General features: G+C 48.3%; 3 protein-coding genes and 1 long non-coding RNA gene across 8 annotated transcripts; 3 read left to right on the forward strand and 1 right to left on the reverse strand.

Annotated features, from left to right (window-relative positions):
• The first annotated feature begins 217 nt into the window (after positions 1-217).
• On the forward strand, positions 218-80,171 carry SAE1 (SUMO1 activating enzyme subunit 1). Of its 3 annotated transcripts, XM_045891816.2 has the most exons (9): positions 220-426; positions 17,497-17,608; positions 22,510-22,683; positions 24,608-24,750; positions 26,217-26,316; positions 38,829-38,934; positions 63,511-63,655; positions 75,717-75,786; positions 79,121-80,171. In XM_045891816.2, exons 1-9 carry the CDS (start codon positions 329-331, stop codon positions 79,211-79,213), a joined length of 1,041 nt encoding a protein of 346 aa, XP_045747772.1. In that variant the 5' UTR covers positions 220-328; the 3' UTR covers positions 79,214-80,171. The 3 variants fall into 3 exon arrangements, with proteins under 3 accessions (XP_045747773.1, XP_064436921.1, XP_045747772.1); XM_064580851.1 differs by lacking the exon at positions 63,511-63,655 and having other exon boundaries at positions 219-426; XM_045891817.3 differs by lacking the exons at positions 63,511-63,655; positions 75,717-75,786; positions 79,121-80,171 and adding an exon at positions 41,829-42,387 and having other exon boundaries at positions 218-426.
• On the forward strand, positions 47,096-48,227 carry LOC123855802 (V-type proton ATPase subunit e 1-like). Its single transcript, XM_045891819.3, has one exon. The coding sequence runs from the start codon at positions 47,405-47,407 to the stop codon at positions 47,705-47,707; it is 303 nt and encodes a 100-aa protein (XP_045747775.1). The 5' UTR covers positions 47,096-47,404; the 3' UTR covers positions 47,708-48,227.
• Positions 80,172-87,190: 7,019 nt separating the features above from the next.
• On the reverse strand, positions 87,191-96,284 carry BBC3 (BCL2 binding component 3). Of its 3 annotated transcripts, none has more exons than XM_064580852.1 (4): positions 96,177-96,284; positions 91,997-92,285; positions 90,347-90,537; positions 87,191-88,291 (listed from the first exon to the last, which is right to left on the reverse strand). In XM_064580852.1, exons 2-4 carry the CDS (start codon positions 92,268-92,270, stop codon positions 88,175-88,177), a joined length of 582 nt encoding a protein of 193 aa, XP_064436922.1. In that variant the 5' UTR covers positions 92,271-92,285; positions 96,177-96,284; the 3' UTR covers positions 87,191-88,174. The 3 variants fall into 3 exon arrangements, with proteins under 3 accessions (XP_064436922.1, XP_045747776.1, XP_054367452.1); XM_045891820.3 differs by lacking the exon at positions 96,177-96,284 and adding an exon at positions 94,963-95,290; XM_054511477.2 differs by lacking the exon at positions 96,177-96,284 and adding an exon at positions 92,683-94,953.
• On the forward strand, positions 91,173-108,462 carry LOC135362826 (uncharacterized). The gene is made up of 3 exons (XR_010408108.1): positions 91,173-91,339; positions 99,533-99,731; positions 106,561-108,462. It is a non-coding gene; the product is annotated as an uncharacterized LOC135362826 (long non-coding RNA).
• Positions 108,463-114,577: the final 6,115 nt, after the last annotated feature.

The raw sequence follows: 114,577 nt of genomic DNA on the forward strand, positions 1-114,577 counted from the left end.
AATATTCGCCGAATTAATAGCCCCGTAAATCACCACTTGGGTATCTGTCGTCTCGGGGCGTTGAACCGCGCCATTTTGGGCCCAGGATTGGCTGGAGCTCCGTCACGTGACTGGCAGTCCCGCTGGCCCGCCTTTGAGGCTGGGGAGGTCCACGTGGTCCCGGGCTCTAGGGGCGGGCCGGGCCGTGGAGGAGGTCCTGCGCAGGCGCGGCCTCTGGCGCAGGCGCAGAGGCGGCCCGGGCGAGCGGCCGGCGGCGGTTGGCGGCGCGTGGGGCCGGCGGGCGGTTACCGTGGGCAGGACCCGAGTGCAGGCAGCTAGAGCCGGCGCCATGGTGGAGAAGGAGGAGGCTGGCGGCGGCATCAGCGAGGAGGAGGCGGCGCAGTATGACCGGCAGATCCGTCTGTGGGGATTGGAGGCCCAGAAACGGTCAGGGCCAGAGCGGCTTGTGGGACTGAGGGTCTGGAGGGGGCGTCTGGCCTGAGGCGTTGGCGGCCCTCACGGAGCCGGAGGGTCTGATTTGAAGCGAGGAGGCGGGAATTTTATGTGCCCGGGGAGGGTGGCCTTGAGAGGACTGGAGGGGTTGGTTAGGGGTGTTTCTGGAAGATGTGGGGAGGGGGGACCTCCCAGCGTGGGGGGGGGTCATTCAGAGGGAGGCCTCTGGAAGGGGCGGTGGGGGAGTCCTGAGGGATCAGGAGGACTCAAACTCAAGGACGCAGACGCCCGAAGGGAGTGGTGGTGGTGGGCGCTTAGGGAGTAGGAGGGTGCAAGGGGAGGATGAAGTGGGGGCGTAGTTCATTCATTCGTAGATTGCGGGAACCTGTTCTCTGCTGGACGCCGGGGAGACCGGCCCACCGAACACGGGCGAGCCTACCTTCTTGTGGCTTCGAAAGGGTGGGCCAATTTGAAAGGATGAGGGTTTTTGAGGCGTTTTGGAGCAAGTTATTTCAACTGAGACTCTTGAGAGGCCCGGAGAGCCTAGGGGCTGGAGCTACCCGAAGAGGTTGCTTATGCCGAGTTACGGGGGTGTGTCTAGAGAGGACTGGGCACTAGGGTTGGGCATACCTTGGGTACTGAATAGTTATCGGGGGGGATGAGGTCTTTGAAAGAGGCGATTGATTAGATCAAATATTTATTGAGCACCTGCCACAAGCACTGTTCTAGGCACAGAGCATATATATATATATATATATATATATATATATTAAAAGATTTTACTTATTTATTTGACAGAGAGAGAGGCAGGGAGAGAGGGAATACAAGCAAGGGGAGCAGCAGAGGGAGAAGCAGGCCTCCCGCGGAGCAGGGAGCCCGATGCGGGGCTCGATCCCAGGACCCTGGGATCATGACCTGAGCTGAAGGCAGACGCTTAACGACTGAGCCACCCAGGCGCCACCGAGGCACAGAGCATATATTAGTGAACTGGACGGACTCCTTGCCCGCATGGAGTGTATATTCTGGTGGGGGAAGCAATAAACATAAAGAAATAATATAATAGGTAATGCGAGTGCCAGGGAGAGAAATACAGCAGGGTACCGGCATCAGTAAAGGATGTTGAGGTGGGAGAGCTATTTTGATAGGGAGGCCAGGGAAGGAGATAACATTGAGCCTCAGACCTGTATGAAGGAGAAAGACCATGTGGAAAAACTTTGCTAGCAGAGAGAAAGCAGCTGGTGTAAAGTCCTGGAGGCCAGAGCATGCTTGGCAAGTGAGAGAAGGAAACAGAAAAGCAACTCCTCATTTGATTTGGAGTCGCTTTTTTATTCCAAGTGTTCTGGGAAACCCACTGGAGAGTTTTGAGCCTAGGAGTAACGCGATCAGGTTTGCATTTTAAAAGGATCAGTCTTGGGGCGCCTGGGTGGCTCAGTTGTTTAAGCGACTGCCTTCGGCTCAGGTCATGATCCTGGAGTCCCGGGATCGAGTCCCACATCGGGCTCCCTGCTCGGCGGGGAGTCTGCCTCTCCCTCTGACTCTCCCCCTCTCATGCTCTCTATCACTATCTCTCTCAATAAATAAATAAAAATCTTAAAAAAAATAAAAATAAAAGGATCAGTCTTGCTGGGGGGAGAGTAGGTCGAAGTGGGCAGAAGTAGAGGTAAGGATTCTGGTTAGGAGACCGGGGTAATAATCCCCTTGGGACATAGGTAATGGTGGCTTCATTAGAGAAGGGGACAAATACATATTCTGATTATAGTTTCAAGGTGGGGGAGGGGACGGGATGTGCTGAAGGATACAGTGTGTGGGGTATGAGAGGCAGAACACAAGGATGACTTTAAGGTTTTTTTGGTTTGAGCAGCTGGAAAGATGGAATTGCCATTTGTTGACTGAGATAGTGGGGTGAGTGAAGAAGCAAGAGTTCTCTTTTGGACTTAGGTTTTAGATGGTTATTTATGTCTGGAAATATATGAGTGGTTGAGTTGAGAGATGAGGTCTGTTTGAGGGGGGGAGGTATGTGATGTGAGTCCAGAGTATAGAGTTAATTGATCTAAGGATAAGGAGGCAGGCAGGTCAAGAAAATTTAGTTTGAGAGGTGGGAGTTTCTAGAATTTTTTGGTGAGAGAGAGTGTGTGTTTGGGGGGGTGAGGTGGGGCGAACCTGAGTTTTCAGGCCTATTTCAGGTGTGGGGTTTTATGTGGTTGGGGGAGGGGGCATTGTGAGGCATTAGCAAGCATTGGTCTGAGGACCCAAGGCATCTGAAGTGGAAGATTGGGAATTAAATGGTGAAAATGGGCCTGAGGACATAGGTGGGGCTGGTTGATTTTAGGGACTGCTATTTGTTTTTTGTTTTTTGTTTTTAAGATTTTATTTATTTATTTGAGAGAGAGAGAATGAGAGAGAGCATGAGAGGGAGGAGGGTCAGAGGGAGAAGCAGACTCCCCGCCGAGCAGGGAGCCCGATGCGGGACTCGATCCTGGGACTCCAGGATCATGACCTGAGCTGAAGGCAGTCGCTTAACCAACTGAGCCACCCAGGCGCCCCAGGGACTGCTATTTGAAGAAGGTTTGAGTGTTAGGAGGTCCTAAAGGGTTGGGAAAGAGATCCTAAGTGTATTAGAAGGGCTCATCCAAAGGGTTGGGGCAGCAGGTAGTTTTAAGGTAGGGCAAAGCTGGTGAAGATTAAGATGGAATGTAGTGAGAGAACTGTCAAGAAGGTAGGAATGATTCCTCTGAGGAGCAGTAAAGAATGATGGATGGGGGCTGCTGAAGAGGAGATGACCTAAGGGACAAATCAAAGTCAGGGTATAGAATTCTTGGGAAATGGGAGTTATTCTGAGGGAGTGGAGAGGTACCGAACTCAGTGGAGAACCTGAAAAGGATTGATTGAGCGTCCTGGGAGGGAAGGAAGGGGGGGTGATCTGTAATTTGGACCTCTGTATTTATAGACAATCTTGCAAAGTTTGTTAAAGTGCCTTCATGTCCATTTTTCTTTTTCTTTTTTTTTAAGATTTTATTTATTTATTTGACAGAGAGAGACACAGCGAGAGAGGGAACACAAGCGGGGGGGAATGGGAGAGAGAGAAGCAGGCCTCCTGCGGAGCAGGGAGCCCGATATGGGGCTCGATCCCAGGATCCTGGGATCATGACCCGAGCCGAAGGCAGACACTCAACGACTGAGCCACCCAGGCGCCCTCATGTCCATTTTTCAACCGAGTCTCATATCAGCTCTGAAGTAGGAAGAGCAGTGATTTCCCCTGTACAAATAGGAAGGAGGCTCCACAAAGCAAATTGACTTGCCTCTAGGGAAACTCCAGGTGGAATAGGAGAGCTCTGGAGTCTGGGGTTCTTTTGTAAGATGGAAGGTGGCCTAGGAATCAGCTGATTGCGTTCTGGCAACATTTTGTTGCTGATTCTGTGTGATGTTGGACCAAGGTTATCAGAGAACTGTAAAGGAGAGTATAATGGTCTAGAGGTTAAAAACTGGGTTGTATCTTCCATACACTGTTTTTAAAGATTTATTTATTTATTTGACAGAGAGAGAGATAGTGAGAGAGGGAACATAAGCAGGGGGAGTGGGAGAGGGAGAAACAGGCTTCCTGCCGAGCAGGAAGCCCGATCCGGGGCTCCATTCCAGGACCCTGGGATCATGATCTGAGTCGAAGGCAGATGCTTAACGACTGAGCCACCCAGGTGTCCCTTTCATACACTTTTAAATTTTTTGAAATTAGTTGCCAGCATTTAAAAATCTAGAGAATTGCCACATTTGAGACCATTTGAGCATCAGAAAAAAATTGGGGCGCCTGGCTGGCTGTTAGTGGAACATGACACTCTTGATTGGGGTTGTGAGTTCAAGCCCCACGTTGGATGTAGAGATTACTTAAAAATAAAGTCAAAAGATGGGCACCTGGATGGCTCAGTTGGTTGGGCGACTGCCTTCGGCTTGGGTCATGATCCTGGAGTCCCAGGATCGAGTCCTGCATCGGGCTCCCCGCTCAGTGGGGAGTCTGCTTCTCCCTCTGACCCTCCCCTCTCTCATGCTCTATCTCATTCTTTCTCTCAAATAAATAAATAAATAAAATCTTTTAAAAAAATAAAGTCAAAAGAAGGAAGAAAGGAGAGAGAACAAAATTGACTTAATTTAAAAATAATAATTTAGAATCCATAAGGCCAAGGAAATATTCAAACAAAGAAATTAAAAATGAGTTTATTGCCTTTGGAAGTGATTATTAATAATGTGCTTTCTGTGAAATAAGAACTTGAGTGTGTCATCGGTGAAGTTGTCCTGCTGACTATCTTTTATCCTAATCATACTTTCAGAGAACAGAGGAACAAATTAGAGAATATTGAGGTAATAAGATGTCCAGGATGTGGGACTTTTTTTTTTTTTCAAGATTTTATTTATTTACTTAGAGAGACAGCATGAGAGGGGAGAGGATCAGAGGGAGAAGCAGCCTCCCCACTGAGCCGGGAGCCCGACATGGGACTCGATCCCAGGACTCTGGGATCATGCACTGAGCCGAAGGCAGTCGCTTAACCAACTGAGCCACCCAGGCGCTCCTAGGATGTGGGACATTTTACAAGACAACTGTCCTGGTTCTATTACAAAAGTCAATGTCATGGAAGAACAAGGGAAAGGAGTGTTCTAGATTAAAAGAGCATAAAGAGATGAAGCCAGATGTAAGATGTAAACCTTGATTGGATCCTGGTTCAGAAAGAAAACTCCTAAAGAAACATCTTTTAGACAATAGTGGAAATTTGAATATTCAGTCCTATTAGGTGATATTTGAGAATTATTTTCTAGATGTGGTAATAGCAGGGTTCTGAAGGAGAATGCCATATTTTTGGAGATGCATGCTAGAGGTGTGAAATGCCATGATGTCCTATACGCATAAAAGGCAAAATGCTACCTATTCTTTTTACTTTATGTATGTTTCAAATTTTTATCACGAGAAGTTGGGAAAGAAATGTGATTCTCTTCCCTCCACCCCACCCCACCCCAGCCCTATGCCCCATGCCCCAATCTGGCAATTTCTGTTATTTCTGTCTTCTCTTGAAGAATAGAAAAGTCAGAACTTCCACACTGATTGGAGCTAAGTAGGGACTGCCTCTGACATGGCACAGGGTTCTCTAGGGATCCTCTATCAGTTCAACTTCACTCATTTGATATAATTGCCTGGCGCCTGTCAGCATGTGACTTTGCATTTCTTGCTATGGTACATAGCCCATTTTATGGATGAAGTTCAAGGAAGAGCGCAGACTCCCAAGGTCATGCACCAAGTAGATGGAAGTAGGAGTTGAATCTAAGTCACTCACTTCAGGTTCATACTCTCCCCCACTCCGGGTCATTTTTGACAACAGGGGCTCATTTTTTCGGTCAAATTAGTGTAAAGGAGGGTGTTGAAGCTGGCAGCTGTGTATGTTTTCAGAATGTGCTTCAGCGGTTTCTGCAATGGTTTTCACAACTAGGCCTGTCTGACTTTTCTTCCACTCAGCAGTAGTTTATCCCTTACCTAAGTAAGTATGAGGAAGGGAGGGAGGTTGACTGGAAAGAGCAAAATAGATGATAAGCTCCATGAGGAAAAGTGTTTTGTTTTGTTTTTAAAGATTTTATTATTTATTTATTTTATTTTTTTAAAAAGATTTTATTTATTTATTTGAGAGAGAGAGAGAATGAGAGACAGAGAGCACGAGAGGGAAGAGGACAGAGGGGGAAGCAGACCCCCCGCTGAGCAGGGAGCCCGATGTGGGACTCGATCCCGGGACTCCAGGATCATGACCTGAGCCGAAGGCAGTCACTTAACCAACTGAGCCACCCAGGAGCCCCTTAAAGATTTTATTTATTTATTTGACAGAGAGAGACACAGCGAGAGAGGGAACACAAGCAGGGGGAGTGGGAGAGGGAGAAGCAGGCTTCCTGCCGAGCAGGGAGCCCGATGTGGGACTCGATCCCAGGACCCTGGGATCATGACCTGAGCCGAAGGCAGACGCCTAACGACTGAGCCACCCAGGCGCCCCAGGAAAAGTGTTTTATAAATGTCTGATAACTAAAGGGATTTGACTGGTCTTACTAAATTTCTAGTGCTTGCAAGTTTGTAGACATTCAGATATATTTGTTGGATGAAATGACTGTACTTTGCAAAGATGTAGGAAGTCAAGAAACCTGGGTTCAATTCCCAGGTCTGCTAACCAGCTCTCTTGACCTTGGGTCAGTCTCACAGTTTGTTGGCCTTAAGTTCCACATCTGCAAAAAGGAGGGGTAAGTGTGACTACATTTTTTTTTTTTTTTTAAGATTTTATTTATTTATCAGAGAGAGAGAGACAGAGGCAGGCAGAGGGAGAAGCAGGCTCCCTGCTCAGCAAGGAGCCCGATGTGGGACTCGATCTCAGGACCCGGGGATCATGACCTGAGCTGAAGGCAGACGCTTAACCGACTGAGCCACCCAGGCGTCCCAGTGTGACTACATTTTTTTTTTTTTAAAGATTTTATTAATTTATTTGAGACAGAGAGAATGAGAAAGAGAGAGCACATGACAGGGGGGAGGGTCAGAGGCAGAAGCAGACTCCCTGCCGAGCAGGGAGCCCGATGCGGGACTCGATCCAGGGACTCCAGGATCATGACCTGAGCTGAAGGCAGTCGCTTAACCAACTGAGCCACCCAGGTGCCCCCAGTGTGACTACATTTTTAAGGACTCTTTCAACTCTGAAATTTTGACTTTACAAAAAAGGGACTTCAAAAATTTTCCTGTTTTCAGAGACTCATTATCCAACACTGCCAACTTCAGTTGGTTCCATAGTCACACATTTGCCATAGTTAGTGACGGAGAGCATACTGTGTTGTGGAGGCCAATCCTGATTGCTCATATAAGGACCAGTTTATTGTAGTGTTGATAGTGGTTGTTAAGTTTGAATCGCAACAGCAGAAATTCTTAGTTATTTAACCTTGGATACATTCCTTCTCTGTGCTTTAGTGTCCTCATTTGTCAAATGGAGATAATAGAATCTGTATTATAAGAGTGTTGAGAATTAAATGAGATAATGCATGGAGGTGCCTGGCGGGCTCAGTTGGAAGAGGATTCGACTCTTGATCTCGGGGTCATGAGTTTGAGCCCCACGTTGGGTGTAGAGATTGCTTAAATGAATAAAGACTTATAAAAAATGAGATAATGCATGAATAGTGCCTATGCTCATAGAGCACTTAGTAAATTATAGCTACAATTACTTGACAAGTATAAATCATGAGTAACAAAAGCAGGAAGCTACATAGGAAATAGGTTGAGATAAATAAAGCAAATGTAAAGTAAACATTAGTGGGATGAGTGGAGACTCCAGAAGGATGAGGAAGATTGTAGGGGGAGCAATCTTAAGTTCTGTTTTGGATTCTGACAAGACATTGAAGTAAATGTAATGAATGGGCAGTTAGATGGAGCAAGATTGTAGATTTATTTATTTATTTTTTAAAGTTTAGTTCGCTAACTTTTTTTTTTTTTAATATTTTATTTATTTGACAGAGAGAGACACAGCAAGAGAGGGAACACAAGCAGGGGGAGTGGGAGAGGGAGAAGCAGGCTCCCGCAGAGCAGGGAGCCCGATGCGGGGCTCCATCCCAGGACCCTGGGATCATGACCTGAGCCAAAGGCAGACGCTTAACGACTGAGCCACCCAGGCGCCCCTTCCTCTTGTATTCTGAATAAAATCCAAAGCTTTTAAAATCCATTGCCTTTCATGCTCTGCCTTGTCTGATCTTGGCTACAGCTCCCTGGTTCGCTTCGTTCAAGCTCTTGAATTTTTCTGTTCCTCAAATATGCTAAACCTCTCTCTGGCCTAGAGACTTTGTGCATACTTTTTACCCTACTTGAAATAGTCTTATAACCAGATTTTTGCATGACTCGTTATCACACATTAAAATCTCAATAAATGTGGTTCAAGTGTGAATTTGGTATAGTCTTAGGAATTTTTAACCATGAGTGGAATTCAGTTGGCTTGGCTTAACTTGTGGTATATATTGTGAATTCAAAGGTTGTGATAAAAAGGCTCTGGTTCCTTCCTTCTCAGAAATTTAAAAGGTATTCCTGTGGCAGTAGAAGGTAAGGATGAGAGAGCCTAATCAGCAAATATTTATTTAGAACCTGCTGTGTACAAGACAACATGGAGAAGATATTGAAAGAGGAAAAATCAGAGGTGCCTGGGTGGCTCAGTCGTTAGGCGTCTGCCTTCGGCTCAGGTCATGATCCCAGGGTCCTGGGATCGAGCACCGCATCGGGCTCCCTGCTTGGGCAGGAGCCTGCTTCTCCCTCTCCCACTCCCCCTGCTTGTGTTCCCTCTCTAGCTGTCTCTCTCTCTCTGTCAAATAAATAAAATAAAATCTTTAAAAAAAAAAAAAAGGAGGAAAAATCATAGATAGTGGTCAGAACTGTATTCCTATCCCAGTTCTGGCCACTCATGAGCTGTGAGAGCTTGGACACCTTTTCTGAGCCTCAGTTTTCTCCTTACTCCAGGCAGACTTGAATCCTTTCCTATGGAAACGTGATGGCCTATTCTGGGGTCTGTGGAGCCCTTTGGACTTCTTTTTTTTTTTTTTAAAGATTTTATTTATTTATTAATGAGAGATAGAGAGAGAGAGAGAGGCAGAGGGAGAAGCAGGCTCCCCGCTGAGCAGAGAGCCTGACGCGGGACTCGATCCCAGGACCCTGGGATCATGACCTGAGCCGAAGGCAGACGCTTAACCGACTGAGCCACCCAGGCATTCCAACCCTTTGGACTTCTAAGGCAAGAAATTGTATGCAATATTTAGGGTGTGTATGCTTTTATCCCCCAAAAGAGACATGGTGAAGAACTATAATCAGTTGTTGTTTCGAATTTTATTTTAAGTAGGCTTCATACCCAATATGGGGCTTGAACTCAGGACCCTGATGAGTCACGTGCTCTCCCGACTGAGCCAGCCAGGCGCCCCAGTAATCACGGTATCTCAGTGGAGTAGTATATGTAAGGTACCTAGTTCCATGCCTCAAACCCAGTGAGCCCTCTGTAGATGGTGATTATTGCCGTCGTGGCTCCCGGGGGGCTATATACGTAACATGTCGCAATGTGATTTTACGTTTATTTGTGGTATTGAGAGGCAATATGACTTGAAGAGGACAGACTTTGGAGCAGTATTTGCCATTTTGGAGGTGTGTGATCTTCGGCAAGTTCTTTAACAACTCTGTCCTCAATATCTTAGTTTCCTGTTGCTGCTGTAACAATGACCACAAACTTAGTGGCTTAAAACAATACAAATTTATTCTCTTACAGTTCTGGAGGTCAGAAGTCTGAAATCAGTTTCACTGGGCTAAAATCAAGGTGTTGACAGGGACATGTTCCCCTGTGGAGGCTCTAGGGGAAAGTCTTTTTGCCTGACTTTTCTAGCATGTAGAAGCCACCTGTGTTCCTTAGCTTGTGGCCCCTTCATTTCCAAAGCCAGCAGCATAGCATCTTCTGACCCTTCTGCCTCCCTCTTTTTTTTCTTTTTAAGGTTTTATTTATTTATTTGACAGAGAGAGACACACACAGAGAGGGAACACAAGCAGGGGGAGTGGGAGAGGGAGAAGCAGGCTTCCCACTGAGCAGGGAGCCTGATGCGGGGCTCGATCCCAGGATCCTGGGATCCTGACCTGAGCCCAAGGCAGATGTTTAACGACTGAGCCACCCAGCGCCCCTTTTCTGCCTCCCTCTTATTAAGGACCCTTGTGATTACTTGGGCCCACCCAAGTAATAATCTAGGTTAATTTCCCCATTTCAGAATCTTAATTTAATTACACCTAAGGTCCTTTCGTCATGTAAAGTAATTTATTCACAGGTCCCAGGGATTAGAGCATGGACATCTGCAGTGGTAGGGGGGAAGGGAGAGATGGACACATTTTGTCTACTACAGCTTTCTTATCTGCAAAATGAGAGTAACAGTGCCTTTCTGGCAGAGGTTTTTATTTTTTTATTTGACATAGAGCACAAGCAGGGGGAGCATCAGGCAGAGGGAGAGAGAGAAGCAGGTTCTCTGCCGAGCAAGGAGCTGGACCAGGGCTGGATCCCAGGACCCTGGGATCATGACCCAGGCCGAAGGCAGACGCTGAAGGCAGACGTCCAACCGATGGAGCCACCCAGGTGCCCCTTTCTGGCAGAGTTAATACACATACATTGCTTAGAACAGTGCTTGGCATACAGTAACAGCTTAATAAGTGTTACCTTTTATTATCTTATTCTTTCTAATGGCTACCTCGTTTTCTATAGTGTGTGTGCACCAGAGCAGTGTGGCCTCAGAGTCCACCATTTGAATCGCTCTCCCTTATTATTGCCCTTATCAACTAGCTGATTATTAGCGACTTCCTAGCTGTGTATCCTTGGATAAGCTAGTGAACTTCTTTGTGCCTGTTTTCTCAGCTGCAAAAAAGGGATAAGAAGATAACCAGCTCATAAGATTGTCATGAGGATTAAATAACATAATACATGTAAAGAGTGTGTAGCATGTAGTGAGTCTTCAATAAATGTTAGCTATTATTATTTTATTATGTACCAGATTTATGTAATTCTGCTGATGGACACTTGGATTTCTTTTGGTATATCTATTAATCCAGTACTGTTCCAGTAACAGTATACTAAGTGCCAAGCACAGTCATAGATGCTAGGGATACGATGGTTTCTGGAGCTTACATTCAAATGGAGGAGGCAGTGAACATATAAACATAGAGTGTAATTCCAGATAGAAGAGGGTGTGGACATAAATTTGGATTAGGTGGCCAGTGTGGACTTCTAAGGTGGTGACAGTTGAGTTGAGACCTAAAGAATTGACTAATGCTCATGTCCTAAGGCTGGAGCCAGGCTGTAGGCAATTAGCAGCCTGGAGAGTATGATGAGCCTGAGATGGGAGGAGTTCGCAGGGCTTTGGGTAAGGAACTTTTTTTTTTTTTTTTAAGATTTTATTTATTCATTTGAGACAGAGATAGAGCATGAGCAGGGAGAGAGGCAGAGGGAGAGGGAGAAGCAGGCTCCTCGCTGAGCCAGGAGCCCGATGTGGGGCTCGATCCCAGGACCCTGGGATCATGACCTGAGCTGAAGGCAGACGCTTCACGATCTGAGCCACCCAGGCGCCCCGGCTTTGGGTAAGGAACTTGCATAGGGAACCATTCAACGGTTTGAGCAGGAGAGGGTCATAATCTGGTTTAAAAGATCTCTCTTCCTGGGGGCGCCTGGGTGGCTCAGTTGGTTGAGCGACTGCCTTCGGCTCGGGTCATGGTCCCGGAGTCCCGGGATCGAGTCCCGCATCGGGCTCCCTGCTCGGCGGGGAGTCTGCTTCTCCCTCTGACCCTCCCCCCTCTCATGCTCTCTGTCTCTCATTCTCTCTGTCTCAAATAAATAAATAAAATCTTAAAAAAAAAAAATAAATAAAAGATCTCTCTTCCTGAGATGGGGACAGCAGACTGTAGGGGGCAAGAGTGGAAGCAGGGAGACCAGTTATAAAGCTGTTGTAGTTTTGGAGGTGAGAAATGGTGGTGGCTGTGGAGGCGGAGGGAGGCGGATGGGTGCTGCTGCTGTGAATAGATTTGTACATGATTTTGGTGCACCCCTGAGTATTTCTGCAGGATTCATTCCTAGAAGGGGAGTTGCTGCATCAGAGTATGAATAATAATAGCTGACATGTATTAAGTGCTGACTGTGTGCCAGGCGCTACTTTAAGTGCATTTCCTGTAATTGAGCCACACGTTAGCTGTAAGCTCAGGGCCTCTAGCATAGTTAAGGATTAAAAATACAAACATGATAGTCACTGTTGATGGCAGCTGAATAAAAAAACCTTCCAAGCAGGGGCACCTGGGTGGCTCAGTTGGTTAAGCGTCTAACTCTTGGTTTTGGCCAAGGTCAAGATCTTGGGGTCCTGGGATCCAGCCCTGCGTAGGGCTCCCTGCTCAGCAGGGAGTCTGCTTCTCCCTCTCCCTCTGCCCCTCCTCCCACTGACGCTCTCCCTCCCCCCCCCTAAATAAATAAATAAGTGAGTAAGGAAGTAAAATCTTCAGAGGTAGAAGAAAACCCCTTCCAAGCAGTCAGAGTCTAGAGCTCTGTAGGAGGTAGGGACTTGGGAGAGGCTGCGTGGCTAAATGTGAGTTTTTGTCGGAGGCATTTGTAAGCTGCAGTGCACCAAGAGCCTAGAGGAGGGCGTGCTCACTTGAGTCTGCTGTGGGAAGAGGGACTTTTTGAGGGAATGGGATTTGAATTGGGGTTTGAAGTCTGGGGAAAAGCTCGACTAGGCCTAGAGGGGAAAAGAGTGCATTTCAGGTGTGTGGAATGCTGTGATCTGAAGTCGGCAGGTGGGAAATGGAAGGCATGTCTGGGAGGGAGGAATCTGGTGCTGGTGGGAGAGACAGCTGCGAAAGTGGGAGACAATACTGAAGGCCTTTAAATGCCAGCTTTAGAAATTTTCTGTCAGATTTTTTTTTGAAAATCGGGAACCCACCTATCACTGAACCCCTTTGGGGTTTTATTTTGTTGTTGTTATTTTTTTTTTTAAAGATTTTATTTTATTTTATTTTATTTTAAAGATTTTATTTATTTATTTGAGAGAGAGAATGAGAGAGAGCAGGAGAGGGGGGAGGGTCAGAGGGAGAAGCAGACACCCTGCTGAGCAGGGAGCCCGATGCGGGACTCGATCCTGAGACTCCAGGATCATGACCTGAGCGAAGGCAGTCGCTTAACCAACTGAGCCACCCAGGCGCCCTTTAAAGATTTTATTTATCTGAGCGAGAGAATGAGAGAGAGAGCACATGAGAGGGGGGAGGGTCAGAGGGAGAAGCAGACACCCTGCTGAGCAGGGAGCCCGATGCGGGACTTGATCCAGGGACTCCAGGATCATGACCTGAGCTGAAGGCAGTCGCTTAACCAACTGAGCCACCCAGGCGCCCTCATTTTTTGTTTTTTAAAGATTTTTATTTGTTTGAGAGATGGGGGGAGAGCTCACGAGTAGGGGGAGGGGCAGAGGGAGAGAGACAAGCAGACTCCCTGCTGAGTGTGGAGCCCAACGATGGATCCTAGGACCCTGAGATCATGAGCTGAACCTAACATCAGACGCTTAAGAGACTGAGCCACCCATATGCCCCTTGTTTTTTGTTATAAGTAGGCTTCATGCCTAGCATGGAGCCCAGTGTGGGGCTTGAACTCACAACCCTAAGATCAAGACCTGAGCTGAGATCAAGAGTCGGACATCTAACCGACTTAGCCACCCAGGCGCCCTGTCACCGAGCCCTTTGGTAATAATTAGGGTAATGGGGTTGAGAAGTTCAGTAAGTCCAAGTAACATATATTGAGCATCCATTATGTGCCAGGGATTATGCTAGATGCTTTTGCACACATTTTGCCAGGTTGTTAAGGAGATTAATCGACATGAAATCACATTTGGTATCCTCATTTTACAGATGAAAAAACTGAAGTTTATTTTATTTTTTATTTTTTATTTTTTTAAAGATTTTATTTATTTATTTGAGACAGAGAGAATGAGAGACAGCATGAGAGGGAGGAGGGTCAGAGGGAGACGCAGACTCCCTGCCGAGCAGGGAGCCCGATGCGGGACTCGATCCTGGGACTCCAGGATCATGACCTGAGCCGAAGGCAGTCGCTTAACCAACTGAGCCACCCAGGCGCCCCAAAACTGAAGTTTAGAGTGATTGTGTGGCTTGTCCAGATCACCCAGTTGGGAAGTGGTAGAATTCAAACCTAATTCTTCAGACCTAGAGGGCATTTAGTGATTGGCAGTGCCCATTGCTGAAAGAACAGCAAAGAGAACAGAGCCTGAGAAGAATTTAGTGGGTGTAGGGATTAGAGGCCTATTGTTTGAAGATAAAATTTCCCAGGGGAGAGCTGGGCTATTCTAGCTGTATCCTTGAAGTACTGGAGCAGCCAAACAGGACAAAAAACCCGGAACTTGGCACCCTGGAATTCCAGGTGGGGCAGTATTGGGTCCAGGTGAAGGGAAGACTTATAGATTAACAGTGACAGCAGAGGTCTGGAAGGTACAGCTAAATGCAAGGATGCTCAGCCTTGCTGATGTCCAAAGGTTTGGTATGTGTACTCTTCTTTTTGGAAACATTGTCTATTATATGCGCTGATTCTGGAGGGATAGGAGCTCCTCTGGAAAGTCACATAGCTTTTCTTCCTCCTTCCACCCACTGGTATAAATCTCTGATAAGCATAGTACTCATTGCTAGCATCTCTGTTATTTACTTTGCTTGTATTTTGTAAGCCCTCTTCCCAATTCCCTTCTGTTGTAGTGAAGTGGAATTGTCACTTGAAAGGCTTGTGTCGGGGCGCCTGGGTGGCTCAGTCGTTAAGCGGCTGCCTTCGGCTCAGGTCGTGGTCCCAGGGTCCTGGGATCGAGCCCCGCATCAGGTTCCCTGCTCGGCGGAGAGCCTGCTTCTCCCTCTCCCTCTCTCTGCTGCTCTGCCTACTTGTGCTCTCTCTCTCTGTGTTAAATAAATAAAAATCTTTAAAAAAAAAAAAAAAAAAAAAAAAAAAAAAAAAGAAAGGCTTGTGTCTGCTAGCCTGTGGTTGGCAGTGGGAGAGCCCGATAATGGAGAAGCTGAAACCCAGACATACGCCTTTGAAGGAAATATTGTCAGTATACTCCACCCCCCCGCCCCATTTTACCCTTGGGTTGTATTAGCGAAAGAAATCCGGTATCTGGGGCCCCGGGGTGGCTCAGTCGTTAAGTGTCTGCCTTCGGCTCGGGTCATGGTCCCAGGGTCCTGGGATCGAGCCCCGCATCGGGCTCCCTGCTCAGCGGGGAGCCTGCTTCTCCCTCTCCCACTCCCTCTGCTTGTGTTCCCTCTCTCGCTCTGTCTCTCTTTGTCAAATAAATAAATAAATTCTTAAAAAAAAAAAAAAATCTGGTATCTGCTGGTATCAAGAATCAGTGCAGGATCCTATTTTGTCAGCCACCATCCTCGTTAAAGATTTCTAGTCTAATTACATGCAAGTATCCATAATTATTAGTACCATTTTTAGAAGAACTTCTACATGTTCTCCCTAATACTAGTGCAAGTTGAAAATCGACTCATTTCATAAAGTTTTAAAAAAAATTTATTCATTTATTTGCCAGAGAGAGAGAGTGAGCGAGCACAAGCAGGGTGAGTGGTAGGCAGAGGGAGAAGCAGGCTCCCCCCTGAGCAGGGAGCCCGACGCAGAGCTCCATCCCAGGACCCCAGCATCATGACCTGAGCTGAAGGCAGACACTTTACCAACTGAGCCACCCAGGCGTCCCCTCATTTCATAAATTAAGAGCAGACTCCTTGGCCAGCCAAACTTGAATTTATGTGAGATTGTTCTTAGTTCTCACTGATACTTTTCAGTGTGAAATAGTCATACATTTGCTGCAAAAATATTAATGGGTTTGATTATAGGGTACTGCCCAAGATCCTGATGGGGTTTCATAATAAATGATGTAAATTCTATTTCTTTTTTCAAATCCAAAAGATTCTGATTCTGAAACCCTCTGGTTCAAGGAATTTCAGATATGATACCATGGACCTATACTGCCTTTCACTGACCTCGGAGTTAAGTCCAGACTTCTTTTTTTTTTTTTAATGGAACTGCATGCAGGGTGTGGATTTTCTTTTCTTTCTTTTTTTTTTCTTTTTAATTTTTTAATCAGAGCGAGAGAGCGAGCACAAGCAGGGGGAGTGGCAGGCAGAGGGAGAAGCAAGCTCCCTGCTGAGCAAGGAGCCTGATGAGACTCGATCCCAGGACCTTAGGATTATGACCTGAGCCGAAGGCAGCTACTTAACTGGCTGAGCCACCCAGGCATACCCAGACTTCTTTTTTTTTTTTTAAAGATTTTATTTATTTTAGAACACATGCATGAATGTGTGGAGGGAGGAACAGAGAAAGAGGGAGGGAGAGGGACAAGCAGACTCCTCACTGAGCATGGAGCCCATCTCAGGGCTCAGTCTCAAAACCTCGAGATCCTGACCTGAGCTGAAATCAAGAGTCAGTTGCCCAACTGACTTGAGCCATCCAGGCTCCACTAAGTCCAGATTTTTTGAGACAGCTGGACCTCTGACTACCTTTTTTAAATCTCATCTTTTGTGACTTTACAGACTAGAATGATCCAAACACTTTCCAAATACACCCTCTTTCATGCCACTCTGTTTTTGCTCATACTACCCCTTTTCACCTTTTCTTCTGCTGTCATACTAGTCCAAGCCTTCATTCTCGGTCTCCTTAACTCTGACACTCCTCCCCCTCCAAGAGTCCATCCCCCCATGGCTTTCTATTGTGCTTAGATAAAATTCAGCCCTTACAGTGCCTGTAAGAGCCTTCATGATGTGGCCCTGGTTCTGTGACCCACCTCCTACTGTTCTTCCCTTTGCTCACTGTTCTTCAGCCAGTGTCCTTTCTGTCTCCAAAACATGCCAAGCACTCGTCTGCTTCAGGGCTTTTATACTTGCCGTTTTTGTACTTGCTCTTCTCCCAAATATGTGTATATTCGTCCTTCATTTCATTTTGATTTTTGCTCAGCACCTTCTCAGAAAGGTCTTCATGATCAGTCTGAGTAAAATAGCATCCTCCATCATTCTTGATCTATATCCTGCTTGATTTTCATCACTTTTTTTGTTGTTGTTCTAAGTAAGCTCTTCTACACCCAACTTGGGGCTTGAACTCGTGACCCTGAGATCAAGAGTCACTCTACCGACTGAGCCAGCCAGGCCTCCCTGACTTTCATCACTTTTTGACATAATCCTATATCTTTGTCTATCTTGTCCATAAAATAAAAGCTCCAGGAGGGCAGGGAGTATGTCTGTCTTGTTCACTGCTGTATTTCTATACCTTAAAAGGGTGCCTGGCATAGTAGGTGCTCAATAAATATTTGTTGAATGAATTGTTCTTTGCAGGATGGATTAGAGCCTGTCTCTTTGCTAGATTTTAGGCCATGATGCTTCCGTGCATTTAATGCAAACCGAAATTACTTCACTGTTATTTTGACTTGTTTTTCAATGATTCGGGGAAACTTCCACTGTCCTCTGTCACCTGGTTAACAGTGTCTGCCTTATAGGCTGCGGGCCTCCCGGGTGCTTCTTGTCGGCATGAAAGGACTCGGGGCTGAAATTGCCAAGAATCTCATTCTGGCAGGAGTGAAAGGACTGACCATGTTGGATCCTGAACAGGTGAGATGTTCGGCCACCTCATCACTCTTCCTTCACGGTCTCCCCTCTTCAGTATGAAACCCTTGGAGGTTTTGTGAATCCCTACGTGCCCCTGCAGGCTGTGAATGGAGGACTGGCATTAGTGGAGCTGTGGCCTTTGGCCTCATGGCACTGGCATGACCTAGGTGGTCGACCAATGAGACTCCTCTGTCTCCTCCTAGAGCTTACCTGTCGGTAAAGTGTAGTTAATCTCTCCCTTGGAGGGTGACTTTGAGGAGGAGAGGGGTGGTTTTGTTACGGTAGAGCTAGCTTTCACAGCCCCAGTGATTCTGCTTTAGAAGGTCTGAGATGTGGCTCAGGAATATATACATTTGAAAGGTATCCCAGAAGAGCTTCACTGTAGACCGTACATAGCCATTAGTTTGGAAAACAGTAGATCAGAGAGAATGGATGCAGACTGCTTAGCATGGTGCTGGCACATAATGAACATCCGGTAATTAATAATTATATGACATACCATTTAATTGATAATATAATAGTCTTTCTCATCTCCTATGTAGATTTCTCTGACCAGTTTTTCCAAGGTGAAAATAACTTCTTTCTCTATATTCTCATGCTTCAATGTTTTTTCTTTTATAGAAAATTTCAAATATATACAAAAGTAGAGAGAATAACATTTGACACCCCATCTATCTGACTTTTACAGATAACTATATATATATATATATTTTTTTTTTGGTCTATTTTTTGGGATGGTATTTTAAAGCAAATTCTAGAAATCATGTCGTTGTTCTTTAAGGTAAAATACTTGAAAGGTTGTGTCATCACATGATACTATTTGTGTCTTTCCTTTTAGGCAGTGAACATGCTAAGTACCACACAGAGTGAGGTATGGGCTCTGTGGAAGAAAGCAAATGTTGATGAAACTCTTTAAAGCTCATCTCCTTTGGGTTTCAGAGAAAAGTAATATCAGGATTTAAAAAAAATTCTCCTGCAATGAAGAGAAACGTGGGTTAGCTCACTTAATATCACAGTCACAAATTGATTTTTGACTTGAATTCAAAACCTTCTAAGGAAAGAAAATTCCTGCAAGCAAACTGCCAGATTATTAACCGGCTGAACACTTGCAGTTTTGACATCTTCCCAACCACAGTGCCCCCTAGAGGCGTTTGGAGGGAGAATTTGTTTGCAGTGGAGAGAGGGTACGAGCGGAGAGCCAGGGAAGGATGGTTCCCCAAACGTGGAGGCCCTCGGTGTGGGAAAATGAAACCAGATGGGGATGATGACTTCCTCATCTGGTTGCGAGAGTCTGAGAATGGGGAACGATGATATAATACTGAGGCGTGTGTGATGGAGGGTTGTTGCTGCCTCAGGACAGTGAGTGCCACCCAGTGCTGGAGTGAACAGGCTGACCATTATCCGTCTTCCACCTACCTTCCACTGCAAAGCCTAATTCCTCTGACTGGTTTTCAAGGCCTAACACAGTGGTTCTCAGTCCCATCTGTGCTTTGAGTATTTGGGGGAATTGTTAAAAATAAAAGTTCTCCAGATGAGTCTAAAAGTCAGGGAGGGTTGAGAACCACTGACTTCGTGTAACCTGGGCCCAGTGAACTTACCCAGCCAGACTCCCACCTCATAAATTTATGGACACACTTTGGTTGTTCTGCCTTTTGCAATTTGCTTGTGCTTTTTAACCCCCGGACTAGGAACATCCCAGGGAGACCATGCTACCTAGTGCAAAAGCTCTGGAATTTTGCAGACTTGGACTCAGATCCCACCCCTTCAAGCTGGGCGAGAGGCTTAACCTCTCAGGGACTCATTTGCTATCTATCTATCTATCTTTATTTTTTCTAGTAATCTCTGTACCCAGTGTGGGGCTCAAACTTGCAACGCTGAGATTAAGAGTCTCATGTTCTACCAACTGAGCCAGCCAGGTGCCCCTCAGTTTGCTCATCTGTAAATCAAGGATGTTAATTCCTGCCCTTCAGAGTTCAGAGTGTTTTATTTTGTTTACATCAACAAATACCCAAGAGTACCTGCTGGCTACCCTATCTAGACACTTGTGATACAAAGATGCACAAAATTTGGTTCCCATTCTCAAGGTTTCTTTAGAAACCAGAGCAGGCTCCTTGACTCAGGTTGTGATAGGGGGACACAAAAGGCTTCCTGGAGCTGTGATCTTAGCTGAGGCTTAAGGAACAAGTAGAGATTTCTCAAGTGGGGCCGTGTTTTAGGCAGGAAACATTAGCAGTGGCATAGAATAGCATGGTAGAAATAGAATATAGCAAGCAGTGCTATTTGGTGTTTTTAGAATGAGAAGCCCAAAATGGGGGGGTGGTGTCCAGGTTGTAGGTAAGGTCTAAATCGTGAAGGCCCTGCTAGTAAGCCTTGCTGTAAGCTTGTACTCATCCTCTGGGTGGCAAGGATTCATTAAAGAGTTTCAAATGTGGGATGGGTGACCTGGTCGATTTCAGGCCTTCTGTAGAACAGTAGTTACTGTATATGATTTGCACAAGATACAGGACAGAAGACCACTTAGAAGGCTGCTTTAGTCGGTTAGGTGAGAGATGAAAAGGGTCTGAGTAATAGCACTAGTGATAGAAAAGACAAGAAGCACATAAGAGGTGAAAAATACAAGGTGGTAGAATCAGTAGGATCATATACAGGAGCATAGGGAAAGCAAGGAATCACTGTAGTAGCAGATACTTCCTGAAGGTGCTGGATACTGTTCTAAGAGCTGTAGTTGTATCTCATTTAGTTCTCACAACTGTGAGATGGAGGCATTGTCATCCCTATTTTACAGATAAGAAAAAAGAGGAAAGGGAAATGAATTGGTGGCCCACTCAAGGTCATAGTAGTTGGTGGTATGACCAGCACCCAGGGAGTCTGACTGTTAGTAGAGCCCATGCTCTTAGCCACCTCGTCAGGTGGCTGTTACCAAGGACATAACAAGAATACAAAGATTGGGGTTCCTGGCTCAAGTAATTGGATGGTTTGTTGGTAGGCTCATCAGTTGACCAAAAAAATAGTCAAATATGAATATTCAGCAGGAAATATCTGGTGGGCAGTTTAATGCAAGACTCTGATGGATCAGTTAGCAGTCTGTACCAGTAAGAACAATTTGAGAAATAACCAGCAGAAATTAAAAGTAGTGAGTATGGAGCTATGCAGAGCAAAAAGGTGAGTGATTCTGGGATGGAATCCTGGGGACACCACACCCAAGAGGGTCCATGTAGAGACTGGATGTCCGGTGAGGGAAGAGCAGAGCAATACAAATAGAGTGATTATAGTAAGTGTACTGTTTTTATTAATCTCATTTTGCATGTGATTCCTATATACTTGTTCAAGGTCACACAGTTAAGTAAGTGGTTGACCTAGGATTTGAATCGAAGATTTGAATTCAACTTGAATTGTTCCAGAGCCTTGCTCTCTTAACCACTACGATGTACAGCCTCTCAGTATGTAATGAGTTCCCTGAAGAAGTAGGACAGGATGGGTCGAGGATATTGTTAGAGGGCTGGCCTTGAATGAGAGGAAGATGAGCTCATTTTCTTGAAAGAAAGGTAGTAAGGGAGAGTATGTGCTGTGGATAGTTGGCTGGAGGAGAGGAGGGAGATTACTTGTGTCTTGGTGAAGGTAGCAAGGTCATACTGGAGATTAATCGTTAAAATAGATGTTTGGTGTGTGAACAAATGCTGTGAACAGAATGGGATCTGTAATCCTACTGGCAGCTGTCAGGTGATTTTATTATCTGTCTTTGAGGCTCTCTGCTGACATCCAGCCTTGTGGGTGAAATGCTCACTTTGTTCCAGCCCTACTCATCTCTCCTCCTTTCTGAATTTAGTTCAATTTAAGAGTTAATTTCAGGCATTCTTAATTGTGCCTGATGTTGGCACTGGTCTGATTTTATTTATTTACTTATTTTTAAAGTTTATTTATTTATTTATTTTAGTAATCTCTATACCCAACATGGGGCTTAAACTCACGACCCCAAGATCAAGAGCTGTGCACATTCCCTTTTTTTTTTTTTTTTAAAGATTTTATTTATTTATTTGAGAGAGAGAGAGTGAGAGAGACAGCACATGAGAGGGGGGAGGGTCAGAGGGAGAAGCAGACTCCCTGCTGAGCAGGGAGCCTGACGTGGGACTCGATCCAGGTACTCCAGGATCATGACCTGAGCCGAAGGCAGTCGCTTAACCAACTGAGCCACCCAGGCGCCCCAGTGTGCACATTCTTTTGACTGAGCCAGCCAGGTGTCCCTCACTGGTCTGATTTTAAACCAGTTGTAGGCAGGGACTACATCCTTTATTGATTTTTTTTTTTTTTTAAGATTTTATTTATTTGATAGAGTACAAGCAGGGGGAGTGGCAGAGGGAGAAGCAGGCTCCACGCTGAGAAGGGAGCCTGCCTTGGGACTCAATCCTAAGGGCTCAATCCTAGGATTCTGATCCCAGGATTCTGGGATCATGACCTGACCTGAAGGCAGATGCTCAACCGACTGAGCCACCCAGGCACCCCAGGGACTACATCCTTTAAACTACTATTGTTTGTCTCCAAATGCTTAAAATTGGGAACGTAGTAGGTATTGTAAATTCTTACCACTGATAATTATGTCATTTTATTAGCAGTTACAAATTTAAGTGAAAGAAGAAAGTGTGGACTTTTCTGTTTAGAGTGAATTTTCTTTATAAACACAAGGGGGTGCTCTTTAACTATCAATGCCAAGTAAAAAAAAGTTAAATGTCTCTATAAAGTCTCTGAAGGAATGAGTGTAGGGAGTCTGCATTAGGCAAATTCCTGCAAGAACAATAATACAATTAGATGGTAGATATTTTAGTTATCCTTTAAAATGGAAAGGTTTGTTGTTCTTGAGAATTTGTTTCCCCCCCACAATTCAAGTATTAAAAAAATATTATTTCTAGGTATCTCCAGAAGACCCTGGAGCTCAGTTCTTGATCCGTACTGGATCTTTTGGCCGCAACAGGGCCGAAGCCTCTTTGGAGCGGGCCCAGAATCTCAACCCCATGGTGGATGTGAAGGTGGACACTGAGAATATAGAAAAGAAGCCGGAGTCATTTTTCACTCAGTTTGACGCTGTAAGTTTCATAAAGAGTGTAAAGTCTTTAGGCTCAGTACATTGCCTGCGTGGTCTCAAGTCTGACCTTGCCTTAGTGTGTGTGCCTTACTAGCACATTGCCTTGCCATGTGGAATGTGGTGGTAGTAGATCCAGTCTGTTGGATCTGCGGTAGCTGTTTGTGACTTGCTGTCTGCTGCTTTCTTCTTTGGGCATATGTTCCCTTACACCAGGTTTCATCACTGGTGTTCTGTACTCCTTCCAGAATCTTTCCATATAGCTTCGATACATTTTACTGCAAGTGTTTTCTCCGGAAAACAAGTTGGTGGTTAATTTCTGTAGTAGAGGCATTTTTTTTTGTTAGAAATATCAAACTACAGCTTGTGTTTTGTCTTAAAAAAAGAGCACACCTGATCTTGGTCTGTCTGTCTCTTTCACACAGCCACTTTGACCGTGTTGCCATGGATAACTAGACAAATTCACTGTAGTCATAAGCCAAGTGAGGCATATCCAGCCTCATTTGGTTTCACTGCCAGATCTATGCAGAGGTGAAAGGATAAGTTAAATTCTGTTTCAGCATTTGTGACCTTTCAGACATGGTTCCCTGTACCCAGGAAAAGCTAAACAAATGTTGGATAACCATGAAATAGTCACAGATGATCTACTTGTTTTTTAAATGAGAGGCCTATTACATGAGAGGTTAGAATTTCGGCTGGGTAGTTTGTTTTTCCACACTGTTTTATTTCATATGTGCATCTGTTCAGATATGTGCTTGCAATGATGGATCATCTGTGCATTTTGTCTTCTTTTTAATTTAATTCATTCTATTTTGTAACTCCCAAGTATTGGAACATTTTCTGTTTGGACAAACCTCTTCTCTTCATTTCTTTATCCATAGTAACCACATTTGGTTAATTCTAGGTGTCCCTTGCATTTCTAGCACTTAGAGGGTTTGTTAGAACTGAAGCACCGGGCCAGTTGGTTGTATAAAGCACGCGCATGGGGCGAGGATCAGTGTCTCATGGGCTACCTGTGACTGGGCCTCTTAGGTTTTACCCTCAGTTTTGACTCTGCAGGGTTCCATTTGGTCAATGTTGCATGTTCAGCTGTGACTGTCTTGCCTTTTAGATTTGATTTTTTTCCTTGGGTGTTTTCATGTTCAGAAGAAAACATGTGCAATTTTCAGAAGTTGTCTTCGTGACCCTTATCACAAAGGTTTTCCTGAAAAGATGGTGTTTTATACAGTAAAACTTAGCTATTTCCAGTACCTCAACTTTTTGGAACACAACCTAGAGGCCTCAGAGCAACATTGATAATTCCAGTGAGTGAATCACCGGTTCATTGTCTACGTCTGAATGGAAGGTCACTTGGTGTGTAACCTTTTCTTTTGTCCTTAAATTCAGATAAAGTTTCACGTTGAAAACTGTGGAAAACTAATCTCAACAGGACTTGTTTATCTTCTTTATCTTAACATATCAATCAAAACAAGGAGGGAAAAATGCCCTCGTATTTAAATATGACCCTTGGGTCACTTAAAACTGGTTTTGCTTCTCGTGATAGCTTATTCGGATTTTAATAGATTAAATAATTTAGAAATAACTTAGACTAAATTATTACTGTCTTTTCCCTTTTCACAAAAACTTTGAGGTGTGGTTTATATTTGTTCATAGAACAGGGGAAATAAATTCATTGAATGGCTTTTACTTTCTAGTTGCACCCATTTTGTTTTGATTGCAGAAAATGGAAGTCTCGCAATTTACATTTCTAGTGAAACCTGCAACTTTTCTTTTGTCTTCTAACCATAGGATCCAAAGAACCTGTTATTCCAGTTTGAAACTGGCTTTAGACATGCCCAGAGAGACTGTTCATTAAGATTTATTTAGACATCAGGGCAATGATTCACATTTTGCAAAACTCACACCCAGCCAATTCTGTCTTTCTGCAGGTTTGTCTGACTTGCTGCTCCAGGGATGTCATAGTCAAAGTTGACCAGATCTGTCACAAAAATAGCATCAAGTTTTTTACAGGAGATGTTTTTGGCTACCATGGATACACATTTGCCAATCTTGGAGAGCATGAATTCGTAGAGTAAGTTTTGGGAGAGGAGGGGAGAATGTAACATTTTCAGAAAAAACTACAGTTTTATTCACCAGTAGGAAACAACCCATCTAAGGAAAGTATGCTTAGAACATTTGGAAACCAGTTCATTAACAGCCTACTGATTATATAGGTTGTGTGTTCAGAATTGTAGGAGATGTGGCCCTTGTTTTCAAAATAATGGTCTAATCTAAAGCGGAGTTCTTACGGTAGTCAAATATACCACGTGGGTATTTGATCGGCCTGGACTTCAGTTGGTGAAACCATACCTATGTAGGGGAGGCTTGCTTGGATTGTAAACACGTGTTCCTCAGTTTTGGCTTCTGTGTTTTTAGGTTGATAATAAAATGAGTACGAAATAGTTAAGATGGGTAACTCTGAAGGCACAGTCAGCCAAAGTCTGTCTTGGAAAAGCTGCAAAGTCCAGAGACTGCTCTGGTGTAACAAACAGACCTTATCCTCTCAGTTTGAATATCAAGGTTGCAGACGGTGGTGATTCTCACATGATGGGACCTGCAGTTGTTTGAACTTATAGCTTCTAGATGAAAGGTGGCGGATGATACCAGTATTGTTAAAACTATCTGCACTGGGTTTTTGGCTGTTATTTCTGACTACCTCCCTTGCTAATAAGAGGTAAAGAGAGATCCTGTGTGGTAGGTGAAGCTTCCTACCAAGAGTCAAGAATTGCTTTGTTTTGTTCAGCTTCTTAGGCAGAACACTGAAATTTCTCTGGTCTGCAAATATCTTGTCTGTAAAATTGAGATGGGGGAAGGACAGACATGTTCAAGATCTCTCATAACTTTGGCATTTTATGGCTTTCAGAAACTCTGTAGTTTCTTGGGCACACTATAAACGGATGGAGAAGTCATAATAGAGGAAAGCAGGCCAGATTATTTTAATGTGAGGTCCCCATGGCAGAGGGGAGAACTTAAGTTTGGCTCTATTTCATGATTCAAGTGAAATTTAAAAAGCTTGTTGAGAGCTTACTTTGCACTAGGCAGTGTATGCTAAGTAATTCGTTATTTCTCATCTTAAAATAATTCTGTCAGAGATTGTTATTCCTACATAGTGGTAATTGATTTATCAGGTAATCATTGGCCACTTTGGGATTTGAACCCACTCAGATACACCTGACTGCAAAGCTTTTGCTCTTTTTTTTTTTTTTTTTAAGATTTATTTATTTTAGAGAGGGTGCACAATGTGATGGGGAAGGGGCAGAGGGAGAGGGAGAGAACCTCAAGCAGACTCCCTGCTGAGCGTGGAGCCCAATGCAGCTGTTGGATCCCACGACCTTGAGCTGAAACCAAGAGTCAGACGCTTAACCCGATGAGCCACCCAAGCACCCCAGGCTTTTGCTCTTAGCCACCATCCTATCGCGTGAGCTGGTGAAGCTCTTCTTGTTCTAATGGCATGATTCAGAGAGTAGAGCTCAATTCCCTTCCCTTGTCACTCTCTAGGGAGAAAACCAAAGTTGCCAAAGTTAGCCAAGGGGTAGAAGACGGACCTGATACCAAGAGAGCAAAGCTTGATTCATCTGAAACGACTATGGTCAAAAAGGTATGTGTACTGTGAGGGGGTCAAAGATCAGAAACCTTGGAGCCTTGTTGGGGACAGGCAGTCACAACTGCAAGCAGGGGAAGCAAGCATGTAGTCTTGAAGGGAGGGGTTTGGACAAGCCCGGCCAGTGCTTGTCCAACTTAAAGGGGGGGAGGGGTAGCTGCTGCTTAGTGCCAGCCAGCTGTTGCCATGAAGGAATATGGACCCAGTGATGCCAGGTGTCAATTTTTAACAGAATCAGAAATACAGATTTTTTTTATAGGTTCTGTCCCAAACTTTTTTTTTTTTTTTTAAGATTTTATTTTTTTGGAGAGAGCGCACGCACGCACAAGCATGCACAATCAGGGGGAGCGGCAGGCAGAGGGAGAAGCCGGCTCCCTGCTGAGCAGGGATCAATGCAGGGCTCGATTCCGGCACCCTGGGATCATGACCTGAGCTGAAGGCAGACACTTAACTGCCTGAGGCACCCCAGGCGTCCCAGGACCAAACTTTTTAATACTGGCTACCTATTCACTTTGGTTTGAATGCTGTTCCTTTCACCCCATGGAGGATAGAGAGGACGTGCCTGCAGGACTTACTTGGTGTGGGGGCCAAGTGGAGCCTCTAGTATCTGGAGCAGCATCAGAACGACTGTTTTGGAGCAAAGGCCGTCCCTCTTGCATAAAAGAAAGTTTTTTGGATAGACAGACAATTTAGGGAAGTCCTACCTAAGTGGGCAGGAAGACAGTTTAAGCTTGAATTGTTTATGCTTTGCTTCTTTAAAATGAAGTATTCGGGGACAGCTTTCCACCAGATAACCTTTTAAGAAGAAAGGCCTCAATGTTGACAAGTGTTATCATCCGGTGTGTATTTTTTAACATAGTTTTTAGGGGCTCAGGCTCTACTGGAGTTGGCGCAATGATTTAAATTCATTTTACAGAGAGAGCAGGGACTCGGAAGGGGATGATCTCCACAGCCAGTGTTGGAATCTGAGAAGGGAGTCATGCAAGGGGGGAGACAAGATGAAGGGGCCAGAATTGGTTTTGTCCAACTGAGGAAAGGCATGACCGAGTCCATATTTACTCTTTGCTTTGTAGATTTAAATATTGAGAAAGAAAAACAGCTGGGCAGAGCTTCGAGTTAAAATTGCTGTAAAGGGGGGATTCTAAGAGTGCAGAAACCACAAGAGAGACTGCAGAAACCACAGAAGTGGAACTCGTTGAGTTTCCAGCAAGGCTGCGCAGGAGATTTTTGTTTTCTTGCTCTTTATGTTTGTATTGGAAGAGTTTGATTGCTGTGAGTGTGATACAGAGGAATTATTAAGCCCTAATTTTAGTGTCTATTCACAGGACCATAATTACCCAGAGTGAACATTGGTGTTTTGGCCAAAACTTGGGTCCTTTTCTTTCTCCCTTCTTTTCTTTCTTTTTGAGGCCCAGTCAAGCTTTATCTGAATAGCTCCGTGAGTTTGGTGGGGGGAGATAAATTGTTAACTAAGGAGGAGTACAAAAGCATCTTTGTGGGTGCTGTCAATTTATAAATCACACCCTTTTACAAGTGTGACACTTGGCCTTGGTGTGAAGGGTTTTATGGCTTAAGGGCCTTCTCTGATTGAGGCGGGGTCGCTCACATTCAAATGGGGAGAGCGCCTCGCTTTGTTAGCCCTTCACAGCTGGAAGTTTCTCCCAGAGTCAATACTGATGGTGCCCACTGGGGCGGATCTGGAAACCGCTCTGGGGAGCCACTTTATCTAGCTATGAGGAGAATGTGGGCAGCCCGGGCAGGCACCCGGTGGCCTTCGCGTACCATTCCTTGGGCTCTTCAGTCACAGAGCTCTTTGTGCGGCCTCTTCCTCCAGGGGCCGAATTTGAAGGTATCAAAATATTCCCCAGCTGACATTGTTAGTCAGCTGTTTCACTTGGACAATTCAGGCGTGGATTCCAACCCCGAGCCCTTAAAGTTGCGAGGCATTCAGTGCATTCCTGATGACAATCCCTGGGATTCCAAACCTTGTCTTTGTGCGGCCTCACTAAGAACACTGCGGAAGGACGGGCTTGAACTGGGTTTGGGCTCTGGCTTTGCCACCTTATGATAACAGGCCTTGTCCATTTTGGCAGAGACTGCTCCTTGGATTTTGAAGTTTTCTTCCAACTCAAAAATTCCTTCATTGAGATTATGCCCCTTTGCCTAAATTGTACAGAATAGGTAGTTGGGTTATGCTCAAAGTGCAGGATGGGGGTGGGGAGGCAACCACTTCCTATTTCCTGTGAAAGGTTTCTGGTTAGGGTTCCCTCCCCGCCCCCCGCCCCCCCCCCGCCTTTTCCTTAGGTTCAACCAAATGTTGTATAGCCACTTTTGCTTCAAGGTACACATTGTGCTCCTAAATTAGAAATGTTAAAAAACAAAGAGGAAAAATAGAGCTTGTGGTTTTCACACCGCTTAGGAGGATACTGGGCCTTTCTAGCACATGTGTCGTCATGATAAATACAAGAGTGGGAAAATGCTTAGCCCAGAGGTAGGTGCTCAGTCGTTGGCTTCCTGTCGTGCCCAGGAAAAGTTATGAGACAGATTTCATCAGGATCAGGTTTTGGGCACAAGCCTAATAGAGATATCAGTGCAAAGTAGGTAAAGGAGAGGGCAGTAGTTTAGTGATAAGGAAGTGTCCAGAAAGGTTTCCCAGAGGAAGAGTTGTTAAGAGTTGGTGCATGAAGGAGAGTTTGCGAAGCACGGAAGCCAGGACCGGCATTTAGCCGCAGGAAATGGGATCAACTGAAAGCACAGACGTAGGAACAGAGTGACTCTGGTTTCCCTCACCCTGAAACAGCCAGGTCTTTCTGTATCTGTGAGTTGCAAAATGCCTACTGTGTGCAAGGCATTCTGTTGGGTGCAGGGAAGCGCATCCAGTCCTATTGTCTCTATTTACGGCTGCCGCCGAAGCTAAGAGAAGTTCCTTGACTTGCCTGAGATCCTGCAGCTGTGTTAAGAGGGAGTGGAGGGGGAGGACATAGACGGTGGCTGAGGGCACAGGCTTGCCCTGCCTCCTAAAGGGTGAATCCCCCTTGGAGTTTCTAGGATAATTTGAAGTTTTATGGGGTTGATGGGATAAAATACATGAAACTTGGGACCTTTCTGGAAAAGCCTTCAGGATAAAAGGCCACCCTCATGCTCGCATGCTGCTGCTCATGTTTCTTTATTGTTAAGGGCTGCCAGACACAGTAGATGCCTGGTGGTGGTTACTCTGCATCACAGCTCTTTAAAAGTTAAACATAACAAAGGATTTGTTCGTGACATGCTAAGAAATACAGATTTAATTTTACCTCTGTTTCTGAAATAGTAAGGGACTAATTTGGGCACTGTTAATACTCTTGCATGAATCAGTTGTGAAATTCCACAATTGAGTAGTGATTCATTATTTTGATCCCCCTTTCTGAGCAGTTTACGGGCGACTCATCTCCTCTCACCCCCATTCTGAAGGGAACATTCTAGGGACTGACTGGTTTCATTCTTCACCTTGGTTTGTGATGCTGAGGGAACTTCTCAGGGTTTCTCTCCCGTTAGGGTCCAGGCTCCGATAAGGGCTGGGCGCTTCTGTTCGCTGCTGTGTTCCTGGCGCAGTCCCTGGTACAGTCTTACCCAGGAAATGTTTGTTCAATGTGTTGTGGCTGCTCCTGCCACATAATAGGACAGCTTTGGAGATCGTTGTCATTTGAAAAAAGAATTACTGAGTTGACTTTCTTTGTGATCAACCAAATGGATTAATTAACCTCATAACACATTAGTTGTCATGGTTTACGTTATTTGAGCTGGGCTGAGAGAACAGAATTCCAAAGAGGACAAGGGACTTGGCCAGGAATATTTAGAAGTAAGTCATTGGGTTGCCTGGACCAGGACATTTAGGCCAGAGGTGTTTAAAACCCTGCTAATTGTCAGGATCACTTGGTTTGGGGGTGGGGGGCAGGAGATGCATGGTGCATATTGCAGAGTTGGGTAGAGTGCTGATAGCAGGTTTTCCAGGTAGAACAGGAGGGGGGGGGAGGTTTTGGTACTCTAGGAAAGAGGGAAGGGGGTCTCTCCCAGCATCACGGCACACTCCAGTGTATTTTTTATTGTGATATCTGATATCCCCAAATAATGTGACATCAATACAGATTATAGAACATAACAACAAAATACTACCCAACTTAAAAACCCAAATATTTCCAGTCCTGTTGTACCAATCTATGTGTTCCTTCTCTGTCTTCTCCCCAGGGAGGTACGTTTGTGTGGATTTTAAAAAGTATGGGGGTGGGGGGCTGGTGCCTGGGTGGCTCAGTCAGTTGAACCTCCAACTCTTTGATTTTGGCTCAGGTCATGATCTCAGGGTCCAGGGTCATGGGATTCTGTGCTCAGCGCAGAGTCTGCTTCTCTCCCTCTCTCTCTGCTCCTCTGCGTGTTCATACGCTTTCTCTCACTCTCTCAAAATAAATAACAAGTACCTGGAAGGGGCAGTTATAGCCCTGCTTGACATGGCGTTTTACCACATGTTTGTAAATCTAAACAATGGAATGTGATGTAGGTATAAATTAAGAATGATCTAGCTAACTACCATGGACCCACCACCTAATTTAAAGCATAAAACTTTGCCAGCATGGTCAAGGTCCCCCAGCTATCCCTCCCCAGTATAAGTAACCACTACCCTCAATTGTGGTTCTCATTCCCACCCATTTCTTCTTACTACATATGTATTTCCAAGCAATATAGGATTGTTTGGTATGCTTTTTAACTTCTTAAAAATCAGGTTTAATATTGTATGCATGCTGCCACTTGCTTTTTTTTTTTTTTTTTTTAAGATTTTATTTTATTTATTTGACAGAGAGAGAGACAGCTAGAGAGGGAACACAAGCAGGGGGAGTGGGAGAGGGAGAAGCAGGCTTCCCGCCGAGCAGGGAGCCCGATGCGGGGCTTGATCCCAGAACCCTGGGATCATGACCTGAGCCAAAGGCAGACGCTTAACGGCTGAGCCACCCAGGCATCCCTGCCACCTGCTTTTTAAGAGCAGCATTATGTTTGTGAGGCCATGTATGTTTGTATGCAGTGCTAGGGCTTTGCTGTCCATTGTGGTTAACCATTAGCCACATATGGCTGTTTAAATTAAAATTAACTAAAATAAAATAAAAAATTTTCTTCAGTCTCCTAGCCACACTTCAGATGCTCACCAAGCACGTCTGGCTATTGGCATCTGTATTGTGAAGCACAGATACAGAATAGTTGCCATGATCACTGTGAGTTCTCTAGGACAGCCCAGCAGGACATTTTGTCTTTTTTTTTTTTTTTTTTTTTTTGCTGTAGCGTATTTGTTATGTGAATGCATTACTGTTTATTTATCCAGTCTCCTATTGGTGGGCATGTGGGTGTATAAAGTTTTTCTGTTACAAATGGTGTCACAGAGAGAGAGAGAGAGAGAGAGAGTGTGTGTGTGTGTGTGTGTGTGTGTATGTAGATAATCTCTCTGGGTAAATGTGTGATTTCTCTGGGGTGTATACTTAGGAGGGAAAATAGGGTATGTGCAGTTTCAACTTCACCAGACCTGCTAAATTACTCTTGAGTAGTTTTATCAGTTCACATTCCACAATCATCAGTATGTAATGGTAACATTTGGTGACTTCAGGCTCTTTTACCACTCTGCTGAGTGTGACAGCTTTGTCTTGGATTGCGGTTGTCATTTATTAGAATGCTTTTGAAAACTATAGACTCTTGTGAGTAGGTGTGGGAAATCCAACCTAGAAATCTGTAGTTTTCAACTTGTTTCAATTCTGATTTACATGTAGCTTTACAGCCAGAGCTGTATCCCTTGTTATAGATGTTCAGCCTGTTTTTTAAAAGTAAAATATGTTGGGATGCCTGGGTGGCTCAGTTGGTTGGGCGTCTGCCTTCGGCTCAGGTCATGATCCCGGAGTCCTGGGATCGAGTCCTGCGTCAGGCTCCCTGCTCAGCAGGGAGTCTGCTTCTCCCTCTGCCCCCCCACCCTCATGCTTGCACTGTCTCTTTCTCTGAAATAAAGAAATAAAATCTTTAAAAAAAAAAAAGTAAAATGTGTTTACAGTCCCAAATGTGGGAAATTCAGAACAAGTTGAGAAAACGTGAACCCTGCTCCCCAATAATGACTGTGACATTCCTTTCAGTATTCTTTCTACTCATCTGCATATGTGATAACATTGGAGCTTTAATAAACATACATTAACATGAGACATAACAATCTAATATATATGACGTATAAACGTACTGTCTTTTGCTTTCTTTGCTCAATGTATTTTCCATAAGCATAGGAGTGGATAGTCCATTTTGGAGAGTGTGGTTGTAAGGGGCTGTATTCTCTTTTCGCTTTGCCTCGGTGCGTTGAGCCAGGCTCCTGTTGCGTTGATGGCTTTGCACTTGCCCACTGTTCAGAGTGGCTCAGCACAGCCCTACAGTTTGATGGCTGTCAGACTGTGTGGGAGAATTCATCTTTTATATTTACTATTGGGCTTTTGGCAAATGAAAAACAGGTTGGATCCTATCAGCTCACGGATACTTACTGACATTCTCTTCTACGCAGTGCTGTGTCTTTCACTGTGATCCCTGCCTCCGGAAACTGATACCTGTCTGGGGAGAGGTGTAAGAGGGCTTGTTACTAGTCTTAACTAGACTATCAGTTTGAAATCCTTAAGGGTCAGAATTGCTAGGAACGGAAATGGATAGTGGAGGGAAGTAATTCAGGCATTGTACCCAGAGGGATCCATGAGCTGCGGGCAGGGAGAAGCGGGGGGGCTGAGTGAGGTGCGAAAGTTACCTGTTTTAGGGTGTTCATTCTGGTGGTTGTGGCTCCCTGGCACATATTGCTGGGGGCTTTATCTGAAGACCCTTCATTTACTGCGGATGCTGTTAGGCATATTTTTCTCATCGTAAATCCAGTGTCAGCGAGGTGGGCAAGATGGGTACCACCATTTGCATTTGTTGTACTATAGATTAGGTGTCATAGTTTTGTTTTTTTATTCTTTTTTTTTTTTTTTTTTAAAGTACACCCCACATGGGGCTGAAACTCATGACCCCTAGATCAAGATCACATGCTCCACCAACTGAGCCAGCCAGGCACCCAGACAATAATAGACTTTAGGTAGGGGCGCCTGGGTGGCTCAGTTGGTTAAGCGACTGCCTTCGGCTCAGGTCATGATCCCGGAGTCCTGGGATCGAGTCCCACGTCGGGCTCCCAGCTCAGCGGGGAGCCTGCTTCTCCCTCTGACCTTCTCCCCTCTCATGCTCTTTCTCTCTCTCTCTCTCTCTCAAATAAATAAATAAATAAATAAATAAATAGTAAATAAATAAAAATAAAATAGTTAAAAAAAAATAGACCTTAAGTAGTTTGAACCAGAAAAATGGGACATTAATTGGATTCAGGCTGCAGTAGCACAAGAAGCATGGACTAACTACTGTGACACAAGAAGGGTAAAGACCAGGCCAGCTGGGGAGACTTGGAGACAGCAGGAATTTAGGTTTTCTCTAAAGAGCCCTTCCAGCCATTAATGTGTCTCTGTTATTAACTTTCAGATTCTCAATTCCCAGGAGAAAGAATCTGGTTGGTGTGGCCTGGGCCATGTGCCCACCTCTGGCTCTGTCACCTGTGGCTGGAGGGCTGGTACATATTTCAGATAAGGTTACTGGGATCCTCCTCCCCAAATATCAGAAAACTTCCCTAAAAGTTGCCTGCTACAGACAGGCCTAAGAGAGGTACATTCATTTGTGTGAGTTCACAAGTTACTGGCAAAATTTCGAGTAGTTCTGCCCTGAGACTTGGGGAGGGAAGAGGGCCTGTATCCTTGGTCCTAGTGCCCTACAAGGTCCCACTCTGGTCTTCTTCTAGCCCTTCCTCTAGTAGAGTGAGGATTCCATGGGATTAAGGTGATATGTCCACCTGGGCCCATCTCGCCCACTCCCCCAGTTCTGGACCACATTGTGGATACTTGGGACCTCTGGAATCTCCTGCCCAGACAACCCTAGGCTTACTTCCCAGGCTTTTGTGGGCTTCTTCCCTGATCTTCTTCTGGAGTGCAAACCTTACAAAAAGGTCCACATGCCTAGGCCTGAAGAGTAGTTGTTTTAGTGGGGAAGGATGGCCTGGGTGGCCACACTCACGTGCAAAGCCTCTTGCACTGTGAGACAGAGCCAGAGGTGGGAAGAAAGAGGGGGAAAGAGGACCACCTTTCCTAGTGCACCTCATTCTGGCACAGAACTCCCAAGGAGTGTGAGAATTCCAAATTTGAACCCAGTCTTCCAGGTAGTAAGGAAGAAAGTTTATTTGTTAAGGCAGGAGAATATAATACACTTTATTTTTTAATTTTTTTAAAAGATTTTATTTCTTTATTTGACAGAGAGCGAGAGGGGGGAACACAAGCAGGGGGAGTGAGAGAGGGAGAAGCAGGCTTCCCGCTGAGCAGGGAGCCCGATGCGGGGCTCGATCCCGGGACCCTGGGATCATGACCTGAGCCGAAGGCAGATGCTTAACGACTGAGCCACCCAGGCGCCCCTACACTTTATTTTTTAATAGCCTGTTCGTATGATTTATACCTAAATATGTAGAAGTGTTATATGGGTTTCCACCTGTATTTTCACCCCAGGCCCTGAAAGTTTAGAGGTAGACCTGTGTGGGACTGAGACTCTGAAACACAACTTTTTTTCCTCATTTGTCATAGCGTTGTGACCTAACAAATCAGTGGATTCTTTTTTTTTTTTTTTTAAGATTTTATTTATTTATTTGAGAGAGAGAGCACATGAGAGGGGGGAGGGTCAGAGGGAGAAGCAGACTCCCTGCCGAGCAGGGAGCCCAATGCGGGACTCGATCCCGGGACTCCAGGATCATGACCTGAGCCGAAGGCAGTCACTTAACCAACTGAGCCACCCAGGTGCCCCAAATCAGTGGATTCTTAGCCAGGCAAACTACAAAAATTCTGAATTAAAATCTTGGTAGTGTAGGGCGCCTGGGTGGCTCAGATGGTTAATTAAGCGTCTGCCTTTGGCTCAGGTCATGATCCCAGGGTCCTGGGATCAGTTCCCACATCAGGCTCCCTGCTCAGCGGGGAGCCTGCTTCTCCCTCTGCCCCTCTCTCTGTCTCTGTCTCTTATGAATGAATAAATAAAATCTTAAAAAAATAAAATAAAATCTGGGTAGTTAATAAGACCTCATGAGAGTTTGTTTTGTCGTCGTGATGGCATTCCCCGACCATACTGATGACGGCTGTATCTGTGTTGTAAGACTTCTTAAGAGGGGTCTGGCAGTCTGTGTCAGGCAATAAGTGTCACCCAGCTGGCTATTTCACTTGACTTTTGAGGTCAAACAGACTCATTGACCAAAAGGTTTGAGGGCAGTACAAACATTTATATTAACTTTTACAGTGGATTTAAATCCCAAAGGAGTGATTATGGGGAAATAGAAAACCACCTTAAAAACCGTATGACTTTTTCATCTTCACTAGTCATTTGAGCTTTCATCTGTCAGTTCCATTTTGGTCCTTAGCAAGCAGTGTCAACTGCCTGGGAACTGATAGATCTTGGTACTGTTGTCTCTTTTCTTTTTTAAATATCTGGGGTTGGAGGAGTGGGGTGGGTATGTGGTGTGTATGTGTGGTGAGAGAAGGAAGGAGAAAAAGAGACCCCATACCTCGGGAAATTTGAAATTATTTATACATACTCACATATCATCTTTTTTTTTTTTTTAAGATTTTATTTATTTTTTTGAGAGAGAGACACAGAGAGCTCGAGCATGAGTGAGGGGAGGAGCAGAGGAAAACGGAGAAGCAGGCTCTCTGCTGAGCAGGGAGCCCGATGTGAGGACTGATCCCGGGACTCCAGGATCATGACCTGAGCCAAAGGCAGACACTTAACTGAGTGAGCCACCCAGGTGCCCCCATCTTCTTGTTGTTGTTGTTTTTTAAGATTTTATTTATTTACTTGAGAGAGAGAGTGCGAGAGCACACAAGTGGGGGAAGGGGTGGAGGGAGAGGGAGAGAGAAAATGCCAAGACTCCCTGCTGAGCAGGGATCCGGACATGGGGCTCGATCCCAGGACATTGGGATTGTCATGACTTGAGTGGAAGGCAGATGCTTAACTGACTGAGCCACTCAGGCGTCCCCATGTAACCATCTTAAACTTCGTAAAAGTAGCTAGTACAGGGGTGCCTGGGTGGCTCAGTTGGTTAAGCGACTGCCTTCGGCTCAGGTCATGATCCTAGAGTCCCTGGATCGAGTCCTGCATCGGGCTCCCTGCTCAGCAGGGAGTCTGCTTCTCCCTCTGACCCTCCCCCTCTCATGTGCTCTCTCTCTCTTTCTCTCAAATAAGTAAAATCTTTAAAAAAAAAAAACAAAAAAAACTAGGCTAGTACTGAGAACCGTTTTTTTTCTGAACCATTTGAGAATAAGGTGTCAAAATGATGCTCCATCCATCACTCCCAAATATTTGTCTGTATTTTCTCAAAGAAGGCATTTTCCGTAATCACAAGTTAACTTCAAAATCAAAATTTAAATGGAGACATCACTACCATCTAATCCTCAGACCCCATTCAGATTTTATCAGTTGTTCCGATCCTGTCCTTAATGACAGAAGGATTCAGTTCAGGATTATGCATGCATCTAGATTTTCATGATGCTTTTGAAGATTACAAGCCAGTTATTTTGTAAATTGTTCCTTAGTCTGGGTTCGTCTGCTGTTCCCTCATGATTAGATTGCAGCTTCACACCTTTGGGAAACCTACCACAGCAGGGTTGCTCCTCACCCCATCCTGTGGTCTGGTCCTGGTTTCCATATGCTACTTTACTGGCAATGTTAATTTTGATTGTTTGAGTAGAATTATGTCCGCCAGATTTTTCCTTTGAAAACAATTCCTCTTTTCCCTATAATTATTCTCCAGTAATTTTTGGAGAGGTTGTTTGAAAATATGTAAATACCTCATTATTCATCAAACTTTATCAATGAGTTGATTTTAGATCTATGACTGAAGGATTCTAGTTTATTTAAAGTGTTATAATCTATTACTATTTTTTTTTTCCCCACAAAGTGTTCCAGTTTGACCAGTGGGAGCTCCTTTATGTTGGCTCCTGTTTCCTCTTGACACGTCCCCATCATTCTTGGCACACTTCTTGTTTCAGGCACAGTAAGATGTTTTGGGCTCCTGTCATACTCTCCCCGCCCTAGCTTCGAAATCAGCCATTTCTCTAGAGAGAAATGTTTCTCTCATTGGGGGTTAGAAACCAAGATCTGGGGGTAAGGTGTGCTCACTGCTCCCAGGGCATCATTGCTTTGATGCTTTGTCTGTGGATGCAGCTCTTCAGTATTTGTATGTGCATACACACATGCTTGCGTCTGCATTTACTTCCTTGTCTGCCTGTATGTGTTGAAAATGAGTTCACACTAATAACCCACCACAGGCTTTATTCTATTTTTTTTCCCTTTCCATAATTCTAATTCTTTTCTCTGACAGTGAGAAACCTAGGTTCTCTGTGTGTTCACTTGTTGCAGAAGTTCTTGGTTGGTGGGGCGCCTGGGTGGTTCAGTAGTTAGGCGTCTGCCTTCGGCTCAGGTCATGATCCTGGGGTCCTGGGATCGAGCCCCGCATCAGGCTCCTGGGATCGAGTCCCGCATCGGGCTCCCTGCTCCGCGGGAGGCCTGCTTCTCCCTCTCCCACTCGCCGTGCTTGTATTCCCCCTCTCGCTGTGTCTCTCTCTGTCAAATAGATAAATAGGAAAAAAAATCTTCAAAAAAAAAAGTCACCCCTGGTTGGAGTCAGTCTCCCAATCCCCCCCGGGTTCTTCCCCTTCTTACCCAGCTCTGCTCTGTCCCCTGCAGCAGGCCACCCAGCACCGCCCGCCCCGACTCTTCCCTGCCTTTCCTCAGTCCCAGTGGGATGGCTTCTGGACTGAACGATTCAGGAAAGGAAAAGGAAAATCACTTTCTTACTCATATTTAATTGTTTACATTTTAAAATATAGATATGTGCTGGCATTTTTCAAGATAATTTTCATTTAGCTTTAATACGTTTCGGCAATGCTTCTTGCTACTATAGGCCTTTTGCTAATGCCATCTCCAGCCCCACAGCCTGGAGCTTTTGTTTCATAGCCCTTGCTTATGTTTCTTCCTGTTATTTACTGCTGTTGTTATCCTCAAACCATTCTTCTAATGAGACACGTTTAATTTTTTTGTTGGCTGTGACAATGTTTTATTGAATATCTTTAGACACACACTCTTGTTCACTTATGCAAGAATTTCTGCGGTGTGAACACAGCCAGAGTTAAAGCCAGAGTGGAACTGGGTCTTTAGCTTTGCTAGGACTCCTTCTAGTGCAGGGAAGACATGTCATTCATCGCTGTGTCCCCAGCACCCAGAGGAGCACACAGTAAGTGCTCAATTAAAATTTATTGGACTTGAGTGGTCCTCAGCTGCTTTTAATGAACAGTAAACCTTAAATAATGACATTTCTCCTAGATGGTGAGGGGCTACTACCCTAAGCAATTTTGCCTTTTTCTCAACAGAAGGTGGTCTTTTGCTCCGTTAAGGAAGCGCTGGAAGTGGACTGGAGCAGTGATAAAGCAAAGGCAGCTCTGAAGCGTACAACTTCGGATTACTTTCTCCTTCAAGGTGAGGACTCAGAGCAGAGCTTCCCAGTGAGCACTTTGTGCTTTGATTTCTGCACCTGTGGCTGCAGAGTCCAGGGGGTTTCTTGATGTTTGCCCCTAGTCGAGTTCCCCACGGGCTGGTTCTCCGTGGCCACTCGAGAACATCCAGATGGATGGAGATGTGGCCCCTCGTTGAGTTCTGCATAACCCTCAACCATTCTCAGGGAGACTGAGGTAGAGATGTCGCTTTTATTTGTCAAATTTGCAAAGCACTTTTGGTTGCATTTGGATAGTCTTCAGCCTTCCTTTCTCCAGGGCTGGGTCTGTGCAGACTCCAGGAACAGCCCCTGCCTCGAGTCAGGAGAGATGGTGGCTGTGTGTGACAGCTTACACACAATTCCTCCCTCCCCAGGCACTATGTATATTGGTTCAAAGGGAAATACATACAACTTCCTTCATAAACTGAAAATCAGATGAGGCTAATTAGCTAGGAATGAAGCTTTCCTCCTGTTAATTAGTGGTGGTAGCCAAGTTGGGGTTGGGGAGAGTTGGGAAACACTAGTTTAGAGCACTTAATATCCATTTGTATAGAAATCATCCAGTGTGAGGAGGTAAGGAAGTCATCCAGTGGGTTAGGTAGGGATGAGTCTTAGGCACGTGAGTCGGCTAGGACTCAGAAAATACCTCCTTCTCTGGACTAGGAGAGGACAGCAAGGCAGTGCCGTCTCTAGTCCAGCCTGAGCACGGGGCCTGGGCCATTGGGAGAAGCTAATCACTCTGCCTGGCACATCGAGAGCCCTCAGTAAACAGTAGCCATTAATTTGTAAAGGTTTGGGGGTATAACCTGAGTGGTTCTTACTGCTGCTTATACAGGGAGTCAGCTGGTATTTGAGCTTACCAAAATCTGGTGATTCTCAACCGGGGGCGGTTTTGGTCGCTGGGGGCATTAGCAGTGTCAAGACATCTTTGGTTGTTCAGGCTGGGGGCACGTAGGGTGGGGAGAGGCCAGGCATGTTGCTAAATATCCATGGCACAGGACAGCCCCTCGTGACCAGGAGGTATCTGGCCCACAAGGTCACAATGTCAGTAGTGCCAAGGGCAAGGCCTCTAATCTAACCCTTTGCAGTTTCTGGAGTATTTTCTCCTCCCAGCTCATCAACACAGCACCCTTGTGCGGTAGACAGAGTGGGACGTCTCCCCAGTTTGGTTTCTTGAGGTGGGGAAACAGAGACCCAGAGAGGCTCAGTGTTTTACCTGAGAGAACACAGACTGCAGCTAGGGCCCTGAACCACTCAGGCCTTTGAAGCCTAAGGCCGTGTGGGAAACAGCAGCCTACCTTCATCCGAAGTGCTGTGTAGGCGTTGGCTTATGGAATCCTCGCTACACTCATGTGGAGTAGCTGCTATTCCCCCATTTATAGTTGTTTTAAAAGACACAGCCTGGAGCGCCTGGGTGGCCCAGTCGGTTGAGCGGCTGCCTTCGGCTCAGGTCATGATCTCAGGGTCCTGGGATGGAGCCCCGCATCGGGCTCCCTGCTTGGTGGGGAGTCTGCTTCTCCCTCTCCCTGTACCCCTCACCCTGCTTGTTCTCTCTCTCTCTCTCCCTCTGTCAAATAAGTAAATAAAATCTTTTTTAAAAAAAGACAGACTGATTAAGACCCGGGCTCCTGTGGCCATCCCTGCCCTCAGGAGCCCATCACCAAAGTGGGAGGCCACAGTGTGGGGGAAAGTGTATATTTAAATCCAGGTGCTGCTGGCCAGCACTGTTAGAAGTTACAAGGGGCTGGGGAAGTAGACAGGTCCTGAGGAAGAAGCGGTAGCCTCATTACTGTGACCCATATGGCATGCTTGGTGCATGGTTGTTCAGAACAGGAGCTTTGGAATGAAAACAGATCTGGGTTTTCAGTCCTGGTTCTGTCATTTTTCTAGGTGGGTGATGTTGAGCCAGAGTTAAATTCCCTGAGGCTTACTCAAATTCCCCTCTGACCATGGGGGTGTTATTAGCACTCGTCTCAAGGGGGTTTTTATAAGACTTGGATGGTATACACACAAAAGGCTCAGCACGGAGCAAGGAAATCCTAGAGACCTGTGTTATCTGTGAAGTTGTGAGTTTTTTTGTTTTGTTTTTTGGGTTTTTGGTTTTTGACATGAGTACTTTGCAACTGTGTAGAAATTTTGGGATTGACTCAATTTCCCTTAATTCCATACTTGAGTAGGTATTATCATGGCAGCAATCTTACTAGATTTTAATTTTCTGCCTGTGACACTTCGTTGGATAAAACATCCCATATGTATACTTCTCTCTTCTAAGCAGTACTCAGTACCTTTCCAGTTTCAATTTCAGGGCTTCGGTTTGGTGATTAAAACGATGTTCATTAGTTAATAGTCATAGAAATTTTTTTATTATGGTAAGAAACACATACCATAAAATTTACCCTCCTAACCACTTTACATGTACAATTCTCTAACAGTCATAGAATTATAAAAGGAGGCAGGCCCACATATCCTCTAGGCCAGGAGTGGCAGGAAGGGGCTTTCTACTCCTCCCCCCACCCCGCTCACCTGTGGCATGTGTGGCTGAAGGACCCTCATTGCTGACTGGCAAGTCCACATCATCAGGCCACTTTCCCTAAGCCTCAGAACCCGTTCAGTGGCACAGGAGGGGAAGTGACTCGCCATTGTCATAGAACAAAATGGTGGTAGTCTGCATCTCAATCCCAAGTCTCCCGACTCTTCCAGGGGCTAGTTCCTTCACACCACACCCACTGCTCTTTCTGGGTATCCATCACAGCCTTTCCTGAGCCTCTCTCTCTGCAGCAGGTGACAGGTTCTAACCTTTCTTGCGTGGTGTCATACACACATTCTAGTGATATTTTTTGGTCAGTTGGTCTCTCTGAGCTCTGCCGTATCTTTCCAGAGGGGCTGCAGTTGGAACTGCTGGGAGTGCTCCAGATGCAACGAGCGCGAGGGCCTGGCTCGGCTTTGGGGAGCTCCTCTACGAATGCATACTTAATCAACGCCCTTGGCTGCCTGCTGGACTAAAGTTCTGGAAGTAGAGGGACATGGCTGTCGTGATCTCTTTTCCCTGCTTATTCCAGCAGCTTAGAACCCTCTGCTTGTAGATAGGAAGCTGATCCTCTGTGGGTGTATCATCTTAATCTTATATCCGGGGAAATACTCCTTTCGATTTTCTGCTCAGCCATTCATGGAGCTATGGGATTCTCCCGTAATTCGACCTCATTGGATTTATGCAGGAAAGCATAGCAGCTTCCACATGTGAAGTTGCCTTCTGCCAAATACACTTGCCGTTAACGGTCTTTGTGACTTTAGGCAAATAACTTGCTTCTCTAGGATTTTGTTTCCTCGCTTCTCAAATGATAAGACTTAAGTCAGCCAGCCTGTCTTGAAAATCTTTTCAGAGTCTAAATAATCAGTGAATCTAATAAAATATCATTCCTATGGCTTGTATTTCTCTACTTTTATACTTGTATCTTTTTTTAAAAAAAGATTTTATTTATTTATTTGGGAGCGAGAGCGCAAGTGCACAAGTAAGGGAAGTGGCAGAGGGAGAGGGAAAAGCAGATACCCCGCTGAACAGGGAGCTCTATGTGGGACTCGGTCCCAGGACCCGGGGATCATGACCTGAGCCAAAGGCAGACGCTTAATGGACTGAGCCACCCTGGCGTCCCTCTACTTTTATATTTATAATTAACAACTTCATGGACTCATGACTTATACCAGAAAACTTAGTTTAAGTGTATTTCTTTAAAAAAATTCTAGAAGTTATTTCTTTTTTTTTTTTTTTTTTTAAGATTTTATTTATTCATTTGAGAGAGAATGAGATAGAGAGAGCATGAGAGTGGGGAGGGTCAGAGGGAGAAGCAGACTCCCTGCCGAGCAGGGAGCCCGATGCGGGACTCGATCCTGGGACTCCAGGATCATGACCTGAGCCGAAGGCAGTCGCTTAACCAACTGAGCCACCCAGGCGCCCTAGAAGTTATTTCTTGTTTTGTTTTGGGGGGTGTTGTTTTGTGATTTTTAAAAAATTAATTGATTCAAACAATATCCTCCACGTAGTCCCAAAGTTTGATTTTAATTAGAAGCATTCTTTTTGCCCAGACTGTTTTGACTGCTAACCATGGCAGTAAAAGTACAGCCTGAGTAGAGACTGATACAGTCTTGTGTCTTGGAAAAAGCATGGGCTTTGGAGGCTTACAGAGCTGATCTCAGATCACATCTCTCCGCCTTATCAAGAGGCTTAACCTTTGGTGCATGAGCTTCATTCAGATCTAGGTTCCTAACTTGGGGCTGAGGGGGCTAGGGGATAGCACTGCCTTCCCTTGGCTCTAAGAGATGTACTGAGATGGTAAATGTGAAAAACGAGTGCCGGGGCACAGCTTCTAGACTATTGAATATTTTCCTTTGACTCTCTTCAGAACATTTTCCAATCACATATTGAGGAGAGTTGGTTTGTTTTTTTAAGTCAAGGTTTGCACACCTGAAATTGATATAATTCTAAAATGGCCTTAGTTTTGTTATTATAAAATCAAACAATGGTAACGTCTGACTTCAGTGTGTGGGATGGCCTTAGGGAATATCCAGGTTGAGTGGTCGGCTTTTCAGGCACTACTGTGGTTTTCATGTGGTGTGTAAGAATGGTTATTGTGTACTGAACGTGGCTTGCTGCTTTACCTCGCACTGTGCTGAGCATCTGACATATTCTCATTATTATTGTGATAACCTTTGAAATATAGTTGCTGTCCCATTTTCTTGAAGGAGACCAAGGTTGAGCGTGGCTGTGACTTGCTTGGGCATATGCTTGGTTTTATAGACAGAACCAGATCCATGAACTCTGCTCCTTACATCTGTAATATGCACCTCTAAGCTAAGTGATTTTGTTAAACTGTAAATCAGGAGCTCTCCATGTTAGAGAAATGGGATCACCACCACAGTACAGAAAACCCTGGTTCAGATATGTGTTAGACACAAAGATTATCTGAATTCTGACCCAGATAGTCTTCCTCCTCCCCCAAGAGACACTTGAGTTTTATTTTTTTGAAAAAGTATCACAGTAAGCAGTTTTCAAAGAATTCACAATGGTGTAAAAGGGTAAGTTTTCTTCGTTATACCCTCCCCATTTTCCCCACTTCCAATTTGTGGGGGAAACTGTTTAAGAATTCCTTGCCAGGGCACCTGGGTGGCTCATTCGGTTAAGCGTCTGCCTTTGGCTCAGGTCATGATCCCGGGGTCCTGGGATAAAGCTCCCCATCGGGCTCTCTCCTCAGTGGGGAACCTGTTTCTCCCTCTCCATTTGCTCCTCCCCCTGATTGTGCTCATTTGCTCTCCCTCTTTCTCTCTCTCTCAAATAAATAAAATCTTAAAAAAAAATCTCCAATTTAGAAAGAATTTCTTGCCTATCTGGGGTGGCTCAGTCGGCTAAGCATCCAACTCTTCTGGGCGCCTGGCTGGCTCAGTCGTTAAGCGTCTGCCTTCGGCTCAGGTCATGATCCTGGGGTCCTGGGATCGAGTCCCGCATCGGGCTCCCTGCTCCGCGGGAAGCCTGCTTTTCCCTCTCCCACTCCCCCTGCTTGTGTTTCCTCTCTCGCTGTGTCTCTCTCTGTCAAATAAAGAAATAAAATCTTAAAAAAAAAAAAGCATGCAACTTTTTTTTTTTTAAGTTTTATTGATTTGAGAGAGCGAGTGAGCACACACACACGAGTAGTGGGGAGGAGCAGAGGGAGTGGGAGAAGCAGACTCCCTGCTCAGCAGGGAGCCCCACTCGGGGCTCAATCCCAGGAGGCTGGGATCATGATCTGAGCCAAAGGCAGACGATCGACTGAGCCACCCAGGCACCCCAAGCATCCGACTCTTGATTTTGACTCAGCTCATGACCTCAGGGTCGTGAGATTGAGCCCTGCATCGGGCTATATGCTGCGGATGGAGTCTGCCTGGCATTCTCTCTCTGCCTCTTCCCACTGTATGCTTGCTCTCTCTCTCTCAAATAAATAAATCTTAAAAAAAAAAAAAAAAAGACTCCTGTCTTCTTGGAAAATGATTAACAGTTATAATCATGCATGTGCATATGTAAACCAAACTATTAAAGCAGCTTGCTTTTTTCTACTGGATTGCCTTAAGTGAGATGGAAAGATCTTGGAGCATGTATAGAGTGACCTCCTATGTCTTGTTGGCTGCATGATGTATTCCTTTGGGTGTACCATTGTTTGTGACCAGTTTCATCTTGAAAGGCATGTAAGCTGTTTTCAGTTTTTCCTGGTCCTTGGAATTTGTTCCGAAGAGTCCTTCTAGGAAGGTGACTTATACACCTAATGATGCCTTAGGAATTCCTAGTGAGGTCGCAGTGCTTGCTCGGCTATGGTGCACGCCCAAGAAAACCTCGTAGGGGACCCGACTTTGTTTCACTGTCACCCAATAGAGCACATAGTAGGTGCTCCGTAAGTAAGTATTTTTTGCCTGAGTGACTGGCTTTTGCTAGTCTGATCATTTGGTCCACTCTAGAGGGAGAACAGCCTGCCCACTGGTGTCCCTGCAGGATCTTCTTGCCTGCCCATTTCTCAGGCACCCATCAGGCTCGATTCCAGCCCCTCACACGCAGGTGTTTCTTACTGCCCCATTCACAGTTCGGCCTCTGGTGAAGCAGCTGCTCTGTGGTGTCTGTGTGCGTGTGTGTTTGCCTGGTTTGAGTGTCGAGTGTTTTTCCAGTTTACTTAATAAGATAGTGGCCAGACTGCATGCTTCCTGCTGCATTTTTCCACTATCTTGAGAGTTGGCCTCGCCATCTGTGAGCAAAAGATCTCATCTTTTTATTATTCTCCCATGGCATGTTGCAAAACATTAAGCGTGAGCTGGTTTCCTGTGGCAAAAAGTTGACTTTGATTTGTTCTTTTTGAGGTTACTGTGAGTTTATCATAACAGGAGTGCTAAAAATATCAGGTCTAGTATGGAAACAGCATTCACTTACCAGCATGAACAATAACATGCAGGTTGAGCCCAGAGCAGGAAGAGATGGGCTTCATCACAAAAGGAGAATTACTTAGCAGAGAATCCTTGGCAATTTGAACTTTCTCGGTCTCTGTTCTGATGAGTCGTGGAAAAGTACTTAGGCCGTTTTTGAGCCACAGAATTAAAGCTGAAAATAATCTTAACCAAACATTGTTTGAGCACCTGCTAAATGCCAGATCTGGTGCCTGGGAATCCTCATCAGATGCTTGCCAGTGGAAAAGAGAAACAAATACTTCTCCTCGTGAAGAGAGCTGTAACAGGGCTCTGGAGAAGGCTGTTGTGTTGTGCTGTTCTGTTCTTCAGCATGTGTGAATTACTTCATAATAAACTACCGAGGAGCTCAGGGAATGGGGGGTCTGGCCATCTTTGGGGAGCCGACGAGTCTTCGCAGAGGACAATACATCTGAGCTGGCTTTTAAAGAAGAAGTGTTTGCTAGGGGCTGAAGAGAGGTGAGAAGATTGCAGGTAGAGGAGCAGTCCCTGCAGGGGACCAGTACGAACTCTCTCAGAGCTGGCTGGAGGGGAGATCATCAGGGCCCTGCTTTTTAAAAGCCTTTTATTCTTTTATTTTTATTTTTTTTAAGATTTTATTTTTAAGTGATCTCTACACTCAGTGTGGCACTCGAACTCACGACCCTGAGATCAAGAGTCGCATGGTCTTCCCGGAGACTGAGCCAGCCAGGCTCCCCTAGGCTTTTATTGTTACAGCCAGTCATTCTCCAACTGATAGGATATCAGAATCAGGGAACATTTGAAAAATACAGATTCCCTGGTCCTAGCTCAGATTTATTGGCTCAAAATAACTAGGGGAGCCTGGCATATCTGTATGTTCGTAAAGCTCCACAGCTTCTGAAGGCCCAGCCAATTAGAGGGAAACTGCCACAGGGGAGGGGGTACCCATGTCCTGTGTCACAGTTTTGCGCTCATTTGTGTTCTTACTTTACAGCATATTAAGTATTTATTTCAAATGAGGCCATTACTATACTGAGGCAGGAAAAAGGAACTAACCCATGCAGCTTTTGAATATATACCCTCAGACTAAAGAAAAAAGAACTATAAACAAATACCGAACTCTAATTAGTAGGTTTGTTTTTCACAGTGGTGTATGGGTTAGCAATTCTGAAACTAGTTACTGTTTGTTCTAGAATTGAGCAGATAGGTAAATATATTGTGGATAATGAGAATCAGATTTTTTTTTATTGCCAGAAAAGGGAGTTCCTATAAGTATGGAAGGTGGGAAAGGCTGTGAGATCAGATGGGAATTGGAGTCACCAGATGAACTCATGGTTTTTCTGTGTAGATACAGAAATAGATGTGTGTATGTGTGTGTCTTCACATGTATGCATGTGTACTTCCTAGTTCTGTTTGTTGAGAGGGCTTAGAAGCAAGGACACTCTGGTAGCAAGCCATGAATACACTTCATGCCCAGATCCTGCTTGTTAAAGTAAAGATGTGCTCAAAGAATGATGGGTCATGGGGTGGGACCAAAGTGAGGCGGCTGGGCAGGGGCTGGTAGCTCCAGTGACAGCCATGGCGCATAACGGCCTTACGGTGCCTCTCCTCGTAACGAACGTGTTCTCGGGCTCTGTCCGCTTCTGCGTGCTCTGGTTCATCCCTAAGGGTCCCAACCGGGGAGTTATCATCACCATGTTGGTAACCTGTTCAGTTTGCTGCTGTCTCTTTTGGCCGATTGCAATTCTGGCCCAACTCAACCCTCTCTTTGGACCACAGTTGAAAAATGAAACCATCTGGTACCTCAAGTATCATTGGCCTTAAGGAGGAAGACCTGCTCTCCAGGGCTCCATCATTGAGGTCACGAGGAGAATTCCTCTAGATGCAAAATCAACTCCAAACCCAGACCACCTTTGACTTGCCTCTTTTGGCCATCAGCTGCCTTAAATATTCACACCACATTTTAATATCTTATTCTACAATGCAGTATTTTTTCCTGTCAGCCTTTTTTACATTTTGACGAATTATGTGCCTACTTAACCGAAACTGTGCTGACTCTATAAAGTGTTTGTGCACTCTTCTGAGATAGAAGGTGCTATTCTTCTGAGAAATACATTGCTCTCTCCTTGGAACCTGTGAATTTGAAGATGACTCCTGCCTGGTCACAACATGGGCATCAGCAAAGTGTTTAACTGTCACAAGACAGAATCCAAAGGGGCAGTCAGTAGGAGAGCATGTTCAGAGGAACTGTCTGTCCCAACAGAATTGCACCAAAGTATATTTTCAGGATGACTTTCTTATTTCTGCCATCTATTGGAATAAATTATTTTTCTGCTTTCTGTGGGTGGGGGGGAAGAATTATGGGTCATGTTAGAAGGACACAGTAGCCAACTTGAAGGGGCTCTTCCTGTTGAAATCTGGGACAGTTGGAGGATCAAGTAAATAATAGATTATAACCCATTGAATAAAAAAAAGAACCCATGAGTCTATACTGATAGATAAATGAATAAGTAAATAACTGGGGGAGAGACGAAATTTTTTTTTCATAGAAGAATAAAGCAGGAGCGATGAAGTGAAAAAAATCTGTGTATGACCATCACCATAGCAGTAAAAGTTGTTTCAGTCAAGAATCCTTGATGGAGGGGTGTCTGGGTGGCTCAGTCATTAAGCGTCTGCCTTCGGCTCAGGTCATGATCCCAGGGTCCTGGGATCGAGCCCCGCATCGGGCTCCCTGCTCCGCAGGAAGCCTGCTTCTTCCTCTCCCACTCCCCCTGCTTGTGGTCCCTCTTTTGCTGTGTCTCTCTCTGTCAAATAAATAAATAAAATCTTAAAAAAAAAAAAAAAAAAGAATCCTTGATGGATGCTAAACCTAACGGAAAGGTTTGCTGTGAAATAGAAGAGATGTCTCTTCCCAAGATACTTTTTAACTAATTACAGAGAGAGACTTTAGAGAACCCTGACAGATTGTACCTCAACCGAGAGATCAAAGTTGATATTCCGGGAATGCATCCCGAGAGGATGCACTGAGAAGGACACACCACCACTCTGGATTTCCTGTCCAAAGTGGGTAATGTGAGTCTAATTACGAGGAAACCTCAGACCAACTCGAATAGAAGAATATTCTGTGAAGTAAATGACTTGTACTCTTCAAAGTGTCACAAAGAACTGAGGAACTCTTGTTCCAGATTAAAGGAGAACAAAGAGACACGATAACTAAGTGGAATGGAGAATTCTAGATTGGATTCGAGAGCAGGGGAAGACTTTTCTTTTGCTTTCGAGGACATTAGTGGGACAGTTGATAAAATTTGAAAAAGGTCTATAGATTAGATACAGTCTGTCAGTGTTAATTTCATGGTTTGCATAATTGTTTTGTGGTTATGTGAGAGAATATTCTTGTTTTTAGGAAATACACCCTGAAGTATTTAGGGGCAAATGCTGGATCATTCAGGAAAAAATGAGTATGTGTAGATATAGAGAAATAATGATAAATGTGGTAGAATGTTAACATTTGGGAAATCTAGATGAAGTTATACAGGAATTCTGTGTACAGTTTTTCTGTATGTCTAAAATTACTTCAAAAGTTAAAAATAGGGGCGCCTGAGTGGCTCAGATGGTTGAGCGTCTGCCTTCGGCTCGGGTCATGATCCCAGGGTCCTGGGATCAAGCCCCACATAGGGCTCCTGGCTCATTGGGGAGCCTGCTTCTCCCTCTCTGCCTCTCTCTCTGCTCGTGCTCTCTCTCTCTCTCTCTCGCTCTCTATCTCGGTGTCTCAAATGAATAAATTAAAATCTTTAAAAAAATTATATGTTTAAAAAAAAAAAGTTAAAAATAAGGGCGCCTGGGTGGCTCACTTGGTTAAACATCTGACTTTGGCTCAGGTCATCTCCGTGTCCTGTTATCAAGCCCTGTGTGTGTGGGGGGGTCCCTGCTCAGCAGGGAGTCTGTCTGCCTCACCTTTTCTCTCTCTCTTTCTCTCTTTCTCTCCCCCTTTGCCCCTACCTCCACTTGTGCTCTCGCTCTCAAATAAATAAATAAAATCTTAAAAAAAAAAAAAAAAAAACGTTAAAAATAACAAAAAACAAAAATAGTCTCCAAATGAACCGATTCTCAGCACCTGGAAAAATGCTGATATTTGATAGCTGATGAGTAATACTTGCAAAGGGCTTATTGGTGATCTGTGCGGGGTCCATAGAATGGCATATATTTTTTAAAGATTTTATTTATTTATTTGACACACAGAGAGAGATAGCGAGAGAGGCAACACAAGCAGGGGGAGTGGGAGAGGGAGAAGCAGGCCTCTGCTGAGCAGGGAGCCCAGCACGGTCAGGACGGTCCTGGGATCATGACCTGAGCTGAAGGCAGACACTTAACGACTGAGCCACCCAGGTGCCCCAAAAATGGCATATTTTAACAGCACATCCTCGTCATCTCTTCAGATGGTGGGGAGGTCTGAATCTGGTATTCTGCATGTACAGTTCCTCTGGAAAAGAGCTGTATAGGGTGCCTAGAGACCCTTGCTGTGGGAGAAATACCGCACATCACCAGAACAGCAAAGCCTTGATGAATTTAGGTAGGAGATGATGAGCAAGTCTCCTTGGCCTCCACTATGGGCCTTTGCTCTGCAAAAAAGAATTTCCTCTGTCAAGTAGTAGTGGTAGGCAGACTGTAGGGGGTGTGTTTGCATGTAAACAAGTCACACTCTCCTTCTGTCTGGAGCTGGGCAGGAACTTACTAAAAATACAAATGGTGGCTTGGAGGCAGGTACTAGGGGAGCAAAGGGCATAGATACAGTGGTGGCCTCTTGTAACTCACTTCCCCCTGCTGAGCCTCTTTGGTTGTGGGTGGATTAAAGATGAGGTGTCCTATTATGCTGTCTGTGTTTACCCAGAGCCAGAATGAATCTGTTGGAAGCCAATGCTCCAAATTAAGCTGTTAACTTTGTTCCAGCCTATTTGCCTTTTTCTCTTCTGCGGGGCATTCGTGAAGTTCATATGCATGATTGGCAGCTCCTTTCACCTAGAGCCCAGCCCAGCACTCTGTGTGGTGCTCTCTGGAACCCGAGTTCACTGGAGACCTGATTTCCCTCCCTCCTATTCAGATGACCACGAGTTCTCCCATAGGACTGCCTCTCACCGGCAGCCTTCATCAGTGCTGTGGTCCTTTTACCAGCCTCTGCCTTTAGAGCTCCTCCTTCTAATCCATTTTCAGTCACCAGATTGATCTTTCTAAAAACTGAAACCCTTCCATGAATCTTTTTTGCCATCAGGATACAATTTAAACTTTGTGGCTTGGCATTCTAGACCTGGGACCCACTGATCTCTTTTCTCCTTTCCATTCCCTTCTGCCGTCCTTGAACCCTACACTCTTACTGAACTACTTGCTGTCACCCCCTTCATTTCTATGCACATTTCCATTTCTTCTGCCTGGAATATCCTGCTTCAGCCCTTCCCACTTAACCCTCATTGCTCAGCTCCAGTGCTACCTCCAGGAACCTAACTCCCCTTATCTGAGTTGGGTTTCCTTCCTCTGTAATCCCCATGCCACCCCCAGACAACAGAGCTGACTTGAGGGCTGTCTTGTGGGCTCCCTCGTCTCTTGACTGTCCAGCAGAGGCCTGATGCAGAATGGGCTTGGTCAGTGTGGGTCGATTGATTGCTGAGGCCACCTGTCCTACGTTTGGAGAGTTTTGCTAATTCCTTTTTGTTTTGTTTTGTTTTTTAAGATTGTATTTATTAGAGAGCATGAGTGGGGGATGGGCAGAGGCAGAGGGAGAAGCAGACTCCCCGCTGAGCAGGGAGCCCGATGCGGGCTGATCCCAGGATGCTGGGATCGTGACCTGAGCCAAGGGCAGGCAAATGCTTAACCAACTGAGCCACCCACGCACCCCAGAATTTTGCTAATTCTTAACCTGTGGCTTCATTAGTTTATTTTAGGCTCATGTAAAGCTGCTTAGATGGTGCTAATTTGCCTGAGTCCTTTTCTCCACTGTGGCACAAGCCTGGAAGTACCTGGAAGACCCAGACGTAGCTGTAGGACTGTGCCATAAGCATCTAAAGGATGGAGAAGTATTTCCACGCCTTTAACTTCTGTGTCCAGAGAGCAAGGGCTTGTTAACAACCAGCAGCTCCTGTCTCTGGTAGGAGCTGGAGAGGTCAGGGCCCTTCACTGGGGGATTAGGCTCTTTTCTTGGTTTGTAAATCTAGCCAGACAAGTTTGGGGTTCACATCTCCTTTCTCCTGCCCGTAGAATCTTCTCAGTCACCTATACCTTGAAGTCTCCAGAGTTGGAAATGGAAAGAAGAAGTTTAGGTCCCAGCTCTGCATATATTTCTTGACCTTAAGCAAGTCCCTTCACTTCGTGGCCTCTGTAGAAATGGAGATTTTGAGAACTTTATACTTGCGATGATCATATATATGAGAGCCTTCAAAGTAGTTCTGTTTTCTCCTTTTTTAAATTGTAAAAATGAAACAGATTAGTAAAATGTATAGGTAACTTCAGAGGAAACAGCCATTTCTTGTATATTCTTCTAGAACTTTCTTTTTTTAGGTTTACTTATTTTTTTTTTAGTAACCTCTACACCCGACCTGGGGCTTGAACCTGTGACCCTGAGATCAAGAGTTTCATGCTCCTGAGTGAGCCAGCCAGGCGCCCCTACTAGAGCTTTCTGGTATTTTATATCTCATTTTTCATCCTCTCCGTGTGGATTCTTTTGCAAGGTGTCTTGATGGTGGGTGCTTTGTAATATTTTTTTTCCTGTTGTAGACTCTAGAAAACTTTGTGTTTTGATGCCTCCTCCTCCAATTCTCCCTGCCCGACCACACTCCCTACTTAACTCCTTGTTTTTAGGATTTGTAATTGTCTTTGTCTCTCGGCCTCAGCTTGATTTGGTGATGAGTTCTGTTCAGAGGGAACTTCTTATTTTAGAACTTGGGACCTTTGCGGACCAGGTCAAGGGCAGCCGTTCCCATTCGGGCCTGGCATTCCCCACTGGGTGTTACAGCAGTGTCCAGCAGTGACAAGGACCACTGAGGAGGAGACGGCCACAGGGAAGTGGGTTCCGATAAGGGGGTGGCAGTCGAGTACTTGTTGATTTGCTGCTGTCATGACCACAGATGTTTAAAAATAATTTGTAGGAAGGGCGAAAGAAAAAAAGCAGTGGTTTTTTGGTGGTGGTTGTTCTGTTTTGGTGTTTTGGGGCCACTGCCTTATCAGTGGTGGAGAACGCAGACCGCAGTCATTCAGAAAGCAAGGCAGTGCCATGTGAGAGAAGAGAGCTGAGGGGAAGGGCAGAGGTGCCCCGTAAGGATGGTCTAGTGCCTCACAGCCGTCAGCGGATAGACTGGCGAGAAAACCCATCCTGGTGAGGCACTGCTCCGCTCTTCAGTCTGACAAATGGGCATAACCCTAAGTCCGCCTCATCGGACAGCAGGGATTAAACAAAGGCCCGGCCCCTGTTGTGCTTTCATCATTGTTGATTAAGAGCTTTACATGTGTCACAATCCCATTAAATCTTCATAACGCCCTCGTGAGAGCCGATCTTATTATGATCGTCCATTGTCATATGAGGATATTGACTGTTGGACAGGCCGTCATTTGTCCAGGGTCACCAAACCTAGTAAGTGTCTAAGTGTTGTCCAACGCAGTCAGATTTCAATTACAGCGGAGCCTTGAACAACACAGATTTGAAATGTGCAGGTCCACTTACACATGAATTTTTTTTTGATAAATACCGTACAGTACTGTAAAATTATTTTCTCTTCCCTGTGATTTTCTTTCTTTCTTTTTTTTTTTTTTTAAAGATTTTATTTATTTATTTGATAGAGAGAGAGAGAGCGAGAGCAGGAACACAAGCAGGGGGAGTGGGAGAGGGAGAAACAGGCTTCCTGCCGAGCAGGGAGCCCGATGTGGGACTCGATCCCAGGACCCTGGGATCATGACCTGAGCCGAAGACAGACGCTTAACGACTGAGCCACCCAGGCACTCCCCTGTGATTTTCTTAATAACATTTCCTTTTCTCTACCTTACTTTATTGTAAGAATACAGTATGTAATAGATAGGACACAAATACTTGTTAACCAACTGTTTCTGTTATCACTAAGGCTTCCGGCTAGCAGTAGGCTGTTAGTAGTGAAGTTTTTGGAGAATCAAAGTTATATGTGGATTGTCGTGTTCACGGGGGGTCAGTGCCTCTAAACCTCTGTGTTGTTCAAGGGTCGACTATATTAGCACCACCAATAATGGCATTATGTCCATTTTACAAATCTGAATTTCACAAGAGCCCTGTGACATTTCCTTATCCCACTTTGGCAGATGGGAACCTGAGGCCCCTGAGAACAGACTGTAATAATGGGCAGCATTGTCAGCGAGACCTGCCTGGTTGTTTGCTTTGCAGCCCTATGTCTCCCCCACCCCCGGCATTAGCCTGTGTTTGAGCTGCTCTTGGGCCCCCAGCCCAGCTGCAGTTCTTGTTCAGCGCCTCCCATCTTTTCTCCTACTGTCAGACCACAGTCACGGGAATGTCCTGTGCCATCTTCCCTCGGTGAGAGCCGTTGGCAGAGAGCAGCAGATGCCCAGAGTCAAGGTCATGTGCCACTCAAGTGCTGGGCTAGAGAAAAGCCCCTGTCTCCCTGCTGCTTGTGACCAGGCAGGGTGAGTGTGAATGCAGAGGGCTCTGTCAGAACCGCTCTGTGAGTAGAGGGTGCGGTTGGCAACGCTGAGAGGGAAGGGGCCCTGCGGCGGGGGGCTGTGGATCTCTCTGCGTGCCCTCTACGTAATTGTCTCTGCGTTTTAGAATTTCCTTGTCCTCTTCTTTTTGTAAGTTACATACAGTCTTTGCATACTAGTCAAAATGTTCTGCTTCAAAGGTGAGAGTCAAGCTCAGGAATCACTTGACATTTTTTAGAGGAGAATCAGTATTTGGCTGGATAGGAGTCTGACTGAGTGGTTGGCATTATTCTAAACTGGTGGGCTCTGGGGTGGGGAGCCAAATCCATTTGAAGTGATTTTTATTTTGTGAACTAGCATGTCTCCTATCTTGTCTCTGCTCCTAGGGAGGGGGTATAGCATTGAGGTTATGAATGTGGTGAGCTTTGAGTCCATTGTGACCCTGAGCCTCTCTGTCCCAAGCCTCAGTTTCCCACCTCTAGAATGGGGTGGGAACAGTTGTACCTTACCTCATTCTGTTTTGTTTTTACATAGTGGAGTGCATTCTGAATATAGGATTTATAGAATTTTTTTAAGGTTTTATTTTATTTATTTATTTATTTTAAAGATTTTATTTATTTATTTGCGAGAGAGAGAATGAGAGACAGAGAGCACGAGAGGGAGGAGGGTCAGAGGGAGAAGCAGGCTCCCCGCTGAGCAGGGAGCCCAATGCGGGACTCGATCCCGGGACTCCAGGATCATGACCTGAGCCGAAGGCAGTCGCTTAACCAACTGAGCCACCCAGGCGCCCCTAAGGTTTTATTTTTAAGTAATCTCCACACCCATTGTGGGGCTCGAACTCACAACCCCGAGATCAAGAGTCACACACTCCATTGACTGAGCCAGCCAGGTGCCCCTGTAGGATTTTTTTTTTTTAACCTAAATTAGGGTGTGTGGTTTTTGTTTTTGTTTTAAGATGTATTTATCTTTGTTGGGGGTAGCGCAGAGGGAAAGACTCTTTCAAGCAGACGCCCTGCCAAGTGAGGAGCCTGACATGAGGCTCAATCCCACAACCCATGAGATTGTGACTTGAGCCGAAACCAAGAGTCGGATGCCCAACTAACTGAGCCACCCAGGCGCCCCTGACTAAAACCTGCTTAAACATAATTTTAATAGATTAATAATATTCCAATCTGTCAATATGTTTTACGTAACCATCCTACCATCTGATATCATTTCCAGATTTTCTGTCGTATAAATAACATGGTAGTGACCATTTATACATAATTCAATCACTGGCCAAGGGGCATGGCCCTTTGTAAAGATCCTCAGTACCACATTTTCTTTTTTTTTAAAGATTTTATTTATTTATTTATTTATTTTTATTATTATTATTTTTAAAGATTTTATTTATTTGCGAGAGAGAGAATGAGAGACAGAGAGCATGAGAGGGAGGAGGGTCAGAGGGAGAAGCAGGCTCCCCGCCGAGCAGGGAGCCCGATGCGGGACCCGATCCCGGGACTCCAGGATCATGACCTGAGCCGAAGGCAGTCGCTTAACCGACTGAGCCACCCAGGCACCCAGTACCACATTTTCTTATGGTTTACTGAGCATTTACCCTGCCACCAGAGCTCAGTGACAGAGCAGTTCCTCTGCCTTCTTGCTTAGGTGAGTAATCTTGGCCTTTAATTTGGTAGTCAAAAAACGGCATCTTGTTTTCAGGTCATTTCTGAGAAATAGCACTGCCTTCCCCACCCCTCCCCCCAGTAACTTGCCTGCGGCTACTTCAAATTCTTTTCCGAAGAGAGTGAGATGTAAATAATAAGAGACCGCTTTCTTTTTCTGTTTTGAGCTGTTACGCGATGAGGTCCCAAACCAGGTTTCACTGGAGAGGTGAAAGGGTGGCCCGGACTTGGAGCTCAGAAGGGGCATTTCAGAGCAAGTCTTCAGGGGAGGCCACTCCAGTGGTGAGGCTCTCTGGAGAGTGAGATCAAAGTACTGTGTGGCCATGGTGACAGTCGTGACAGTCAGGAATTATGAGTGTGCCCTCTGTGGATGGCAGGACCTGGTGCTGTCTGGATCGCTTCTGGGTCCCCAGCACAGGCTCAGCAAGGGGGTGTGAGGGTGGAGTGCAGGTGCTCAGGAAACGTTTGTGGATGAAAAAATGAATGAATGAGTATATGCACACACCTACTTGTAAGTTTCTGTGGTTAAAGAGTGAAGTAAAAGAAGGGGCAAGTAATGTGGAACTGAGCTGAACAGATGACCAGGCACCTCAAAAGGCAGGAGGCTGCAAGAGCCAAACTCACAGTGACTTCCCTGAAACGTCCCTGCCTTCCCCAGTCCAGCTCTGGCCCTCCTTGGAGCTTCATGCCTGCGGGCTGGCTTTTCTGCACCTTTAGCCCTCAGATACGGCCTTGATTTTTTTTGTTTTTTGTTTTTTTAAAGATTTTGTTTATTTATTTGACTGAGAGAAAGGGGAGAGAGAGAACACAAGCAGGGGGAGTGGGAGAGGGAGAAGCAGGCTTCCTGCCGAGCAGGGAGCCCGATGTGGGACTCGATCCCAGGACCCTGGGATCATGACAGCCCCTGAAGGCAGATGCTTAACCGACTGAGCCACCCAGGCGCCCCTGGCCTTGAAAGCCAGATTTCATCTCGTTTCCCTCTTGAGGACACACGTGGTGCACTGTGTATGTTTTTTTGTTTCTTGCTGGACTTTCCAAATCTACCATATATGTAAATACATGGTAAGGAACAGATCCATCCTGGTTATGTTGAAAACTATATTCTGAATAGAAGAACAGGCCTGGTAAGGGTGGGTGAGGATCCTGTGTCGGCTGTCATGAGCCCCTCATGTGTGACTGGTGTCCGTCCTTCGCCCGAGTGGAGAGTTTCTCAGTGCCCACTATGGGGCGTGCCCTGTGCTAGGCATTAAGTAGAGAATAGTGAACAAAGCAGATACGGTTTCTGTCCCACAAGCACAAAAATCCAGCAGAGGAGACAAATCCCGTCCTTGTACAGTGAATTTACACAAATGACTGTAAGATCATACCCTGAGATCCGAGTATTAGAGGAAAGAGGGCGGGGGGTATGCAGAGTATCAGGATTGCTCAGAGCCGAGTCACTGGAGCCTCCAGAGCTCACAGCTGAGTTAGTGATGGTAACAGAGTGAAGTGACGAAGTATGTCAGTTCCTCCGAGGGCGAGCAAGCTGGGTTTATGGAGGTTGTGGAAGAGCAGCGGCTCTGGAGCTCTGTCATTTACCCGGTGCTCTCGCTGCACCTGGCGCTGTCCGGGCTGCTTTGCGGGGACTACTTCACTTGGTTTTTAAACCCCGTAAGGGAAGTGCTCTTAATGATTCCCATTTTACAGAGGAGGCTCGAGGATGTTTTCACAGGCCCAAGGTCATAGTAAGTGGAAAAGTGGGGATCCAGCCCAGGCAGTTTGGCTCCAGCGCTGTGCTCCTTACTGCTGCCGCCTGCCAGTTTCAAAGCTCCCTTGGCTTTGAAATAGCCCGTGGATGTGCCAAGGGTGAGAGTGTGCCCAGGGTCAGTGTTCAGGCCTGGCGGCCAGTGCGGATGAGATGGTTCCAGCCAGTGAGACCGCCCCATTCCATCCAGCAGTGCTCTCTCAGAGCACCTCTGCTGGTTCCCACTTTTTGTTATTCTGTATGTAATTTTGTCACCTTCCCTAAATGCTCTGAGAGGGCAGTGTGTGCGTTTTGCTTTCCCCTGTCCAGCTCAGGGCCTGGCACAAAATCGGTGCCCATTACTTATTTATATATTTGTTTTTATTGAGATGTACTTGACCTATAACACTGTATTTCAGGTTACAACATAATGATTCGATATTTGTATACACTGTGAAATCATCACAATAATTCTAGTTATTACCATCCTTGGTATGTATTTATTGGAAAGAGCAATTGACCAAACATGAGACCTCATGTTTTGCCTTAAAAGATAGGCTTTGTGGGACGGGGGTGCCTGGATGGCTTGGTTATGTTAAGCATTGGACTCTTAATTTTGGCTCAGGTCATGATCTCAGGGTTGTGAGATCGAGCCCTGCTCAGTGCAGAGTCTGCTTAAGACTCTCTCCCTCTCCATGGGGCGCCTGGGTGGCTCAGTCGTTAAGCGTCTGCCTTCGGCTCAGGTCATGATCCCAGGGTCTGGGATCGAGCCCCACATCGGGCTCCCTGCTCCACGGGAAGGCTGCTTCTCCCTCTCCCACTCCCCCTGCTTGTGTTCCCTCTCTCGCTGTGTCTCTGTCAAATAAATAAAATCTTTTAAAAAATAAATAAAATAGGGGCGCCTGGGTGGCTCAGTTGGTTGAGCGACTGCCTTCGGCTCGGGTCATGATCCCAGGGTCCTGGGATCGAGCCCCGCATCGGGCTCCCTGCTCTGCGGGAAGCCTGCTTCTCCCTCTCCCACTCCCCCTGCTTGTGTTCCCTCTCTCGCTGTGTCTCTGTCAAATAAATAAAATCTTTTAAAAAATAAATAAAATAGGGGCGCCTGGGTGGCTCAGATGGTTAAGCATCTGCCTTCGGCTCAGGTCATGATCCCAGGGTCTGGGATCGAGCCCCACATCAGGCTCCCTGCTCGGCGGGAAGCCTGCTCCTCTCTCCCACTCCCCCTGCTTGTGTTCCCTCTCTCTCGTCGAATAAGTAAAAATAAAATCTTAAAAATAAATAAATAAATAAATAAATAATAGTGCTGCTTTCCAGATTTCTGTTACAACACGAATCTGATACTCTGATTCAGTTTAAATTTGAATTTGAGTGTTAATTTCCTTTTTTCAGAATAGTAGTATATTCGCATGTACATTGTTTTTCTTCTAACAAATGAAAAGGTACTTGGTTTCTCCTTTTTTGAAGTTTGCCTTTTTCCATGACATGGGCAAGTCCTGAACTTGGGCAGACACACTAGCCTATCATCTGTAGCGATGAATGTCATTCCCTTAGACTTTAACAACCTGAGTTAATTAAAAGGTTCAGATGAAGTTAATCAACTTTGGAACTCTAATTTTGTGCAGTGTTTTGATACTATGCGATGAGTCATCTTTTGGCAGAGTAGCTCTCCATCCCTGACAATATTTGATCTTAATGGAACAATTTTATAATCTGGAAACTGGTGAAGAGGTGCTCTTCAGAATTGCAGTGTCAACAGTGGGGGGGGGGGGTGGGTGGGTGTGTGTGTGTGTGTGCGCGCGCGCGCGCGCCTATGTGCATAGCTGACTGGCTATTTGGGAGGGGTGAAAAGCAGAACAAAGAGGAGAATTTAATAAGCAAGAGCTTGTTAGGGGATAGGGTCAGTTCTGGGGCTGCTGCCTGTTCAGGACACGGGCTTCTCCCTATCCCCCATGACCCCTGCTGACTGGAGTGCTGACATTTGAAAAAGAGTGAAAAATACAGCTTCTGTTTGCTTTGCTGCAAGTAAGTGGCCGGACTGACTGGCCCTCTTCCCAGAGGCCCTGAGAGGACTTCAGATGTGGTCAGCGAGGTATCTGGACAGTGCCAGCCTGCCGGCCCTCGGCCAGACGGCCTGCACCAGGACCGGGCAAGGGGCCCAGAGAGACAGCGGGGCCAGCTGCTGGCTGCCTTTGTCCTCCTCCTCTTCGTGCCATCTTCTTTCTGAGGCGAGGTTTCGGACGGCCTCTGCCTCCACTTCTCACCCACTGAACTAGCAACTTAAAATTAATGGACCAGTTGGGAGAGGGCAGGGCCCATCTGGAAAATGCATCTCCCAAAAATATGGTTGAATAGGAGTCTTCCTGAGGTTAGGGGCAAAGAGCCAGACCACTTGGAATCCTTGGGGCTGCATTCCTGGTTGTCTTAAACCATTTCTCCTGGATTCGATTAGGGTTAAGAAACACCGATTTTGAAGCCAGATCTGAGTTGGCATTTCTCCTCCACTGCTTATGGACAGTTACATTGAACAAGCCACTTCATCTCTTTGAACTTCAGTTTCTTCATCAGTAAAGTGGGGAGAGTAATACCTCCCTCACCAGGTCACTGAGGATGAGCATTAGTTAATGCACATAAAACGTTAAGAACAGTGCCTGGCACATTGTAGGCGCTGTTCTCTGATTATTATAACGGTTTGAGCTTTGTTCCAAGAGCTAGCTGGATTTTCTAACCAAAAGATGACAAGCTTTGTGGTGGAGCTGGAAAAATGGTCCTCTCCTCTCCGTCCCTCGTGACAGTTGGTGCTTCTGTTGCTGACACAGAAATGAGAGGATTGCCTGGAGACAGCCAGCACGGGCTCCTGCTGCCCACCACCCTGGCTGCTGGAAATCAAGCAGCCTCACTCATTTTCCCCACACAGTGGCCACTGGGCCATGGATTGTGCGGTTCCAGCGGCTTGCACTTGGCAAGGCTTCGGTCATTGCTCAGGCGACACTGATAACTCATTCTGGGTCTGTCCTTGTGTCCTCTCAGGAGTGATTGACAGGAATAGCGATGACATTCGATACAGTCTGCTCAGAGTATCCTCTCTTCTGGCCTGACTAGCACATTTCCAGATTCCTTTGTCTTCACAGGACATTGTTAAAAAAGAGTCTTGGTCTAAACAGGGATTGATAGTCCCTGTTTTAGTCTTTTCTCCACCCGGCCCCCAAATGCTTATTACTTGATTGCATTTATTTACTCCAAACTGGAATCCCAGCAACACATCTGCTGAATTAGAAGTGAGGCTTAGGTGATGGCAGATTGGTGTTAGCCAGCATCCGAATTGTCATCAGCTCTGAGTTGGCTGCCAAGTGGTCAGGTAGCACTGAAGATTCTAGGAGCTGTGTTCTTCTTTTTTTCTTTTTTTAAAGATTGTATTTATTTGAGAGAGAGAGCGGCGGGGGGAGGAACAGAGGGAGAGGGACAAGCAGACTCCATGCTGAGTGCGGAGCCCCATGCGGGGCTCGATCCCACAACCCCAAGATCATGACCCAGAGTCGAAATCAAGAGTCAGACACTCAACTGACTGAGCCACCCAGGTGCCCCAGAGCTGTGTTCTTGAAAAGAGGAAAGTAACATCCCCAGACAACAAAACAGTATTCAAAACCGATATTTTGGAGTCCTTTTTTCAAAGTCGCTGATATGTGGAGGTTGCCAGAGAAATGTGGACCGGGGACCTGTCTCTGAGAAAAGCCCAGCCCAGGACAGGTTGTGTCTTCTTTTCCTTAAACGGGCCTCCATGGTTTGAGATCTTCCTGGAGCACTTGAAAACCCATTTATGAGCTCCTCTTGGGCTTGAGGGGTCCATCTGCTGTGGTTCCTGAATCCTCCCTCTGCCGCCACCCCCATTGCCTTCACCGGAGCAGGCTGGCCACTCCCTGCAGCTCCTGGGCCTGCCGGGCCCGCAGTGAGTGCTTGGCCATCGTACCTGTGAATGAATGAATTCCTGCTTCTTAGCTGGTGGTTCTCAACCCAGGCCGCTCATCACTGAAACGATCTGTGAGTCTTCAGAAAACAAGTCGAAGGATGGATTCTTTAGTCGAGGGTGGCTTCCAAATTCTTGGATTTTTATTTTTATTTTTATTTTTTTTAAGATTTATTTATTTGACAGAGAGACCCAGCGAGAGAGGGAACACAAGCAGGGGAAGTGGGAGAGGAGAAGCAGGCTTCCCGCTGAGCAGGGAGCCCGATGCGGGGCTCGATCCCAGGACCCTGGGATCATGACCTGAGCCGAAGGCAGACGCTTAATGACTGAGCCACCCAGGCGCCCACAAATCCTTGGATTTTTAAAGAGCCTCACAGCAGTTGGGTCACTTTTCAGTCCATCTTAATTTTTAGGGAAGAGCCCCTTGTACTGATGGAGAGTATAATTTGTTGAGTAAGTTCTCTTTTCCGTCCGCAATTGTCGATGAGACTTAAAAGGAAGCACTTTTTTTAAACTGGCAAGCCCCCTCCGGGCCTGAGCTGCTGTCCCAGAACACCGGGCCCTGTCTGTGTCTACCCAGGCTCTGAAGCAGCAGTGTCCTGGGGGGGGGGCATTGCCCTAGAGATGGGGCTCCAGGCCAGCTGTGCGCCCATTCTGGGGAGCTTGTGGGGAATAAGGATACCATCCACCCAGCATGCAGTGAACATCGTGGACAAGGCGTGCTGGCGGTAGAAGGTGCTGGTATTTTCGTCAGTCTTAGGTTCCTGCCTGTGTCTTTTTGTTGGGGTTAAAAATTCAAACCTTGTTAGGGTCTCATTACACGGTAGCTCTAATTTGCTGCCATCATCTGAACCTTTCCTCTGGTTCACAAGCAAAATTAAACATTCGTTTCTAGAGGTTGACATAATTATTGTACTGAGGGAGGTTTTGTTTGTAATGACCTGCCTGTCTGATGAGTCTGAGCATTTGGCTGGCCTTTCTGGCTGAAGCAGCCCTTTGAACTGATGCCTAGAATGCATGCCTCCCACTCCAGACCTGTCTTCTGGGTCATAATTGGGTCTTTTCCCTCTGCTTGAGGCTTCTCCCCTACTTCCCCTGCCCCCAAATTCACACATACTTGACTCGGTTACTACTTCCTTGGGGAGTCCTTAACTGACACCACCCCATCAAGGATGTCAGATCTTCTGTTACACTATTGTGGCACTCATCACAGTAATTTTAGTCATTTTTGTAATCATTGATTGCCTCTCTATGTTTGCAAATAAAAGTAGATTGTCTTTCACTTGGCCCTCATTCTGATTACTGTACCACTTTCTGTGTTTACGTTCTCAACATCCATAAGCATTTGTTTTGAAAAGACTTGGTTTTGGAGGTGCCTGGGTAGCTCAGTTGGCTGAGTGTCCGACTCTTTGATTTCAGCTTGAGTCATGATCTCAGGGTCGGGCGATTGGGCCCCACGTTGGGGCCTCAGCATGGAGCCTGCTTGTCCCTTTCCCTCTTGCTCCCTGCTTGCTCTTGCTCTCTCTCTCTGTCTCTCTCTCTTTCTCTCAAATAAATAGAATCTTTAAAAAAAAAAAAGACTTGGTTTTTAACCTACCTTCTTTGCCTTTCTTAGTGCTCCTGAAGTTCCGCACAGATAAAGGAAGAGATCCTAGTTCTGATACCTTTGGGGAAGATTCTGAGTTGTTGCTCCAGATTCGAAACGACGTGCTTGACTCCCTGGGTGTTAGTCCTGACCTGCTTCCCGAAGACTTCGTCAGGTTAGTCTCGGTGTTTATCACAGGTTAGCCTGGATTGATACATGTCTGCTTTCAGTATTTGCTTTAATTTGGGCAGATCCCTTATTAAGAGCAAAAGCCCTGAGGAGAGCCTCTCCTTCACTGCATTCTGCCTATTCCCATCGACCTCTGATATAGCACCAGTATGTGAAAAAGAAAGAGAGGTGCAGGTTGTCTTTTGTCATAGATCATTTATATTCACATGGGTGAAAATTCAAGGTAATGTAAAATCTATATACACTATTCTATACCTTTCTCTTTTCAGTTTACACTATCTTTTGGGGATATTTCCAGATCAGTACATAGATTCCTCCTTTGTTTCTATTGCTGTATAGTATTTCAACATGGGAGCACTATAATTTATTGAACCTGTCCCGTACAGACTCAGGTTGTGGCCAGGCTTCTGTTACCACGTAGTGTATGACCACGTGCGTATCATTTTGTATGTGTGCAGGTATAACTGCAGGATCCATTACTAGAAAGGGAGTGGCTGGGTCAGAAGATTGTGATTTTATCATTTGGTAGCTATTTCCCCATTGCCCTCCAGTGATCACTTATCAGTTTATACCAGCAGCGGCAAGGGCATCCATGTTCCCAGTGTCCTCGCCCTTGGGTCCTGAGATGCCTTCGCCCTAGGTGACCAGTCTTTTGCTCTCATCCTCGGCAGGTTTAGGATTTAATTGGAGCGGTCCAGATGGTGACTGTGTCAGGAACCCCTTTCCAGGCAGTTCTGGGATCCTCTCACTCTCAGTGTCTTTGGGGGGTAACCAGAATGCCTCCAGTGTAGCACTGGTGAGGATGGCTGTTTTGAGTTTATTGAGCAGCAGTTATGTCCCAGGCATCGTGGTGGTTGTCTTATGTACATGGTCTCTCTTCACAACAACCGTTTTATAGGTGACGAAAAGTTAAGTCAAAGCTCAGAGAAAGAGGCGCCTGGGAGGCTCAGTCGGTTAAGCGTCTGCCTTCGGCTCAGGTCCTGATCTCAGGGTCCTGGGATTGAGCCCCGTGTCAGGCTCCCTGCGCAGGGGAGAGTCTGCTTCTCCCTCTCCCTCTGCCCCCCCACCCCCCACTCGTGCTCTCTCTCTCCCTCTCAAATAAATAAATAATCTTAAAAAGAAAGGAAGAAAACTCAGAGAAGAGACTAGTCCAAGGTTATACAGCTAATAACAATAGTACCATGTACTGAGGATGTTCTGTGCTTTACCTGGTACAGCCACATTTTTTTTTTTAAGATTTTATTTATTTATTCGAGAGCACGAGGAGGGGAGGGGCAGAGGGAGAGGGACAAGCAGACTCCCCACTGACTGGGGAGCCCATCTCGGGGCTCGATCCCAGGACCCCAAGATCATGACCCGAGCCGAAGGCAGACACCTAACTGAGCCATCCAGGTACCCCCTGTACCGCCACATTTAGTTGTCACAATAATCCCTTGAAGTGTGCATTTTTTTTTTTAAGATTTTATTTATTTATTTGAGAGAGAGAATGAGATAGAGAGAGCATGAGAGGGGGGAGGGTCAGAGGGAGAAGCAGACTCCCTGCCGAGCAGGGAGCCCGATGCGGGACTCGATTCCGGGACTCCAGGATCATGACCTGAGCCGAAGGCAGTCGCTTAACCAACGCGGGACTCGATCCGGGGACTCCAGGATCATGACCTGAGCCGAAGGCAGTCGCTTAACCAACTGAGTCACCGAGGCGCCCTATTATTTTATTTGTTATTATTTTCCCATTAGTTAAATGAAGACACTAATGCTCAGAAAGATGTAATCACTTCCCCAAGGTTTTAGTATATAGCCAACCACGATCTCACCCAGGTCTTACCACACTGCTGCCTTGGTTTCTTTTCAACAATAAAGTAAATCAGCGTCCCTTCCTTTCCTAGTCCCTACTTAACTTTACTTGTGTCTGGGAACCTCATTTAGACCCTACCAAAGCCCAACTAGTTCAGGCCCAGCAGTGGGCCCTGAACGACCTGCCAAGCCATCAGCCAATCACAGGGTACTTTTGTAAGTTAGCACTATGTGGTCAGGGGCTAATAATACTGCAGGCTGGAATGGGATCCCTGTGTCCTGCTAACAGCCAGACATCCATCTTTTGGTGGAGGAAGAACACTGTGTGAGAAGCAAGTGGTGTCTGCTCTGTGCTTCACGGCGGGAGGAGGGGCTGGGCCACGCAGGGCCCCCAGGCATGCCTGGTGCCCGGTGCCAGGCTGTGAGTGTGCAGCTTAGTGAACTAATTTGGGCATCTTGAGTGAAGAACGGCTTGCCGTTAGCCATAACCTAACTAGCTGCTGGCTGGTTTTCTCTCCAGAGTGTTTTCTTTCCGTGCCCACCCTCTGCGGAAACTGCTTTCCCTTGTCCAGTGCCTCATGTGCTCAGGCGCTTCCGCTCTATTGCCCTTTAAGTAAGAGGTGTTTGGTGGCCTCGTGGATTGTCTGTGGATAGATAGGTGGAGATAAGGCCCGCGATGGGATCGGGATGCTGGCAAGGAAATGAGCTACCCTCACAAATAGCCCGCAGCCAGTTCTGAACAGGGTGTGCCCACTTGAGTCAAGAAAGCTGTGCACAGGTCTTCATTCTCCTCATCTGTCTGTGATCTCGGACACTGTCCTTTATGTCAGGTTCTTTATTCTCTTTCAGAGAGTTTTATTGCTTTTCTGATTATGAAAGTAACAGCTGCCCATTTCCAGAAAGTGTTAAAAGGAAGAAAAAGATCACCCATAGTCCCACCATTGAAAAGTGGCCACTGCTAATGTTTCAGGGTTTCACCTCACAGACATCTCTATTTACTATTTATTCATATTTTTTATTTTATTTATTTATTTATTTATTTATAAAGATTTTTATTTATTTGACAGAGAGAGCACAAGCAGAGGGAGAGAGAGAGGGAGAAGCAGGTTCCCTGCTGAGCAAGGAGCCCGATGTGGGACTCGATCCCAGGACCCTGAGATCATGACCTGGGCCGAAGGCAGCCGCTTAACCGACTGAGCCACCCAGGCGTCCCTTTATTTATTTATTTTTAAAGATTTTATTTATTTATTTGACAGAGAGAGACACAGCGAGAGAGGGAACACAAGCAGGGGGAGTGGGAGAGGGAGAAGCAGGCTTCCTGCCGAGCAGGGAGCCCGATGTGGGACTCGATCCCAGGACCCTGGGATCATGACCTGAGCTGAAGGTAGACGCCCAACGACTGAGCCACCCAGGCGCCCTTTTTTTCTCTTTTTAAATATCAAAATGAGATCATGCTTAATATATGATAGTCTTATTTTTTCAGCATATCATGGGTCTGTTTGCAGCAAAAATACAAATCCATAGCCTCACTTGTGCTTCATGTTTCATTGTTTGATAGGTGGTAATTTACTTAACCATTATGTTGGTGGGTATGTAAGTTGTTGATACTTTTTCACTGTTATAAACATTTATGATGAACATTCTTAATTTGTGTATGTAAAATAACTTTTACTGTTTAATTTTTTTTTAATTTGGCAAAATACAATATAAAATGTAGCATTTTAACTTTTTTTTTTTAATTTTTAAGTAATCTCTACACCCAGTGTGGGGCTCAAATTTATAACCACAAGATTAAGAGTCTCATGCTCTACCCCCTGAGCCAGCAAGGCACCCCATTTAAACCTCCCCCCTTTTTTAAAGATTTATTTATTTATTTTAGAGGGACAGCCTGGGGGGAGGGGCAGAGGGAGAGAGAGTCCTGAAGCCGACTCCCCGCTGAGCACAGAGCTCGATCCTGGGCTCGGTCTCACCACCCAGAGACCATGACCTGAGCTGAAACCAACAGTCGGCTCCTTAGCCGACTGCACCACCCAGGCACCCCTAAACCATTCTTAAATGTACACTTGAGGGCATCTGGCTGGCTTAGTTGATGGAGTGTGCAACTCTTGATCTCGGGATTATGAGTTTGTGCCCCACGTTGAGTACAGAGATTACTTAAAAATAAAATCTTCAGGGGCACCTGGGTGAATCCTTCGTTAAGTGTCTGCCTTTGGCTTGGGTCATCTGGGATAGAGCCCCGCATCGGGCTCCCTGCTGGGCGGGAAGCCTGCTTCTCCCTCTGCCACTCCCCCTGCTTGTGTTCCCTATCGCGCTGTGTCTCTCTCTGTCAAATAAATAAATAAAATCATAAAAAAAAATAAAATCTTTTAAAAAAAACATGTACAATTCATCAGCATTAAGTTTATTCACATTGTTGTGCAGACATTACTGCTGTCTATTTCCATTTTTTCATCATCCTAAACTGAAAATGCCCATTAAACACTAACTTCCCATTCTGCCTTCCCCCAGCCTCTGGTAATGTCTATGCTGCTTTCTAGCTCTATGAATTTAATTATACTAGGTATTTCATGTAACCAGAATTCTACCATATTTATCCTTTTGTAAAGTTACTGTTTTTATTTTTTTATTTTATTTTATTTTATTTTTAAAGATTTTATTTATTTATTTGACAGAGAGAGACACAGAGAGGGAATATAAGCAGGGGGAATGGGAGAGGGAAAAGCAGGCTTCCTGCGGAGCAGGGAGCCCGTTGCGGGGCTCGATCCCAGGACCCTGGGATCATGACCTGAGCCGAAGGCAGACGCTTAATGACTGAGCCACCCAGGCGCCCCTAAAGTTACTCCTTTTAAATTACAGAAATAGTATGCGTGTTATGGAAAAATCTGATATAGTACAAAATAAATTCAGAGATGAAAATGAAAATCACTCATAATTCCATTACTCAGAGAAAACCACTGACCCTTTGGTATTATATCTTCCTACACATTTTCTGTCTTAGCATATGTAAAAATCAACAAAATCCTTTGTAGATTTTTTTTAGAAGACCCGTATAATTGTTCACAAGGGTGGTGGGAAAAGGTGCAGTCTTTTTACGAAGCAGTTTGGAAATATGTATCAGGACTCATTACAGTGTTCTGTCTTGGGCCCAGTCATTCTTCTTGATAATGGGAATATACCTTGAAGTAAGTGAACAAGTATTTCTGTACAAAAGATATTCATGGGGCGTATGGGTGGCTCAGTGGGTTAAGCATCAGACTCTTGATCTCAGGGTAATGGGTTTGAGCCCCGCACTGGGCTCCATGCTGGTGTGGAGCTAAATAAATAAACACTTATTATCATATTTAAAAGCGAAATTAGAAAGGCATTAAAGAGTTAATGACACAGGACAATACACAGTTTGAAAATGATGTTTATTGTGAAAAGTGCCAAGCATACAGAAAAATGAACACAGTAGTGAATACACTTAGCTAGATTCAGTTGCTAATATTTTGCTTTTTGTTTTGGGGGGAGGGACATACTGATGACATGATGCTTAAGGATGCATCCAAGTTTGGGCGCCTGGGTGGCTCAGTTGGTTAAGCAACTGCCTTAGGCTCTGGTCATGATCCTGGAGTCCCGGGATTGAGTCCCACATCGGGCTCCCTGCTCAGCATGGATTCTGCTTCTCCCTCTGACCCTCCTCCCTCTCATGTTCTCTGTCTCTCATTCTCTCTCTCGCAAATAAATAAAATCTTAAAAAAAAAAAAAAAAGGATGCATCCAAGTTCATCACTTGCATTTGGTTCTGTGGCTTGCCACCTGTTTTTGTAAATAAAGTTTTATTCCACACCTACTCGTTTATGTATTATCTGTGACAGCTTTTCCAGAATTTTTACAACTCTGTAACAGCAGCCTTAAAGAGTTTAAACAGGGGAGCACCTGAGTGGCTTAGTCAGTTGGGTGTCTGCCTTCGGCTCAAGTCATGATCCCAGGGTCCTAGGATCGAGCCCTGCATCGGGCTCCCTGCTTGGCGGGAAGCCTGCTTCTCCCTCTCCCACTCCCCCTGCTTGTGTTCCCTCTCTCACTGTGTCTCCTTCTGTCAAATAAATAAATAAAATCTTAAAAAAAAAAAAAAAAAGTTTAAACAGGGACCATATGGTGCATAAAGCCAAAAAAAATTTACTGTCAATTACTTTGCAGAGAAAGTTTTCCAACTCACAATCTAGAACAATTTAGCACTTTTTTTTAAGAATCTGGGCCAGGTAAATTGTAGAATGTCCTGTATTCTGGATTCATCTGATTGTTTCTTCACTTGGTGCTTGTTTTGTCTTCATCTCGGGGTCGTGAATTTGAGCCCCACGTTGGGTGTAGGGATGATATACGTACCTATATACGTAAGAGATGACATAAAGTTTTAAAAATAATAATAAAATCTTTTTAAAAAAATTTATATACAGGGTGCCTGAGTGGCTCAGTCGGTTAAGTGTCTGCCTTTGGCTCAGATGGTTGGGCTTCTGCCTTTGGCTTAGGTCCTGATCCCAGGGTCCTGGGATCGAGCCTCATGTCGGGCTCCCAGCTCAGCGGGGAGTCTGCTTTTGCCTCTCCCCCTGCATGTGCTCTCTCTGTCTCTCTCAAATGAATAAATAAAAAATCTAAAAAAAAAAAGTCACTAACGGATTGTTTCCCGCTCTGCTTTTTTTCTTTTCCCCCTTCCCATATGTTCATCTGTTTTCTTTCTTAAATTCCATATATGAGGGCGCCTGGGTGGCTCATTCGTTAAGCGTCTGCCTTCGGCTCAGGTCATGATCCCAGGGTCCTGGGATCGAGCCCCACATCGGGCTCCCTGCTCAGCGGGAAGCCTGCTTCTCCCTCTCCCACTCCCCCTGCTTGTGTTCCCTCTCTTGCTGTGTCTCTCTCTGTCAAATAAATAAATAAAATCTTTAAAAAAAAAAATTCCACATATGAGTTAGATCATATGGTATTTGTCTTTTTCTGGCTGACTTATTTCACTTAGCAGAATATACTCTAGCTCTGTCCATGTCATTGCATAGGGCAAGATACATTCTTTTTAATGGCTGAATAATATTCCTGTGTGTGTGTGTGTGTGTGTGTGTGTGTACATGTACCACATCTTCTTTACCCATCATCAGTTGATGGACGTTTGGGCTCTCTCCATAGTTTGGCTATTGTTGATATTGCTACTGTAAGCATCGGGGTGCATGTACCCCTTCAAATCTGTATTTTTGTATCCTTTGGGTAAATACCTGGTAATACAATTACTAGATCAAAGGGTAGTTCTATTTTTAACTTTTTGAGGAACCTCCAAACTCTTCTCCAGAGTGGCTGCACCAGTTTGCATTCCCACCAACAGGGCAAGAGGGTTCCCCTTTCTTCAAATCCTCACCAACACCCGTTGTTTCTTCTGTTAATTTTAGCCATTCTGACAGGTGTGAGGTGGTATCTCATCGTGGTTTTGATTTGTATTTTCCTAATGAAGAGTGATGTTGAGCATCTTTTCATGTGTCTGTTAGCCATCTGGATGTCTTTGGAAAAGTGTGTATTCATGTCTTCTGCCCATTTCTTAACTGGATTCTTTGTTTTTTTGGGTGTTGAGTTTGGTGTAAGTTCTTTATAGATTTTGGATACTAACCCTTTATTGGATGTGTCATTGGCAAATATCTTCTCCCATTCCGTAGGCTGCCTTTTAGGTTTGTTGTTTCCTTCGCTGCGCAGAAGCTTTTTATCTTGAAGGAGTCCCAGTATTTTTGCTTTTGTTTCCTTTGCCTCCGGCGAGTATCTAGTAAGAAGTTGCTGTGGCTGAGGTCCGAGAGGTTTCTGCCTGTGTTCTCCTCTAGGATTTTGATGGTTTCCTCTCTCACATTTAGGCCTTTCATCCATTTTGAATTTATTTTTGTGGTGTATGGTATTAGAAAGTGGTCCAGGGGCTCCTGGGTGGCTCAGTCCATTAAGTGTCTGCCTTTGCGGGGCACCTGGGTGGCTCAGTCGTTGGGCGTCTGCCTTCGGCTCAGGTCATGATCCCGGGGTCCTGGGATCGAGCCCCGCATTGGGCTCCCTGCTCAGCGGGAGGCCTACTTCTCCCTCTCCCACTCCCCCTGCTTTTGTTCCCTCTCTCGCTGTGTCTCTCTCTGTCAAATAAATAAAATCTTAAAAAAAAAAAAGTGTCTGCCTTTGCCTCAGGTCGTGATCCTGGGGTTCTGGTATGGAGCCCCACATCGGGCTCCCTGCTCATCGGGGAGTCTGCTTCTCCCTCTCTTCCTCCCCCCGCTCATGCTCGCTCTCATTCTTGCTCTATCTCTCAAATGAGTAAATAATCTTTAAAAAAAAAAAAAAAGTTCTGGGGCGCCTGGGTGGCTCAGTCATTAAGCGTCTGCCTTCGGCTCAGGTCATGATCCCAGGGTCCTGGGATCGAGCCCCGCGTCGGGCTCCCTGCCCAGTGGGAAGCCTGCTTCTCCCTCTCCCACTCCCCCTGCTTGTGTTCCCTCTCTCTCTGTGTCTCTGTCAAATAAATAAAATCTTAGAAAATAAATAAATAAATAAATAAATAAATAAATTTAAAAAATTTTTAAAAAGGTCTATGTAGGGTCTCAATACAAGTTGTTCATCAGATACATGATTCATAAAATTTTTTTCCTATTCCATGGGTTGTCTTTTCACTCTCTTTGAAGTGAAAAGTATCCTTTGAAGTGCAAGTTTTTAATTTTTATGAAATACAGTTTATCTGTTTTGTTTTTTTTTTTCTTTTTTCACATGTACTTTTCCTAGGATAGTATTTAAGTAACCATTGCCTAATCCAAGGTCATGAAGTTTTATTGCTCTGTTTTGTAGTTTGAGCTATTACATTTAGGTCTGTGAGCCATTTTTGAGTCATCTTTTGTGCATGGTGTGAGGTAGGGTTTTGGCTTAATTCTTTTGCATGTGGAGACCCAATTGTCCAGTATTGTTTGTTAAAAAAAAGACCGTCTTCATTGAATGGTCTTGTTACCCTTGTCAAAAATCAGTTGACCATATATGTATTTCTTTAGTTCTGGATTCTCGTTTCTATTTCACTGGTACATATGTCTGTCCATATAGATTCAGGTACCACAGTATCTTGATTACTGTTGTTTTGTATCAGCAGCTGTAGTAGTTAAGTTGTAAAACTGGGACATGTGAATTCTTCAACTTTTTCCTTTCTGAGGGTTCTTTTGACTAGTCTGGCAGCAAAAATTTTGATTGGGATTATGCCAAATATATAGATTAAATTTGGGGAGTATTGCCACCTTAAAGTGTTAAGTGTACCGATCCGCGAACATGGGATATCTTTCCATTTATTTACATCTTTTATTTTATTTTTTTAAAGATTTTATTTATTTATTTGAGACAGAGAGAATGAGAGACAGAGAACATGAGAGGGAGGAGGGTCAGAGGGAGAAGCAGACTCCCTGCCGAGCAGGGAGCCCGATGCGGGACTCGATTCCGGGACTCCAGGATCATGACCTGAGCCGAAGGCAGTCGCTTAACCAACTGAGCCACCCAGGCGCCCTACATCTTTTATTTTTTTAACAATGTTTTGTAGTCTACAGAATATTAGTTTTACACAACTCTTGTTAAATTATTCCTATATATTTTATTCTTTTGGGTGGTATTGTAAATGGACGTCTTAATTTCATTTTCAGAATGTTCTTTGCTAATGTATAGAAATGCAGTTAATTTTTGTATATTAATCTTGTGTCCTGCAGCCTTGCTGAGTAAATTTAATAGTTCGAATAATTTTTCTGTGGATTCCTTAGTATTTTCTATATACTAGATCATGTTATCTATGAATATATATTATTTCTTCCTTTCCAATCTGGCAGTCTCGTTTATTTCTCCTTCTTTAATTGCTTTGGCTGGAACCCCTAGTACAATGTCAAATAGAAGTGGTGAGAGCAGACATCCTTGTCTTACTCCTTATCTTAGGAAGAAAGCTTTTAGTCTTTCACCATTAAGTATCATGTTAGCTGTGGATTTTTCATGGATGCCCTTTATCAGGTTGAAAAAATTTCCCTATGGTCCCAGTTTGTTGAGTGTTTTTATCATGAAGAGGTGCTGGATTTTGTCACATGCTTTTTTTTTTCTCTGTCAGTTGAGATGATCATGTTTATGGTACCTTTATTTGTGTAATATGGCAATACTGCATTGATGGATTTTTCAGATATTACACCAGCCTTGCATTTCTGGTTGTAAATCCCACTTAGTCATGGTGTATAATTCTTTCTGTATGTTCCTGGTTAGGTTCTCTAGCATTTTGTTGAGATAATATACTTTTTAAGAGAGGGGGGGAAGAAAAGCAGAATATTAAATTGTATAGTATGATTGCACAGAATATAGGTGTATTTTTTTAAAGGAAAGATATTTCCACGTTTGATTATCTTTGAGTAGTGGGATTATGAGTGACTAATTTTTCTTTGGTATAGTTCTCTATTTGTTTTATAGTTCTGTAAAGGAACTTGATAATCCAGAGGAAAAGTTATCTCTGTGGTTGCACATATGGGAATGCTGGTCCCGCCACCGTGTGAGGAGATGGGCACCTTCACACACAGTTGGTGGGAGTTGAAATGGTAACGGTTTTCTGGAGGGCATTTTGCCCAGTGTGTCAGGACCCAGAAATTCTATGTTTAAGAATTTGCCGTAAGGAATTATTGGACATCGGGGCGCCTGGGTGGCTCAGTCGTTTGGGCATCTGCCTTCGGCTCAGGTCATGATCCCAGGGGTGGAGCCCCACATCAGGCACTCTGCTCAGCGGGGAGCCTGTTTCTCCCTCTCCCTCTGCCTGCCTCTCCCCCTGCTTGTGCTCGCTCGCTTGCTCTCTGTCTGTCAAATAAATAAATAAATATTAAAAAAAAAAAAAAAGAATTATTGGACACTGTGCCAGGATATATGCTTGCAGTGTTGAACAGCTTAAATATCTACCAGTAGGGTACAGAGCAGAGTGAATAATGATTAATATTACTTGGGTTTTAAATTATATATGTTTAGATATGTACACTTTTAAAAATTAGGAAGGATGTGTACCACACTGGGAAGATTGGAGGTAGTCGGGGTGCCTGGGTGGCTCAGTCGTTGGGCGTCTGCCTTCGGCTCAAGTCATGATCCCAGGGTCCTGGGATCGAGCCCCGCATCAGGCTCCCTGCTCCACGGGAAGCCTGCTTCTCCCTCTCCCACTCCCCCTGCTTGTGTTCCCTCTCTGGCTGTCTCTCTCTCTCTAATAAATAAATAAAATCTTTAAAAAACAAAACAAAAAAAAGATTGGAGGTAGTCTTCTGGTGGTAGGGTTCCTTAGGGAAGCTTTCCTTTTAACTTCTCTGTGTTCCACTTTGTTCATTTAAAAAATACCTTCGTGGGGCTCCTGGGTGGCTCAGATGGTTAAGCGTCTGCCTTCAGCTCAGGTCATGATCCCAGGGTCCTGGGATCGAGCCCCACATCGGGCTCCTGGCTCAGCGGGGAGCTTGCTTCTCCCTCTCCCTCTGCCTCTCCCCACTGCTCATGCTCTCTCTCTCTGTATCTCTGTGTCTCAAATGAATAAATAAAATCTTAAAAAAAATTAAAATAAAATAAAAATAAATTTAAAAAATAAAAATATAAAAAATAATACCTCCATGTTCAGGGCTGGGAACTGGCAGAGCTCACTTCCTCTGGGGCGGTGGTGGAAGAGTGTTATACTGCCCAGGAGCGGTGATTTGGAGAGGCAGGTGACAGTATTAGCTAAGATTTGTCCTCTGGATGCCCTATCCTGGCCCACAAGGGTTGGTATCTATGTGAGTAGCAGAGACTTTTTGTGCCCCCCATGCTTCATTTCAGGCCCTAGATTTCCTATGCCTCCTACATGTTAACACAGGCCTTCTCCCTGACATTTGTCTGGGAATAGCAGATAGAACCCACTGCCCATTGTGGGTAAGAAGAGAATTGCGAGAATGTGACCGGGGCACTGAAACATCTGATATTTGTTGGACCTTATTTTTAGGAAGCACAGATATAGTCTTTCCTTGAACTTAAACAAAAAAAAAATGTTGTGAAACAATTCCTGCCTGCTTTGCAAGGTTCAGAGGTCTTTCCCAACTAACCTCCTGGAGCAGATTCCATTTTCGCGCCTAGGTGCCAACGTTAGCATTGCTCTCTGAATTGACTCCTCCTGGTAGGAGATGTTTTCATCAGGCAAGCCCACAACTGACCTTTGTCAGATGTCCTGCAGGAGCCTTGTGCTCCTCCGGGCTCCATTTCATTTGTCTTCTCTTCTAGGTACTGCTTCTCCGAGATGGCCCCAGTGTGTGCAGTGGTTGGAGGGATCCTGGCCCAGGAAATTGTGAAGGTAAAGAGTCCCTTTGGAGCAGACGACCGTTGATCCGCCGTGGCCTTGTCAGCGTGCCGCCTCAGAGAACCCATGGCTGCCGTAGAGCGCTGCCTGTCCTAACTCTGCTGACGAGTTACGTGGTGCTCACGATATTCGCCATGGATTCTGCTGCTCAGAGCTCTGTGAAATGGGTGCTGTCATGATCGCCACTTAAAGGCGGGGGACACTGAGGCCTGGAGATGGGCTCCAGAACCTGTGCTCTTGACCCCTGCTGCTTCATGCGGCTTTTCTCGGTCCATGGCCGTGGCATCAGAGCTTCCTCTTGTAATGCACACACCAAGCGTATTGTTCAGAAGGGGGCATTCGGTACCAGCAGAGCATGTGTACGGTCCCAGGAGCCCCACAAGGCTCTATAGAGCGTGACCTGTGGCCACATTAGGTTTGGTGTCATTGTCCTTCTCAGAAGGGAGATATTTCACTTGGAATATGTGCTGTAACCACATAACTAGCACAGCCAGCCTTTTGAGTCTCCTCTGGGACATTTCGGTTGTCAGAATTACAGCATGTCCCCAGATACTTTCTTTGGGACTTTGATATTTGCCCAGAGACATTCAATCTGCCTTTTGTAGGTTCTCGACTGCTTCAGTAGGTTTGCAATGATGGTTTGTCCTTTTCTTTCATGGAGCAGAGTCATGCCTAGTTAAATGATTTCCCATGCTTCTTTACATGATGTGTTTGAGCTCAAGGGGACCATTTGGAGATCCAGCTCTCACCACTTTGTCTTGAAGGCAGTAAATTTGCTCTGGAGACATTTGACTCAATTTGATAGTCCTACCATCTTTAAGGTTTTTTTTCTCTGGACCAAATTCTCTCCCTAAATCCAACTTTCTATATCATAAGGAGTAGGGCGAGCCTCAGGGAGATTCAAAGGGAGAAGAAGAGAGGGATGTGGTGGCCACACCTGTGTCCTTGGTCACGCCTTCTGCTTCGTTAAGACTGCTATGAATATTGTAGTTTATATATATGCCCAATCTGAGAAGTCAGTTGTGGCCGCCTAGGAGACTGTGTTGAGAAGGATTCTGAGGCCGCCTGCAGACAGATTCAGGAGGAAGGAGTACAGTGATGGGAGAATCCTAAGGGCACATACTCAGTTTTGTAGCCTTCAGTGACAACAGCAGTAACAACACTTACTGAAATGCCTACACAAGGATACACTTGTCTTTTCCTCACAACAGCCCTATGAGGTAGGACTGTTGTGACCACCCCTGATTCATAAGGGAGGAGCCGAGGTGCAGAGAAGTGGTGGAGCCATGATCTGAGACCAGGCAGTCTGCTCTCTGAGCCTGTGCCTTTCACCACTCAGCCCTCATGCTGCAGGCGTTGTCTGCATGGGCCCGGGCACGGTCTTCGTGCCTTTAGCTTCACTTGGTACATCTCACCAAGAAGCTGCTCCCTGGGTATTTAATGTGGGATGGAGATGAAAGGTCGGGGCGACTGGCCTTGACCCCATTGTTTGCAGTGGCTTCTCTGTGTCCCAGTCCTAACCTCTAATGCAGCCCCCTCCTTCCTGCCTGCTGGGGACAGCTGTTGCCCGCATCTTGTTTCTGTTTATCCCAGACAGCCAGAGTACTCTGCATTCTTGGTTGCTGGGTGTGTTTGGAATCTCCCCCTACCCCCATCTTGCTCAGGAAGCACTTTACCTTTTGCCCCGTGTTCACCCCATGGCCTGGTGTCTTGTCCCCGCCACCCCCCGCCCCTTACTTAACACGATTCAGCCTTCAGCCAGCTGACACCAAGGTCCCACAATCTGAAGGTCGCTGGACACCCCCCCCTTCTCTCCTGAGGACCATCTGACCATCCATAACAAGTAAACATTAGGAGACGGAGGGCAAACGTAACTCTGTTCCCTCCGAATCCTCTTTGTTTTCTTCCTTCCATCATTCCAAACACCACATATTCCGTCCACTTCCCCTGTCCTGTCATGCTTCCGTAGGTGTCAGTCCTCCTCCTCCTGTCTCCGCTAGGCCTCCCTGTCTGCAATGTAGCAGTGATGGTGGCAGCAGCAGCGCTGCTGGGTCCCATTGTGTCATGTCCTGTAACTTGGGTTCTAGGGTCTGGGAGTTCTAACTGTGGGCTCTTGGGCCCTTCCACCTGGCCGAGTGCTTGGGGTCCTCAGATCGTGGTAAAGGGATCCCTGGCTCCTCTTAGTCATGGCAGCTCCCACTTTTTGAGAATTTGTTATGTGCCAGACTCAGTACAAGCTTGATTGCATCTCATGTTCACCAAAAACTGTAGCAGGCACGTGCTGTTGATTTGCCATTTTGCATGTAAGCCCAGAGAAGCAGGCCTCTGTCTTAACCGTGCCTCAGACTCCTGATACCTGGCACAGAGTAGATGCTCTAGAAGTTTTCCATGGACGGATGGCTGAATAACCACTTGAAGGAGGTATAATCCCATTTTACAGAGGAAGAAACAGGTTGAGATTGATGCTCAATTCAAAGAGAAGTTCAGGGTGTTTGTTTAGAGTGCATTCCTAACCTTGTAAAAGAGGTCCCGCCCTATGAATGACAAGCATGGCGCTCCTGGGAGCCTTTAAACCCTGCCTCGTGGCGTGCTTGGACGATGTCCTCGTCTTTAAATGGCAACCCTTTTTGAGTTAAGAACTCTGAGAAAACTCACTGACACCTGTGAGTCCTTTCTCCAGTACGCACATGTACACACACGGTTCAGCACGTGATTTCAGGAGGTCTAGCCCCTTCTTTAAAGTGCCCTGTGCTTCTGTTAACCCCACAAGATAATCACCATTTCCGTGGCTAAGTAGTATCTGGAAGGCTCTCTGGATCCCAGCCCTGGCCCGCCGTGCACACGAAGGCAGGCAGCATGTCTCCTCACGGAAGAGCCGCGTCTGCAGCAGTGTGTGTCCCGCAGGGGGTCAGGGCCGCCGCCGTTCTCAGTTGGATCGTCATGAATAGTTATTACCACTGCTCACCCGCAGCGCTGCGGGGGACTGGGGGGGGGGACACGTCGTTTCACATGGTTGAGGAACAGCATCTCCCTAGTGCTACGAGGACAGTACATGTGCTGTTTTCATTTTACGTGGGGAAAATGGGGTTCAGAGAAGCTAACTGATCTGTCCAGAGGCGCTCAGGTGATTGGGGACAGCGCAGAGAGACAGGGCAGTCGCCGTTGTGGCTCTGACAGAACCGCTGAGCCCCTGGGGAGCAGAATCAACCTCTGTTGAGAACCGCTGCTGAGTTTTAGAAGATCTGGTTTTTGAGGGCTTTTTCATTTTTCTCCATATTAGCCTTTTGAAAGCATCTGAGCTGAACCCTTGTCTTGTTTTTCTTCTCAGGCCCTGTCTCAAAGGGACCCTCCTCACAACAACTTCTTCTTTTTTGATGGCATGAAGGGCAGTGGGATTGTGGAGTGCCTCGGCCCCCAGTGAACCCAAGATTGGCAGCCCTGGAGACGCTGACCTGCAGCCCGACCGCACGTGCCCTCTCCCCTCTCCCCTCCCCCCTCGAAGGCAGCTCTGGGGGGGGGAGCCATTGGACCAGTACAAACCATTTCCTGCGAGCAATGAGCTTGTACAGATGTGTGACTTCCAAGCACCAGAGCTGCTCAGCAAGGGGCATAGGGACCGGCTGTCTCCCTTCCAGCACTGGTGAAGGCTGTTTGCCGGCCGTCACCGGAACGCCCCCTCTGATGCATCCCTCTGTCCCGGGGCCGCCACAGCATCACCAGCCCCCTGGGCTTCCGCAGGAGACACCTGCCAGCAGCCAGCATGCCTTATGGCTTGGGATCCTCTTGCCACCTCCTTGGACTTACTCCCTGCCTGATGTCATACAGAGACGAGCATGACTCCAGGTGGGGAGTAAGGCCAGGCCTGATGAAACACTAGCGGAGCCCCAGTTCCAAATGCAGACAGGTGCCCCAGAGAGGAAAAGACGGCAGGCGGAATGTATTTCCTCCAGAGTTTGAGATCCTGAAAAACAACAGGTGGCATCTGCTGTGCTGTTCTTGAGTTTTAGTTCAGGATTAGTTGGGTTTCAGCCTGGATTTTGGAAGAGAGGAAATGTTACCAAAGTTCCCTTGGGCATTAGGGCGAGACCTTGCAAAGTGAACATTACTGGGAAAACTTGTTTTAAAAAGGCAGATTCCAGGGTCCCACCTCCTGAGGATTCTGATGTTTTGGGGCCCAAGCTAGGACATAGGAGCCTGTCTTATCAGAGCTCCCCCCCTTCCTGATGCAACTCAGACTGTCCTGGAGGCTGTTGCTTTCCAGGGCTGTGTCAGTCCTTCCTTTACCCCCTGAATCACAGCTGTTTGTGTTTTTTTATATTTTCTATATGTCCTTGGTTCTTTAAAAAGGAATGATAGAAATAAAGTTATTTGCTTTAGGATTTATTTGTTTTTTTCCCCACATTACAAACCTCTTCCTGTGATAGGGAATGATCCTATCAGTGGCCTTTTTTTTTTTTTTTTTTTAAGATTTTATTTATTTGACAGAGCACAGGCAGAGGGAGAGAGAGGGAGAAGCAGGTTCCCTGCTGAGCAAGGAGCCTGATGTGGGACTCGATCCCAGGACCCTGGGATCATGACCTGGGCCAAAGGCAGCCGCTTAACCGACTGAGCCACCCAGGCGTCCCACAGTGGCCTTTTTTAACCTAAAGAAATCTCACTGGATGCTTCAGTGTGACTCAGGGATTCCTCCCCTCCATCACCATTCCTGCCACTGTTTTTCTGGGTAATCTAACAAGAGTTAGATTGCTCAAGTTCTAGAGTGCGTAGAAACTTTTGGTTCCACCTGTCTGTTGACTAATTCAGTTCAAAAGTGGCTATTCTCAGTGACAAGAATTATATTAACGGGAAAGAAGTAAAAGATGTGATACTGGTGCTGCCTTCTGTGTGGATCCCCTGTGCAGCAGGCACTGTGCAGAGTCAGAGTGGGCAGGGGCCTCATTTTAAAGTTAAGTGACACTTAAGTAATGTGCCTCAAGTCCCACAGCTGGCAGGGCTCAAAGCTTTCATTGGTTCGGGACGCCGGGTTTGTCTTGACTCGACAGCCCGAGCATGCTCTATGTCTTGTCAGCGTCCTGGGGTTTCTCCTTATTGTAAAATTGTGTGAGCTGTGAGTCTGGCCAGTTTGAACAAATCCGCTCCTCTCCTATTTCAGTCCTCCAGAAGAAAAGGAAGGAAAAAAAATTGGGTCTCCACAGGGAGGAGGCACTCAATTCCCCGACCCTCCCTGTCACCTCTCCTCCTCCCTAGGTGAGGCTAGGACTGTGTTTCTGGAGGGGCCCCTTTCTGGACCCCATCAGTGTCAACTCAGGGGCACCAAGGGCAGTGTTTTTATCAATGCATGAATCTCACCCTTTTTTGGACATTTTGAGCCAACTACACCCTTTTACTTTGCAGTGTGGGGCCTTGGTCACAAGGGGGAGCAGGTGGGTCTGGATGGATAAAAACAAAATTGTCATCATAGAATCTTCTCTGAAGCTTCTCCAACTTTTCCACCCCTGTACCTTTCGTGGCAGAAATTGAATCATCTGGAAGAGACCCCTTGGGAATCTGGGGTGGGTGCTGGAAGCTGCCAGCCCCAGGCGAGAACTGTCTTTATTCTCATTTCTTCAAATTTCATATTCTCCCATATTACATGTTAATATTATCATAAAAATAGATTTCCCCACGTCTCCAGGGAGAGCACAATGATCATCCTGTGGTTTCTAATCCCTCCAGGAGATAACGTAGCTACTTGGGAAGGAGCATCTAATCTGTGAAGGTAACAAATACTTTTGGGATGCTAGTGTTGCCAAATGAAAGGACGTGGGCTGTCTTTGGGGCTGCCAGGTTTCTCCACTCCATACCCCACTTACGTTGTCTGTGGAATATTGTCTGGGTATGCTGTGTAGTAGCCAAACTCTGTTAAGTTGAAGCCTCAGAAGATTCTAGTGGAACAGGTGCTACTCAAAAAATAACACATGCAAAGGTAAAAAATTACAATAAAAAGCTCTTGGTCCCATCAGAGCCCCACATTCTGTGGTTTCCCTTTGCAGTGCAGACCCTTTTGGTCAGTTTCTTGCATATTTTTTGGTGTGTGTATCTGTTGAGGTATGCCCTATTTGCCCTTTGCAGATGGAAAAATGGAGGCTTAAGTTGGAGTTGGCAAGTCAAAAGAGTTTAATAATAGCTAACACACTCACACTACCTGCCTGGTACCTTTCAGAGTACTTGCACTTTAGCTAAACTGTTTGAATCCTCACAGCAGCGCCCTGGGGGTCAATGCTGTTGTCGTGCTCACACTGCAGGTGAGGGAACAGCCTGATGCAACAAGTAAGGGACGGAATGTGGGCTGATGGGGAAGACTTTTACGCAAGACACTTAGGGGACATTTATTTAGTGGCACCACTACTTCTTAGCGACTAGGGCTTTGCCTTCACCAGGTCCTGAGACGTATTAGTCGCCACTGAAAACCATCAGGCAGGCCCGGGTGACCCAGGTGTTGAGGGAGGGCCTTCAGCTGGATCCAGAGGGGCAGATAGATTTTGTTTTTAAGCTCATAGTAAAACATTCGAGCATTATATATCTATAGGGGTGAAAAGAATTCTCCCCACTGCCTTATAGGGCCTGGCAGCTGAACGTCGGCCACGTAGCAGGAGCAGCTGACTTCCTAGCTAAACTCAGGATTTTGGAGAGAAATGGGAGATGCTTTTTGGATATGTTAGCTGTATCCACTTTCATATATACCTCCCAGAGGTCACTTTCAGCAGCGTTTGACAGTGAATCTTTCCAGACTGTCAGGTTTAAGCCGGGACTATATCACTTGCTGTGTGACCTTGGGCAGGTGACCTTTTTGTGCCTCCATGGCCCCATGTATAAAATGGGGTAATAGCAGTACATTCCTCTGTTAATGTGGGAATTGAATGAATACATTCTTTGAGTAGAAGTTGCTCCATGTTAGCTGCTACTATGCATAACTTTTTCTGCAACTTGCTTTTTCTCACTATGTCTTGGAGATCCTTGTCAATGCATTGTGCATTGAATTCCAAAACCACAGATGAACCATAAGCTATTTAATCAGTCTGCTGTTGAGTGACATTGAGCTGGTTTCCTTTGCACACACTTGGGAAAGACTCCCCAAAGCCCGAGGCCGCGGTTATAGAGTATATAAGTGCATTTGAGATGTTGCTTCCTTCCAAAAGACTAGCATGGTAGCATTTTTACATGTCATTTGTTGTCTGGATAGATAATAGGTGTGTGTAGTGCAGAATTGAAAGGTTTATGGAGACACACAGTCAGTTTTTAAGGAAGCAAAAAACAACATAAACAATGAAAAGTAAATCTCTCCCTTCCAGAAGCAACCTTTGCAGGGTGGGATTACTGGAGGTGGGTGAGGGGTGCCGGTTCAAGTTGGGGATTAGTTGGCTAGAGGGAGCACAGTTCGCCTGTGGCAGAGGTTCGGCTCTGGACCTCATTTGCCAGGTGCTCTGAGCGTCCGCTTTGCCAAGTCGTGGGACCGCTCAGCACCTTGGTTCCAAGAGAGAAGGCCAACAGAGATGACTAGATGTTTCTTTTCCTCCTGGAACAACTGATCCCCTTCTCTTGTTTTATTAGGAGCCCTTTGGACTTTGCTAATAAAATATGGGCATCTCTGACTTTGTCCCTGGATCTCTGACTCTTTCCATCTACTCTGGATAGTGGAGTAGGGTTCCCCACTTTCAATCCTAAAAAAATAATCGGTCTAGGTCTACTAAAAAGAAAATACAGAAGCTCTGTTTCTGGTGTGGTGGAGTACGTTTGTAACAGACAACCACACCCCTGCAAGTAAACTATATATTCTAGGCAAAATACCAAAAACAAACAACCCCCAAAACTACCAGAAGGCTCTGGAGAGTGATCAAAAGCAGGTGGATCTGGGGGAGAGGGCGAATTGAAAGTTGCAGGAAAAGCCCACCACAGGATGAGTTTTCTGGTTTGTGTTCAGTTTTCTACAGTGTTAGCCCAAGGGTGGGTTGCATCCCCTGGCACTGCACCAGGCAGCCAAAACTCAGGTAGAAAACCAGCTGTCTTACTGGCCTGAAGAACCAGAGGACAGAGCCTCGAGGAACCACAGCAGCTGGAACAGAGAGTGCCAGGGAAGTTCCCTTCCCCCAAGTGACATGTATAGATTCAGCCCAAGTCTTTAGCTGACCACCAGGCTACGGATGTGTGGGGCCAACTCCAAGCAGGACTGAAGAAATCCAGATTTACACTGTCACCCGCTGCAGCAGGTTGAGTCTAGCAAATACAAATATCCCCACAGGAACTCTCACTTTTCTTTGGAGGAATATAACAGAATCCAGAATGTCTACAATGTTAATGTAATCTGGACACAATGCAAAATTACCTAATATACATAGAATTAAGGAAATGGGACTCATTCTCAAGGGAAAAGACAAGATGACCAAGAGAACCCAAGTGTTGGGGGGGCGCCTGGCTGGCTCAGTGGGTAGAGCATGCAACTCTTGATCTCGGGGTTGTGAGTTCAAGCCCCATGTTGGGTGTGGAGCCTACGTTAAAACAAAACAAAACAAAACAAAAATCCAACCAAGTGTTGGAGTTAGCAGGCAAGGACTTTAAAGTAGTTATTACAACTATGCTCACTGAGGTAAAAGGAAAACACCTGTGTAACGTTGAAATCTAAGTCTCAGCAGAGAAATAGAAGATGTTAACAAAATGGGTGTTCTAACACTGAAAATACAGTATCTGCAATTTTAAAGATCCACTGGTAGACCTAATAGAATGGGGATGAGAGACTTTGTGCACTGGAAATATATTAATAGGAATTATCCAGTCTAAAAAAGAGGCAAAGATTTTTTTAATAAAGTCTTGAAAGCAGCCTGACAAAAACAACACATTACAAGCAGGGCAACCATGATTCAGGTAATCCTGGATTTCTCCAGAAACGGAAACCAGAGACAGCGAAACAACATCGTCAAGAGGCTGAAGGAAAACTGTCAACCCCAGAATTCTATAACCAGTGAAAACAAGTAAAAAGAAGACTAAGAGAACTTGTCACTGGCAGAAATACACTATACAAAATGCTAATGGAAGTTCTTCAGGCTTTCGGGACATTATCCCAGGAGAAACTTGGAACTTCAGGCTGCATCGAAGAAATGGTAACCCCACAGGGAAAGATTTCTAAAGACTATCTGGTCTCTTCATTTCTTTGAAATCTATATGATTTTAAAGCAAAAGTTAAAGGGCGCCTGTGTGGCTCAGTCGTTTAAGCGTCTGCCTTTGGCTCAGGTCATGTGACAACAAGAACGACAGCACAAAATGGTGGGAGGAATGGAAAGGACCCATGGCCTGAGCGGTGGCGGGTTCTACAATGGAAGTGAAGTGGTACGATACGGACTCTGAATAGACCGAGAAAGAGGTACGCGTGAGTGGAGTACTGAGGACTGAACTACCAAGAGCGAAACCTCAAAGAACTGGAAAAAGCATTCAAATAATCCAAGAGAAGGCAGGAGAGAGGAAACTGGAATGAAAAGGGAAAACAAATACTAAAATCTATAGACCTAATTCAGCCATATCATAATTCCACGAATGGTTACTGGAAAGGGAAAGCCGTCGGTTGCCAGAGTAGGAAGCATCCTCTGCTGGGCACTGGACAGCGGGGTGTGAACGCCTCCACTGGCCAGGGGCCTTGGCCTCTCTGTGCAGCATTTAAGCCCCGATGGAAAATATGGAGAAAAATATAAAAAACAGCCAGGTACCTGCCATCATTTTGCTACTTGCTTTTTTTTTTTTTATTCTTTCTCTCTCACCGTTACTTGTTTATTCATAGAGTTGTAGTTCATCCGGCTACCCGCTATTTTTCTGTTGCATGCCTAAAGCAGACTTGAGACCCTTTCGACTGCTGTTGGAGAATTTAGAGAGTTGCCAACCGTTGGACACTTGCGCACATGCACTTCTAAGGAAGGACACCCAGGAAGGCGATTGCTGGCATAGATGTGCGCATCCTCTGCTTGACAAGCTTCTGCCAAATTCCTTTCCAAAGTGATCCTGCCTATTTACCCTGATCTTTTTTTTAAAGATTTTATTTATCTATTTGACAGAGAGAGATACAGCAAGAGAGGGAAGGGAACACAAGCAGGAGGGGTGGGAGAGGGAGAAGCAGGCTTCCCCCTGAGCAGGGAGCCCGACGTGGGGCTCAATCCCAGGATCCTGGGATCATGACCTGAGCTGAAGGCAGACGCTTAATGACTGAGCCACCCAGGCGCCCCTACCCTGATCTTTTAGAAGGGCCTTTTCCTGAATTTTGCTCTACCAGTGAGGACTATCAGAAGGGCCAGAGCTGGGTTCGAAACCTGTGTCTGCGCTAGTCGTGTAGGAGAGGGCATAAGGAAAGCATTTTCCCGCTTGTTTTCAGGAAGATAACGGTAGGAGCTCCCCTTCTTATATTAATTAACCACAGGCTTTTTATGCCAAGCGGCATGTTCGGCCTTAGGGCAGCCGCATGGGTGAAGCCCCACTTTGATCTTAGCTTGAGATGCTCTCCCGCCACCAGGGCGGGGACAAGGTCAGCCTCATTCCCAACATGTGCCCCAGGACTCCTTGTGGTGGTGCTTCTGAAGAAGTTCTAGGTTATTCATTCATTCAGTAAATGTGGAGCTTCCAGGACATAATTTTATCCAGTGGGGATAAAGTGAGGATAAAGCACCAAAGAAACCCACCCCTCTGCCCTTGGGGTCCTGGCTGACTCCGTGGGTGGAGTGTGGGACTCTTGATCTCGGGTTTTGAGTTCGAGCCCCACGTTGGGTGTGGAGATGACTTAAACATAAACTCTTAAACACGACAAAACAAAGCCCAGCCCTCATGGGGCTTTGCTTTTTTTGTTGTTGTCCAGTAAATAAGTTTTTTTTATTATGTTAATCACCATACATTACATCATTAGTTTTTGATGTAGTGTTCCATGATTCATTGTTTGCGAATAACACCCAGTGCTCCATTCAATACCTGCCCTCTTTAATACCCATCACCGGGCTAACCCATCCCCCCACCCCCCCTCCCCTCTAGAACCCTCAGTTTGTTTCTCAGAGTCCATAGTCTTTCATGGTTCGTCTCCCTCTCCGATTTACCTCCTTCATTTTTCCCTTCCACCCTGAACGCGCCCAATCTCATCTGATCTCGGAAGCTAAGCAGAGTTGGGCCTGGTTAGTACTTGGATAGGGCTTTGCTTTTAATGGGAGTTGTGTAGGGAGGCACGAGGCCTGGGTATATACAGTGGCGCCCGTGCTCCTTAGCCTCCCTTTGGATACAGCTGGACAGCCAGATGTGCTCTGTGGACCGCCTCTCCCACCTCCCACCTCGTCCCAGATAGAGGTCACAGAGGCTTGGACCCGGCCAGGCACTGGGGAAAGAAAGCAGAAAGAGTATCCACTGTTCCAATCTGATTTTATTGAAAAGGAAACATACAAAAATCATGTACAAAAAAAATTAACCAAACATGTACAGAAAATTCATTCCGGTATCTACAGCAGCGCATATACAGTATTTTACAGGCTGGGCCTTCCCTCCCCGCTCCCAGACTCCTCCCTCTTCTGCGATTTCCCCCCCTCCCTGACTCCCCGTCTCCCTCCCAGCGCTTCGCCCTGGGGACTAAGGCTGGGGCGGTTTCCGCCAAAATATCCCACCCCCCAAATGAATGCCAGTGGTCACACGTGCTCTCTCTAAACCTATGCAATGGGATTGATGGGGGCGGGGGGTGGTCACGGGCAGAGCACAGGATTCACAGTCTGGGCCCCTCCTGGCCACCCCCAGATGAAGGTGAGGCAGGCATGCCCACCACCCGCCGGCTGGCTCAGGGAAGATGGCTGGGCGCTGGGCTGGGGCAGCCATCAGACCCACCCCATTCTCTGGCTCCAGGAGGCTAGTGGTCACGTTTGGCTCATTTGCTCTTCATGGGCCCCCTCCCCAGGAGGAGGGGGGGAAGCACCAGGGGCCTGAGGCCAGGCCCAAAGTCAAGGAGCACTGGGAGGGAGACTCCCCCCAGTGTCACCCCTGCAGCTGGAACGGGCAGCCAGCACCAGCAGCCTTTCCTGAGATGGTGGTGGGCGGCAGAGGCGGGCGGCTCCGTCCCCACCCTCTCCGTCACCGCTGCCTTCAGACACTGAGTCCGTCAGCCCTCTCTCCCCTGGCTTCCCAGCCAGGGACCCAGGAGTCCACATCTCCCATCAGTGCACCCAGGCTAGGCCGGGGCTGGGGCTGGAGTGGCTGCCCTGGCCTGCCCCTGGGACAGGCAGGGCTGGTAGTCCAGTATGCTACATGGTGCAGAAAAAGTCCCCCGCGCTGGCCAGGGCATCAGGAGGTGGGAGGGTCCTGCCCCCCAAGTCCCTGACGTCCACCGGGCAGCTGCAGGCACCTAATTGGGCTCCATCTCCGGGGCTCCGCGGCCCCTGGGTAAGGGCAGGAGTCCCATGATGAGATTGTACAGGACCCTCCAAGGTGAGGGGCGGTGTCGCTGCCGCTCCTCTTGTCTCTAGGGAGAAGGGAGAAGAGGAAGTCAGAGTGAGTGTGCCACAGGGGGACCCAGGCACGTGGGTGGTTAGGCCCAAGGGCAGTGAGGAGGGAGGCATGGTCCTACAATCTCCCCCAACCCTCAGCAGTAGGTACTATTACTGCTGATTGGGTCCAAATCCCAGCTCCTCCCACCACCTGGGCCCACGTCGTCACCTCGAGGACAGTAACCTCATCTAGAACAGAACAGGACGGAGAGGATGCGGACCGAATGCCCTCAGCACTGCCTGTGCCCAGCAAGTGCTCCCCTAGTCTCCCAACCAAAGTCAGCCAGGGCTGGGGCGTTGTGGGGGTGGGGGAGGCTGGATGGCGCCCTGTCCTGCCCTCCCCTCAAAGGCTGGGAAGTGAGAGAGAAGGGAGCGGGGAGCCCATCGTCTCAGTGATTCTAGAATGATCTGTGGAAGGACAGGCCCTGGGAACCACAGTTCACATTCTTTGCTGAGGCTGCACAGAAATATATCCAGGCAAAGTTAACCCCTGCCCTCTTTCCAGCAACAGGATAGGATGAAGGCTTGGGGTGGCCTCTAGGACCCTCTCAGTTCCAAATTGCTAGGCAAGTGAGAACGAAGGAAGCCACATAGAAGAAAAGACTCCCCACCAGTAGGAATTAAAGGTAAGCTGTAGCACTCTCCCACCCCCTATCCTGAGTGCATGGCCAGGCCCGCTGCTAATAAGCAGGGCCCACCTAGTCTCATCCCCGTGAAAGGATGAGAAACTCTTCTGACAGATGAGAACAAAGTCAGATAAACCATCCTGATGATCCTAGTGGGTGCCAGGCTGTGGGATGCCTTGTACCAATCCCCACCCTCTCATCACTCCCCACCAACTCTTGCAGCCAGGAGGTGGCAAAGGGGGCACGTCAGAATGGCATTAGTTGGAAAGCCTGCCAACGTCTCACTGCTGAGGGGTGCTGCCTGGCACAGTCATCTCTGTGAGCAAGCTAGCAACCATCTAGTAAAGCTGAGGTGGGCAGAGCACCCAGGTATCTACGCCAGAGGTACACACAAGTGCACTGCAGATGTGCATCATCGGAAAGAGACAAAAACCAAAAAAAAAAAAAAAAAAACCAAGCCACACAAAAACCCAAGCCAATGAAATTTGAAGCATTCTTTTTTTTAATCCTAAATATTCATCAATGAGAAAATGAACAAGGATACTATGTGTTGATCCAACAGAATGCTACATAGCAGGGGAAATGCAGGAACTACAAGCTGCTTTGCCCACATGGATCGATCTCAAAGCCTGATACGGGGGGAAAAGTTTGGAGAGGGACACACCACACCACGTATATGCAGCATTGTTTGTGGCCTGATAAATAGGTAGTAAAAGAATCAACACCTGCGGAGTCAGGGGACATGCCCGCTTGAGAGGTGTCCTTTGGAAAGGGGGAGGAGGAGAGGGTCAGGGAGGAGAACAAGGGGCTTGACAACATCCGGGTTTTGTTTCTTTCAACAAGCAAGCACTGCGGGTGTAATGTTCAGATTGGACAGAGCTGGGTGGTCGGCGCCCTGATATTCGTTATTCTCTGTTCTAAGCCATAGGCTTCAAAGATTTTCTTTTAACGAGAGGCCGAGGCGTGGGCTGGGGCGGGGCCTCCCGCGGGGGCGGGGCTCCAGGGCCCGCCCGCCGCCGCCCGGGAGGCTGTATGGCGCGCTGCGGGCCGCGCGCGCCGGCGGGTGGGAGGGGCGGGTGCGGCCGCGCCGCCGCTGCTGACTCACCGGCTATAAATAGCCCGGGATATATGAGCCGCTCCGCCGAGCGCCGCCCTCAGTCCCCGCGGCCGCGGGCCCCGGGCGCGCCGCGGCGCTCGAGGCAGCCCCGACCCTCGCCCGGCCTGTGCCAGCCGCGGCGCGGGCCCTTCGGCAGGTCCGCGGGCCCGCCGCCCCTCCCACCTGCCTGTCCCCAGCGCGACCCCGCCGCGCCGGGCAGCAGCTGCCGCACATCTGGCGGGGCCCGCCCGCAGCCCCCTCCCGGGCGGGAAGCCCCACCTGCCGTCTACCCCGCCCCCAGCACTCACCCGCCGCTCGTACAGCGCATTGAGGTCGTCCGCCATCCGCCGCAGCTGGGCCCCGATCTCCCGGGCCCACTGCTCCTCCTCCCCCCGGACTCCCGGGGCTGCCTGGGTGGGGCCGCCCGCCAGGGCCCCCGGGGCACTGGGCACCGGCGATTCCAGGTGCTGCTCCGCCGGCGAGAGTGAGGGCTGAGGACCTGGGAAAAGACGGGGGGGGCGGGGGAGAGAGGGGGCGTGGTCAGCACCCGCCACCCCTTGTAGGCCCTGAGGTGGCCCCGAGGGACCAATTAGCCAGGGCCCGCTTCTCCCTTTTCCAGCCTCCCGATTTCCTTTCTGCTCCCCGCCCCATTTCTACCGATTCCGTTTCTCCCCTCCTAAAGCCAGATTTCTCAGCTTCTGCTCCCCAGGCACCAGAAAGCATGAAGAGGTCCTGAGGAGGCCTCTCTGGGGGTTACCTGCCTAACCAGCTACCACCCCACTACCCGTGTTAGTCTGGAAGTCCTCCCTCTTATCCGACCCAACTATTCCAAAACGGGACCAAATTTTGCGGCTCCATTTAACAGATGGGGAAACTGAGGCCCACCCTAAGAAGTGGCCCAAGGTCACATAGGGATACGGCGACTGACTACACCCAGTCACAAGCCTCAGGTCTCCTGCCCTCTGGTGTCCAACCACAGTGAAGCCACACCCCCGGATGTGGCAGGGGCACGGAGACCAGAAGGCCAGACTGGCTGCCTCCGAGCGAGCCCGGGCCCTGGGGGGCTGGGATTCGGGAGATGCCTTCCTGCCCCACCCCCTTCTGAGCCGCCCCGCAGTCTCTGCCTCCCTCCAGTCACACCAGGTCCTGGTGAGAGGGATCCTAAGGCCTAAAATCGGGGCCTCAGTTTCCACACCTAGGCCTGTGGTCTTGAAATCGGGGCCCCTCTTGAACCCCGCTGCCAGGGAACCCAGCCGGGGAAGTTTTCTCTCCCCTGCCCTCCGTGGTGCTCCAGGGACAAGGTGAGGGGTTGGGGTGGGGGGGGAGAGCAGGACAATCTTCCCTGCCACCGAGCGTGCTCGCCGGGATGGGGCTAGCAGGGCACCACAGGGTTAACAGCCCATCCGGTAGGGGACCTTTAACCCTTCCCTCCCCAAGACTCACTTTCCCACTCTCTCGCCTCCCCCACCCCCACTTTCCCCACACAATGGCCCCTCCCCCTCTCCTTCCTCCTCCCGGACTGCGGAGAGGGGCGGCCCTGGCCAGAGATGCAGATAAAGGCAAAAGGCCAACCGCCCCCCCCCCCCAAGTCCTGAAGTGACAGTCCTCTCGCTCTGCCCACGCTCTCTCCAACTACAGTCCTCGGGGAGGTTAAGGAGACCCAGACTAGGGGAGGGGGGCTGGGAAACAGCTGCTGCCCCGGGCCCGGAAGAGGCCGTGGGCTGCAACTCGGGGACTGCAGTCAGATTCCAGGAGGGACTTCCCACTCGGCCTCCCCCCACCCCCGGCCTCCCACTCCGTCTTCCTGCTTCTTGCAACACAAAGACCACACTGGCCACACCCTCCCTGTGGCCCGGCCGGCTCGCCACCTCCCCCCACTCGCTCCCACTTCTCCAGTTCCTCAGTGTCTCTTTCCTGGCTCCCATCATCCCGGGGCGCCGGCGTGGGGCGGCACTCACCGTCGGGGCGCGGGCCTCGGGGCCGGCTGCGGGGACCCCCAGGCCAGCGGGGGCCCCCCAGGGCGGCGGTGACGGCGGGCGGGGCGGTGGGGGCGCAGAGGTAGGCAGCGGGCAGCAGGGCGGGGGCGGCGGGGGCGGCGGGCAGGCCGGGCTCGCAGAGGCCGCAGGACACGGCCGAGGGCACCAGGCGGCTGAGGGGAAAGGGGCGCGGGCCGTCGCGGGCCAGGCCCTCTACGGGCTCCGGGGAGCTGCCCTCCTGGCGTGCTCGGGCCATGGCGCTCCCTGGGGCCTGCAGGACAGGGGGAGAGGTGCAGTCAGCCGGGCAGTGCCGGGGGCACCAGGGCCCCACAATACACACACCCTACCTGGGGTACACAGGACACCCCCATTCCTGCACACAGCTATCACCACATCTGGGGGGCAGGGAAGCCCAGGGAAGGCTCCCACAACAAACGGCCCAGATGGGACACTGTAGGCGGGTGTGATGGCCCCACAAGACACATGCCCACCGACGGTCTGACGCAGGGCCGCCCAGGTGGGGACAGCCTCCCATGCACACGACGGACAAGGAAGGGGGCACAGGACGGCTCTCACAGCAAGCCCAAGGGCTCACACAGGACCCAGACGGAGGAGTCTGTCAGGTGTGTGTGTGCAGGAGGGGAGACAGTCTCAAAACACAAACTCACCCAGCCTGGGAGTCACCCAGGGCACGGGCTGGTGGGGCTAACTTCCGGAACACAGTGATGCGCACACACAGGGACTCATGCGGGACCCAAATGGCAAAGACGAGTGGGGGGGGGGAGGTGCGAAGGGTACATGTCACACATGGAAGGACTCACTCAGGACTGGCCAGCCTGGCCTCCCCCCTCATCTCCCATTTGCACAGAAATGGTTCCAGTCTCTGATAGTGCTACCCAATACAGGACACACACACACACACACACACACACCCCGACCAAAACGTGGACATACCCATACACACAGACCATGAGAAGAGTGTATACACAATGCAGACTGACTGCTACAACCCACCCCCCGTCCCCGTGCATACACAGATACGAACTGTCCGAACCTCACACGCTTACCCGCTGTGGATATGCATGCCCGCGGACACACACACACACACAATACAGCCATCACAAACACAGAAACACACTACCTGGGCACCGGCACACTTCTCCGACACACATGCCCCCCCCCATACACACCCACGAGGTCAGACCTGCACACCTCAGGACTTACACAAATATCAACACCAAACGGACATCCATGGACACACGCAGGCCAACACACCCGAAACCGCCCCCCCCCCGCCCGGGTCACCAACTCTCAGACCCCAGGACACACGTACAGTGGGCACACGCGGACTCCTGTCATCAGACCCAGATGCATCACCACGCACACCAGCAACGACACACAGATGCAAAAGAGCAGACATCAACTCACCCTCCTCCGCCAACCTCAAAACACCATCACCAACTGTCAGCCCCGGACACACACGCACACACGCACACACCCAGCGAACTCTAATCCCACACAGCCGTGGCGGCGCGCACACCTAGAGCACCCACAGAAAACACTGGTCTCACGTGACTGACATAAACACTCCACACACGCAGCCCACATGACACACATGAGCCAGCGGATCACAGAGACAAGCCCCTCAGACCCAACACACACACACACACACAGGCTCAGACACAGCCCCACACTACAAGAGGCTGCCAGCAACACCCACTGACCACTGCACAGACCCCACAGAGCTGAGATCCTCAATTCCCAGACACGGATGCCAGACACACAAGCCAAACACAGACCGAGACCCCCCCCACCACCACACACACACACACACACACACAGAACTCACACACGCACCTGGACAGAAAACAGAGGTTGCATTCAGCAGGCACACCATCACAAACGCTTAGCTGAGACCCATGCCCTGGAGATATACACAGACAGTACACACACAGTCAGGACACACAAACACAGCACATAGGGCAAGACACACACATAGAGACCCTCAGACACAGCTCACTCAAGCAACACACAAACACTCCAACCACACACCGGAGCCCACGCAGGCAACACAGACCCAGAGAATCACCCCCAAACAGCACACACAGACAACTCTCACAGAGCACACAACACACACAGGTACACCACACATAAACAGCACCCGTCCCTCGGGCACGGCATGCACAGACAGAACCTCACACAGACACACATGGGGACTCCAGCACACACCCCGACGGGCCGCAGCCCCAACATTCCCCTGGACGGACACCACCACCCCCTGCAGACCCCAGCACAAACTCGGAGCCAGACACACGCACACACCCAGGCGAGACACCTGCAGATCCACAACCCCGCACACGCGCGCTCCCACGGCGGGCCCAGACGCCCCCCTCTGCTGTCACAGCACCCCCCCCACCCCGCCGCCGCCACGTGCGCCTGCCCCGCCCGCCAGGCGAACGAGGGGCCAATAACCGGCTGTTGCTGGGGCGCAGCCCCCGCCCGCAGGAGCCGCAGACTCCACGGCCCGCGAGCCGCCCCCTGTCGCCGCCCCCAGCGGGCGCGCGCCTGGGGTGTGGCCGCCCCTACAAGCCGCCCCCCCACCCCGCGCGCGCCCCTCCGGGACTGCGGAGGCCGGGGCAGTCGGGGTCGACTCACTTCCCCGGGCCCGCACTGGCCGCCAGGGGGCGCTGCCGAGCCCGCACCCCATTGTTTGTAAACAAACCCGCCAGACCGCTGAGGCACCTGCGCTCCCGGACCCTTAGTGCCTCCCGCCCAGCGACCCCAACCCAGGGTCGCTCGTGGGATAGAGGGTGGGGGGAGAGGGAGGCACGGTGTGGGGATGCAGCGCGCCCCCACTGCTCTCCCAGCGCACTCCTGCCACCTCCTCCAGGGAGCCCACCCGGCCTGGCCAATCGCGGCCGGCGGGCACTCGGGGTGCGCACACTCACCCCGGGGGCATGAACACGCCGGAGGGGGCGGTGATGGGGGGGCGGGCGGCTTCCTTCGAGAGGGCGCGCCCGCCGAGCGCCGCTCGCTGCGGCGGCTGCTGCTGCGGCGGCGGCTACTGCTGCTCTAACTGCAGTGGCGGCTGCTGTGGCTGTGGCTGTGGCTGCCGCCGCTCCCGCTCAGGCTGCAGGCGTGTCCGCGTCGTGGCCGCCGCCGCCGATTCTGCTGCCGCCGCCGCCGTCGTGGCCGTGGTCGCCGCCGCCGCCAGGCGCCCGCTCGCATGTGGCTCGCGCCGCGTCTCAGGCCGCCCGGCGGATCCCCGGCCCGCTCGGCGGCCGCCCCGCCCCGCCCCGCCCCGCCCCCGCCCGGCGGGTCCCACGCCCCGCCCCCGCGTGACGCCACGGCCCCGCCCGCCCGCCCGCCCGCCGCGGACAAGTCGGGACTTGCAGGCGCGCGCCGCGCCCCCCTACCTCCGCGCGGGGGTTTCCCTGCGGCCGGGGGCGGGGCGGGGCCCGGCCCGCGGCGGGGAGGACCGAGGCGTGCGGACGCGGGCGGCCGGGCCGGCGGGACAGCCGGACACACACGCTGACACACTGACACACTGACTGGGACCCACAGACACACGCGCAGAGACGTGTACGCAGACTGACCGACTGGCGCTCCAGGGAACACAAAGTCACGTGCTGACAGGGCCACGGCGACAAGCCGACTCACAGGCACTCGGCCACACTCGCACAAATGCACACCCTGGACCGGGGCGTGGATGTGCAAACTCACACGCTGACTGGGGCACACGCTCACGCACCCAGGCACAGACACAGAGGCCGGCTCGCTGAGACGGCCCCAGGGACACGCCGACTGAGGAAGGGGGAGGGGAAGGGGGCTGTGTTGCACAAACACCCACACTGATGCGCACACGGGGACCCACAAACTGTGTTCACAAACATTGCCACGGGGAAGGTACCCCCCAGCACACACGCAGTCACGGGCTGAGGCTGAGAGCTTCTCAGGACACACACACACACACACACACACACACCTGTCACAGGGACGCCTGGACACACAGCTTGATCTAGGTGACCCTCCTACAGGGACACACACAAACGCACGCACGCCAGTTCACAGCAGACACAACTGTCAGAAACTGACCCTCACGGACACAGATCAAGTCAGACATAAACAAAAACTGACCCCCCAGCACAGTCACAAAGCACACCTGTAACAGGTTCCTGGTAACTGGCCCACTGACGGGGACACACTCTGGAGCAAGCACACCTGGCCACACTCGCCACAAATCTGGCGGGGGGACTCAGGGCAAGAAGGAAACCCCTGGCACCTGACGGGACATGCCCGGGCAGCCCCTGCATTGACGTGCTCACACCCTGCCTCCTGGCTTTCACTTCCCTTTCTGTTTCTCCTTGCCACTCTTTCCCTTGCTTGGACTTGGTGACCCCATAGCCTTCCCTCCCCCAGGACTCAGGAGCCCTGGCTCCTCGGTCTGCACCTTCCCTTCCCGCGATGTCACACCCCTAGCCGAACCACGTCACCACAGGGCGAGTCATCTGAGCACCCGGCACTGGGCTGGCTGAGAAGGAATGCCAGATCTGAGCAAAATGGGGCTTCTCCAGGTTCTCAGACTTGGTTTCCCTCCGGCGCCAGATCCCTCCATTTCCCAAGAGAAGCCGGAAGTGCACATCTCCTGTGAAATCTCCCTACTTTAAATACTGGGGAGTTGGGGGCGCCTGGCTGGCTCAGTCGTACAGCATGTGACTCTTGGTCTCCAGGTCCTGAGGTTAAGCCCCACATTGGGTGTAGAGCTTACTACTTAACTTACTTATGTAATAAATGAATAAATGAATACATACATACATACATATATACTTACATACTGGGGACTAATTCAGCCTCCTTCCCTCCTTCCCTTCCCTCATTCATTCATTCCCCCCTTCTTTCCTTCCAGTGTTTTTCAAACTGTGGGTCATGAGCACACCATGCATCGTGAAATCACTTTTGTGGATCTTACTGTTTTTTACTTCACTTTATTGAGATATATTTACACGTAATGAAGTTCTCTCTTTTTAGGTGCACAGTCTGGTGAGTTGTGACTAACGTCCACCGTGTGTCAATGCATGTACACCACCCAAGCAAGATTTGGAACATTTCTGTCACCCCCGATACTCCCCTGGTGCCCCTTTCTCGTCAATCCTTCTACCTGCGACTTGAGGGGCTCTTGACCAGACTTTAAAAAACCAAAAATACAAAAGAGAACATCCTTTAAAAAAAATCATGAAGTCAAAGAAAATACTGTTTTGTGAAAACATTGCTCATACACAGTGTATCAGGTCACGGAGAAAGTGTATTTCTGACTGTAGACCAAGTTCAAAGGTGTGTGAGAGATGCTCCTTTGGACATTTATGAAATGAGATCGTGCATGGAAGTCACTGAGTACATTGTCTGACACGGAGTGAGCACCTAATAAATGGCAGCTATTATCACTAGTATAACTAATTATTGTGAGGGGCGCCTGGGTGGCTCAGATGGTTGGGCGTCTGCCTTCGGCTCAGGTCATGATCCCAGGGTCCTGGGATCGAGTCCCACATCGGGCTCCCTGCTCCTTGGGAGCCTGCTTCTCCCTCTGCCTCTCTCTCTCTCTCTCTGTCTCTCATGAATAAATAAATAAAATCTTAAAAAAATAATAAGTAATTATTGTGGGTGTTTGCTCTGTGCCTAGCACTGATGAAGCTGAGAGACAGGCCCCAGCCCTGGGCTAGCTCACCCCCTACTCGTGGGTCTGTGCTCTCCGGCTGCCCAATCTAAGACTGGACACCAGGAAACCAGCGTGCTGGAGTGTCCTGGGGGGGGGGGGGGGGGCGGGGATGAATGTGAAGAATGGTAGGAATCTGGCTTGGTGGGTAGAGGTGTGGGCCAAGAGTTTTACGAGGCCATAAGCATTGTCACCAGTCACAATTCTTCCCACTGTCTAGTCCAGATCCTGTTACAAATTCTGGCATCCTATCACCCCGGACCAGGGGGCTCAACCTCAAGGGCCATGATCAAATAAATGAGAGAAACGAGTCCAGTGTCATACCCCAGGGAGTGGTGGGGACTGGGGCTGACGAGCACACCGTGCATCGTGAAATCACAGATCTTACTGTTTTGTTTTGTTTTTTTTTAAGATTTTATTTATTTATTTGAGAGAGAGAATGAGATAGAGTGAGCATGAGAGGGGGGAGGGTCAGAGGGAGAGATCTTACTGTTTTTTACTTCACTTTATTGAGATATATTTACACGTGATGAAGTTCTCTCTTTTTAAGTGCACAGTCTGGTGAGTTGTGACTAAGGTCCGCCATGTGTGTACACCACCCCAAGCAAGATTCTTTGTATTTTTGTTTTCCTTCTAGAAGCATACAAACTCCAGAATAAACGCTGTGTGGGCAAAGAGATAAGAACGTTTGTGACTAGCTCTAGGGCTGCCCTTTTGAGACCTCTACCCTAGGGGCACAGGGAAGGAGAAGGCCCCACCTGCATCTTCCAGACTACATTTCCCCACCTCTATCTCCTGAGGGACCAAGGGACTCCCTCGTCTCTAAGTTCCTGGAAGAGCATTCTGGGCCTCCTTCCAACCCTGCTTCTGGTCCATGCTCCCCTGGATAGGGGACAAGGGCCTCTTTTTTGGAGGGGGGGACAAGGGTCTCTTAAGATTGGAGGGGTCACCCACACCTCTGATGGAGGGTGAGAAACAGAGGTAAAAAGAGACACAAACAGAGAGACAGGAAGACTCAGCTCAGGGAAGTGGAGAAAGTCAGAAAGAGACTGAGGGAGAGACCAGGTGGAGAGAAAACGAGAGGGGTCGGTGGCGGTGGTGGTGTCATACTTGGCATAGACCAGGGTTTCTCAACCTCCTCTATTTGGGACCGGATGATTCCTTGTTGTGGAGAGTCGGCTAAGAGAAATTAGTCAGGGTCCCCACAGCTGTAGCCCATCCCCCCCAAAGCCTGCTTGCAGAGCTCTGAACTCTGGTCTAAATGGCCTGAGTTAGAATCCCCAGCTCTGCCACCTGCTAACTGTGTGGCCTTGGGCCAGTGGTCATGCCTCTGAGCTTCAATTTCCTCAGCTTGGAGTTGGGACAGCACAGGTCCCTACCTCATAGGATTTTGCAGCGTAAGAAGGTCAAAAAAAGAAGGCACTGGGGCCTATTGGTTGATTAATATACATGTTACCCATCATGAATATTACCAATGTGGGAGTCCGTTGACTCTGGAGAATCCAAATAAGGACTTCAAGCTAAGACCCTCAAGTTGGGGCAGGGGTCTCCAACCAGGGGTCCACGGGCCAGCCACCAGTGTGTTTTGCTTGCCCTGCAGTTTCTCCCGGACTCTTGATCTAAAGGTCCTGAGCCCCAACCCCACGTCGGGGGCATAGAGTTACTTAAAAAATAAAAATGATACAAAATAATTTTAAAGAAAGCTGTGAATATGAATGCCTCTCAGAGGGACATTCAGCTCAGACTCGGGAGCCAGGCTGCCTGGGTTCAAATGATGACCTTGAGCAAGCTTTCCCTCTCTGTCTCAGTTTCCTTTTCTGTAGAAAGAGGGTCACCGCGGGACCCGAAACGAACTGTGAAGATTACATGGGTTTATGTTTGCAACGCACTTAGAGCAGTGCTCTGCAGGAGTAGCCTCCGTGGGAATCGTTGGTTCGAGAAAATAAACGTCCCAGCTGGTTTACTGCAGACCCACCACCTTCCCCAGCATCTTGTTTGCCATTCTGGGTGAGTCGATTTCGCAGCTCGGGGAGAGGGAGTTGGGAAGGACTTAACTTTTCACTGCAGGGCCTGAGTCCTGGCTTTCCACGGTGGGGAGGGGGCCTCCTGGGTTCCTCGGTGCAGCCGGCCCCCCAGGCCCGGGGGCTGGACCGGAGCCGCGTGGGGGCTGGGCGGGGGCGCGGGTGTCCGCAGGGTCCGAGCGGCCGGCGCGTGTGAAGGTTACCGCTCCCCGGCGGGGCGGGGGCCGCGCGCTGTTGCTGGGGTCTGCGGGGCCTGCCTGCGCCCGCGCCCCCCCTCCTTCCCGGCCAGCCAGTGAGCGGTACCCGCCGCCGTTGCCAGGGGAAACTCGCCGCCCCGTTACCCAGCAACAAGCCTGGCCCAACCAGGCGCGAGGACCCCCCAGGCCCCGCCCGCCGCTGCCCACCGCGTGCCCAATGCCAGGCGGGCAGAACCGGCCCGGCTCCCGGAGACGGCGAGAGCGCTCATTGGCCGCCGCCGCGCCCGCCCGCCCCGATCTGGGGGAGCCCTCGGCGCGGGGGGCGGGGAGCCGGGCCCCGGGGAGCTGCCGGGCGCACGGCCTGCAAGCCTGCGGCCGGCTGGGGTGAGACCCGGGCTGGGCACCGTCCCATCCCCCCTCCACCCCGCCCCGCACTCTCGGGCGAGGATGGGCACTTGGGATGGGCTGGAAACAGGGGCTGCGCATCCCGTGCCTCCACCCCGCCAGGAAGGTACGCTGGAGTTGGCCTTGTGAAAACAGGGACGGAGCGTTCCCCTCCCAGAGGAGACCTGGGCGTCCTGACCCCGCGAAGGCAGGGTCTGTTTATCCCTCCCACCCCACCCCACCCCAAAACAAGATTCGGGCATCTTGAAAGAGAAGCTGAGGATTCCCTACTCCTCCGAAAAGGACCCAGCGTCCTGACCCCATAAGAAGTGCCCCGCCCTCCCCAAAGGACCCAAGCATGCCCTCTCCTGTGACATCAAGATATGAATCCCTTCGCCCCAGGGGATGCTAGTTTCCCAGCCCCAGGAAAGAAGGGCTGAGGGTGCTCCCAAAAGGGGATTCCAGGCCTGTCTGATGCTATAAAAGTTAGGTCGCAGCATCGCCCACCCCACCCCCGCCCCCCATCTCCCCAAACAGGGACTCGGGCCTTTGGACCTCAGGCTCTGAGCTGCCCAGAGAACCTGGGCATCCTGGCCCTCACCCGTATTGGTACAGGAAGCCCCTCCCCCGCCCCAACAGTCACCAGACCCTCAGGTGTCCCAACTTATCCAGATGACCGCCTGCCCAGACCCAGGTCGCAGACCTGCTAACTTCCCTCCCCTCTGAGCCCTTTTCCCCAGGCTCAAGCTTGCTGATCTCCCAGGACCCAGGCCTCTGACCCCACAGCCACTCCCTCTACTCCCTGGCACCCGCCGCCACCCCCCCCCCCAGGGTACCAGGCCTCACAGTGCCAAGGACCCGGAAGTCTAAGCCCCAAGTCTCTCAGACACCCACCCCCTCCAGACACCTGCCGAGGTGACCCAGCCCCTCACAGTGGTACAGGGGGGCTCTTCCCAGTTCCAGGACCGTGCGATGTTCTGGACCCCAGGTCTGGAAGTTCCAGCTTTCCAGTGCCTTTAGCTGGCCACCAGGGATCCAGGACTGGGAGCCTCCAGCCTCCAGGGACCCTGATGTGAGTCCCCAGGCCACTCCAGAGAGGCTCAGATTCCTCAGTCCCCACCCCAGGGAGGCCCAGGGAGCAGAGCCCCTAGCTCCAGACCCTGGTGAGCCCAGGTGCGGCCCGCCCTTACCCCAGTACCTGGGGGGGGGGGGGGGGGGCGGAGTCGAGGATTACTCAGCCTCCAGAATGAGGCGATGACATCATCCTGGGGGCGGTTGACTAATGGCCGCGCTGGGGGGGGCGGGGAAGTTTACCCGGTAACAGCGGCTGCCGCATGGCCCCGCCCCCCCAGGAAGGGCCGGGAGGGGGAGGCATAAGCACACACACACGCACACCCGAGCCCACTCAGCACACGCACCCCCTCCAGCATCCCACGTTGCACACATCTTACTGGGGCAAGGGCAAGGATGGGGGCAGTGTTTGTGTGACTGTGTGTTTGTGTGCTGGAGAGTTCTCTGGAGGTCTGCTGGGTCAGTGTGCTGTGTGTCAAGGGTTGACCTATGAGGGTGGTGCTTGTGTCAGGGTGCCGTGTGTGGGTGTGTGTGACTGTCAGCGCGCTCTTGCGTGTCAGTCGACTGTGTGTGTCAGGAAGATGGTGCTGTGTGTCAGCCTGCTACATTTGTCCCATTGGGTGTCTGTGGCCGTGATTGTGCGTCAGTGTGTTATTGAGTGATGTTCGGGTGTGCTGTGCGGGTGATGGTGTGTCTGTGTGTTGTTTGTGTCATTGTGTTGTTTTGTGCAGTGTGCTGGTGTGTGTCCGTGCGGTTGTGTTTGTGTGACACGGGGGCTGTATGTGACATGGTGTGTGTCCGTGCGGTCGTGTTTGTGTGACACGGGGGCTGTATATGGCATGGTGTGTGTCCGTGCGGTCGTGTTTGTGTGACACGGGGGCTGTATATGACATGGTGTGTGTGCGGTTGTGTTTGTGTGACACGGGGACTGTATATGTGTTGGAATGATGCGTGTTAGTAGAAATGTTTGTGAAAGTGCTGCGTCATTGTACCCTTGTGTTAGTGTGATTGGATGCATGGGTGTAACATCACTGTGGTGTAGTGTGCTGGGTATGTTGTGTCACTGTGATTGTGTGTGCCATTGTGCTTTTGCTGTGTGTCAAGGGGAAGATGCACATGCGTGTCCCTGTTACCATGCGTGTCTGGACAGTGCTGTGTATAGTGGGATTGTGTGTGTAGCATCGTCATTGTATCTGAAGTGTTGTGTGTCCGTGGGACTGTGTGTGACTGAGAGTATCCGTGCAACGCTGCATCCGTGCAACGCTGCGTGTCATTATGATTATGTGTGTCGTTGTAATTGTGTGTCGTTGTGGTTGTGTTGTCAGGGTCATGTTGTGTGTCTCTCTCTATGGGACTCTCTCTATGTTAATAAGATGGTGTGTCTCTGCAATGTCGTGTGCCACCGTGGCTGAGTGTGTCATTGCGTTTGTGTGTCACTGGGATAAACTGGCTGTGGGATTGTGAGGGTGTCACTGTGATCGTGTGTGTGTCCCTGATACTGTGTGTTCTAGGAACTAAGTCATGGAGACTACCTGTGTCTGGGCGATGCGGTTGTGTGTTGGGGTAAGGTGTGTCGCGGTGGTTGTGGGTCTGGGCAGGGCTCGTGCGTCCTGGGACTGTGCCGGCTGACCGAGATTTGGGGTGCCCGTGTGATGCCGCGTGTCTCGGCGCGATCCTGGTGTGTGTCCGTCTGTGTGCGTGTCACGGTGATGGCGCGCGTGTCGGGGCGATGCTGCGCGTCCCTGGGACAGTGCGTGTGTGCGAGCTGCTGCGATTGTGTGTCGGCGCGCTTCGCTGGGTGTCGGGGGAAGGTGCGCGCGTCTCCGGGCCTCCTGCCCGAGAACAGCGGCGCTGCCTTCTGATTGGCTGCGGCCGCGCCAGTGAGAAGCTCGCGAATCCTGCGGTAACTTGGTAACTCGGTAACTCGGCCGCCGCCGCCGCCGCCGCCCCGGGGATGGGGGGGGAGGGGGCCGCCCCCCGCGCCCGGCCCGCCCCTGCGGGCCACCCTCTCCCCGCCGGCTCGCCCACGGTCCGCAGCTCCGTCCCCGGGACTCCATCCCTCTCCCTCACGGGTCTCTGTGCCTCGGCTTCCCGCAGCTCTGCCGCCCGCTAGGTCTCTGCGCGGCCCCGTCTTGCCCACGTTGCTCTCTCGCTGCCTCAGTGTCCCTGCCGTCTCTTTCTCTGCCTCTGTCTCCCACACCCCGCCCCTGCCTCTTCCAGGCTCCCCATCTCTGCTTCTGCCGGCGTCTCTCTGTCTCCCCATCTCTCTTCCTATCTCTGTCTCTCTCCATCTCTGTCCCTCCATCTGACTTTGCCGAGTTGTCTCTCCTCTCTGTCTCCCCGTCCTCTGCCTCAGTCTCCCCAGCTTTGTCTCCCCTCCCCTTGTCTCTCCCACCTCTTGTCTCTGTCTCCCCCCATCCCCTTTCTCTCTCACTCCCACGGTCATGCTCAGAATTCACTTTTCCTTCTGCGGAGACGGCCAGGGGACTATTCGCTACCTCATCCTCGCCCCTCCCCGCAGGCTTAGGCTTCTGGCAGCAGGCCCCACGCAGGGCAGACATCAGGAAGGACTTCCCGCCCGGGCTCAGCACCGGAGCTTTATCGCTCGGGCCAGGCGGAGGCCAGGCGGCCCCGTGGCTTCCGGAGGCGCCCGGGCGGGATGAGCTCACTGCTAGTTTGGCTTGGATTTCATCAGCTTCCTCTGCTGGAGTTGCCCCCGCTCCTTTTCCCGCGCGGGCCGCGCGGGCGAATCCTTCGGGCGCCTGCTGCCCCCGAGCGGCGAAATGCGGAAGCGCAGGTGCCGCGCGGAAAGTCCACCCCTGCCGCTGACCACGTCGTGTCGCCAGTTTATGAATGCTGCAAATATGAACCCATTTAATCCTCACAACGACCCCTTGGGGAAGAGACCATCTTAAATTCCATTTCCAACGGGTGAACTGAGGCCAGAGAACTGAGGTCGGCCGCCTACGGTCACACAGCTGGTGAATGGAGCCCTTTGGGGGCTTACACGGGGAGAGAAGGGAATGGGTATGACCACCAAGATGTCTGTGGTCATTTATTCTTATACTCATTCATTCAGCAGAGCTCTACCGAGGGCCTCCTCTGTGCCAGGCACGGGGTGGTCTTATTCACGAGGGTGACCAAGGAAGCGGTAGTTCAGTAAAGGCCCAGAGGAGGTGAGGAAGTAAGGAGTGAGCGCCCAGACAGAAGGAAGGGCAGGTGCAAAGGTCCTGAGGGCCGAGTGGGCTTGTCCAGGATGGCGAGGAGCTCCTCCGCAGCTGGGAAGAGCTGGGAGTGCGTGAAGAAGGGGAGAGGGGTGGAAGGTGAGGTCTGAGAGGGGGTTAAATCCGGATGAAGACTTTAGCTTTTACTCTGACAAGGGAGGAGCCACTGGAGGGTTCTGAGCTGAGGGAGGTGAGCCGATTTAGTTCTAACAGGCGCCCTCTGGCGGTCACGTGGGAAACAGGCTGTGAGCCGAGAGCAGGGAGCCCAGAGAGGAGTCTACTGTCCTAACTCGGGCTGGGGTGGTGATTGTGGGGTCAGATCGAAGGGGGAGCCGATGGGATTGGCTGAGGCATTGGGTGTGGACGTGAGGGAAAGAGAGAAGTTTGGGCGACTCCAGGTATTGGCCTGAGCAGCTGGAAGGAGGAAGGGGCTGAGAGAAATAATAATCGTAAATAATGACGCACCTACTGTGTGCACGACCTCGTTAAATCCTATGAGTATCCTGAGAGGCCGGAAGTGGAGGTGGGAGATGTGGTAGGATTCTGGATTTATTCAGATTTATAGATTTTGAAAGTGGAGTCTACATAATTTGCTCAGTAGCTATTGGTGGATTCAGTGGATCATTGCAGTAATACCAAAAACATAGAGTGTGTGCGTCACTGTACTTATCTTATTTAATCCTTACAACCTGTTATCACGAACGCCGTTTTCCATATAGGGAAACTGAGTCACAGAAAGATTAAGTACCTTGCCTAGCATGATACTACTAAGAATTATAATAGATTTGTCATAGAGGTGGTATAGTGAGCTCTGGGAGTCAGAAAGATCCCTGTGGGCTCAAATCCCAGCTGGTCGTGTGACCTTGGGCAACTCACAGCATCTCAGGGCTTTAGTGTCCTGCTTTGTAAAATGGAGGTTAGAAGGGCACAGTTGGCACAGGGCTTTGGGATGAGTTTAGAAGATAATTCATGCAACAAAAGTGAGGCCGCCATGTAGAAAATGCTCTTTAAACACTGTAGGTTGGGGCGCCTGGGTGGCTCAGTCATTAAGCGTCTGCCTTCGGCTCAGGTCATGATCCCGGGGTCCTGGGATCGAGCCCCGCATCGGGCTTCCTGCTCCGTGGGAGGCCTGCTTTTCCCTCTCCCACTCCCCCTGCTTGTGTTCCCTCTCTCGCTGTGTCTCTCTCTGTCAAATAAATAAAATCTTAAAACAAAAAAGTCACCTCCTCAGAGAAGCCTTCCGGAACCATCTCTGTCCCCTCACCCAGCCTTATTTTGCTCCACAGCGCTCCTACTAACATATTCATTTGTTTAGCTATGTATGGTCTGTCTCCTCTTGGAGAAAGTGAGCTCCACGGCGACAGGGACGTGCCTCCAGGACAGCTGTACGTTCTGATCTCTATTTCACAGATCGGAAAACCAGAACGAGGCCGGGCACAGAGAGGGTTTTCATGGTTCAGGGACTGTTTGTTGAATGAATGCTTGTCCCGCGTGTAAAGCGGCAAGGAGTGCGCCACAGCGCCTCCTGGTGGCGGATGGGAATCTCGCACCGCGAAAGTCGGCCCGCTCGGCGGTCCAATTTCCCACCAGATCTTCATGTAGTCTGAGAGTTATGTATGTACTGATGCTAGAACTTAACTCCATTTCACATACAAACACAAAGTACTTTTTACGATGTCTTTTTGAACTTGCACATTTTATTTTCAAAGTTCTTTAAAACGTTGTTGAAACGAAGGCGTAACTTACACACTTTTGTAAAACCCACAAATCCCAAGTGTAAAATTCCATGTCATCAGCAGCCCAGGGGAGGAAATAAAACATAACAACCCCCCCCCAACTCCCCCAGGACCTCTTCGGGGCCCCTTCTAGCCCCTCCCCTGGACCATCATTATCCTTGATTCTTTGGTTTTTCGTTTTATTTTATTTATTTATTTGACAGAGAGACAGCCAGTGAGGGAACACAAGCAGGGGGAGTGGGAGAGGGAGAAGCAGGCTTCCCAAGGAGCAGAGAGCCCGATGTGGGGCTTGATCCCAGGATCCTGGGATCCTGACCTGAGCCGAAGGCAGATGCTTACCCGACTGAGCCACCCAGGTGTCCCGTTATCCTTGATTCTAAGAGCAGAGGTGAGTTTTGCCTGTTCTAGAACTTCCTATCAATAGAATCACATGGTATGTGCTTCTTTGTGTCTGTCTGGCTTTTGTCACTCAGCATAATGTTCATGAGATTCATCCACGCCATAGCACGTAGGTAGAGAGGGTTCATCCATTGCACCTCTGATGGGCATTCTGGTTGCCTCTGATTTGGGGCGGTATCAGTTTGCTTAGTTAGAACAGCTACCACCAAGTAGCCCAGGCTGGATGGCATGAAGCAACAAAAACTTTCTTTTCTCATAATCTTGGAGGCCAGAAGTCCTACCTCAAGGCGTTGGCTGGGTTAGTTTCTTCTGTGGCCTCTCTCCTGGGCTCGAGGATGGCTATTTTGTCCCTGAGGCCTCACCGGGGCTTTCCCGTGCGTGTGTACTAATCTCCTCTTCTTACAAGGACACCAGTCACACGGGATTAGGGCCCACCCTACTGACCTCATTTTCACTGAAATACCTCTGTAAAAGGCCTACGTCCAAATTAGGTCACATTTTGAGGTGCTGGGTAGGGGGGCGTTGGGACTTTGACACATGAATCAGGGAGGGGACACAAATCAGCCCGTAAGAGGGGCAATTCTGTTAAAGCTGCTATGAACATTTTTTTTTTTTAAGATTTTATTTATTTATTTATTTATTTGACACAGAGAGAGAGAGAGAGCACAAGCAGGGGGAGCAGCAGGTGGGAGCAGAGGGAGAAGCAGGCTTGCCGCGGAGCAGGGAGCCAGAGTTGGGGTTTGACCCTCGGACCCTGGGATCATGACCTGAGCGGAAGGCAGACGCTTCATCCACTGAGCCACCCAGGCGCCCCGCTGCTATGAACATTCTTGTACGGGACATGTCGTTTGGTGAACGTGTGCACGCATTTCTGTTGGGTCAATCCCTCGGGGTTCATTTGCTGGCTCATAAGGTGCGCGTTCGCATCCCACTGTAGCCGAACTTGCCAAGTGGTTACCCCACAGTGGCTGGAGCCTTTTGTGTCCCCCTCCAGCAGGGGGCGAGAGTCCCCGCGGCTGCACACATCCTCACCAGCACCTGACCTTGTCACGCCTTTGCATTTGAGACATTCTTTTGTTGGGAGACACAAAGTGTTTTTTGCGTGGTTTAGTATATCCTGAATTTTCCAGGGAGTCCACTACTTCCGTCGAGGGAAAATTGTGCTACGTTGCGTTCAGAAATCAGCCAAGGGTGATGCACCATTTTGGGTCATCACGTCACCCCTGCAACCCCACTCCTGCTATCCAGGGGCTCACCACAGCGTCCAGCTGCTGCATTCGAGAGTCCACATGCAGGCAAGCACCGAAGATGGGGCTACCCACGCGCATGCGCACGCGCTCAGCCCTTTCTCAAATTCTGATACCACAAAAGGGTGTTGTTCCATTAGCAAGCATTCCAACTCTCTTGCGCTCAACACATTCATTGTAAGAGCCAAAAACATTTGACTACTTCTTGACGATTTCCAGTGTCGTTGTACGAATGCATTTTCACGTGTGTTGCTTTATTATAAATTTCTTCCCTTCGATTTCTGTAATTTCTCCCTTATGGTAAATTCAGGTTATTACACTAAAAATGATGTATATAGGGGTGCCTGGTTGGCTCAGTCGGAAGAGCATGCGACTCTTGGTCTTGGGGACATGAGTTCGAGCCCCACAAAGATTGGGGCGCCTGGGTGGCTCAGTGGGTTAAGCGTATGCCTTCGGCTCAGGTCGTGATCCCGGGGTCCTGGGATCGAGCCCCGCATCCGGCTCCCTGCTCAGCGGGGAGTCTGCTTCTCCCTCTCCCTCTGCCCCTCCCCCTGCTCCTGTTCTCTCTCAAATGGATGAATAAAATTTTTTTTTTAAGATTTTATTTATTTGACAGAGAGAGACACAGCGAGAGAGGGAACAGAGCAGGAGGAGTGGGAGAGGGAGAAGCAGGCCTCCCGCAGAGCAGGGAGCCTGATGCGGGGCTCGATCCCAGGACCCTGAGGATCATGACCTGAGCCAAAGACAGATGCTTAACCGACTGAGCCACCCAGGCGCCCCTGGATGAATAAAATCTTAAGGAAAAAAAAAAAAAGATGTGTGTAGGTAGGACATACTGTCTAGGCATTTCATTTTGGGATAGTACAAGGGGTATTTGAGTTTGTGTCATAAAGGGCATTTGGGATTCGATGGGGTTGCGTCCTGCTGGTCTAATGGGTTGGGGACACAGAAGCTTTGGGAGAACCAGGTTGCTTTAGTGATTCCATTTGTATTCAGAACTACGTGGGCTTGTGCTGGACAGTGCTGGGGACCCCGTGGAGACAGCGACAACCGCAGCCCTGCCCCCACAGGTCTCAGAGTCCAGTGCGGGACACTGACCTGACCCTGGGCAGTGAGGACCCGAGTGGCCAGGACTGGGATGTGAGAATCCAGGGGGGGGATGGGGACAGCACAGAGTGGCACCCGACCTAGCTGCGGGTCAAGGCAGGTTTCCTGGGGGAGGTGACATCGGCGCTGAGCCCGGAGGAAGAGGTTTCCAAGCAGGAGAAATAGGCTATGCCACAGCCCAGGCATGAGGGAGAACGTGCTGGTTTCATGGAACCAAAAATATTGCGCAGCGGGGCTGGAGCAACATTTCTTTCTTTTTAAGATTATTTATTTGACAGAGAGACACAGTGAGAGAGGGAACACAAGCAGGGGGAGTGGGAGAGGGAGAAGCAGGCTTCCCGCGGAGCTGCGAGCCCGACGCAGGGCTCGATCCCAGAACCCTGGGATCACGACCTGAGCCGAAGGCAGACGCTTAATGACTGAGCCACCCAGGCACCCGGGAGCAACATTTCTTAAGATCGGCTCCATTGGGTCCTGGGCAGCGTCTTTTGGTGTGAATCAGGGCTCTTTGGAGGGCTGGGCCATGTGAAGGCTCGCAAGACCTGGGACTGGGTTCCAATCCTGGCCCTGCCACCGCCGTCGTGGGTTGAATTGTTTCTCCCAAGGTACCTTCGCTGGAACCTGGGAACATGACCTTCTTTGGAATAAGGGTCTTTGCAGATGTACTTCGATTAAGGATCTTGAGATGCGAACATCCCGGAGCAGGGGAGGCCCTACAGCCCATGACAGGTGTCCCTGGAAGAGACAGAAAAGGAGAAGACACAGAGCCACAGAGAAGGAGGCCACGTGAAGACCCAGGCCGAGATCGGAGTGATGCATGTGCCAGCCAAGGAACACGAAGAATTGCCGACCACTGCCAGAAGCTAGGAGAGAGGCCTGGGACAGATCCTCCCTCAGGGCCTCTGGAAGGGGCAACTCTGCCCACACTTTGATTTCAGACTTGTGGCCTCCGGAACTCTGACAGATACACTTCTGCTGTTTTTAAATTTTTTTTTTTAAAGATTTTATTTATTTATTTGACAGAGAGAGAGCGAGAGCAGGGACACAAGCAGGGGGAGTGGGAGAGGGAGAAGCAGGCTTCCCGCGGAGCAGGGAGCCCAATGTGGGACTCGATCCCAGGACCCTGGGATCATGACCTGAGCCGAAGGCAGACGCTTAATGACTGAGCCACCCAGGTGCCCTGTTTTTAAATTTTTAAAAATATTTTATTTATTTGAGAGAGAGAGAGAGAGAGAGCACCCGTGAGGGGGGGGAGGAGCAGAGGGGGTAGGGAGAGAATCTCCAAGCCGACTCCCCGCTGAGTGCAGAGCCCGATGTGGGGCTCGATCCCACGACCCTGAGATCACGACTTGAGCTGAGACCAAGAGTTGGACGTTTAACCGACTGCGCCCTCCGGGGCGCCCCACTTCTGCCGGTATAAATCACACAGTGTGTGGCCATTGGTTACGGCAGCTGCTGGAGTGGCTGTGACCCACTGTGCAGGGGAGCCTCGGCGAGCCTGTTTTCCTCTCTGTAAAATGGGCATAAACAAGGCCTGTCAGGCCCCTGATGTGAATGAAAAGACAGCAGCCTTTTAACCAATAAGGCAGCAAACGTCCGTGACTGTGACCTATCGCCAGAGGCCATGGGCTGGCCGGGGGTGTTTCAGGTAATAACAAGAGTAACAGTGGGGCGCCTGGGTGGCTCAGTCGTTAAGTGTCTGCCTTCGGCTCCGGTCATGATCCTCAGGGTCCTGGGATCGAGCCCTGCGTCGGGCTCGCAGCTCCGCGGGAAGCCTGCTTCTCCCTCTCCCACTCCCCCTGCTTGTGTTCCCTCTCTTGCTGTGTCTCTCTCTGTCAAATAAATAAAATCTTAAAAAAAAAAAAAAAAAAGAGTAACAGTTAAGGGACGCCTGGATGGCTCCGTGGGTTAGGCGACTGACTCTTGTTTTCGGCTCAGTTCCTGATTGATCTTGGGGTCATGAGAGCGTACCCAGCGTGGGGCTCCGCACTCAGGGTGGAGTCTGCTTGGAGTTTCTCTCTCCCTCTCCCTGTGCCCCTCAATCCCGCCCCCCTACCCCATGCTCTCTGTCTCTCTCTCAAATAAATAAATCAGTTTTAAAAAAAAGAGTAACCGTTAAGTGCACCTGCTGTGTACCAGGCACTGTTCTAAGAGACTCTTGCTGCCATCAAACAACACATATTTGTTCTCTTACAGCTCTGGGGGTCCCAGATGCAGAAGCAACCTCCCTGGGCCCAAATCAAGGTAGCATGGCCACACTCCCTGGGGAGGCTCTAGGGGAGAGTCCGTCTCCTGACCTTTCTGAAACATTTCCCAGCTGTATTCTTTGCATTCTTCGGCTTGTGGGTCCTTCCTCCACCTTCAGTGCCAGCCACATAACATGTCACCCTGTGTTCTGTGTCAAATCTCCCTCTGCTTCCCTCTTATAAGGACCCTTGGGATTACAGTGGGCCCCTCCAAATGGTCCGGGAGCATTGCCCCATCTCAAGATTCCTTTTTTTTTTTTTTAAGTAGGCTCCATGCCCAGCGTGGAGCCCAATGCGGGACTCGAACTCACGACCCTGAGATCAAGACCTGGACTGAGGGGCACCTGGGTGGCTCAGTTGGTTAGGTGTCCGACTCTTGAATTTTGCTCAGGTCATGATCTCAGGATTGTGAGATTGAGCCCCAAGATGGGCTCCACACTGATCATCGAGCCTGCTTGGGATTCTCTCTCCTTCTCCCTCTGCCCCTCCCGCTCTCTCTCTCTAAAAAATAAATAAATAAATAAGATAAACTTAAAAAAAAAAAAAAGACCTGAGCTGAGATTAAGAGTCAAACACCCAACCAACTGAGCCATCCAGGCGCCCCCCCCCCCCCCATGTCAAGATTCTTAATCTCATTTGCAAAATCCCTCCTGCCATGTAAATTAACATTCACAGGTTCCAGGGATCAGGATGTGGACATCTTTGGGGGCTGCTACTCAGCTCACCACACCTTCCAGTAGCCTGATGGGATAGGCGCTCTTATTGTCATTTCACAGATGAGGGCACTAAAGCTCAGAGAAGTTAAGTAACTTCCCCAGGGTCCTACAGCCCAGGTGGCAGATCTGGGATCTGAAGTCGGCAGCCTGGCCCCAGAGATCATGCTCTTACCTGTCCTCCACATGGCATCCCCATGGTCAGGTGGCCCCAGGTGCAAATCCCAGGTTGGCTGCTGGGTAGCTGGGTGACTGAGGGCCAGCACCATCGGCTCTCTGGGCCTGTGTCTTCATCTCTAAAATGATAGTGAGACCGCTCACCTCCTTGGTGGGCTGGGAGGGGCGAGGAAATCAGAACCATCTGGGGCTTGGGTCAGTGTCTTGGCTCCAGGGAGATGCCCAGTTGGGGTAGCTTAGCTGAACTTTGGATTCTTCTTCTCCTTCTTTATATTTTTTTTTTAGAGAGGGGGAGGAAGGGGGAGTAGGGAGAGGGGAAGAGAGAGAATCTTTTTTTTTTTTTTTTAAGATTTTATTTATTTATTTGACAGAGGGAGACACAGGGAGAGAGAACGCAAGCAGGGGGAGTGGGAGAGGGAGAAGCAGGCTTCCCTGACCTGAGCCGAAGGCAGATGCTTAATGACTGAGCCACCCAGGTGCCCCTCAGAGAGAGAATCTTAAGCAGACTCTGCACAGAGCATGGAGCTTAACATGGAGCTTGATCCCATGACCCTGAGATCATGGCCTGAGCCAAAATCAAGAGTCAGATGCTTAACCTACAGCCACCTGGGCGCACCCCTCACTTTTTTTTTTTTAACAACACAGACACGAGCAAAGAGAGAATCTTATTGTACTTTAAAGCATCCCTCTTTCTCTCCACCCCTGCAAGCAATGGATATATGCATATATGTATGTGTGCAAAAATGTGACTTTTTAGCCAGGGAGAAGTGACTCAGACTACACCACCCTTGGGCCATCAAGTTGGTGAAGATCAAAAGTGATAAAACACAGTGTCAGCGAGGCTGTGGGGAAACATGCACTCTGGCCTTGCTTGGGGGAGTGAAGTGGGCTCAGCTTCTTTGCTGAGCTGCCGGTATCAGACGTGGCTTTTCTGTGAGGTATTGAAGCGTGAGCCTCCAGATGCCTCATCCAACGGAGCCAGCACTCTGTCCAACACCCTGGGAGGTACTCTTGTCTTATACTTTTTTTACTCTCTTTTTCAAGAGGGCTTCCAACTTTGTAGGCACTTCAGGCCCTAAACTACCTGCATCCACTGTGGTTTATTTTTACTGAAAAGTCATAATGTGAATTAACTTTTGATCCAGGAATTTGTCTTCCTAGAAGCCATAATAATGGTCTCCATGTATTGAGAACTTAACAGTATTTCAGGCCTCGTGCCAAGCACTTTCTGTGTTTTATTTTTTTTTTTTTTTTTTTTTTTTTTTTTTTTTTTAAAGATTTTATTTATTTATTTGACAGAGAGAGACACAGCAAGAGAGGGAACACAAGCAGGGGGAGTGGGAGAGGGAGAAACAGGCTCCCCGCTCTAGGGAGCCCGATGTGGGACTCGATCCCAGGACCCTGGGATCATGACCTGAGCCGAAGGCAGTCGCTTAACCGACTGAGCCACCCAGGCGCCCTTACTTTCTGTGTTTTAATTCATTAATCCATTCAATTCTGCACCACAGATCCAGTAGGAAGGTGTTACGATATCTCCTTCACAGATGAAGCTGAAGTCCAGAGCAGTTCCACACGTTGCTCAAGGTCACGCAGTTGGTAAGTGACAGAGCTGAGATTAAAACCCAGGCCTTCTGGCTTCAGAGTCTGTAGTCTTAATCATGATATTCTGAGTCCTTTTTGAGCAAGATTACGGGTCATGTACTTACAAAGCTGTGTGCCTGGAGAACTTCAACGCAGCATTGCTGGCCATCTCCCCAATCTGAAAACAACTTAAACATCCATGAGACCAGGTAGGGCGAATTATGGCCCATCTCCAGGAGGGAATATCCCATAGCAGTTTTAAAGGTTGTCAACTGTCCATTGTTAAAATAAAGATATATGATCTCAGTGCAGTATATATGCTTTTACTTTTTGTTTCATAAGAAGGGAAAAAATAGTAATAATAAAGATTGACCCATTTGTAAATTTTTTTTTTTGGAGAGCTTATTAATGTATGAGGCCCTGTTGGAGGCACTGGGGACGTAGTAAGTTATAAAAAGAGACGATACAGGGGAGGAGACAGAGAACAAGGGAAGTAAGTAAGACACTGGGTAGTTCAGAGGGTGAACAGTAAAATGCAAAAATGGAGTGGGAAGAAAAAAAGGGATGGGAGGTTTTGCAATTTTCAAACAGGCAGCTTCAGGGAAGGCCCCTGAGCGGATCTAACATCTGAATAAAGAACTGAAGCAGTATATAGTGAACTTGGCAGGTATTTGGGGAGTTACAAGAAATTCAGTTGTATATGTAGAAAAGGTCTTTGAAAAGCTGTTAACAGTAACCTTATAAGGGACC

Source organism: Mirounga angustirostris, unplaced genomic scaffold (assembly GCF_029215605.1).
Source record: "Mirounga angustirostris isolate CCGP_5_RB_7025 unplaced genomic scaffold, mMirAng1.0.hap1 SCAF_16, whole genome shotgun sequence".
NCBI lineage: Eukaryota > Metazoa > Chordata > Mammalia > Carnivora > Phocidae > Mirounga > Mirounga angustirostris.

Excerpts from the sequence above, each read along its gene's own strand:
- SAE1 (XM_045891816.2), top strand. The coding sequence starts at position 329 with ATGGTGGAGAAGGAGGAGGCTGGCGGCGGCATCAGCGAGGAGGAGGCG. Across the intron at positions 24,751-26,216 it reads GGAGAGCATGAATTCGTAGA|GGAGAAAACCAAAGTTGCCA; the intron begins GTAAGTTTTGGG and ends GTCACTCTCTAG. Across the intron at positions 63,656-75,716 it reads CTTCCCGAAGACTTCGTCAG|GTACTGCTTCTCCGAGATGG; the intron begins GTTAGTCTCGGT and ends CTTCTCTTCTAG.
- LOC123855802 (XM_045891819.3), top strand. The coding sequence starts at position 47,405 with ATGGGGTGGGACCAAAGTGAGGCGGCTGGGCAGGGGCTGGTAGCTCCA.
- BBC3 (XM_064580852.1), bottom strand. The coding sequence starts at position 92,270 with ATGGCCCGAGCACGCCAGGAGGGCAGCTCCCCGGAGCCCGTAGAGGGC. Across the intron at positions 90,538-91,996 it reads CCGAGGCCCGCGCCCCGACG|GTCCTCAGCCCTCACTCTCG; the intron begins GTGAGTGCCGCC and ends GTCTTTTCCCAG. Across the intron at positions 88,292-90,346 it reads ATGCGCTGTACGAGCGGCGG|AGACAAGAGGAGCGGCAGCG; the intron begins GTGAGTGCTGGG and ends CCTTCTCCCTAG.